The sequence below is a fragment of the Loxodonta africana genome, chromosome 3 (genome assembly GCF_030014295.1).
Source record: "Loxodonta africana isolate mLoxAfr1 chromosome 3, mLoxAfr1.hap2, whole genome shotgun sequence".
Lineage (NCBI taxonomy): Eukaryota > Metazoa > Chordata > Mammalia > Proboscidea > Elephantidae > Loxodonta > Loxodonta africana.
In genome coordinates, this window is record NC_087344.1 from 77,108,454 (window position 1) to 77,218,734 (window position 110,281).

Sequence of the window (110,281 nt, forward strand, 5' to 3'; positions counted from 1 at the left end):
CTACACCGAAATAAATTCCAGGTGAAGCACATATTGAAATAATAACACTAATATACCAGAAGAAAACATGAGTGAATATTTTAATAATCTTGGAGATGGAAAACCAGGATGAAATTTAGAAAGCCGAAAAAGGAAAACACTGATAAATTTGACCGCAAAAACTTCTACAGAGAAGAAATGACTATAAACAAGTTTGAAAGGCAAATGAGAAACTGGAGGGAATAAATCTCAGTCGCCACCCACTCAAACTGTGGCCCCCCAGGCCCTCCCCCACGCAGGAGGGACAGCCCGCGCTGTGGGACTGGAGGCATGGCACACAGTTAGAGCTCCTCCCACGGCGCCCTGGCCTGCGTCCACCTGTTCAGGGGCCTGGAAGCCCCGGAAATCCCAGCCGAGCCATCTGGGTCCACAGCAGGTGCCTTCGCACAGTGGAGCCCAAGGCTGCTCACCACTTCCCTCGGGTGGCCATCTTGGGAACTGCAGTCCCCAGTTCCAGCCCCTGAAGCTTCCCTGCGTTAAGGTGGGATTTTTTTTTTTTTTTTCATAAAATAAGAGCTTTTTTTTTTTAAGGGAGCTAACCATGTTCCAAAGAGGCCTGGTGGTGCAATGGCCAAGCATTAGGCTGCTAACTGGAAGGTCAGCGGTTTCAACCCACCAGTCGTTGTGGGGGAGAAAAGACCTGTTGATCTGCTCCTGTAAAGTTTGCAGCCTAGGAAACCATATGGGGCAGTTCTGCTCTATCTTATAGGGGTTACTATTTGTCGGAATCGACTCCACGGCACACAACAACAACCGTGTTCCAGGCACTGTGCTAAACACTTAACATAGATTATTTCATTTGACCCTCAGAACAACTGTATGAGATAAAAAAAAAAATAGGTTCACTTTATTATTAATCTCCATTTGACACATGCAGTAACTGAGACCTTGAGAGAAGTGACTTGTCCAGTTACTAAGTGGTGGCACCAGGATTTAATGTCTGACTCCTGGCCCCAGCTCTTAATGTGGGAAAGCCAAGTCCTCAGGGAAATTCAATAAAACAAACCCCTTTGAGGTTTACTGTCATGGATTGAATTGTGTCCTCCAAAAATATCTGTCAACTTGGCTAGGTCATGAGTCCCAGTATTGTATGATTGTTTACCATTTTGTCATCTGATGTGATTTCCATATGTGTTGTAAATCCTATCCCTAAGACGTAATGAGATGGATTAGTGGCAGTTATATTGATGAGATCTACAAGATTAGACAGTGTCTTAAGCTAATCTCTTTTGAGATATAAAAGAGAGAAGTGAGCAGAGAGACAGGGGGATCTCATACCACCAAGAAAGCAGCTCCAGGAGCAGAGCGTGTCCTTTGGACCTGAGGTTCCTGTGTGGAGAAGCCCCTAGGCCAAGGGAAGATTAATGACAAGGACCTTCCTCCAGAGCAGACAGAGAAAGCCTTCCCCTGGAGTTTATGCCCTGAATTTGGACTTGTAGCCTACTAGACTGTTAGAGAATAAATTTTTCATTGTTAAAGCTATCCACTTGTATTTCTGTTATGGCAGCACTAGATGACTAAGACATTTACCTTGATCCAGGTCTTATACCAGGTGCTAGAATACAGAATTGAGGAAAAGTCATCAGGGCATACAGGCAGAGAAACATCTCTGATAGGTGAACCCTGGAAACAGTGGGTGATGTGTTAACCCTAGGAAGGGGTAGGGGAAGCGGGGAGGGATCCCTAGGAGATGTCCTTGAAACTGAGTCTTGTGGAGTTTGAGGGATGAGTGAGAGAGGAGGGAAAATGGGGCTCAGGGGAGGAGCACTAGTCTATGTGACCAAGTTTGGATGTAGGTTGGAGATGAGGCTGGACACGTACACCAGGGCCAAGTTAAGGCTTTTGAGCATAGAGGAGTTTGGACACAAAGATTTTGAGACCTTTTCCATGTTCCAGTTGACTCGGTCTAGGGGCTGCCTGCTTGCCAACCCAGCTAGCTTCTTTTCTCAAAGATGATCCCCATCCCAGTTCCAGGCACCAGATGCATAAGCCAGAAACCTAGGCATTACTCTTGACTTCTCCCTCTTCTCCACCCATCCATTTAATTATCAGGGCCTGCCCACTCCATCCCCTAAATACCTCCCAGGCTCAACCATTTCCCTCCATTCCCACTGCAACTCCACTAGTCCAGACCACCTTCCACTCACTGCTGACTTTCAGGTACTTTCAGTTACTTGGTTTCCTCACCTTCAAAACAGGAAAGAGGAGGAAGAAGAGAAGAAGGAGGAGACAGATCTTCATGAATTACATTTAGCAAGCATTTAAGACATGTCTGCTGCATAAGCAAATTAAAGAAATAACAAATTCCATGGAAAAAAGCCCTGGGTAGAAAATCTGGAGCCTTGGGCTCCCATCACATGGCTCCACTAATTGTGTAGTACCTGCCCAAGCCACATCCACTTCTAAGAAAAATAAACCCTGCTGGGGCCATGCTTTAGACCACTCAGGCCCTCCAGCCTCTAGGCTTTTGCAGATTGATCAGCACCTACCCAAAGGCAGCCATTTCATAAATTAACTGGTGACCTCTAACCAATAGCCTAGCACAAGTTGAGATGGGCCAATTAGAGCCTCTCTTGAATCAAGGAACAGAAAGAAAATCGTCAGTTGACAGAGGGAGTTGAAATAGAGAGGCCAAAGACTAGTGGGCCTTGACCAGTAAAGCCATGTGCAAGCTAGGAGGGAAGAAAGACCATGAGTTAGCAGGGACCTCTTGATAGGGAGAGGAGAAAAGAGCAAATTCTGTCCAGAGATGGGAGTGGGGGTGAAGAGAGAGAGAAGAATAGATCGGCGAGTCCTAGATCTGCCTCATGCTTGCTGACATATCAATTCCAGTTTATATGTGTCCTTTTGAGAAACTCCTATGTACTTGAACTAGATTGAGTGGGTTTCTCCTCCTTGCAGCCTAATGACCCTGACTCTACTGTGTTATCTTGGTAAGTTCCTGCCCCTCTCTGGGCCTCAGTTTGACTAGACTATCTCTAAGGTCCTCTCCAGATCAATGTTCTCTTTGCATATTGTGTAGAGGGAATAGCATTTAGGTTGTGACAACTGAGTTTCAGTATCAGTTACAGTGCCCTTGACATCCTGGCTCCGAAAATAGCTTGGTAGCTGGTTAAAGAGCCTGTTAGAGGATACAACACACACCTGGATTTGAACCTGAGCCCTCCTGAGACAATCAGCCTTCATCTTTGATTGCATCCTTTGTTAGATCACAAAGGAACTAAGGAACTGAGGTTGGTGCTTCTCTACTGTCTGTTGGCTGCTGAATGCCCTACTTGCCCCTTTAAGACTTTCCTGGACCCACTTCAGCATTTCAGAGGATTTCATTGCCAGGTCTGCTCCAAAGAAAGTGCCAGTCCAAGAAGAATTTGAACAAAGAAAGTTTCCTTCTTTGGTATTAAGATTACCTGCCTTCCAGCTGTTTGGCCCTTGGCCTGTGCCCTGCCTTCATCCTCCTAAGCTAATAACCATGTTGATAATAATACTTCTTGCTTTCAGTGTGGTGCTTTGTATTTTTCAAAGCACTTTCATCCTTATTATCTTATTTGATACTCACAGAAACCCAGGGGGAGGGTGGGAAAGAAGGAGTAGAGAATAATACCTATCTTTCTTCCATCCCATTCACCCCCTTAAAATGATCTATTTTAAAACAACTTTTAAAAATTTTATCCCTCTGTTGTTTTTTTTAAATAATTTTTATTGTGCTTTAAGTGAAAGTTTACAAATCAAGTCAGTCTGTCACATATAAGCTTATATACACCTTACTCCATACTCCCACTTACTCTCCCTGAGTCAGCCCGCTCCCTCCTTCCAGTCTCTCCTTTCGTGACCGTTTTGCCAGTTTCTAACCCTCTCTACCCTCCTATCTCCCCTCCAGACAGGAGATGCCATCACAGTCTCAAGTGTCCACCTGATACAAGTAGCTCACTCTTCATCAGCATCTCTCTCCAACCCATTGTCCAGTCCCTTCCATGTCTGATGAGTTGTCTTCGGGAATGGTTCCTGTCCTGGGCCAACAGAAGGTTTGGGGACCATGACTGCCGGGATTCTTCTAGTCTCAGTCAGACCATTAAGTCTGGTCTTTTTATGAGAATTTGGGATCTGCATCCCACTGTTCTCCTGCTCCCTCGGGGGTTCTCTGTTGTGCTCCCTGTCAGGGCAGTCATCGGTTGTGGCCAGGCACCATCTAGTTCTTCGGGTCTCAGGATGATATAAGTCTCTGGTCCATCCTCTGTTGTTTTTGACACACAAATATTGAGACTCATCCTGATTAAGTGACTTGCACAAGTTCACAGGACAAGTTAATGGCTAACTTGGATCTAGAGGGCTTCCAGTCATGGATCACACTTAAGCTTATATTCCTCTTCCCAGAACTTGCCTAACATCACCTTGCAAAACGCTATTGGCCATAGTAAAGGACCTCTAAGAGAAGTGGTCTTCTTGGCACTGCTGCTCTTTTTAGGCCTTCAGTAGTTACTTAACAATCTTACCCCTCCATTCCCTACAGAGACATGGCTACCCTATTGTGGCTTAGGTAGCACCAGGAGGCTACAGAAGTAAAACAAAGGTTTCATAAAGCTCCTTACCACCACGTGTCTGTCAGCTTGTCGTACTATGGTGGCTTGCGTGTTGCTGTGATACGGGAAGCTTTGCGACCGGTATTTAAACACCAGCAGGGTTACCCTTGATGGACAGATTTCATCTGAGCTTCCAGACTAAGACAGATTAGACAGAAGGACTGTCAGTCTGCTTCTGAAAAAAACTGGCCAGTGAAAACCTTATGAATAGCAGCAAATCGTTGTCTGAATAAATGAAACAGAATGCATAAACACTGATATCCTAGGTATTAGTGGACTGAAATGGACTAGTACTAGCAATTTTGAATCAGACAATCATGTAGTCTACTATGCCAGGAATGACAAAATAACAAAGAAATGATGTCATGCTCATTGTCAAAAAGAACATTTCAATATCTATCCGGAAGTACAACACTATCAGTGATAGGATAATATCCATATGCCTGCAAGGAAGACCAGTTAATACAACTATTATTCAAAAATACACACCAGCCACTAAGGCCAAAGGTGAGGAAATTGAAGATTTTTACCAACTTCTACAGTCTGAAATTGATCAAACATGCAATCAAAATGTATTGAGAATTACTGGTGATTGGAATGTGGAAGTTGGAGACAAAGAAGAAGGATTGGTAGCTGGAAAATACGGCCTTGGTGATAAAAACTATGCTGGAGATCTCATGATAGAATTTTGCAAGACCAATGACTTCTTCTTTGCAAATACCTTTTTCAACAAGATAAATGATGACTATATATGTGAACCTTGCCAGATGGAATACACAGGAATCAAATTGACTACCTCTGTGGAAAGAGAGATGATGGAAAAGCTCAATATCATCAGTCAGAACAAGGCCAGGGGCTGATTGCAGAACAGACCATCAATTGCTCATATACAAGTTCAAGTTGAAGTTGAAGAAAATTAAAACAAGTCCACGAGAGTCAAAGTATGACCTTGAGTATACCCCACCTGAATTTAGAGACCATCTTTAGATTTGATGCATTTAACACTAATGACCACAGACCAGAGAGTTATGGAATGACATCAAGGACATCACACACAAAGAAAGCAAAAGGTCATTAAAAAGACAGGCAAGAAAGAAAAGACCAAAATGCATGTCAGTAGAGACTCTGAAAGTTGCTGTTGAACACAGAGTATCTAAAGCGAACAGAAGAAATGATGAAATAAAAGAGCTGAACACAAGATTTCAAAGGGCAGCTTGAAAAGATAAAATAAAGTATAATAAAATGTGCAAAGACCTGGAGATAGAAAACTAAAAGGGAAAACCTCACTCAGCATTTCTTAAGCTGAAAGAACTGAAGAAAAAATTCAAGCATTGAGTTGCAATATTGAAGGATTCTATGAGGAAAATATTAAACGATGCAGGAGGAATCAAAAGAAGATGGAAGGAATACACAGAGTCACTATACCAAAAAGAATTGGTCAATGTTCAACCATTTCAGGACGTAGCATATGATCAAAAGCCAATGGTATTCGAGGAAGAAGCCAAGCTGCACTGAAGGCATTGGCGAAAAACAAGGCTCCAGAAATTGATGAAATACCAATTGAGATGTTTCAACAAATGAATGCAGCACTAGAAGTGCTCACTTGTCTGTGCTGGGAAATTTGGGAGACAGCTACCTGGCCAACCCTCTGAAAGAGATCCATATTTGTACCCATTCCAAAGAAAGGTGATCCAACAGAATGTGGAAATTATCAAACAATATCATAAATATCACACACAAGTAGAATGTTGCTGAAAGATTCAGAAGAGGATGTGGAACAAGGGATATCATTACTGATGTCAGAGGGATTATGGCTGAAAGCAGAGAATACCAGAAGGATGTTTACCTGTGTTTTATTGACTACGCAAAGTCGTTTGACTGTGTGGATCATAACAAATTATGGATAACATTGCAAAGAATGGGAATTCCAGAACACTTAATTGTGCTCACGGAGGAAACCGTACTTAGATCAAGAGGCAGTCGTTTAAACACAGCAAGGGGATACTGAGTGATTTAAAGTAAAGAAAGGTTTTCGTCAGGGTTGTATTCTTTCACTGTACTTATTCAATCTGTATGCTGAGCACATAATCTGAGAAACTGGACTATATGAAGAACTTGGCATCAGGATTGGAGGAAGACTCATTAACAACCTGCGTTATGCAGATGACACAACCTTGCTTGCTGGAAGGGAAGAGGACTTGAAGCACTTACTAATGAAGATCAAAGACCACAGCCTTCAGTATGGATTGCATCTCAACATAAAGAAAACAAAAATCCTCACAACTGGACCAATGGAGAAAATATTGAAGTTGTAAAGGATTTCATTTTTCTTGGATCCACAATCAATGCCCATGGAAGCAGCAGTCAAGAAATCAAATGACATATTGCATTGGGCAAATCTGCTGTGCAAAAGACCTGTATAAAGTGTTAAGAAGCAAAGATGTCACTTTAAGGACTAAAGAGCACCTGACCCAAGCGATGGTTTTTTCAATCACCTCATATGCATGTGAAAGGTGGACAATGAATAAGGAAGATGGAAGAGTTGACGCCTTCGAATTATGGTGTTGGCAAAGAATATTGAATATATCATAGACTGTCAGAAGAACAAACAAATCTGTCTTAGAAGAAGTATAGCTAGAATGTTCATTAGAAGCAACGATGATGGCAAAACCTCGTCTCACATACTTTGGACATGTTATCGGGATGGACTAGTCCCTGGAGAAGGACATCATGGTTGGTAAAGCAGAGAGTCAGCAAAAAAGAGGAAGACCCTCAACAGTGGCTGCAACAATGGGCTCAAGCATAACAACAATTATGAGGATGGCGCAGGACCAGGCAGTGTTTTGTTCTGCTGTACATAGGGTCACTATGAGTCGGAACCGACTTGATGGCACCTGACAACAACAACAACAACAACAAAGCTCCTCAGACTCGGATTTCTTGTTTTGATTCAGAGTGCTTGGTGGAAGATAAGACAGGGAAGGTTGAGAATCATTTGTCTATTCCTCTATCAGCACTAAAAAAGAAGAGAATATAATAATCTCTGCCCCTCTTTCCTTTCAAAACTCTACTCTGCAGCAAGGACACCCTGTTCTGGCCCCTCTGGTCTGGGCCCCCTTGCCAACTGTGCTCATTGCTGCACTCCCACCTGGTCATTCCAGAGCCCATTCCCTGTAGCCACAACACGGAGTGAAGTTATCCTGGGAGGAAGGCAGTAAACGCCCCATAACACAATCCTAGCGGGTAGAGGCAGGTGAAGAAACAGAAGGGAGTAGCCAGCTTTACCCGTGCTTGCTCAGGGTCTCCCCTTGCTCCTTCCACAATGCCGCAGCTAAGAGCTTAGTGTGCTGCTCCTGTGGCATAACTCAGCCCAACAACTGCAACAGCACAATTGGGAAGTTAGTAATTGCAGCCTATGCACTGGCCAGGGCAATACTGTGTCAAACAGAGTGAAGGCAATATGCTTGGAATTCCAAGGAGAGGGAATGTATTTCAGAGAACTGGCTAGAAAGATTTTAGAAGCTCTGAAGGAGTAAAAAGGCTAAGGCGGGGAATGCCAGGGATTTAGTAGCTTCAGGAAGCGCTACCACCCTTCGGTCTCAAGGATCAAAGGGAAGGATGTTACTAAGGCCAGAAGTCCACTTGTGGCTGACACTACTGGAGCACTGATTTTGAAATGATGCTTCTCGCATAACCATCTAGAGCTACGTGCTGTTGCCCTGCCAGTACCACCAACACCACTGGACCTATGGCAATAGTAGCCCACCACCACCATTGCCACTGCTGGAAACGCTGAAGGTTTCGGAGCCCATAACCACCAGCAGCTGCTAGTCTCCACAAGGAGCAAAGAGAAGAACAATGACTTCGCCTTTCCTCCTAGCATCCAATCTCCAGCCATCTAATTTTCCACCTGTATTCCCATTTTTTTTTTTTTTACTCCCATTGGCCAAATCTGATAGGAAGCCAGAGGGCATGGAGAATCTGGGAAATGTAGTTTATAGGGTCCAACCCCTTCAGTACAAAGCAGAGCATGGAAAGGCTGGAGTAGAGCAGAGAGCAAACAGACATATGACTAACATGAGTCCTACTGAAACGTTCTACTAATTTTGGCCTCTTAAAAGCCATATGTCACACCCAAATTCATTGCAGCACTGTTTACAATAGCAAAGAGATGGAAGCAACCAAGGTGCCCATCAACGAACGAATGGATAAATAAATTATGATATATTCACACAATGGAATACTACACATCGATAAAGAACAATGATGAATCTGTGAAACATTTCATAACATGGAGGAACCTGGAAGGCATTATGCTGAGTGAAATGAGTCAGTTGCAAAAGGACAAATATTGTATGAGACCACTATTATAAAAGAACTCGAGAAATAGTTTAAACAGAGAAGAAAATATCCTTTGATGGTTATGAGAGCGGGGAGGGAGGGAGGGAGGGAGGGGGTATAGATAGTAGACAAGAACTATTTTAGGTAAAGGGAAAGACAACACACAATACAGAAGAGGTCAGCACAACTGGACTAAACCAAAAGCAAAGCAGTTTCCCGAATAAACTGAATGCTTCGAAGGCCAGTGTAGGAGGGGTGGGGGTTTGGAGTCCATGGTTTCAGGGGACATCTAGGTTAATTGGCATGATAAAATCTATTAAGAAAACATTCTGCATCCCACTTTGGAGAGTGGCGTCTGGGGTCTTAAACTCTAGCAAGTGGCCATCTAAGGTGCATCAATTGGTCCCAACCCACCTGGAGCAAAGGAGGATGAAGAACACCAAAGACACAAGGTAATTATGAGCCCAAGAGACAGAAAGGGCCACATAACCAGAGACTCCATCAGCCTGAGACCAAAAGAACTAGGTGGTGCCCGGCTACAACTGATGACTGCCCTGACGGGGAACACAACAGAGAACCCCTGAGGGAGCAGCAGAGCAGTGAGATGCAGACCTCAAATTCTCATAAAAAGACTAGACTTAATGGTCTAACTGAGACTAGAATGACCCCGGAGGTCATGGTCCCCAGACCATCTGTTAGCTCAACACAGGAACCATTCCCAAAGCCACTTCTTCAGACAGAGATTGGTCTGGACTATGGGATAGAAAATGATGCTGGTGAGGAGTGAGCTTCTTGGATCAAGTAGACACATGAGATTATGTGGGCAGCTCCTGTCTGGAGGGCAGAGGAGAGGGCAGAGGGGGTCAGAAGCTGGCTGAATGGACACAAAAATAGAGAGTGGAGAGGAGTGTGCTGTCTCATTAGGAGAAGAGCAACTAGGAACATATAGCAAAGTGTACATAAATTTTTGTATGAGAGACTGACTTGATTTGTAAAATTTCACTTAAAGCACAATTAAAAAAAAAAGCCATATGTAATGCATATTAGTTTATTGCCCTATTTCTCCATCTTCCCTTTTCCAACAGCCCCTGATTTCCATTAGGATCCATGTGTTTCCAGGAAGCTGACTCCATCAGGGCTGCTCCATTGGAGCAGGGCTCAGCCAGTCAGGGCACTCAATCCCACTGCCCAGAATGATTGGTTCAGGGTGGTCATGTGAACTCAGCCAGTCCAATCACAGTGCACCTCAGGATTTTCGCTGGGAAGTCTGGCACACAGATTCTATCTTCTTTGCTAACCATGAATGAGGAAACATGCAGGCCCTGGGATCTGTTGGCAATCAACTTGGGACAATAAGGGGAACAAAAACCAGGAAGAAAGAGTAGTGCTGAAAACTAAAGGAGATTAATTTTTTGACATGTGTGGCCCACATGCTGCAGCCACTGGTTAAGAAGCTCTGATATAGATGATCAGATTCATGTTTCTTAGAGTGCCTTTTGTCTGTCACAAAACAAGGCTAATTTACAAGCATCATGGAAAACTCTGAAAGAGAAAGTTTCAGAGATCAGCCACTTCTCCCATGGTCACAATCTAGACCAGTGGCTTTTAACATTTCTTTCCTTTTTTTTAACTGTAACTAGTAGGGGGTCAGTGAAAAAGAGGAAGACCCTCAATAAGATGGATTGACACAGTGGCTGCAACAGTGGGCTCAAGCATAACAACAATCATGAGGATGGTGGCAGACTGTGCAGTGTTGCATTCTGTTGTACATAGGGTCACTATGAGTCAGAACCAACTGGACGGCACCTAACAACAACAGCAATACCTTCAAGAAGAGATAAATGTTACCCTGTGGCCAGTACACACAGTGATGTATATAGAACTGAGACAGAAGTTTCACAGTAGTTTTCATAGGGTTTAACCTTACTGTGTGCAATTCATTTATATTTTCAATTCTATTGCTTCAAGACTGTAAATGATTTAATGATCTACTAATGGACTATTGCCTGCAATTTGAGAAACATTATACCATTCCGTTGCCAATTGCTGCAAAACTTCTAAGATCCTGATTTTAAGCATCCTAACTTTTTTTTTTTTAACGTTTACTATTTTTTTTTTTTTTAACGTTTACTAGCTTCCCTTCTTCCGTACCCATATTCTCAGTCTTCTTTCCTGTTACTGTGGAGGGAAAACAGTGTTCCTGCCAGAGACCAACCGCACCACCATCACCAAAAACAACCTGTGCTCAGGACCCCATCTCCTCTCTCCTTCTCAGGGATTTACCTCTACAGATATTTTCTCTCTCTTTTTTGTGTTGTCAATTTCCTCCTTTCTCCTGGATCATTCCAATCAGTTTACAAACTTGCTCTAGAATTCCTTTCCTAAAACCAAAAACAAATCGACAAACAAATTGCCCTCCTTTGGTCTCATTTCAGCTTCCACTTCTTTGAGTCCAACCAGAGTAGATATGGTTGAATGGACCAGCAAGCAGAAAGGTGACCTAGAGGTGAACCCTAGAAGAAGGGATGAGGAGCTTGACAAGTAAGCAGGTGTGGAAGGTTGAAGAAGCCATCGAGATATGTGTGAATGCATAGAAATCAGAAGTGAATTTCAACCCCAGAACCATCTTCCTTAAACCCCTTTTGAGTCCCCTCCTGCTCACTGGCTCCTAAGCGTTTGTCACTGGATCCTGGATTCTGTATTCAAGTAAGCTTAGGTTCAACACTGGCCCCGCCATTTCTGAACTGTGTGACTACAGACACATTACATCTCTCCGTTTTTTTCGTTTGTAAAATGAATCTAATAAAACCTATCACAATGGGTAGGCTTAAGGATTAAATGAAATCAGCATATGTTAGCTGTGATTATCAAGGTCATCCCCCATCCTTAAATAAAACCTTACTCACCCACTAATAAAAATTACCATAGTGATCACTTGTTGAGCAATTCCTCTGTGCCAGGCAATATGCTAAGGGCCTTGTAAACAAGGTATCCAAGCCAAGGATTCCCTGGCAGCTCTCATTGCAAGTTTTCTCCCTCTGATAACATTTTTAGAGTATCTACATAAACCAGGAACTGGACTGGCTTACTTACATTCATTCATTCAACAGATATTGATTAAGTACATACTAGGTGCTCAGAATACTGAGAAGAACATGGCCCTCAACCTTGAAGAACTCACAATTTAGTCACACAGTAAGTGCTATGTAATGAGGGTATGTATGTGGGTGTTCTTTCCTCATGGCTTCCCTGGTATATGCAACCCCACTTTTTGCTCCAGACTGACATTTCTAATTCTCCTTTTCTGGCTTGACCTTGGAGCTCTACATTCAGGACATACCTTTGAGTCCTTAGCCTCCCGAATTAAGAGAAGAGATAATTAAAAATATATATATTTACTGTGCTTTAAGTGAAAGTTTACAAATCAAGTCAGACTCTCCTACAAAAATTTATGAACACCTTGCTATATACTCCTAATTGCTCTCACCCTAACGAGACAGCATACCCTTCCCTCCACTCTCTCTTTTCGTGTCTACTCGGCCAGCTTCTGACTCCCTCTACCCTCTCATCTCACCTTCAGACAGGAGATGCCAACATAGTCTCATGTGTCTACTTGATCCAAAAAGCTCGTTCTTCACCAGTATCTTTGTCTACCCTGTCCAATCCCTACCTGAAGCATTGACTTCGGGAATAGTTCCTGTGTTGGGCTAACAGATGGTCTGGGGACCATGACCTCCGGGGTCATTCTAGTCTCAGTTAGATCATTAAGTCTGGTCTTTTTACGAGAATTTGAGGTCTGCATCTCACTGCTCTTGTGCTCCCTCAGGGGTTCTCTGTTGTGTTCCCTGCCAGGGCAGTCATCTGTTGTAGCTGGGCACCAACTAGTTCTTCTGGTCTCAGGCTAGTGTTGTCTCTGGTTTATGTGGCCCTTTCTGTCTCTTGGGCTCATAATTACCTTGTGTCTTTGGTGTTCTTCATTCTCCTTTGGTCCAGGTGGGTTGAGACCAATTGATGCATTTTAGATGGCTGCTTGCTAGCGTTTAAGACCCCAGATGCCACTCTCCAAAGTGAGATGCAGAAAATTTTCTTAATAGATTTTATTATGCCAATTGACTTAGATGTCTCCTGAAACCATGGTCTCCAAACCCCTGCCCCTGCTACACTGGCCTTCGAAGCATTCAGTTTATTCGGGAAACTTCCTTGCTTTTGGTTTAGTCCAGTTGTGCTGACCTCTTCTGTATTGTGTTGTCTTTCCCTTCACCTAAAATAGTTCTTATCTACTATCTAATTAGTAAAAAACCTCTCCCTCCCTCCCCCACTCCCTCTCCCCTCTTGTAACCATCAAAGAATATTCTCTTTTCTGTTTAAACTATTTCTCAAGTTCTTATAATAGTGGTCTTACACATTATTTGGAAACCCTGGTGGCATAGCGGTTAAGTGCTGCGGCTGCTAACCAAAGGGCTGGCAGTTCGAATCCACCAGGCGCTCCTTGGAAACTCTGGAGCAGTTCTACTCTGTCCTACAGGGTCACTATGAGTCGGAATTGACTCGATGGCACTGGGTTAGGTTAAGTTATACAATTTTTGGCCTTTTGCAGCTGACTAATTTCACTCAGCGTAATGCCTTCCAGATGCCTCCATGTCATGAAATGTTTCACAGATTCATCATTGTTCTTTATTGATGCATAATATTCCATTGTGTGAATATACCATAATTTATCTATTCATTCATCCGTTGGTGGGTACCTTGGTTGCTTCCATCTTTTTGCTATTGTAAACAGTGCTGCAATGAACATGGGTGTGCATATATCTGTTCGTGTAAAGGCTCTCATTTCTCTAGGATATATTCCAAGGAGTGGGATTGCAAGATCATATGGTAGTTCTATTTCTAGTTTTTTAAGGAAGCACCAAATCGATTTCCAAAGTGGTTGTACCATTTTAGATTCCCACCAGCAGTGTATAAGTGTTCCTATCTCTCCACAACCTCTCCAACATTTATTATTTTGTGTTCTTTGGGTTTAACACCAGCCTTGTTGGAGTGAGATGGAATCTCATCATAGTTTCGATTTGCATTTCTCTAATGGCTAATGATCGTGAGCATTTACTCATGTATATGTTAGCTAACTGAATGTCTTCTTTAGTGAAGTGTCTGTTCATATCCTTTGCCCACTTTTTAATTGGGCTATTTGTCTTTTTGCAGTATCATGTAGATTTTAGAGATCAGACGCTGATCAGAAATGTCATAGCTAAAAACTTTTTCCCAGTCTGTAGGTAATCTTTTTACTCTTTTGGTGAAGTCTTTGGATGAGCATAGGTGTTTGATTTTTAGGAGCTCCCAGTTATCTGGTTTCTCTTCAGCATTTTTAGTAATGTTCTGTATTCTGTTTATGCCCTGTATTAGGGCTCCTAGCGTTGTCCCTATTTTTTCTTCCATGATCTTTATCGTTTTAGATTTTATATTTAGGTCTTTGATCCATTTTGAGTTCATTTTTGTGCATGGTATGAGGTATGGGTCTTGTTTCATTTTTTGGCAGAGGGATATCCAGTTATGCCAGCACCATTTGTTAAAAAGACTGTCTTTTCCCCATTGAACTGACTTTGGGCCTTTGTCAAATATCAGCTGCTCATTATGTGGATGAATTTATGTCTGGATTCTCAATTCTGTTCCATTGGTCTATGTATCTGTTGTTGTACCAGTATTGGGCTGTTTTTACTACTGTGGCGGTATACTAGGTTCTAAAATCAGGTAAAGTGAGGCCTCCCACTTTGTTCTTGTTTTTCAGTAATGCCTTATTTATCCAGGGCCTCTTTCCCTTCCGTATGAAGTTGGTGATTTTTTTCTACGTCTCATTAAAAAATGTCGTTGGAATTTGGATTGGAATTGCATTGTATCTATAGATTGCTTTTGGTAGAATAGACATTTTTATAATGTTAAGTCTTCCTATCCATGAGCAAGGTATGTTTTTCCAGTTATGAAGGTCTCTTTTGGTTTCTTGCAGTAGTGTCTTGTAGTTTTCTATGTATAGGCCTTTTACATCTCTGGTAAGATTTATTCCTAAGTATTTTATCTTTTGGGGGGCTACTGTAAATGTATTGATTTGGTGATTTCCTCTTCAATGTTCTTTTTGTTGGTGTAGAGGAATCCAAGTGATTTTTGTATGTTTATCTTGTGTCCTGATACTCTGCTGAACTTAGTTTCAGTAGTTTTCTTGAGGATTCCTTAGGGTTTTCTGTGTATAAGATCAAGTCATCTGCAAACAGAGATACTTTTACTTCTTCCTTGCCAATCTGGATGCCCATTATTTCTTTATCTAGCCTAATTGCTTTGGCTAGTACCTCCAGCACAATGTTGAATAAGAGTGGTGATAAAGGGCATCCTTATCTGGTTCATAGTCTGAGGGGGAATGCTTTCAGACTCTCCCCATTTAGGATGATGTTGGCTGTTGGCATTGTATAAGTGCCCTTTATTATGTTGAGGAATTTTCCTTCTATCCCCATTTTGCTGAGTTTTTATCATGAATGGGTGTTGAACTTTGTCAAATGCCTTTTCTGCATTGATTGATAAAATCATGTGGTTCTTGTCTTTTGTTTTATTTATATGATGGATTACATTAATTGTTTTTCTAGTGTTGACCCATCCCTGCATACCTGGTATGAATCCCACTTGGCCATGGTGAATTATTTTTTCGATATATTGTTGAATTCTTTTGGCTAGAATTTTGTTGAGGATCTTTGCATCTAATATCATAAGGGATATAGGTCTGCATTTTCTTTTTTCATGGTGTCTTTACCTGGTTTTGGTATCAGAGATATGCTGGCTTCATAGAATGAGTTTGGGAGTATTCCGTCCTTTTCTATGTTCTGAAATACCTTTAGTAGTAGTGGTGTTAATTCTCTGAAAGTTTGGTAGAACTTTGCAGTGAAGCCGTCCAGGCCAGGGTTCTTTTTTTTGTTGTTGGGAATTTTTTGATTACCTTTTCAATCTCTAAGAGAAGAGATAATTTTTGAACTCACCATCTTTCCTTGTCTGTAATCCCCTGCCAGAAGAAAGGGACCGCATAGATAGATATCCAACAGGTAGGTAGATAGCTGGCCTGGCTTTTTCCCCATCACAACTTTAATACCTCTCTGTCTGAATTCATTCTCCTAACTCCCAAATTCAACAGACTCTTTTACCTTTTGCAGTGCTTTTTCCCCTTTCTCTCTTCATGGCATCACACACAGTTGACTGTTCTTTGTATCTTTCACCTCTCCAGCTCAAAGAGGACAAGTAACCTTCCAACTGATACCACTAAGAAATGGAGTTAGGACTCAGACCCAGATCAGACAGACTCCAAAGCACATGCTGTAACCAGGATGCCATGCTGCCTCCCAAAACTCTGGACCTGCACTTTCCAATGCCCAGCTATTAACTACATGTGCCTGTTTAAATTTAATTAAAATCAAATTAAATTAAAAATTTCAGTTTCTCAGTCACACTATTGACCTTTCAAGTGCTGAACAGGCACATGTGACGAGGGGCTACTATTCTGGACAGTGCAGATATGGAACATTTCCATCATTGCCAGAAAATTCTATTGGACAGCATAGGTTTAGATAAAAGTTCTGTCCTCTAACCTCTTCTCTTTATCATCTCTCCCTTTGTTTATTCTCAGGGAATAGGCAGCCATTGTTTGGTCTGCCCCACCCTCTAACCCTACTTTTCTGGGAAGTGTTACTCTAACCCCATCCTCCTATCATGCCTTCATTCACAGGGTTACCATGGATACAGCCACATTTATACATGACCTTGTCCCCCCTTCCACCACAATGTTGATTGGTTCAGGGATGGACACCTGACCAAATTTAGCTCAACCAGGAGCTCTTTCTCTCTGGAATTTGGAATTAAGTCTACAATTTCTAGTCACCTGGCTGATCTTTTGAATGGAAGAAATAAAACCTGGTAGGCATGGGGTGATCATGCTTTCTACATGGATTAGGAAAACTGGTCTTCAGAGAAATTAATGAATAAACAGCAATGCAGTTACACATATTGGGGTTGGGGAGAGTTGAATCTAGAAGCTCAAAGAATGTCGGAGCTCTGTCTCCCTCCCTTTCTCTGAGCTCTGCCTTCCTCTGTGATGCCTTCATGCTCAGGCAGTCTCTCTCCATGGAGCAGGGACGATGGCCACCCACAGCTCCTTATGGCTCAATACCTCCAGGAGAGAGATTCTGTATCTTCTATGTTCATATTCCAAATCTTTAGGACGGCTGTGTTTAGCTCAATCTGGATTTGTTTAAAAACCCTGACCTGTCTTAACAAGGTTTCCTAGAAACAAAGCCTAAAAGGAGGGATTAGGTGCTACAGCCTACCGAGTTTTTACGCAAACACGTGCGTTATACCTTTTTTTTGCCAATCGCACAACCCCCTCGAGTATTATTTTCCTAGGTGTGCTATGCGCATTGTATGTGTGGGCATGTTATTTACGTGGGCATATTATTTGCAAAAAAAAAAAATGCAGTAATCCTAGTTTAGTGAGGATGAGGGAAAGCAGGAAAGGATGAAAAGCAATTCAAGGAAATGTTTGCTGGCCACTTCTCACAATGAACTGTAGAGAAACATAGCTGGTTTATTGACAAATACACCCCCTTGGCCATGTGGGATGTCTCTAAATAGGCTGTATGGAGAAATTATACCTTGAAAGAGTCCATCAGAGGAAACAAGGGAGAATGGGTTATTCTATCCTGCTCCTTCCTGTCTCTTGCCTCCCACTGACCAGTTTGCCCCATGAATAGTTCAATCCCTGTACTTCTAGGTTGCTTCACTGACTTCTTCGGCAGTTGCTCAGGAAACAGATCCCAGACTCTCTGCCGTGGCGTATTGTTAGGATCTGAAAGTTGCAGAAGACAGAGACTCCATGTGTGCAACCGGTTGGCCTCAGGCAGCAGAACTGTGAGACCTTGCCTAGAGTTGGTTAGCCATATCTGGGGCTGAGATGGACCAAGTAGCTAATGATCTGGGAGCCAAATGAGGCTGAGAGACTCTGGGCCAAGATGTGGGGCATCATTATGATTGGTCAGCCTGGGTCCTGTGCCTGCCCGTGGCTGATGGGGATTAGGAGAGGTACTAGGAGTGGAAACATGCCATTCTCCCTCACCCCTCATGTCAATTCAGATCCTTAGAAAACCAGATGCCGGCATAGGGTTAAATGCAAGAGTTTTATTAGGGAAAACACCTGTGAGAGAAAGGTGGCGGGAGCTGGGGAAGATTGAGAGAGCCGTAAGATATAAGATGGTAATGCAGGTCTAACCCTGAGTGAAGGAGGAGGGAAGGAAGGAGCTTTAGGTGGGAGTGTCTTAGACTGCAGTGCAGTTCTAAGGAAAGTTCAGCAAGGGCACCATCTGTAGTGAAAATTTCACTTTTTATCACATCAAAGATTCTGCTTCTAGGTATGGCTGGCATCTGTCTCTCTCCCAACCCACAGCACCTTCCTACAGAATCAAAGACTCTTTTCAAATTTGCAGTCCCTGACAGAGACAGATTACCCAGTAAGCGAGGCAAGCATGGGCTTACTTGTGCTTACTTACTAATCTGTAATGCACAATTTCACATGTGGTGAAAAATGTGAAATTGTACACTACGGGTTTGGTAAGTAAGCCTGTGCTTATCTTGCTCACTGGATAATCCGACCCTGGCTATGCTCAGTCACTGGCTCGGAGCACCCTGTGGGAAACAAGGCCTGGGAGTGTGGGTGATGGATTTCAGATCTCAGCAGCTGGGCTGCCGGTCAATTATGCTTGCCCCAGACAGAGATCTGAGAGCTGCATTCTCACAGCCATTACACCCTCCCAGCTTAGCACCACACAGAGATGAAGGATGATTCTACAGTCTAAAAAAAAAAGTGCCATTAGCAGCTGAAAGGACAGGAGTGTTGAGCAGCCCAGACTATAAATGTCCACCCCATGGCTTATGACGGCCCACTTGTAATTTAAACACCGCATGTCCAAACCTGAACCCATGACTCCTCTACTGTCTGACTCTTTATCTGGAGACTACCATTTTTCTGTGGTAGCAAAACCTGAGTGTCATATTAAATTTCCTCATTTCTCTTGTCTCCAAGCCCCACAATGGTCAATCAATGATCAAGTCCTTTTAATCATACCGTGGCGGTATCAACTTTGCATCTTTTTCCCTCCATTCTCATTGTTAGTCGTGTGTTCAGGTCCTCATTACATCTTGCCTGAACTATCGTGGAAATCTCCAAGTGGTCATTTTGCAGCTCTATTTAATCCTATTCTCTCTGCCTGTCTTTAAATGGTTTTGACCATGTCACTTCCCTTTGTAAAGCCTTCCATCGGTAACCCTCCACTGCAGAAAATAAAACCCAAGGTCCTTGATCTGACTATAACTTATCTTGCCAGATAATTCGTCTTCCTTTTCCTCTTGCCCTGTATTTCCTCAACTGATCCCTTGCTCCCCTTTATTTGCTCTAAGTGCTGCCTACACATGGCATGCTTTTCCTCCAGTTCTACCTATTTTTCAAGGCCCAGTTCAAATGTTCCATTCTCTGTAAATCTTTCCTCAACTTCCTCGACTATTAATTGGAAGTTATCTTTTGTTTTGTTTTTAAACTCCCACAGTACATGAATTTTCTCTCTTTAACTCAATACTTCTTTTTCAGATCAAAGAGGGCACGCAGTGAGATAGAGGGATATGGCTTAAGGAAGTCCACTTGGCTGTCTACACAGATCCCTCTTCAATGCTATAACCTTGAGAATTCACCATTACCCAGAAACTGGTCTTCAACCTTGCAAACTCAGAAGCCTGGTTTTAACAGGAAGCAGACAGTGGAACCATCTCCTGGGGGTGCTCTTGTATTCACTAAGTTCATAGAAACTGAGGTATATATAAACCAGAATCCAATCAATTAATTTACAAGGAAAAATACAATCATCAAGAGCTGGACTCCTGTAGCTGGCAGATCACTGAATTTTGTCCTTACACGTAAGATATTTTCTGGGTGAGCACAGAATCACACCAGGAAAGCATACTGATCTTAAGAAGCATTTCTTAGCATGGGCAGCCTGAAACATTCTCACCCACCACAGGAATGATATGGATGAGGAAATCCTAATGGTCAGGTCTGCTTGATTGAGACAGAGCTTAGAGGCTCAATGCTGGGGCTTCCCTCTGTGATTGCCTTGTTTGGGGCTGCTGTGGGTGGTCATGCCATTTGGTTTGTGGAGTCACTCTCTAAACAGGATACAGAATGACTGATTAGCAATTCTGTTTATTAAATTTCAATCACATCTCACTCTTGCCTTCTTGAGACTGCCCCTATGAACTGGAAGAGTTTGGGTTGTTTTTTGATGTTTGTAGACAAGCTCTTAGCTTACCCCCTTAGAAAACTAATTTTAAGGCTCTATTACTCAGCTTGGAGCCCTGGTAGCACAGTGGTTGCTAAGCAAAAGGTCAGCACTTCGAATCCTCCAGCCGCTCCTTGGAAACCCTATGGGGCAGTTCTACCCTGTCCTGTAGGGTCACTATGAGTTGGAACCGACTTGATGGCAACAGGTTTTATTCGTCAGCTTAGGCTAAGTTATGTTGCAGTAATAAACAACCAAAACAATCTCAGTGGCTTACAACAACAAAGGTTTATTTCTTACTCATATGACATTACAGCTTGCACTACATCTTCACTCTGTGAAAAAAAGCAGCTTTATTTGGGACACGCAGTTCCCACAGCAGAGGAAAAAAAGACAGAATCATGAGATCGCTAATGCCACTTCTATTCACATTTCATTGACCAAAACAAGTCATCTGGATAACCTTGATGACATTAGGGTATAATCCTCTTCTGGGACAGGCCACATAGGGAAGGTCCTAGAAAAGAAAGGGCAGAAAATATTGATGATAACTTTACAGTAAGGACTAACATTCAATCTGTATGTACCAGTATGGGAGCCACAGTCAAGAAATCAAAACTCATTGTATTGGGTAAATCTGCTGCAAAGGACCTCTTTAAAGTGTTGAAAAGCCAAGATGTCACCTAGAAGACTAAGGTGTGCCTGACCCAAGCCATAGTCTTTTCAATTGCATCACATGCATGTGAAAGCTGGACAATGAATAAGGAAAACCGAAGAATTCACGCCTTTGAATTGTGGTGCTGGCAAAGAATATTGAACATACCAATGGACTGCCAAAAGAAAGAACAAATCTGTCTTGGGAGAAGTACAACCAGAATGCTCCTTAGAAACAAGGATGGCGAGACTATGTCTTACATACTTTGGACATGTTGTCAGGAGGGATCAGTCCCTGGAAAAGGACATCATGCTTGGTAAAGTACAGGTCAGCAGAAAAGAGGACAACCCTCAACGAGATGGATGACACAGTGGCTGCAACAATGGGCTCAAGCATAATGATTGTAGGGACGGCGCAGGACCGTGCAGTGTTTCATTCTATGGTACATAGGGTCTCTGTGAGTCAGAGCTGATTTGACAGGCCCTACCACTTTTTTTTTTTACCACCACCACCACGTACCAGTATGATTGTTACCAGCTATTAAAATATTTAAATACTTTAGAACTAGCTGGTAAATAGCTGCTGTCTCAAGCCTCTTAACAGCTTCCCTCCCCTGGGATCTCCTGGCCCTACTGTTCATGAATCAGCAGAGACATATACCTCCAGGATCCTATTTGGCTTCAAATCTGCTTGATCAATTCCCGAGTACTACCTGTTCTTAAATGTGTTTAATATCGCCCTTGGCTAATTTCTTCTACTATGTAGATTTTTATTAGTTTAATTCTGAGGCAACCTGATTTCCAAGCTCTTGGATGAAAAACCACTACAGCCCCTATGTGCTCACAATTCCTTTTTTTTTTAATTGTACTTTAGATGAAGGTTTACAGAACTAGCTGCTGATTAAACAGTTAGTACACATATTGTTTTATGACATTGGTTAACAGCCCCACAACATGTCAACACTCTCCCTTCTCGACCTTGGGTTCCCTATTACCAGCTTTCCTGTCCCCTCCTGCCTTCTAGGCCTTGCCCTTGGGCTGTTGTGTCCCTTTAGTCTCGTTTTGTTTTATGGGCTGGTCTAATCTTCAGCTGGAAAGGTAAACCTCGGAAGTGATTTCATTACTGAGCTGAGAGGGTGTCTGGGGACCATACTCTTGGGGTTTCTCCAGTCTCTGTCAGGCAAGTAAGTCTTGCCTTTTTTTGTGAGTTAGAATTTTGTTCTACATTTTTCTCCTGTGCTGACAATTCTTAGTTTTAACAGTAACGATTAGTATAATTTGTATTGCTTCCTACATATTTCTACATCTCCTTGTCTAACATAATGAATCATATGTAATAACGCTCAATAAATATTTGTATAAGACTTACTTGGCTTTTTCCCTGTTAGCTAAGTTTATCTCTACTGTCTCAACATACTGTTTATTTTGGATCTCCTTTTTTTTTTTTTTTTATGACATCTCTCAGGTCTAAAAATGTCATTAACTTCTTTTTCTAACACTTCTGCAATTTACAAAGCACTCTCACAGTGTTCCATTTAATCTCTCCAACACTCCCAAGAGGTAGGAATTAGATTACTCCACAAATGAAGAAATTGCGACTCGGTGAAGTTAGGTGACTTATAGCTAGTAAGATTTCATTCATCAAATATTTATTCAGTGCCTGAAGTGAGATTTACTGAAGCTGGACTTGAAAACAATTTTCCTGAATTCAAGTCAAGGTTTATTCCACTATTCTCAGCTACTTTACCACTAGGGTCATGAACCCAAAGGAAGGCAATAATAGTGTGTTGATTTTATTCTTGAGGGTCCCTCAACACAAGAAGTCTCAAAAAAGCTCCAAGGTCATTTGTGAAATTCAAGATTACCATCCACAGGGGCAGTCCCATTCCTATCTGTGCTTGCCTACCTACCTGATTAAGAGCTCGGCTCTAACCAAAAAAAGGTGGCAGTTCGAATCCATCAGCAGCTGCTTAGAAACTCTACGGGGCAGTTCTACTCTGTCCTATAGGGTCGCTTTTGACATCAATGGGTTGGTTTTCAAATGGAGAAAACGTGTCCATGCAAACGTAAAGTTAAAAGCTGAACATTCTTCGGAAGTACTGCTCTTTATTCTGTAATATATCATTTTACAGTTTTGGTGTTAAATCCCCTCTTCTATGAATTTATGGTGCTGGTAGATACCTTCTGTAAGGGCGTGCTCACTCAATCTGGCATCCGTATGTAGTTCTTCTGCCCACCAGCACTCTTTCCCCCACATTAAAATAAAAACCCCCAAAGTTACTGATCTCCAAAATTCACAGCGTGCGCACCACAGCAGAAATCCACGCTAGAACGCGTTATAGAGGTCACCAGGCAACGCCTCCGGATACATCGGAAGGGGCGGGGTCAGAAATCTCTGGTTGACCAAGTCGGCGACCCTTCCTAATTCTCGCGAGACTTCAAGCAACTCAGCTTCTGCGCACTACAAGCTACTGGGAGCAGAGGCGCCAAGGGAGGGGGAGGGGAAAAGGGGAGACGGTGCAAACGGTGTGGCCGCCATCTTGTTTGTGCCCCCGCTTCGCGCGCGCTCCGTTCTCCGTGACGCACGCTTCCCCCTCCCCTCCGCCCTGCCCGGGCATCTGCATTGCCCAACACCGCAGGAGCGCGGGGGCGGCTGCTGTTCTTCCCTGGACCCCAGAATAGAGGCATGTGAGTGTGCGGGAGCGTCGGTGGGAGGTAGGGTGTGAGCGGTGGCGGGGGGAGGGGCAGCGCTTCCCGCCTTCAGAGACCTCACTTCCCTCGCGCGACCGCCGCTGTAGTTCGGTCCGGCCTGCCCGCCGCCATGTTGTGTTCTCGCCGGGCCCGCCGCAGTCACCGCCGCCGCCGCCGCCGCCTCCGAGCTCGTGGGGTCCGTGCGCCTCGGCGGCCCGGCCCGCAGGCTTTCTCCCATTGGCGGAAGGCTGTGGCGGGGGGGCTCGCTCGGATTGGTCGGTGGCGGGGAGGCCGCGGACCTGGCACCTTATTGGTCGCGCTGGCTCCGGACTAGGAATCAGGCTGCGGGGTGCGCGCGTCCTGGGTTTGGGCTGCAAGGATGATGACCACCTACGGCGCAGGCGTGAGGTGGAGTTTGGGAGCGAGCCTAGAGGCCTCAAGGGGGAAGGGAAGGTGATGGTCCGGCAGGTACTTTCGGGGTACCCTTGGGACGCCCTAGAGTGGAGGTACTCCTAAATTCCGACGTGCCCTACGTGTAACATGCAAAGCCCAGGATGGGGGCGTACAAGTCCCTAGGGTGTCAGGCTTGGGAACACCGAAACCCAAGTTACAGGCTGAGGGGATCGTCGAGATTCAGGGATGCTAGACTTGGAGTCTGACACAGTTTGGGAGTGACCCTGAAGTCCAAGGATGCCAGATCTGAGGGCATGGTATAAGGAGGAAGAAGCATCGGGATCCTATTGGAAGGATAGGATCAGACAGGGATTTTGCTACAGAGTGCCAGTGGAGCCTTGGAGTCTAAAGTTACCAGAACTGGGATGTGATGTGAGGAGGAGGCAAACAGACCAGGCTGACATTGGGGTCCTGTGGGATAGGTGTGCTCTGTCTTTAGTAACTGAAACCAAGCCATACAGTGAGTAGTATCAAATCTGTAGGAGTGAGGAAGTTCACTAGGAAGCATTTGAAGAAACATTTTCGGAGTTGGGAAGTATATTAAGAGAGCAATTATAGGGCCAGCAGCTAGTTGTACGATGTTGTTTGTGGAATTTTTCTGCTTTAGGAAGGATAGGCGTAGGGACTGAGTTTCCAAAACTACGCTTTCTAGCAGATACTAGGTATCTGGCGAATAATTATTTGTTGAATGAACACTGTTAGATTCCCCTTTGGAAGAAGGGAGTTTAGCAGAGATCCTGAATCTTGGCACAATTTATTCCCTTTTATATGTGCCTAAAAATATCGCACCACGCACGTATTCACCTTTTTTTTTTTAAAGCAGTCCCAAACTAAAATAAACCAGCGCATAGCTTTTTGCATCTTAAGTAACAGGACTAGTCAACATTTTCTGGTTCATATTTCAAAAGCTTTTGTTCTAATCCAGAGTTGTTAGAGTCATGTAAAGGGGTACATTCCTTTTCCCCTGAATCGTAATGACTGGGATTGCTTTACATTTGTTTACCCCAAGGCAGAAGGAACATGGAAATAGATTTATGTTAAACCTCTGTGTGTTTCATAGTTTGTTTTTCATTGTCAATATTAGAGGGTTCTTTCTAGCTTCAGATGCAGATAACACTTCTGTTTTCATACCCATTTCAAAAAACTGTAGTTTTCAAATTTGATCAGTTTTATGTGAGTGCAACTAAATTTTCGAGAGAGAAGGGGAAAGTACTAGAGAAAGGGAATTGACATTTTGGGGCACATTGAATATAACATTTCTATTTTTTTATTAGGCAGGCATTTGTCATCGCCATATTGCAGATGAGGAATTGAGGATCAGAAAGGTTAAGTAACTTGTCCAGTGTCACTCAGTAAGTGGTTGAGCTGGAATTCAAACCCAAGTTGCTTGATGTCAAAACCTGGTGGTTTTATCTGCTGTGTCATGTTATCAAAATAAACTTGACTAGTCAAATTCTCAGGTAGTTTTATATTTCAAAGTGGATCATTTTTGATTTCTGGATGTAAAAATATATTGAGTGGGCGGATATAATAAAAATTCGTATTGTTGCAAGCATTCAGGCCACAGAATTGTACCCATATAGAATATGAGTTCTTCAACTAGGTGTTTCTGTTGTGAAAGGGAAGATTTACAACGTAAATTCCTAGATTCTTCCTGAATCCAGGTAGATGACTAGGAAAAAAATGTACAAAAATTTTAAGAATCTGGATTCTTTCAAATAGGCTTCATAGTATTGCTGACATAGTCTTTCTGTATATGGAAGTAATTTGTGCTAAGCAGTGGAGAACTACAAAGTGCATAGTGTGAAGAGCTCACTGGGTAGCTTTTCAGACGTCACCAGTTCCTTAGGATGTTTGTCTCCAGGCACCAGGACTTGTTCAAAGGCCTTATATTTTCTTCAAACTGTGGGATACTAATTCTAAGATATATTTATTCTCAATGATATATAAAATTAAAACTGCATGCAACAAAGTGTTTGCAATTCCAGTGTTGCATAAACCAAAAAACCAAACCCAGTGCCGTTCAGTCGATTCTGACTCATGGCGACGCTATAGGACAGAGTAGAACTGCCTCATAGAGTTTCCAGGGAGCGCCTGGTGGATTCAAACTGCTGACCCTTTGGTTAGCAGCTGTGGCGCTTAACCACTACGCCACCAGGGTTTCTAGTGTTGCATGGAGACCTTTAAATAATTCAGTTTTCAAGGGGAAACTAGTGAACTAGAAGTCTTGCTTTGTGTCTTGATATGATTGGGTGAAGCCCCTTCCCCCAGCTTTGTTTGCAATAATTCTGCAGTGTGGAAGATAGAGGCAATACTACAAGTGGAGGTGAGGCTTTCCATGCATTTGTTCCACATGGAAAGTACTGCACCTCGTACGTTGGCTATCTCAGCCTCAATTTGCCGTCACTAAGTTAATCAAATATGAAGAATATTATGGTATCCATACTTAGTTTCTTTTTTAGTAAGTCTAGACAAGATTCCAAAAACAAATTTATATATATTTTGTTGTTAGTTGCTGGCAGGTTTATTCTGACTCATGCAGACCCCATGTGTTACAGAGCGGAGCTGCTCCGTAGGATTTTCTTGGCTGTAATCTTAATGGAAGCAGATCTCCAGGCCTTTTCTTCCACAGTACTGCTGGATGGGTTTGAACTATATGTGAAGATGTACATATACATATATATGTATGTGTGTGTGTGTATATATATATAATGCAGCAAACTTTTTTTTATTGTACTTTAGATGAACAAACTAGCTTCTCATTAAACAGTTAGTACACTTATTATTTTATGACATTGGTTAACAACCCCACTGCATGTCAGCACTCTCCCTTTTCGACCTTGGGTTCCCCGTTACCAGCTTTCCTGTCCTCTCCTGCCTTGTAATCCTTGCCCCTGAGCTGGTGTGCCCCTTTAGTCGTGTTTTGTTTAATGGATCTGTCTAATCTTTGGCTGAAGGGTAAACTTCGGGAGCGACTTCATTATTGAACTAAAAGGGTGTGTGGGTGCCATACTCTTAGCGTTTCTGCCAGGCCAGTAACTCTGGTCTTTTTTTGTGAGTTAGAATTTTGATGCAAAAAAAATTTTTTTTATTTGAACTTTAGATGAAGGTTTACAGAACAAACTAGTTTCTGTGAGTTAGAATTTTGGTCTACATTTTTCTCCAACTCTGTCCAGGACCCTCTATTGTGATCCCTGTCAGAGCAGTCAGCCGTGGTAGCCAGGCACCATCTAGTTGTACTGGCCTCAGACTGTGGAGGCTGTGGTAGTTGTGGTCCATTAGTCCTTTGGACTTATCTTTAGTTTTCTTCTTTTTCCCTTACAGCAAACATTTCTTGAGCACCTGCTCTTCAACATCAGTGACCATGTTCGTTCCACATTAGCCACTTACACCGATGGCCACTTGCTAGATCTTGTTATACAGAATTGACCGCCTCAGAAATCTTGAACTCCCAGGAGGTCTGAGTAGGTCTGAGTTTATATTAAAAACTTGTGAACTTCAGCATTGTCTTCTAAGCAAAAATCATGCTAATGTTTTATACTTGATAGACTGTCCATGTAATTTTATTTAATCCTTGTAACAAATAGTTCTGTTATTTCATTTATGCTTACACATTTTTCATTTGGTCAAAATGAATTCATTATACTAGAGAAGATAGAAGTTTTCTTATCCCCATTTTATCTACAGAGAAGTAGAGGCAAAGCAAAATGATGTCCTTTTGAGGCAATTTGGACATTCAACTTACCTCTTTTAGTTTAGAGGTACTCAGCCACTAAGGATGCAGAAATCGAACTTGCGAATAGTATCATGGTTACTATTTTGAGTGCTTTATTGTGCCAGCTGGGTAGAAATGCATTATATGTATTATTCTCACAATGGTATGAGGTACATAACCATTACTACACACATTTTACATGTGAGGAGACCAAGGCACAGGGAGGTTAAGTAATTTGCTCAAGGCCATATAACCAGTAAGTGACAGAGCCAGGATTCAAACACAGTTCTGTAATTCCTAATTCTACACAATTTGTGGAGTCCTTACTCTTAAACATTATGTTCTCTTGAACCTGTAGACTATTATGGGAAAAGAAAAATCCTTAGATTTTTTCAGGCCTGTTCTTTGTATTGAGGCTCTGAAGAGTGAGATATGACCGTGACAAGGTCATTTAACTATTCAAGGGCAGAGCCAAGCCTAGCCCAGATCACTGGATTTCCAGACCAGTGCTCGTTCTGCCAGACAGCATTGCCTCTCCTGTGGAAGCATTGACATGGAGAAAAGACGACTCTAAGGCGCTATCTATGTTTTGACAAGTTTGCCTGATACACAGGAGGGAGAATGTCACAGAACATTATTGGGGCCACAAATGACCTTCTTGAGGTTCATTCCAGCCATAGGCATACAATCTAGGTAGAACATTCCTTAGTCAGCAAGCTCTTTTCCTTTCTGTTTCTTGTGCTTAAAGCAAACTGGTTGTGAGTTATCTGATGTCTTACAGTCTCTCTTTTTATTTTGTTTGTTCAGTTTTTCATGCATGTACTGTGACAAGCTAGGAAGGCTACAAGGTCATTTCATTTTTTTCTTGCAGAGACTCAAAGCAGGTAACATAATTTAGGTAGATTAATATGCAGGAAGAAATGAATTTAAAATACTTTGGTCAAAAAGTGCCTTTGGGGGAGGGGGTAGTATAGTCGATTTTGGAGTCAGACCTAGGAAAGAATTCTCTCTGCAATGCATTTACCCTCTGTGTGAGCTGGGGAGCAGGTCCTTAACCTTGCTGAGCCTTGGTTTCTTACTCTGTAAAGTAGTGGTAATAATACCTGCCTTACAGAGTAATTATTAGAGTTGAATACAATAGCATATATTAGGTGCCTGTGTCACTAAGTAGGCCTCATTAAGTGAGAAAACACATCACTTTCCTTTTAGAACAGCAGAAAATCTGTCCTGACAGTCACTTAGATGAGGGGGCCTTTTGTAATTATCTGCTCTGTTATGCACAGTAAGATTTTCACAGGGGGAGCAATCACTTGACATGAAAGAAATAACCTAATTTAGTCGTGCTGTTGTGGTTTAGGAGCCAGTTTTCAGTGGACTGTCTTGAGGTCACTATTAGTTTTGAATGTACAAAGTAGTAGGATCATTTGTTTCAGGGAAAGGTTGTCTCCTGATCTCTCTACTACTAATCTCCGGATGCTGAGTGCTAATGAGTTATGAGATTAAAACTTTTTCATATTTGTCAAATAGCAATGATTATTAAAATCTAGAACAACTAGTTTTGTGCTTATGTCCAAAAGGAGAGATTTGCATTATAGGTTTAAAAAATTTTTCTGATTATAATTTGAAGTAGGACTGTCAGTATGGTCTGTGTGATTTGTAGCCACCTGGGTAGCATTTTCCTTGAGTAATCAGGAAAACAATATTGTGGAATGGTTCAGAAAAAAATCTCTCTGCCTGCAGAAATTTTTGCCAGGTTGCAAAATTTGCAGTCCCCTTCCCACGCTTCTGTATGTTTTAGCCGTGACTTACCTGATAGCAACAAGGTGATACCTGTACTCATTTTTGATGAGGGGGTTGTATTTCACTTCTTTAAGTTCTTACTTGTCTGCAGACAGATTACTTCTAAATCCAGTATACTTTCTTTTATGCCGAGAGAGTTTTCTGATGGATAAACTCCAGGGACAGTTTAGAGAGATAGAGTCCAGTCTTTACATTTGATTATTTCCGGTAGAATAGGTTTAATTTAAAGTTTCAAATGCATGTCCAAGGCACATAAGGTGTCCTATTTAAATGAATATCCTCCGTTTAAAATCAGCACTATGTCCTTATAAATCAGATTCAGGAATTGTTCTATTCTTAAATACGTTAATGGGTATGCTCTATAAATAGTGATCTTGAGCAGTGCTTCAACAAGAGGAATGGGATGACTCATAGGAAATGATATTGAAGCATGGAATATTTTGTGTCATGTCGTTGGCTTCCATCTATTAGAGTTACCGAAGATTTTCTCAATCCCTAGTTACTGTTGTCCCTGTCCTCAGGAGCTGCCAAATTATCCAGTGATCTATATGAAGTGAGATTCTTTGCCCAGTGTCAAGAAAACATATCCTGTCACCACTGGCATGATCCTCCCATTTTAAAATAGAAAGAAGAAGGGGCTAAAGTATGTAATACACTATTTGCACAGTTGAACATTTTTGTTATTTTAACTGTCTTTAAAAATTATTATTGTATCCTGAAGATAAAAACCCAACCAAACCCAGTGCCGTCGAGTCGATTCCGACTCATAGCGACCCTAGAGGACAGAGTAGAACTGCCCCATAGAGTTTCCAAGGAGTGCCTGGCGGATTCGAACTGCCAACCCTTTGGTTAGCAGCCGTAGCACTTAACCACTGCGCCACAAGGGTTTCCCCCTGAAGATACGTAGCATAGAATTTGCCTATTATCAGATTAAAAAGTTGGAGTCTTTTTTTTTTTTAATTAATTTTTATTAAGCTTCAAGTGAACATTTACCATTCCAATCAGTCTGTCACATGTAGGTTTACATACATCTTACTCCTTTCTCCCACTTGCTCTCCCCCTATTGAGTCAGCCCTTTCAGTCTCTCATTTCGTGCCAATTTTGCCATCTTCCCTCTCTATCTTCCCATCCCCCCTCCAGTCAAGAGTTGCCAACACTCTCTCCAGTGTCCACCTAATTTAATTGGCTCACTCTTCATCAGCATCTCTTTCCCCGCCCCTGACCAGTCCTTTTCATGCCTGATGAGTTGTCTTCGGGGATGGTTCCTGTCCTGTGCCATCAGAAGTTCTTGGGAGCATTGTCTCTGGGATTCCTCTAGTCGCATTCATATCATTAGGTATGGTCCTTTTATGAGAATTTGGGGTCTGTATCCCATTGGCCTCCTGCTCCCTCAGGAGTTGTCAGTTGTGCTCCCTAGCAGGGCAGACATCGATTGTGGCCGGGCACCAACTAGTTCTTCTGGTCTCAGGATAATGTAGGTCTCTGGTTCATGTGGCCCTTTCTGTCTCTTGGGTTCTTAGTTGTTGTGTGGCCTTGGTGTTCTTCCTTTGCCTTTGCTCCAGGTGGTTTGAGACCAATTGATGTATCTTAGATGGCGGCTTGTTGGCATTTAGGACCCCAGGCGCCACAATTCAAGTGGGATGCAGAATGTTTTCATAATAGAATTATTTTGCCCATTGACTTAGAAGTCCCCTCAAACCATGTTCCCCAGACCCCAGCCCCTGCTCCACTGACCTTTGAAGCTTTCATTTTATCCTGGAAACCTCTTTGCTTTTAGTCCAGTCCAATTAGGCTGACCTTCCTTGTATTGTGTGTTGTCTTTCCCTTCACCCAAAGCAGTTCTTATCTACTGATTGATCAATATAAAACCCTCTCCCTCTCTCCCTCCCTCCCCGCTTTGTAACCACAAAAGTGTGTGTTCTTCTCCGTTTTTTCTATTTCTCAAGATCTTATAATAGAGGTCTTATACAATATTTGTCCTTTTGCCTCTGACTCATTTCGCTCAGCATAATGCCTTCCAGATTCCTCCATGTTATGAAATGTTTCAGAGATTCGTCACTGTTGTTTATCGATGCATAGTATTCCATTGTGTGAATATACCACAATTTATTTACCCATTCATCCGTTGACAGACACCTTCGTTGCTTCCAGCTTTTTGCTATTGTAAACAGAGCTGCAATAAACATGGGTGTGCATATATCTGTTTGTGTGAAGGCTCTTGTATCTCTAGGGTATATTCCGAGGAGTGGGATTTCTGGGTTGTATGGTAGTTCTATTTCTAACTGTTTCAGATAACGCCGGATGGATTTCCAAAGTGGTTGTACCATTTTACAATCCCACCAGCAGTGTATGAGAGTTCCAATCTCTCCGCAGCCTCTCCAACATTTATTATTTTGTGTTTTTTGGATTAATGCCAGTCTAGTTGGTGTGAGATGGAATCTCATCGTAGTTTTGATTTGCATTTCTCTAATGGCTAATGATCGGGAGCATTTTCTCATGTATCTGTTGGCTGCCTGAATATCTTCTTTAGTGAAATGTGTGTTCATATCCTTTGCCCACTTTTTGATTGGGTTGTTTGTCTTTTTGTGGTTGAGTTTTGACAGAATCATGTAGATTTTAGAGATCAGGCGCTGGTCTGAGATGTCATAGCTGAATATTCTTTCCCAGTCTGTAGGTGGTCTTTTTACTCTTTTGGTGAAGTCTTTAGATGAGCATAGGTGTTTGATTTTTAGGAGCTCCCAGTTATCTGGTTTCTCTTCATCATTTTTGGTAATGTTTTGTATTCTGTTTATGCCCTGTATTAGGGCTCCTAGGGTTGTCCCTATTTTTTCTTCCATGATCTTTATTGTTTTAGTCTTTATGTTTAGGTCTTTGATCCACTTGGAGTTAGTTTTTGTGCATGGTGTGAGGTACGGGTCCTGTTTCATTCTTTTGCAAATGGATATCCAGTTATGCCAGCACCATTTGCTAAAAAGACTATCTTTTCCCCAATTAACTGACACTGGTCCTTTGTCAAATATCAGCTGCTCATACATGGATGGATTTATATCTGGGTTCTCAATTCTGTTCCATTGGTCTATGTGCCTGTTGTTGTACCAGTACCAGGCTGTTTTGACTACTGTAGCTGTATAATAGGTTCTGAAATCAGGTAGAGTGAGGCCTCCCACTTTCTTCTTCTTTTTCAGTAATGCTTTGCTTATCCGGGGGTTCTTTCCCTTCCATATGAAATTAGTGATTTGTTTCTCTATCCCCTTAAAATATGACATTGGTATTTGGATTGGAAGTGTGTTATATGTATAGGTGGCTTTTGGTAGAATAGACATTTTTACTATGTTAAGTCTTCCTGTCCATGAGCAGGGTATGTTCTTCCACTTAAGTATGTCCTTTTGAATTTCTTGTAGCAGAGTTTTATAGTTTTCTTTGTATAGGTCTTTTACATCCTTGGTAAGATTTATTCCTAAGTATTTTATCTTCTTGGGGGCTACTGTGAATGGTATTGATTTGGTTATTTCCTCTTCGGTGTTCTTTTTGTTGATGTAGAGGAATCCAAGTGATTTTTGTATGTTTATTTTATAACCTGAGACTCTTCCAAACTCTTCTATTAGTTTCAGTAGTTTTCTGGAGGATTCCTTAGGGTTTTCCACGTATACGATCATGTCATCTGCAAATAGTGATAGCTTTACTTCCTCCTTGCCAATCTGGATACCCTTTATTTCTTTGTCTAGCCTAATTGCCCTGGCTAGGACTTCAAGTATGGTGTTAAATAAGAGTGGTGATAAAGGGCATCCTTGTCTGGTTCCCGTTCTCAGGGGAAATGCTTTCAGGTTCTCTCCATTTAGAGTGATATTGGCTGTTGGCTTTGCATAGATGCCCTTTATTATGTTGAGGAATTTTCCTTCAATTCCTATTTTGGTAAGAGTTTTTATCATAAATCGGTGTTGAACTTTGTCAAATGCCTTTTCTGCATCTATTGATAAGATCAGGTGGTTTTTATCTTTTGTTTTATTTATGTGATGGATTACGTTAATGGTTTTTCTGATATTAAACCAGCCTTGCATGCCTGGTATAAATCCCACTTGATCAGGGTGAATTATTTTTTTGATGTGTTGTTGGATTCTATTGGCTAGAATTTTGTTGAGGATTTTTGCATCTATGTTCATGAGGGATACAGGTCTAAATTTTTCTTTTTTTGTAATGTCTTTACCTGGTTTTGGTATTAGGGAGATGGTAGCGTCATAGAATGAGTTGGGTAGTATTCCGTCTTTTTCTATGCTTTGAAATACCTTCAGGAGTAGTGGTGTTAAGTCTTCTCTGAAGGTTTGCTAGAACTCTGCAGTGAAGCCGTCTGGGCCAGGACTTTTTTTTTGTTGGAAGTTTTTTGATTACTGTTTCAATCTCTTTTTTTGTTATGGGTCTATTTAGTTGTTCTACTTCTGAATGTGTTAGTTTAAGTAGGTAGTATTTTTCCAAGAATTTATCCATTTCTTCTAGGTTTGCAAATTTGTTAGAGTACAATTTTACGTAGTAATCTGAAATGATTCTTTTAATTTCATTTGGCTCTGTTGTGATGTGGTCCTTCTCGTTTCTTATTCGGGTTATTTGTTTCCTTTCCTGTATTTCTTTAGTCAGTCTGGCCAATGGTTTATCAATTTTGTTAATTTTTTCAAAAAACCAGCTTTTGGCTTTGTTAATTTTTTCAATTGTTTTTCTGTTCTCTAATTCATTTAGTTCAGCTCTAATTTTTATTATTTGTTTTCTTCTGGTGCCTGATGGGTTCTTTTGTTGCTCATTTTCTATTTGTTCAAGTTGTCGGGACAGTTCTCTGATTTTGTCTCTTTCTTCTTTTTGTATGTGTGCATTTATCGATATAAATTGACCTCTGAGCACTGCTTTTGCTGTGTCCCAGAGGTTTTGATAGGAAGTATTTTCATTCTCGTTGCTTTCTAAGAATTTCCTTATTCCCTCCTTGATGTCTTCTATAACCCAGTCTTTTTTCAGGAGGGTATTGTTCATTTTCCAAGTATTTGATTTCTTTTCCCTAGTTTTTCTGTTATTGATTTCTAGCTTCATTGCCTTGTGGTCTGAGAAGATGCTTTGTAATATTTCGATGTTTTGGATTCTACCAAGATTTGTTTTGTGACCTAATATGTGGTCTATTCTAGAGAATGTTCCATGTGCACTAGAAAAAAAAGTATATGTTGCAGCAGTTGGGTGGAGAGTTCTGTATAAGTCTATGAGGTCAAGTTGGTTGATTGTTGTAGTAGGTCTTCCGTGTCTCTATTGAGCTTCTTACTGGATGTCCTGTTCTTCTCCGAAAGTGGTGTGTCGAAGTCTCCTACTATAAATGTGGAGGTGTCTATCTCGCTTTTCAATTCTGTTAAAATTTGATTTATGTATCTTGCAGCCCTGTCATTGGGTGCGTAAATATTTAATATGGTTATATCTTCCTGATCAATTGTCCCTTTTATCATTATATAGTGTCCTTCTTTATCCTTTGTGGCGGATTTAAGTCTAAAGTGTATTTTGTCAGAAATTAATATTGCTACTCCTCTTCTTTTTTGCTTATTATTTGCTTGATATATTTTTTTCCATCCTTTGAGTTTTAGTTTGTTTGTGTCTCTAAGTCTAAGGTGTGTCTCTTGTAGGCAGCATATAGATGGATCGTGTTTCTTTATCCAGTCCGTGACTCTCTGTCTCTTTATTGGTGCATTTAGTCCATTTACATTCAGCGTAATTATAGATAAATAAGTTTTTAGTGCTGTCATTTTGATGCCTTTTCATGTGTGTTGTTGGCCATTTCATTTTTCCACATACTTTTTTGTGCTGAGACGTTTTCCTTAGTAGATTGTGAGATCCTCATTTTCATAATGTTTAACTTTATGTTTGTTGAGTCGTTGCGTTTTTCTTGAGTTATGGAATTGATATTCCTTTTTGTGGTTACCTTATTATTTACCCCTATTTTTCTAAGTAAAAACCTAACTTGTATCGTTCTATATCGCCTTGTATCACTCTCCATCTGGCAGTTCAATGCCTCCTATATTTAGTCCCTCTTTTTGATTATTGTGATCGTTTATCTATTGATTTCCATGATTTCCTGTTATGTGTTTTATTTTGTTTATTTATTTGTTTTTTAGAATTAATCTTACTTTGTTTGTTTTTGTGCTTTCTCTATTTGAGTTGCGTTGATATCAGGACGTTCTGTTTTGTGACCTTGTATTGTGCTGGTACCTGATATTATTGGTCATCAGGCCAAACAATCTCCTTAAGCATTTCTTGCAGTCTTGGTTTAGTTTTTGCAGATTCTCTAAACTTATGTTTATCTGTAAATATCTTAATTTCTCCTTCATATTTCAGAGAGCGTTTTGCTGGATATATGATCCTTGGTTGGCAGTTTTTCTCCTTCAGTGCTCTGTATACGTCGTCCCATTCCCTTCTTGCCTGCATGGTTTCTGCTGAGTAGTCTGAACTTATTGATTCTCCCTTGAAGGAAACCTTTCTTTTCTCCCTGTGGAGTCTTTTTAAGAAGCAAAACATGCATGGTTGTCAATAATTTGGGAGGCAGAGGATTGCTGTTTATGGTAGTACTTAATATAATTTTTGGGAGTACTAAATTACAAAGAATAATGACATAATGTGTGTAAAACTAACTATTTTGGAAGGCTGTCAGAATAGAGTTGTATATTGTCTTCTTTCAGTTCTGCTAAAATTTGTAAGTTGGCTTAGAACAGTGTTTCTCAAGCTATTCCATTGAACTTTGTTGTTGTTAGTGCCTGCTGAGTCGGTCCCTGACTCATGGGGATCCCATGCACAACAGAACAAAATGTTGCCTGGTCCTGTGCTATCCCTATGATCAGTCGTGGATTGGACAGTCGTGCTCTGTAGGGTTTTCACTGGCTGATTTTTGGAAGTAGATTGCAAAGTCTTTCTTCCTAGTCCATCTTAGTCTGGAAGGTTCGCTGAAACTTGTTCAGCATGGTAGCAACATGCAAGCCTCCACTGACGGATGGATAGTGGCTGCACGTGAGATGCACTGGCCAGGAGTGGAAGACGAGAATTTTACCACTGAACCATCACTGCCCCATATCACTGAACACTAGTTCTGTGCAATGCTAATAATTGTTCTCTGGGGATGAAAAAAGGATTCTTGACAAAATAACAGCCAAAGTGAAATGGATTTTTTACTGCAGAATTTATGCTCATATGCCTTGTGACCCTTTATACTCATGTGCCCTATGACCCTTCGAGAGGAAGAGTACATTATGTAGTATTTCTCCAACTTATTTGGCCACGGGACCCTGTTTATGAGAACACCTAATGAACATTTTATGTTATGACTGGTATGTAGTGAGGCCCAGTTGAGCAGCTCTGGTGTAGACAGTCTCTGAATTAAAAATGTATTGTGTGATGGCTTGGCCAATTGTGGGAAAGAATTTTTCTTGGAACATGTATGTCTCCAAAGTAATGTAGACTCTTAGGGGTGGATGTGATTTCAAAGATCATCCAGGTTGGGAGAACATAACTTATTTTTTAAAAACATTTCAGAATTTATAATCTACCTTACTATTATTATCCACTTTATCAATTTATTTTACTCATTCATTTATTCATTGAGCACCAGTGGCTTGATGCCTGCTGCATTGCTCAAAACATTTCTAGAACCTCTCTGGGAATTATTTTCAGAACTTCTGTTAGATGTCACACTTTTGAGAATGTGTCAACACTTTTTTTTTCTTTTAACCTTGAAGATGGAGTTGCTCTGTTTGCTAATAGTTGTTCAGGACCAAGTCAGGTGAAAGATGTGGGTCAGAAGTTGCAATCCAGCAGCTCTCAATTTTCTTTGATCTACTATTTTTTTTTTTTTTTTTTAGTTTGAACCAAAAGTTAAAATGGAAAAAATTGACATTAATAATATTTAGTTTTTGTTTATTTTAAAGAATCTGAATCTCTTACTGCAGTGGGCCAGCATTTCTGAATGGCCATTATTGGTTGGAGCCAAGTAGTGGCTGCCCCTTTAGATGCGACATTCAGTCTCCACCTTCTTCATTCCCTGCCAACCAAAACCAAACCAAACCCGTTGCCATCCAGTCGATTCCAACTCACCATGACCCTATAGGGCAGAGTAGAACTGCCCCATGGAGTTTCCAAGGAGCGCCTGGTGGGTTTGAACTACTGACCTTTTGGTTAGCAGCCATAGCTCTTAACCACTATGCCACCACCATTCCCTGTTATTTCCTAAACATTATGGCTGAAGTTGGGTTTGATTTATACGTGTATCTGTGCTGAGCAATGGGGATATCGAGATAAATAAGACACCATTGCTGCCTTCAAGAAACCTTTGTCTAGTAGAAGAGAATTGTTAAACCTAGTTGTGTGGTAAGTGCTCTGTTGTTGTTGTTAGGTGCCGTCAAGTTGGTTCTGGCTCATAGAGACCCTGTGTGCAACAGAATGAAACACTGCCTGGTCCTGCGCCATCCTCATGATCGTTGTTACGCTTGAACCCCTTGTTGTAGCCACTGTTCAGTCCATCTTGTTGAAGGTCTTCCTCTTTTTCTCTGACCCTCTACTTTACCAAGCATGATGTCCTTCTTTAAGGGCTAGTTCCTCCTGATGATGTGTCTAATGTATGTGAGATGCAGCCTTGTCATCCTTGCTTCTAAGGAGGGTTCTGGCCGTGCTTCTTCCAAGACAGATTTGTTCGTTCTTTTGGCAGTCCATGGTATATTCAGTATTCTTCGCCAGCACCGCTCAAATACCACATGCCAGGTATTATGCCAAATACTTTCACTTATCTCATTTACCCTTCAACACTCCTGTGAGTTGGTGTTATTTTTTTTTTCCTTTTTACCCATGAAGAAATAAGCTCAGAGATGGCTAAGTAACTTGGCCCAGGTCATACAGCTAGTAAGTAGGTGGCTATGATTCAGGGTTGGTCTTTTGACCAAGAGGATCACTTTCCATCCTGCCACCTTTAAGAGTATTGAAGCCTAAACCACCCAGCCAGAGTCATGGTCTTGTCTTAGACTGATCTGGATGTTTTTTAGGGCGAGATGATGCGGTTGTTTGGTGTAGGGGGCTGCTGAGATCTAGGACCAGAGAAGGTGACTATAAGGTGGAATCCCAGAGATCCCACAAGGCTTTTAATCCACACTGACAGGTTAGAAAAGAGAAGGCTATACTAAGTGAGTAAGTCAGGCTGCCAAATGGAAATTCAAGGATAATTTGAGTTCTCTTCCCACTGTGACTTGATTTCTACTAAGGTGACTATTGATAAGAAATACGAGTTGAAGTATTTTTTTACAAGCCGCCAAGAACAAATAAAAACTCTGCTGAAGTCCTTCACAAAGTATCAAGGGACATGATTGGCTTAATCTAGTATATCAAAAGCAGAGTCAAAGAGCAGACTTTTGGAACACTAACCAGACTTTGGCTGGTGTTGGTGGTGAAAGGCCTGGATTTCTGGCATAAAAACTGGGAAAGGTTTTTAGTAACGTTTGGTAAGTAGTCCTCCTATACTGCTCGTTAGGGCTAAGGCATTGCTGTCTCAGGGCTGCAGGGTATGCTGGAGATACGAGACACTTTCCCTCAGAGTAGCTTCAGGGCCCTAAGCAGGTCTCCTCCCTCTCTCAGCTCCTGTGTTAATCCAGGAAGTTGAATCGGATGCCTCTTAGCACTTCTATTAGGTGCTTATCAAGGCACAGTACACACAAGTTAGCTTATTTAACCCTTACAGTGGCTCTGTGATATAAATGGGGGTATCTGTATTTTACAGATGAGGAAACTGAGGCTTAGGATTAGTCCAGTTAATAAGTACATGGGCCAGAATTTGAAACTAACTCGGCCTGACCCCCAAGCACTTAGTTGCTTTCCCATACTGCTACCAATTAATAGTTAGTGATGTTGTAAACGTGTTCTCCCTATCCTTCTGCTCCCCTCCCCCTAAATGAGCTTCTTTGCACCCTTGCAGCTAACTTGACCTTCAGTGTTTTGGGGGTAAGAGAGGCTATAGGCCTTTTGTCTTCTGTTCCCAGGCTAATAGCTTTCAGAATCTGTGCTTTAAACTTTGAAGAAAAAAACCACAATACTTGTAACTTTATGTAAGTTCAGGCCCCCCCCCCCCATACACACACACATACACTGTTAGCATAAAAGAACAGTCGCTGTTGAATCATTTCCGACTCAGGGCAACCTTGGGTGTGTCGGAGTAGAACTGTGCTCCGTGGGGTTTTCATTGACTGATTTTTCAGAAGTAAATTGCCAGGCCTTTCTTTTGAGGTGCCTCTAGTGCTAACCTTTGGGTTAGCAGACAAGTGCATTAACTGCACCACCCAGGAACTTCCCTGTTAGCACAGCCGAACTCTTATTTATGTGTTAATCCCTTAATAGTTCATTGTATATTGTTGTTAATAATTTAGTTGTTACTTGTCTCAAATACTTGTAAATTATAAATGTGATGTTACTGGTTAAATATTCCTAATAATTTAGTAATAAACTTTGTGTCGGTTTATATAGGGTGCTATTTTGGTCAGTTACTTAGCTAGGCCTCTAATCAATATATCAAATTCAATATTAGTCAAATTTCTAATTATTAAATTAATGAAAATGTGTAATGGTTTATGCTATCTCTTACATATATGTCACACCCAAGGATTTCCTTGGATGCCCCCTGAGGTGTTCCGTGTCTTGGCTCGCAGTGTGGTGCAGTGGAAGGAGGCACCACCCTAGGTGCGTCCTGAGTTTGCATCCTAGATTATAGCTAGTGGCCACTCGTTTAACTTCCCTGAACCTCACTCTTTCTCACATGTCAAAGGGGTTGTAGTGAGGCTTAGAGAACTGATGTCTGTAATGGATCTAGCACAGAATCTGGCACTTAGTTGGTACAGGTAGTCCCTGATTTACGATGTATTTGAATTAAGAATGAACTGCATTTCTGACCATCTGATTTATTTTATTTTTTTACGTCTTATCATTAGTAATATATACTATATACAGTATTGCAGTGCCTCATTTGCTAATGTTATCATTCTTATGCCACCCCCAAAGACAAAGGTTAGATTTATAAAGATACTGATAATAAAAGGTAATAGTAATGAAAACCTAAAAAAAAATTGAGGTATTCGACTTATGTCAGAACTGACTTACAGTGGAGTCGTTGGAATGGAACCCCGTCGGAAGTCAGGGACTACCCGTACTCAGAAATTTCTTCATTTCGGTGTAGGAAATGAATGGAATATACATAGAGACATTAATATGGCACAGTGATTAGAAAGACCACCTTGTTCCTGTTTTAGGACCCTGCCAAATATCTGTGGTTGCTCATGGTGACCTCTCACGTAAGGTCAGCCAAGGTATTTCTAGAAGAGATCTCACCTACCTGGCAAAAGAGCTGCGTTGTTTAGTCTTAGTTTTGATGGGAGGAAGCATCATTAAAGGCCTCTGGTATTGGTGGGATGTTTCCATTTGAATATTTCGTAAAAAAAAAAAAAGTTAATAGATTTTTCACCATTTTATTAGGAGCCTCCTCTTAAAACCTAAGCCCCCCAAGCCAGTGCTGTCGAGTCCATTCCGACTTATAGCGACTGTATAGGACAGAGTAGAACTGCCCCCATAGAGTTTCCAAGGAGCGCCTGGTGGATTTGAACTGCTGACCAGCAGTTTGAACCCACCAGGCGCTCCTTGGAAACTCTATGGGGCAGTTCTACTCTGTCCTGTAGGGTTGCTATGAGTCTGAACCGACTCGACGGCAACGGTGTTTTTTTTTTTTTTTTTAATGCCTTCAATAACCACATTGACTCGAGTAAGAATACTTACAACATCTCTCCTGAGATCAGTCCTGCTCATCCTTAAAAATGTGGTAGAAAGAGTTATCCTCTGTGACATCAAAACTCGGTAATATTAACAGGTACTCAGCACCATTTTGTGACTGTCTTAAATAGTTAATCCATCAAACTAGGATGTGCTTTAAACAGTGTATTTGCTCACATTCTGTCTTTTTTGCCATCCCCCCTCCTCCCCATCATTGTATTTCCCTCACTGGATTCCTGGTAGACTTTCTGAGAATACTTCTGTCCCTGTCACTGACGTCATCTGTTAGTTCCTAACTTTATATGGAGTTTTGCTGTTTACTTTGTGTTTCAAAATAAAGTGCTTTGCCCTTGTATTAACCTATGCCTTTAAAACTACCATGAATCTAATGACAGCTGCCTTTTTAGAAGTCGTGCAAACTGTCATTTGGCCATCATATCACTCTTTGTTAAAGACGTTGTATTTTCTCTGGAGCCATTAGAGTAACCCTGCCCAGTTTTCTTTTTCTTCTAATGCTCAACAGAAGACTGAGCATAGTTAAGTTACAACTTTCCGACCTTGTGCACATTGCTTCTCTGGCTGACTGCCATAGGATACTGTAGCAATATCTTACAGACATCTTTGATGGCCAATCAGAAACAGATAAATTACCTTAAATTTTTTTTTTAATGGAACTCTGACAGCCAATAAGAAATCCCATGGGTGGGAACTATAACAAGCCTTTCATGTGATTTTAAGAAAGGTTCTAAATTTGCAGTATCTTTATTTCTGAAAGCACATGAGCCCCTAGTGCATCTGCTATTTGCATTTTCTGGACATTTCCAACCCCTAAGTTCCCGTAGTTTTGAAATGTGGATCTGACCCCTGCTCTGCTTCTCAAGGTAACTTTAAAACAGGAAGTGTACAAAGGAGGTAACTGATGACGTGAACAGCCAATCATGGCTTTGTGTTCTTAGCCGATAAAACAGCCCAGCCAATGGGACCACTCTGGAGGCAAGGTTTGGTGTCAAATAGCATGCTAGATTGAATGCCTTTGACTGTTAAAGTGGAAGGAGGCTGCAGGGCTTCATTGGAGCCTCGGAGTTTTTCACTGAGGCAGGGGTCAGCTGAAAGACAAAGAAAAATGGCGAATAGTTTGTTGGGGGGTGGGGGGACAGCTGTTCGGGTTTTCACTGGAGTGGACATTCCAGACTCAGGTTTCTGCATCTCCTGCTGCCTTTTGTTTCCTCCGTCCTTTTGGGGGGGAGGGATAGGAGTGACTTAAATTCTCCCTGTCCGAGGAGATATAAATAACTACATGTAAAATTAATGCAGTTCCCGGTAAGTTTAATTCTTTGTTTTGTGTTGAAATGATAGAAACTGTTTAGCTTCAGAGAGTGTAGACAAGTTGCACTGTGTCAGAAAATGGCCACTTTACATTCCATGCATACCTTTTGGTGCACCTAGAAGACCTTGCTGTTTAGATTTTGCATGCCCTTCAACTAGAATTTCGTTTCCTAGTTGAGTATTGACAATATCAGATACATGTTGAAAGGCTGATCATTTTTCAGGGGCACACAGAAGCAAAGCACTTTCTCTTTTCATTGGGTAAACTTAACTGTTTTCCAGATAATTTTCCTTTGTTCAAATGCACTGAAGCTTTCCTACAGAATAAGCTGAGATGTTTTAAGAGTTTTTCTATTTCCATGCACTTTGTTGACATCTGTGTTTTCAGAGATGGAAGCAACATCGTTGCTGTTCTGAATTTGTATAAAAATATGATTTGGAGTGATGCAGGTTCTAATGGTGAAGGCCCACATGCCAATGTGAAATTCTCCCATAACTTTCTTGATTTACTGGTCTGTCTGCAGATTCTAATAAGTACTAATTAATTTGGTGACAACCTTTCTGGTTTAAAATACACATATAAGTTTAGAATACTGATCAGAAACATACTTCTTCGTTGTATTGGCAGTGAATGGAGCAAATCTTTTTCCACACATTTTGTCATATGTTGATTTGGTTCTTTAGAATGTTGTGAGCAAAATGCTTTTCATTTTCTGTGTGACATATATAAAATCCTAATTTTTCTGCAGCTCATGACTAGGAAAGTTAAGACTAGAGGCACCCTATCTTTTGCCCTTGATAATCTTTTTTTTTTCCTCTATGGGAAGCTAACGTAGGTTGCTAATCACTAGCCAGTTAGTTCTTTCGAATAGCGAATAGCGAAGTCTTCCATCCCATGTACTGAGCTTTGAAATACACTTGATAAATAAAAACAATCCTTTGTTTTCTTTTTATTTGCAAATACGGAATGAAGGTCATCGGAACATTTCTGCAGCAGGCTGTGTGTGGAACAGTGAGCCAACAGCAGTCTGTCTCCGGGTAGGGAAAAGAAGCAGGCCCTAGCCCTATTAGAGGAGAAGTTTGGAAGGTATTGATTTGCTTTCCCCTCGCTTCCCCTCCATAAAGGATTTACCTGAGAGAATTGATAGAGGTTTAGGTTTTGAGCTTTTTGAGTTGGAGTGGTGGAGCAGTTAAAGTTGCAGGCCTCTGTCATTGCTTGCAAAAGTGACCTTGAAAATCTGTTGAGTTGTTGAAACATTAAGAGACAAAGTTTGTTTATACACATTTGGATAGAAAAGCTCTATCTAAGATGAAGAGACACTACTTCTGATGTTCAGGTTGAGTGATTGGTAGGAATATGTTATAGATTCAAGTTAGGGTTTTCAAGCAATAAGACAATAGGGTTGCATTCATTCTCTCTCCCACTCTTCTCTGTTCCCTGCCCCCAGCGAAAATATTCTAAATCCTTCTGGTATGATAGTTGAGTGGACTGCTTAACAGACTCAAAATTCCTTTCATGCTACCTTTTCTTCTTTGTAATCTAGAGGGTTCTTGGTGAAGAATAGTATTTCAGGAGTTCAAAGTAGTTACGTTTGTGCAATTTCTTCTGGGGGATTGGAGTGTTGATGGTAAAAAAAAAATAGTCATTCTGGGAAGTTAAGTCCTAAGAGACAGGAGTATGTGTTCAGTATTACATTTTAACAGGTAATTATTTTAGCTTAAGTTTAGTTTTTACAAGGCATTGATTGACATGTTATCAGTTGCTCCAGATTTTGTGTATGGTTTTAAAAACAATTGTAGCTACTGAATGATCACATTGGCAGCGGGAGAAGGCCTGGGGGCGGGGGGCAAAAGTGAAGGTGGTGCACAATATGAGGCCTAGAGAAAACTCTTTATAAATTTAAGAACTTCGTGGATTTAGCTTCTTGGGGAGACACTTAGCCACTGACTCTAGCTTGGGTTTCTTAGCCTTTTTTAGGGTCACGGACTCTTTGAGACTCTGATCCACTGCCTAGAAAAATGCACAGAGGCATGCATGCCTGTGCAAAACCTCTGGTGGCCAAGATGTTGAATGGCTTTTATATGATCTTGTCTTTTCACACTTCAGCCAGATAAATGCTTCTTAGATAAATGGAGAAAACTTTTCTTCCAGGAAGAGCAAAAACCTAGAGCTAACTATAACTTAGATGGGGGCGGGGAAGGTGTGGCAGGCATAGACAGCAGTCTGAGATTTTGGCGTTTATTTACATTGATTATAATATTTGAGGCAGAATGGCGCCATAGCAAAAGTAGGCAATTTCAAGTCCGGAGACTTGTGTTAAAGTCTCATTCAGCTACTGAGAGCTTGGGCAAGTCAGCCATTTAGTGTCAGCTTCCTCACGTGTAAAAATGGGACCTAAAAATAGCACCTTCCTATTTCCTGGTGAGTCTCAAATGAGATCATGTCCGTCAAAGTACTTTGCAAATTGTGAAATGCTACATAAATATTAGTTGTTACTAATTCAAACTATATGGGGGTTAAATTCGTATGAAGATAGGTGTGACACCAAAGAAAAAATACTTCAGTTTATTTATAAAGGAGTTTGTTTAAACCTGAGACATCTTTTTAAACTGGCTCTACATGCTGTCACCTGTGTATTCCTGTTAATACTGATGTGACCTTATCTATTTAATGTATACAGTGAGACCATCAATCCCCCCGCCCCGACACCCCCAATTTCTGTGAAAGAATTTTAACCCCTCTGTCAAAAATTAAGAGCCTTTTAGAATAAGCTGAAATGGCAGTGCTGATTTTGTAAAACGCTTATTAGATTTAGGAACCTCAGAATGAGAACTGGAAACTTGTTCTGATTGGTTACTTAGATTTGCACGATGATGCAGGTAAGTTGTAATGGTTGCAGGTGTTTACCAAGCAGAGGTTACATTTATAGTTTGTGTACCAAATATCTGTAAGTGTAAACCTGAGCTATTTTTTTGTTTGCTTTATGGTCATATGATCTCGTTTCAGTCAGTTTTCAAGCTGACTGCAAGTTTAGTTACAACTTGCAACGTGGTATCAAGCAAGTAAATGTTGATATGCCTTTTTTTTCTTTTTTAACGATTGGTCCTTTGTCAAAATCTAAATGCCAGCATAAATTCTAAACAGTCAATATCTGCTTTGAGATACCATTCCAAGATAAATGGTGGAAACCCATGGGAGTTTCTTTTTCACCCATGTTACATGCATAGTGCCGCCTATTTTTAGGACTTCATTTGCTTTTTTGTGATCTATTTGATTTCCTGTCGTATTAAGTCACTTCCTCTGAGGCATGGTCAGCCAGCATGCTTGCCTTTCTGTGCACTGAAAGAATCAGTTCAGACAGAATGAGGTTTGGCACAATTGGCATTGGCCTCTCCAAATAAAATTCCTGTTCCAGGGATGTGTGTGTGTTTGAAAACAGTCATCAACTGTAGGCTTTGTGTTCCTAAAGCAAAGTGAGGTCTCTTTTTAAAGAAGCTATATACTTCATGTGGGTTTCAGAAACCCAAAAAACATTCTTAAAGCTGATCAGTTATAAATGGTCTTCTTCATGAATGAAATGATTTTTGCCCATCCCTATCACCAATAATACATGCATACCAAGTTTGAGTACTCATAAGTTAGCCTGGGAGTCTGGTACACACTGTTAACATACGAACTAGGCTGCTAACCCAAAAAGGTGGAGGCTGGAGTCTACCCAGAGACACCTCAGAAGAAAGGCCTGATGATCTGCTTCCAAAAAATCAGCTATCAAAAACTCTGGCACACAGTTGTACTCTGACACACATGTGGTTGCTGAGTTGGAATTGACTTGACAGCAACTGGTTTAAGTTAAGCTGTTGGGAATCATTTAGGGATCTAGTCTAGTTCCTTTCTTGTAAAGAGGGGAAATGAGGTGCCCTTATCAAGGCCCTCAAGCTTTTAGCTTTATAGTGACTGACTTATGCAAGTTCTGGTATCCTGCTTCCCACCCAGTTCATTGCATGTTTCTTTTATTCCTTTAGGTTGTTTTTACTTTTTATTTTTCATGTTTCTCTTCCTTTTGATACATCTGTTGTACAAGTTTTTTATTTGTGCCCTCAGATACAGAAGGAAAAGAGAGAAAATGGGCCATGGGAGAGGTTCAGAAGTCTCCACTTAGGGCCTGTTGGTTAGAAAATCTGCTGTGGCAGCAAACTTCCCATCTCTTTTGGGATCTGAAGATCTCTTGCCTCAGCCAGTTGCTTATTCTGAAAGCTGAGAATCAGCTAATGATGCCCACCTGGCTGAGGTGTCCCACAGAGCTAAGTTACTTTTATGCATTACAACATCTGCATGCCAGTTAGTCTTTTTTGTTAGTGAAAAACCTCAAAAACAAGCTAATTCCCAAACAAGGTTGAGCCTGGTTCTTCATGTGAGCCTGTAAGCCAAACTGTATTTAGTAAACAAAGATCCTGGGGTCATTTTAAGCATTTGACCAGGCTAAAATAGAAATCAGTGTTGTCAACCAAGTCTGCATACTGTCAAAATAATATTTTAACTGTGCTGAATTTCAAGGAGCCCTTGTAGCGCAGTGGTTAAGCGCCTGGCTGCTAACTGGAAGGTCAGCAGTTCAAACCCTCCAGTGACCACGTAGGAGAAAAGACCTGCCAGTCTGCTCCCTTAAAGATTTACAGCCCAGGAAACCCTATGAGGCAGTTCTGCTCTGTCCTATAGGGTCACTATGAGCTGGGATCTACTCAGCAGCAACATGCTGACTTTACTCTTCCCACCAGCAAAGTGGTAATATTTATGTATGTGAACATGTGTGTTTGGATATTCTTAGATTTGGTTTTTGTTCTTAAACTTGTCATATTCTCTAAAAGACCATAATCTATTTGAAATTTTTCTATTTTGCTCTTTTGTGGTTGGGTTTCTTTTTACCACCTTTATATACTCAAATGAAAGTTAAAGTTTATTGGCAGAATGAGAGCTTGAAATATGTAGCTTATGTAATGCTTAAGTCATGAAATGTACTGTGACTGGAAATTGTAATAGACACAGCTGGATGGTATCTACCCCATGTCTGCGTTTTCCAGAGATTTAGTTTTCTTTTTAATCTGTTCTTACTGCTGCCACTGTCTCAAATACTGCACTCTGCTCTTTAGAAGTTGGTCAGATTCTATTTGTATTACCACATAGCACCCCAAAGCCATACCCCACTGTATAATAATTGACTAAAAGTTTTTCTGTATTCAGAGCATTTATTATAAGTTAAATTATAGCTCTGCAACCTGCAGTGAAAAAGGCAAGTCGAAGGATAAGAAATGAAGGTAAATTCCAGTGTAAAGGAAAAAAACACCTAGTAAATGTTTAACTTTAAAGTGGCATAACGTAGCTGTGACCTTGTGTTCCTTAGTTCAAAGGAAGAAAGGAGACTAAAATAACCACAGCAAACAGCAGTACTGGTTCACTTGGTTATCCTTTTTTCTTGGAAGTACCACCTTTTTTGGTCTGTGTGTCTAGTTTCAATTACATAGAAGACTAGGGGACCGACCTGCCTAATTAGAAATACCCAGATAATATAAATTTTTCTTAATCTAGCCAAGCTATATAGTTCTTACCTTTGAGAAAAGTTGGATGTTTTACACTTTCTTTCACTTACTCACCAGATGTTTATTGTATCTCTTTTATGTGAAGACTTTAAAAGATGTATACAAATAAAATTTCACTCCCAAGGACCTAACAGTCTAGTAGGGAGACTGATACCTGATATCAGGTATTAGAGACTGACGTGGAAAGTACAGGCAAAGCACACAGAATTCAGAGGAGGAGAGATCTTTACTTCTGGCTCAGGAATGAAGAAGGCTTTATTTTTTTTGTTTTGGATTTAGGGAAGTAGGAACAAGGGCGTTCCAGGCATGGGGACCAGCAGGAGCAAGATCATGATTCAGAAAGTGCGGCTTGAGTGAAGAAAGCAGTAAGTGGCGCACTCTGCCTAGAGAATAAGGGTGGGAGGGAGCAGTGAAAGAAGGCAGTCTGGAGATGTAAGTTGGGGTCAGATATTGGAGGGTCTTGACTACCAGGCTAAAAAATTTGAACTTTCTCTGCTTGACATTGGTGAACCATTGAAGATTTTGGGTGTTAGGCTGATGTGGCATTACCAAAGTGGTGCTGCTGCAAGATTTATTAGACAGCATTATGGGGAATGAATTTGAGTTAGAAGACAGTGAAAACACAGTGAGTTTACGTACTAGGTTCACAACCCTTATAGGGTTGTTATGAAGGCTAAAACGATAATGTTAAAGGACTTAGAACTGTGTCTGGCACACAGTAAGTGCTCAATAAGTATTCATCATTATTGTTATTTTTATTGTTAGAGGTGATAAAGGACTGAACAGAGATACCAGCAATACAAAGAAAGGTCAGGAGATAGACACTGTTAGATACCTTTATTTCAGAATTCAGCAGTTGATTGGAGTTGAAGAACAGGAGAAAGAGTCTGGGGTGACTCCCAGATTTCAGCCCTGGGTGACTAGGGAATGTTATGTCCTTAATAGAAATCGAAAAAGTTAAAAGGAGCAGATTTGGGGAAAAAAGAAGGTAGGTTTGATTTTGAACATGTGGTGTTCACGTTCTCGGTGGCTTTCCAGTCAGAGATGTCCAGTAGACAACTGTATGTACCCCACTGGAGCTTTGGCGAAACATCAGGATTGGTAATGTATATTTGGAATTTAAGTTCATAGAGATTATAGCTCAGTCTGGGGGATGGATGAGTGAGAATCAAGGGAAAGAAGGACCTAAAGAATAAAGCTTCCTGTCACAAAGTTGGAAACACAAAAAAGGTTTGACCCAGAAGTTGAGATATTTAGAAATGAGCATGGCAGAGTCCTCTAGATCAGTGGTCTTTAAGCTTTTTTGGTTATGCACCCCTATTAGTAAAAAAAAAAATTCTGAGCATGCAGGTCCCACATATAAACTAGTATTTACTACTCTAAAAAGTTACTTGTTCCTTTTTTGAGTGTTAGTTTAGTTAAAATTAGAGACTATCTCTAACTCCCCCTACTCACCATATATAACAAGGTTAGGGTGTCACTGTTAGCGCACATTTTCCTCAGAATACTTTGATCTTGTGACAAGTTGACTGAGTGAGGGGGTCAGTCTCAGCCATGGGTAAAATATTCAGAAAGCTAATATTAACATTTTCTCTGTGTGCCTTGATATGAAAAAGATTAGAAATGCTGCCATCGAATCTGGTGGCATTCACTTGCTCTGAAGATAGACAGGTGTTTCCCTGAGATGTTATCCTGTATTTCTTTGAGATTAGTTCATATATATAAACCCGTTGCCATTGAGCAACCCCATGTGCTATAGAGTAGAATTGAGCTGCAAAGGGTTTTCTTGGCTGTAATCTTTACGGAAGCAAGTTGCCAGACCTTTTTTTCCATGGTCCACTGGGTGGGTTCAGACAGCCAACGTTTTGGTTAGTAGTCAAGGGCAAACCACTTGGCGCCACCCATGTGTATAGTCCCTGGGTAGTGCATGTATGTATATAGAGAGAGAGTCAGTCATTCAGTCCCTGGGTAATGCAAATGGTTAATATACTCAGCTGCTAACTGAAAGGTTGGAGGTTTGAGTTCACCCAGAGGCACCTTGGAAGAAAGGCCTGGCAATCTGCTTCTGGAAAATCAGCCATCGAAAACCCTGTGGAGCAGAGTTTTACTCTGTCATACGTGAGGTTGCCATGAGTTGGAACTGGCTCAGTGGCAACTGGTTTGGTATACAGGTAGTCAAGTTACAGTGAACCGCACTTAGCACCATCTTTTTTTTTTATCTTATGGTTAGTAATATGTACTACATACAATGTTAAAATATGTGTGTAAGTTTCTGTGTAATGTTTCCAAGTCCTGAAGACAAAAATTAGACTTATAAAGGTACTGATAATAAAAGTAATAGTAATGAAAACTAAAAAAATAAAAGGGTATTTGACTTATGTCAGAATCGTCATACGATAGAAACATCGAAATGGAACCTCATTAAGTCAGGGGCTACCTGTATATGTATATCTCCATCTGTCCATTCATCTATTCATCCATCCAGTAAAATAATGGATTTTTTTTTTCCTCCTGAGCTGCATTGAGCTTAATGTTACTGGCGTTAGTTTTGTAAAGTCTCAAATGGCAGCATTTTGCATGAACCCAACCATAAATAAACACATGCAGGAATATGGCCACATTTACTTAAGTAATTTATAGCCACATGATCATAATAACACCAATGAACAGTACACACAGTAAATTATTGGGAAGGGGACCAGTCCCACCTATAGAATTTTAGCATAATTTTTAATATGGGGCACCTATATTTAGTTTCTAGGCTAAGTGTGTTGTAATTATTCTCAGTCTAAAATAAAGGCAATAAGACACTTCACTAGAGAAATAATGATAAATTTCTAACCAACTTGATTATTTATATCCTCAACTCCATGATTATTTTTCTGCTGGTAATTAACTGGCTAAATGCCTGTGAAGCCTTGCCCATGAAGATGGTTAAGCAATGTAGAAGTATGTTTTGTGTATACGCTGTGTATAGTATACCAAAACCTAAAACCAAACCCGTTGCTGTTGAGTCGATTCCAGTTCATAATGACCCTGTAGGACAGTAGAACTGCCCCAGAAAACCAGTTGCTGTCGAGTTAATTCTGACTCGTAGCAACTTTGTAGGACAGAGTAGAACTGCCCCATAGGGTTTCCAAGGAGTGGCTTGTGGATTCTAACCACTGACCTTTTGGTTAGCAGCCAAGCCCTTGACCACTTTGTCACCAGGGCTCCATACAGTATATAGAATGTATATACAAAAAAAACACAAAACCTGTTGCCATCAAGTCGATTCGGACTCAGAGCAACCCTTTAGGACAGAGTAGAACTGTCCCATAGCGTTTCCAATAAGCTGTTGGTGGATTCAAACTGCCAACTTTTTGGTTAGCAGCCAAGCCCCTAAGGGCTATGCCACCAGAGCTCCATAAAATATGTGTGTGTGTGTGTGTGTGCATACTATATTGTATATAGTATATGTATGTTATATGTGTAGCATAGTATTTTATACTTAATGAAGTAATACCATCTTATTTTCACATTTGATATTTGCCTAAGGTGGTGGTATTGTTACGTGCCTTCAAGTCACTTCCGCCTCATAGCGACCCCATGTCCAACAGAACAAAACACTGCCTGGTCCTGCACCATCCTCATAATCATTGTTATGCTTGAGCCCACTGTTGCAGCCACTGCATCAGTCCATCTTGTTGAGGGTCTTCCTCTTTTTCACTGACCCTCTACCAAGCATGATGTCCTTCTCCAGGGACTGGCCCCTCCTGATAGCACGTCCAAAGTATGTGAGATGAAGTCTCGCTATCCTTGCTTCTAAGGAGCGTTCTGACTGTTTACTTCTTCCAAGACAGATGTGTTCATTCTTTTGAGAGTCCATGGTATATCCAGTGCCCTTCATCAGCACCACAGTTCAAAGGTGTCAGGTCTTCTTTATTCATCACCAAGCTTTCACATACATAAGAGGCTATTGAAAACACCATGGCTTGGGTCAGGCTCACCTTAGTCCTTAAAGTGACATCTTTGCTTTTTAACACGTTAAAGAGGTCATTTGCAGCAGATTTGCCCAATGCAATGCATCCTTTAATTTCTTGACTGCTGCTTCTATGGGTGTTGGTTGTGGATTCAAGTAAAATGAAGTCCTTGACGACTTCAGTCTTTTCTCCTTTTATCCTGATGTTGCTTACTGGTCCAGTTGTGAAGATCTTTGTTTTCTTTATACAGTAGTATAATCCATACTGAAGACTTTGATCTTGATCAGTAAGTGCTTCAAATCCTCTTCACTTTGCCTGATAGATATGGGAAAAAAAAAAAAAAATCCAAAATTGTTGCTGCTGAGTCATTTCAATAGGCAGGACAGAGAGTTATTTATCCCAACTTTGTGGGTAAGGAAACAAGTGGCAGATCCTAGTGACACAAGCCCACAACTGTTTGCTTGTGACTCCTTGTTGCTGTATATGAAAAACTCAAGGTATATGTCCATCTTACGATACTAATTCCTCCTCCAACCTCCCACTTCCTTGTGCTTGCTCCTCCTCAAAAAGGTATGTAGGGAAAAAATTGAGGATTTTCCCAGAATTCTCACAGAATCTTATATTACGTGACTACATAACAAATTAATCATAAAGGAGCAAATATATAGTCAGATTGAATTGCTTTTAAAGTTTTTGCCAAACAAGATAAGTGAATGCTGCCACCTTTCTCTTCAGACCAAAGCATGGTACATGTAGATAGATACTATGTGAGCATTTTATGAATCCTAAATTCACTAAGGTCAGATAAGTAACTGAAGAACTTTTTCCAAATTAGATATGTGATTAAAGTGGTGCTAAGTGTTCTGTTGTGTTCTTAGCAGTGTAAATGCAGACCTTGTGGTATATATTGTTACTTCCCAAATTTGAGTTACTGTCTTGGACAGTGGAGATTGGTATTTTTAGGTGAGTCAAGGTGTTCTTTAATAATCAGTAGCTTTAGATTTCCTAGCTGTGATATGATTTATTCTTTCATTACAATCTTGGCTTTACCTCTAGTGAAGTAGAAGAAAGAATTCTGATTCTTGGAGAAATAGCCACACCGTTAAAATAACATTGCCGTCATGTTCACAGCATATGAATAGCTACAATTTCAAAACAATGTATAAAATTTAGCCAGATGATTCTTCCTGTAAGTGTGCAGCTGTGGATACATCTCCAGCAAGAGGGTTGGGCTAAGGCTGTTCTTCTGAACTACAGTGAAAAGACAGAGTGACTTCCCATCACCACCTCTGCAGGGAGTGAACTTGATCTACCAGGCCTTTCCATCTCCCCTATTGGTTGGTAACCAGAGAATTAAGCCTCGGTCCTCGGAGTGACTGTGGCTTTAACAAGCTTGAAAACCTTAAGCTTTCTTGTTCAAACTCTCCAATTTGAAGTGTATAAGAATCTGGCATTTTGACATTTTGGTGTGCTTTGCCCAGGAGAAAGATCAAGAAAACTAAAGGTAAAAGGCTTGGTGGATCCATGTTCCAGAGTGAGAAAGCCTAAGGTTTTTGGTCTTCGTTTTTATTGAGTTAATCAGTTCTAAAGTACGGGGGGAAGTGCAGTGAGAGAGCACAGTACTAAGAATCAGGAGACGGGTTTTAGTGTCAGCTCTGTCATATACAGCAAAACCTGTGAAAGCTAGAACCTGTACAAGGCAGAAACCTGTCAGAGAAGGAATACCCAAGTATTTTCCACTAATAGAAAGCAATTGGGCAAATTTGCTGCAAATGACCTCTTTAAAGGGTTAAAAAGCAAAGGCATCACTTTAAGGACTAAAGTGCGTCTGACCCAAGTCACGGTGTTTTCAGTCACCTTATATGCATGCTAAAGTTGGACAAAGAAGAAGAGTCAACACCTTTGAATTACGGTGTTGGCGAAGAATATTGAACATACCATGGACTGCCAGAAGAATGAACAAATCTGTCTTGGAAGAAGTACAGCCAGAATGCTCCTTAGAAGAAAGGATGGAGAGACTTCGTCTCATGTACTTTGGACATGTTATCAGGAGGGACCAGTCCCTGGAGAAGGCCGTCATGCTTGGTACAGTAGAGGGTCAGAGAAAAAGAGGAAGACCTTCAACAAGGTGGATTGGCACAGTGGTTGCAACAATGGGTTCCAGCATAACAACAATTGTGAGGCTGGCATAGATCCGGGTGGTGTTTCGTTCTGTTGTGTATAGGGCCATTCTGGGTTAGAACCAAGTAGATGACACCTATCAACAACAATAGAGGGCAATAGAAAAGTGTAAGACTGCACCCTGTCAAAAGGCAGAAAACTTGCAAGACTGGGAAAAACAAGGCAGTCCCATCAAGTTCTGGCTCTCACAGGTTTTGCTGTACTTGCCCTGTGACCTTGGGCAAAGTCCCTCAATCTACCTGGATTAAGTGTCTTTGTCTGTCATACGAGAATATTAGTACCTGTGCCACCTATTCTGTGTGTTTGTAGTGAGAAACAAATGAGATTATGTGAAGCTGCTTCAGGAAATGTAAAGCGCTGTACACATGTAAGGGATTAGCATAACCTCATAGGGTCGCTATGAGTCGGAATCGACTCGACAGCAGTGGGTTTTGGTTCAGGTGCTTTGCACCCTTTGAAGTGCTGTCTGCATTCTCAGTTCCTGACAGCTGTATACATTGAGGTGGGAGATTTAGGGCTTGATTGGCTTGGAGAATTTGGAATTCGTTTGTTCTTGTGCCCCCCCCCCTTTTTTTTTTAAACATTTAAATCAATGATAAAAGGCACTAAGCAGAGGGCAGAATTCACTGTGTGGTGTCTGTGAATCAGCAGAATTTGTGCAGCCAAATCAATATAGCCAAGCTCATATTGACATTCTTATAACACCCTCCAGGTTTTTAATTGAGAATTCTCTGACCCCCACAGTTTTGAGAGAGATTAACTTACCAGCACAATCTTCCATTTTCCAGTGGAACCTATGAGTACATAATTGTCTGTATTTGTGCTACATTTTCTAAAGTGGAATAGATTTCTGTCCATCCCAACTCTTTTTGACTCTTCCCTTGGATTAGTGCACTGAGGTTACTGCACCACTGAGTGCGGATACTTGATTGTGCCACACAAACAAACCTGAAGAAAGTGAATGAGCTAATTGTAGAAATAGCTTTGATTGGGTGCCAGGAATGGTTTCTTGGGGAGAAAAAATTTAGTGGTCACTGATTAGTGAATGTATACATTTGTGATTTAATTTCTTTACAGTTGTACTGTAAAGACAAGCTTCTTACCATTGCTATCCACCAAAAACCTTAAGAAGTTGGTTTCCATCCATGAGATTATCTAAAAATTCCCAAACATGTTCTCATTTCTCTAGGATCTTGGATGGAATAGCCAGAGCTCTCTTCAGAGCTCAAAACAGAATCTTTTTCCTGGGGGTGGGGAAGGGCAGGGTGTAGGAGGGGTGGGAGCTGCCCAGACTTCAGGTCTCCTCTGCTCTTTAACATAACAAGATTCCTTTTGCAAGACAAGCAGCCACACCCCCTAGCTTACAGAAATCTGAGGTGTCCAAAGAGGCATGCTTTAAGAACATGTATTTTGGGTTAGGGGGAAAACCTCTGTAGCTCCTAATCACTGCTGACATTCCCAGGGATTTAAATTTGGAACGTTCCTGGTCATTTCCAGCCTGAGTTCTTTGCATGTTTAGAACTAGTACATTCATTCTAAATATAATAGTTTAAGGGCTATAAAAATGATTTCATGTTTATAAAAGAGAAGGGAGAAGACCTTTCTCTATTTTAGTATGTATTTGCATTTGTCTGAAACTGGACTCTTTCAGAAAACATGTTAAACACAAAGTAGTCTAAATCAGAGATAGAAAGAAACTAGTTGGGTCGCTTGCTACGGTACTTAAAGGGCATTGGTCTTCAGTTATGAACTGTTCGGGCCAGGAGAAAATGTCTGGTTGAGCTGTGAGCAATGGATGACAATATGATGATGCCATCTGGCATTCGTATAATGCTCAGTAATTTTTGAGGCCTTCTAACTTGTATTTTCCCATTTGTGCGCCTCAACAGCCCAAGATCATAAACATGTTGCAAGTTAGTAGCCAGAGAGCAAGAACCCCGGGTCCAATACATTTTCCTTATTTTTTACCCTGTACTTTACTGCCCCCCACTGTTTGCATCTCTGTACTCTTGGATGCTGCTGACTGGCCTGGAGACGTGCAAAGAGGGAGGATTAAAATTGGGGTGGGGGGGAGAGTGATAGCATGGAAAGAGAGACAACAGAAGAAATAAGCAAAAGATGCTTATGCCATGGGAGATAACAGTGCCATCAGCATCTTCTCTTCTTGTGATTGCCACAGAGATGTTGGAAGCAAACGGATGAGAACGATCTTTTGGGCTAAGGGCCTGAGACTGCTTATCTGCCTGAACAGTTTAAATATACCTTAAAACAGTGCAAAAAAAAAAAAAATAGATATAAACAAGCAATAATAAATGAAGGGAAGAATTTTAGAGCTTTTGCAATTCTGTCTCCATCACTTACTGTGTTGTGACCTTGAGCAAGTAACTGCAGGTACCCCATCCTTAGCCGCCTTATCTGTAAAACTGGAATAATGTTGGTATCTTTATCACTGAGCTGAGTGAGGTTCAGTTGAGGGTAATGTGTATGACAAGTAGCTTGTAGCCAGCTCTTAAGCTGGTATCCTTGAGACATTCTTCAGAATTACATTTCTCACCTCTTCTGGGCACAAACTAGCACAGGATCCTGCCAGAAACTGGGCAAGAGGTTATTCTTGGGATTTCCGGATCTCAGACAGGAGCCAGTAAGCAAAATGGCTCTTTGTTTCAGGGTTCAGCTTAACCCAGGATACAGGCAGTATTTCTCCAGCCCATGAGAGAAGTCCCTTTCAGGCGCAGGGCCTGAAAAACCAGTTACTCACCATTCTTTCTGTAAGAATTTATTTACTCTAATTATGCTGGAGCATCAATGAGATTAACACATATTTCTGTGTGACAGAGGGAGCTGGCCTAGCTCACTCCTAGTGGAGACTGAGCAGGTAAGGGAGCTACACATTACAACTGTGTTGTCTAGGGCTGGCTTCTCAATCTCTGGTGCTCATTTTCCCTATCAGTAAATGAGGCATAACACAACTTCTGTCACGGAAAGATTTAATGAAATAAAGCACCTAACACTGCTTTAGAGCAGGGGTCAGCAAACTTTTTCTGCAAAGGGCCAGATAATATTTTATGCACAGTTTCTGTTGCAACTCTTCACCTCTACTCTTGTAGTATGAAAGCAGCCATAGACAGCACATAAATGAACTAGCATCTTTGTGTTCCAGTAAAACTTTATCTACAAAAACAGGCTGTGGGCCAGATTTGGCCTGTGGGCCAGAGTTTGCAGATCCTTGCTTTAGAATACTTTATTTAAATATTTGGTCCCTTTTCTTCATGCAAGGAGCCCTGGTGGCACAGCAGTTATGCACTCGGCTGCTAACCGAAGGTCGGTGGTTTCAGCGCACGAGGCGCTCTGCAGGAGAAAGATGTGACAGTCTGCCCCTGTAAAGTTTCACAGCCTTGGAAATCTTCTGTGGGCAGTTCTACTCTGTCCTGTAGGGTTGATATAAGTTGGAATTGACTCAACGGCAATGAGTTGGTTTCTCCATACAAAATACAGTGTTTTATTGCTGTCATATATGCAGAAGGTTTACATTTGAGCATTAGTGAAGAAATGAGGAGAAAGTGTGTGAAATAAGATGCTTACATACCATTTTCTAATCCACAGAAACACGTTTTAAAATGTTAATATTTATGCCTTCCTACTAGCTTCATTGTTTATACCGGTTTATGTGCTTTTATTTTTTCCAGTACACAACAGCTATATTATGATGTGGCTCCTGTTTTAAAGATTACGTTGTAGAGGATAGCAAACAAACATATTTGATCTTTTGTTTTTTAAGGAAAAGTAGGTCTGCTGCCAGCTGAAAAATGTAATTGCCCTTGTGAGCAGATCTCTAAGGAGAGCAGTGTACAGCCAGTTCTGACCATTAGTGTTTTGGGAAACATGGTTTTTCAGTGTTGTTGTTAAGTGCGGTCGAGTCAGTTCCAATTCATAGCGAACCTGTGTACAACAGAATGAAACGCTGCCCAGTCCTGCACCATTCTCACAATTGTTATGTTCGAGCCTATTGTTGTAGTCACTGTGTCAGTCCATCTTATTGAAGGTTTTCCTCTTTTTCACTGACCCTCTGCTTTACCAAGCATGATGTCTTTCTCTGGGGATTGGTCTCCAGAGATTGGCCCCTCCTGATACCATGTCCACAGTAAGTGAGATGAGGTCTGACTGTCCTTGCTTCTAAGGAGCATTCTGGCTATACTTGTTCTAAGACATATTTGTTTGTTCTTCTGGCAGTTCATGGTATATTCAGTATTCTTCGCCAATACCATAATTCAAAAGCATCAGTTCTTTTTCGGCCTTCCCTTTCAGTAAGCGCTTTGAAAAGCAGCCTCATACATACTTGGAGACAGAGATAGACACACCTTCAAACACTGAACTTAGCATTAGTCAGGTTGAGGAAAGGAGTCTCTAATAAGAATTGTTCATTTTTGTAGTAATCCCCATGCAAGGGTTTAGAACTTTAATAAGTTTTCTTTTAGAAAGTTTTAGAAGTTTTAGTAATTTTTTTTTAGTAAGCCTAAGTAGAAACCTTAAAAGCCCACTGCTGTTGAATCAGTTCCGATGAATGGTGACTCCATGTGTTACAGGGAGCCCTGGTGGTGCAGTGGTTAAGCGTTGGGCTGCTGAGCAAAAGGTCAGCAGTTCGAATCCATCAGCTGCTCCTTGGAAACACTATAGGGCAATTCTGCTCTGTCCTGTAGGGTCACTAAGAGTCGGAATCGACTCGACAGCAATGGGTTATGTGTTACAGAGTAGAGCTGCTCAATACGGTTTTCTTGGCTGTGATCTTTATGGAAGCTGATCATCAGGCCTTCCTAACATGGCCCTGCTGGGTGGGTTTGAACTGCCAACCTTGAGGTTAGTAGTCGAGTGCAAACCATTTGCGCCAGAACTTTAGATGAGCTTAAATAAAGACTTGTGTCTTCTTTTCTCTGTAGTAACCTTTTCTTCCCTTGCATGCATTCATTTATTGCATGCTCAAGTGGTGAAGCGTGGGACTTTACCTCCAGACCTCTTTGCCATATGTGTTCAGTATACATAGTGACTGACCCAAGACACCAGCTAGTAGGTAACAGGCCAGTTCACATAGATCTTTTCATTTCCAGAGCAGCATTCTTTTTCTCTTTCTGAAATTATCCATTTGAGGTTGGTTTTATTATGGAGGACATAGACTCTTTAAAACTTGAAGTGCTTCTTAGCCATTGTGATTGATTATGTTATATATCCTATGTTATTTCCTAGGGCTGCTGTGACAAATTACCATCAAGTGGGTGGCTTAAAACAACAGAAGTTTATTTTCTTACAGTTCTGGAGGATAGAAGTCCAAATTCAGGGTGTTGGCAGGGCCATGCTCTTTCCAAAAGCTCTAGAGGGCAATCATTCCTCTCTTTTCCAGCTTCTGGTAGCTCCAGGTGTTCCTTGACTTGTGGCAGCAAAACTCTAATCTCTGCCTCCGTTGTTATATGACATTCTTTCCTATGTGTGTCTCTCTGTGTCTTTTCTCCTCTTCCTATAAGGACACCAGTCGTAAAGATACTAGGGCCCACCCTAAAGACCTCATCTTAACTAATTACATTTACAAAGACTGTTTACAAATAAGATTATATTCAGAGGTACCAGGGGTTAGGACTTGAACATATCTTTTGGAGGACACAGTTTAACCCATAACAAGTGCTAAGGTATATTATCATCTGTATAAACATAAGAACCAAATTGTTTTTTGTTGGTGGATTTGTTTAGAAAGTCTCAGTCCTCAATTTTAGTTTTCACTTTTTTGTAGCCTGGAAGTATATCTAAAATAGCAAGCACAAATTAGCTTAACTCTTATTACTTTTCTTCCTCATCCATCTGTTCATATTAATTTTCTTTCTGTTTATCTCTCACTTATCCTTTGAAATATAATGTCCCAAGAGTTTTAACTGATTCCCATGGAGAAACCTAGAACTAAGTTCCGTGAATACCTAAGCACTATTGGAACATAAAATCAATGTGACAGGATGGCTCATTGGGCAAAACAGAAAGCATGTCATCTCACGACAGAGAGGGCAATGATCAAAATGCAAGTCAAAAAGGAGCGCAGAAGAAAATGTGTTTTGAACATAGGGAGATACTTGGTGACATACGTTAAGTTGGAGAAACGTAAGAATGATTGGGGCACTCACAGCCCAAAGACCTAAACTTTGAGAGTTAGATTGGAGGGTGGGGCATGAATTGAAATGATGGTTATATGCCAACATTTAGATTTGTTTCTCAGTCAAAACCAGGCTAAGATATATTTGCTTGCATTTGACAGTAAGAGCATTATTTTTAGGTAAAACTTGAATGCCCAGGAGTCAGCTCAAGAACTTCAATAGTAAGCAAAACTGGTCAAGAATTGGGCTTCGTTTTAGGGGAGCTTCCTGTAATCTTTCTTCCCTGAGCAGTTGTTGTGGTGTTAAGGTTTTAGGTATTACCTACCTCCCAGCAACGTCTACTTGGCCTTAGTTACTTCAAAGAGCTGTATTGTGGGTTTGGGCATGTTACAAAAGACTTAGATATAGAGAATGAGGAACTTACCAGGGAATATAGCTAAAGCTTAATGATACAGAGTGTTAGAACTTTATATTCCTTTGTATTTTGTAAGGTTGATCATTTTGATACATCCTGCTCTGTGTCCAGAGGCCTCCCATTCCGAGGGAGGATTTGGTGAGTGTGGTACCTGGTCAAGAGCAAGAGCTTGATCATTTTCCTAGAGAATCTTAAAAGAACACTTTGCTTCTGGGATGTTCTGAAACTGCTTAGGTCTCTTTTTCTTCAAGAATGCTGAAGAGTAACTGGATTTCAGAGTGACAGCTGGATTGTCCATCCTTGAGTGGTCTGATTGGGTCATCCCACTTCCTCTATGATTTTCTCCTTATCTTTCTGCTAGTGGATGGCCAAACAGAGAGGTTTGCCCTCCTTGTCCTCTACTTAACCATTTTCATTAATTTTTCAAACTTTACTAATCTATCCTGGTCAACTTTCTGAGAAGGTTCAGACTTGCAAAAGAATTACAGTTGGAAATGGTGCTTATCCATGTTTCCAGCCCATGACTCTGCCTTGGAACTTCTAGGACCTTCTTCTATGTGGGTGTATGTGTCTCCTTTCTGTCATTCCCTTTTATCATAAATCCACTTCACTAAGTTATCTTCAGGTGGATTTCTAATTGTAGTCCTTGCTTTAGAGACAGAGAAAGCCTCATTTAGTCTGAGCTTCCTACAACAGCTTCTGTAACCACTTCCTTTGTTTGTTCAAGCAATTCCATTAAATCTATTTCAGGGCGAAGCTTTCCAAGAGACCCCTTTTTCTCAGAAAGGTCATAACTTGAGCGACCCTCTTGCCCCTTCATCCAGGAGTACTTACTTGCCAGAATCTGTGCTGGATGCTGTGAGGGATCCAGAGATGAATCACACTCAGGTCCTGCCCTCAAGAAGTTTGTAAATCAGAAGAGGAAAGAAGACATGCATATAGATAATGATCATGCGAGGTAAAGTGGTGAGGGCAGAAAGAGAGGTGCCGATGAAGGCCTCTGAGTGTTCACAGGAAGGAGTGGTTGCTTCCAGATGGGGATATTCAGAGAAGACTTGTGGAGAGATGGCAGTTGAGTTGAACATTGACAAAACAGGCTTTTCGTGATGGACTGTTATTTCTTCCCTTTGTAGCTTTGGAAAACACACTGTTTTAAGAATCTTCTAAAAGCCAGATAAATGAATAGATACTGGGAGTTTGACTCTAAGGCAATGGGTTTGTTTTTTTGGGGGGGAGGGGGGAGTGGGAACAGATTACTTCTAGCAACAGATGTTCAATACTTCATCTGGCCCTTAAATCTTTATCAAACAGTTTAAAAGGCAGCCTTACTCAAGTATTTATAAAATAATTAATGAATATGAACGATAAATCTAATATGAATAATAAATCTAGAAAATTTGATATTGCGTTTTTCATTAGAATGATCTAAGCTGATATGACTTGGTTTTAAGACAGTTTTGTCAACTGTATGTAAGTAGCTTTATCCAGCTATAAACCCACTGCCGTCGAGTCAATTCCGACTCATAGCGACCCTATAGCTATGGAAACCCTGGCGGCATAGTGGTTAAGTGCTACGGCTGCTAACCAAAGGGTCGGCAGCTCGAACCCGCCAGGCGCTCCTTGGAAACTCTATGGGGCAGTTCTGCTCTGTCCTACAGGGTCGCTATGAGTCAGAATCGACTCGACAGCTGGGTTTGGTTTTTGGTTTGGTATCCAGCTATAGAGATAGCAAGCAGCTTTACATGGAATGAAGAGGATTCTGGAATATAAATCTTTTCTTACTTTTAAATATATGCCTTCTTTCATTGCCCTAGAAGATGAACCCAAGACATTTTCCATGGGTTGCAGATTTGTAAATGGGCTACTTTTGAGGCAAAATAAATTCAGTTGTAATTAGTATGTTAATTATTAAAATAGGAGGTGATGAAAAAGGGGTTGCTTTTTTATTTTTTACCTTGTTAGGGTGTTTGATCAGCAAAATTAGCTTACTTGTCACTATGATTAGGTTTTATTACTTTAGTTTTAAGTCATGCCTCTGTTAAAAAATACTGAAAACACCAATTTGTTTTTCATAAAATATATTGCTTGGGATTTGGTCTAATTTTTAAAGCCCCAGTGTAAACACTGGATCTGCTTTATGGGAAGCATTTTGAATAAAAGTGCTCACCTTTTCCAGAAATTTGCAATAACAATTTATGTTCTTCCAAAAGATATTATTAAAAGAATTAGTTACTAATTTCTCTATGTAGAGATGCTAGACAACATGCTCCAGATCCTTTCCTCTTTTTCCTCATGAGAGGATCTTGTGTCCCTGATGGGGAAGAGCACCTTTGTCTTTTTGAAGTCAGAGAAACTTAGAAGAAGAGGTTGCTGGATAGAAAAATCATAAAGGCTTTAACTCTAAATCTAAAGCTCAAATGGAACTTTGCTTGTAAATACAACTTAATGTAAAGAAGAACAGTCAGAGCTGTCCAAAGATGGAAAAGAATGCCAGGAGTGGGCGAGGTTCCCAGAACTAGAGAGGGATGCTTAAATTCATGGCGGATGACCACTTGGAGTGGGATCGAGGGGGTTGGGCAGAGGTTGAAAAGAAGTTGCAGGCATCTTACAGAGGAGTGGGTCTGGATGGGTCTTGATGTCTTTTTTTTTTTTTTTTAATTTCAGTCCTAAACTTCTATGATACAGTGAAATATAAAGGATGCTAGTTACTGACCTTTTTTTTTTTTTTGGCCATTATCCATGTGTGATTTTCCAATGCAGATGGCCCTCTCAAGTTAAAAACTTACCTTTAATCCATTTTTTAGTTCCTGCAAGGTTTGATAACTTTTATCTTGTACACAGTCCCTACTACAACTGTGTATGGCTCTCAGACAGCCAGAGACTCATTAAAATCTAGTGACTGCACAGATGTTCGGGGACCTGATCATGCCAACACATCCATAGTAGGGGCAACTCAGAGTTTAAAACCAGACTGCACACAGAGACTTCTAAACGTGCTTTCTTCAATCGTACACCTCTGTAATGTTTGTCAAAGGACAACCAAAACTTATTGTCTAACCTTCTAAATCTCACAGACCTTTGCATTCCAAACTATACCTACCTGCCATTAGCAAGTATACAAAGAAATCACATCACACTGGCAAACGTGCTGCTTCCTCTTTTGACCTTAGTGGTTTGCGTGGCAGATTTTGCTAGGGTCCGGCCCATCATTGGATCTGTGCTGTGAAAGGTTAGATTCTTTTTAATTTGTTTGATAATTGTTTTCATTTTCAGAAAGATTTTTTAAAATTTGCCCCATTTAAAAAGGGTTAGATTGAGTCTTGCTCTCTTCATTGTTAGGAGTACCTTATAACCTGTTGCCATCAGTCGATTCCAACTCATAGCAACCCTATAGGACAGAGTAGAACTGCCCCATAGGGTTTCCGAGGAGCACCTGGTGGATTAGAACTATCAGTCTTTTGGTTAGCAGCCATAGCACTTAACTACTATGCCACCAGGATTTCCCTAGGAATACCTTATAGGAAGCTATTAGTAAAAATAAATAATAAAATTTCTCTAGATTACCTTGATTTCTTTGTTTTCAATACATTTGAGAGAGGCTGTGTGGTGATTAGTGAAGATGTTACACAGAAGCTGAGTTTTGAGGGAACCTCACTTGGTTATTTAGTACTGGAGATTTTATCCTGTCATTTCCAATTTTGGTTCAACACTCTTCGTTTAATTCCCTCCAGAAACTCCAAGATCATGTTGCTTCCCAGGTATTTATAGTTCTATTGATGTATAGAATTGCTTGTAGGCCTCCAGCACCAGAAATTGGCTCCAGATCTTTTCCCATTACTTCACCATCCACTAATGCCGTTATACCAGAGTGGGATCTGCTTTGAAGATTATACTCTTGTTTTCCTCCCATGTCTTTCCTCTTATCGTTTCCTTTAGACGGGGGAAAAAAAAACCAACATCAGAGACCTCTAGGACAATCCCAGGCAAACATGTAAGAGTGAATTGAACATCCTCACAGTATAAAATTAGATTTATCAGCCTTCATTCCGCTCTGCTGATGGAGAGTGATCTGCCTAGCACGCATTCACATGGACCCTGGAAAGCAGCACGTTTGGTCATGTGACTCTTGGCTTTGGTACTCTTAACCCTTCAGAATTAGTTCTTAATAACTTATGTAACTCTGCCAGCGTCCTGTCGCTGGCATGTTAAACCTTTTCAAATAATTGCCCAAAATCTGAATTCTGAGTTTCCCATTCTTTGTGTTTAATCAAACTGTTTTCTTGCATTTAAGTGTTTGCCAGATAAGCATTTAAGCCACCTGGAGCTCTTATTTTCCCCTGTTAATATTACCTAACTGATAATAGCTGATCTAGGGATTATTCATCTTCCCCCTCCCCCATCTCAAAGCCATCTGCAAGTTCTAACCCCCTTCTGTCTGTCCTAATTTTAATTCCCTATTGTTTTTCAACCATCTTTAAACCTCCCAGTTGTTGGCATGTTGTGCTTTGTGCCTAGCAGCAAGGTTCAGGTTAGGAAAGAATTGGAAAGTAGTTTCAGTTCAGAGACTTCATACCACCACGCAGTGGTTGGCCTGTACTTCAGTGCTTTTGTGTCCTTTCAGGCAGGTTAGTCTGGGATTAGAAGGAATAATCATCATCAATAGTGCTCCCCTCCCAAAAATAATGGTGCCACAGCATCTAAAAAGCATAAACTTGACTCCTATTTTTTAAAAAAGCTTTCAGTTCTCATCTCTGTACAGTATTTTTTTTTTATTCCATTTATATGAAATGCCCAGAATAGGCAAATCCATAAAGACAGAATGCAGGTTAGTGGTTGCAGGTGCTGGCGGGGGGCAGGGAATGGGGAGTGACTAATGGGTATACGAATTCCTTCTAGGGTGATGAAAAGTTCTGGAACTAGGTAGTGGTGATGCTTGTACAACATTGTGAATGTACTAAATGCCACTGAGTTGTGCACTTTATACTGATTAAAATGTTAAATTTTATGTGTGTTTTACCACAATTAAAAAAAAAAATCTGTCTCTCCCCTGCTTAAATCTCCCATGGCTTCTCTCACTTCAAATGAACTTCAGCCCCACCTGTCAGCCTTTGCCCTTCCCTCTGACCTTACTTGTCACCACTCTCTCTCTTCCCAACATGTTTCTGTAATTCTGGCCCCCTTTCAGTTTCTTATCAGGCCACGCTCTTTCCCATCTTAGACCCTTTGCGTGTGCTATTCATTCTGTTTGGAAACCCTGATGGCGTAGTAGTTAAGTGCTACGGGTCGGCAGTTCAGATCTGCCAGGCGCTCCTTGGAAACTCTATGGGGCAGTTCTGCTCTGTCCTATAGGTTCGCTATGAGTTGGAATCGACTTGACGGCATCGGGTTTGGCTTTTTTTGTTTTATTGCTTCTGTTTAGGTTTTCACCCTCTCTCTTCATGGCCGGCTGTGCCTTAGCTTTTAGTATCTATTGGAACATCACCTCCTTAAAGAGGCCTTCTCCAAACGTCCTACCTCATCTCTGTACCCACGTAACTCCTTGCTCATTTCTTGCCTAAGCTTATTGCAGTTTGTAATTTGGTCAACAGCAACATGCCTCCCTACTAGAGAGTAAGTTTAGTGAGAGGAGGCAGGACCTATGTCTGGTTCACCTCTGTATGCTTAGTGCCTAGCACATGACTGGCACTCAAAAACTGTTTGTGAATTAATGAAAGGTTACCCAGCTAGCAGGGGAAGGGACGGAACCAGGACTTGAACCCAATTGTTTTGTTTTTTCTACTTTTCCATATGATTCTGAACTATGAAGCCAGAATTTGCACTGAGTCTCAGAGAATGGGCTGAGAGTTAGCCGTGACCTTTTACTGTAGCTGCTTGGTCATACGTGGGTACCCAAGCCTTGTGCAGATATTCTCGCATGGCTGTAACTGCTGTTTGATGAATCTTATTTGCTGGGAAAGGAGCCTCTGGGCACAGACAGCGGATGTAACTCTGGGAAATCCATACAGAGCCCCTGCACCATCCCAGAGTCGAGAGTTCACCCACTTCTCTGTCCTTCGTTCTGCTTTCTCACGTACTACTAGAGCCAGGGTCTGGCTTTTGCCATAGGAGGGGAAGTGGTCAACTGCAGCAGCGGAAGGCACTGACCTGGAGGAACCAAAACCTGCCTAGGCAGGCCCTCTCTCTTCCCATTGGGTAAAGCCAGAACAGGCTGCTGCTGTTCTGGGCACAAACAAAACCAGACTCGAGAGGGAGTGCTTAAGCCTTCCTCAAAATGCACCATGAACACCAAAAGGTAGGAGCCCCAGAAAGCACCTGGAATGATGACTGACACATACTGAAGCAAGCTGGGTGTACTGCTTGGCAGGACATGCAGAGGACACGGGGTGGTACAGGGAATCCCATGTACAAGAGAACTGTGCTGGTGTTGCCCAAACAAGTTCTGCTTCTGTGGCAGGGTTCCTGGTCTTTTTTGTAACATGGGTCCTTTGACATCTAGTGAAGCCTCTGGACCTCTTCTCAGAGTAATGTTTTATTTTTCCTTTTTCTAAATTTTATTGTTCTTGAGAATATATACAGCAAAACATACACCAGTTCAATAGTTTGTGTATGTACCATTTAGTGACACTGATTACGTTCTTCCAGGTGTGCAACCGTTCTTACCTTTTCTGAGTTGTTCCTCCCCAATTAACATAAGTTCACTGCCCTCTAAGGTTCCTGTCTAATCTTTTGAGTTGGTGTTGTCAATTTAATCTCATATAGATAGTTCTTAAAAGAGCATGATGCTCAAGGCAGACCTTTTTTTTTACTGTTGTTTTGTTAGGTGCCCTCGGATTGGTTCTGACTCATAGTGACTCTATAGGACAGAGTAGAACTGCCCCATAGGGTTTCCAAGGAATGGCTGGTGGGTTTGAACTGCTGACCTTTTGTTTAGCAGCCAAGCTCTTAACTAGTACGCCACCAGGGCTCCAACCTTTTTAGTAGTTAGGCTAAACAATTGTTCAGCTTTAAGGTGATTTCAGGGGATATTTTTTGCTTAAAGTTTAAATATTATCTCAGGGCAGTGATGTGTCTGGGGTCTTAAAAGCTAGCAGGTGGCCACCTAAGATACATCAATTGGTCCGAACCCACCTGGAGCAAAGGAGAATGAAGAACATTAAAGACACAAGGAGAATATGAGGCCAAGAGACAGAAAAGGCCACATAAACCAGAGACTTCATCAGTCTGAGACCAGAAGTACTAGATGGTGCCCAGCTACCACCAGTGACCGCCCTGACAGGGAACACAACAGAGAGTCCCTGACGGAGCAGGAGAAAAGTGGAGTGCAGAACTCAAATTCTGGTAAAAAGGCCAGACTTAATGGTCTGACCGAGACTGGAGGGACCCCAGAAGACATGGCGCCCGGAATCTCTGTTAGCCCAAAGCTAAAACCATTCCTGAAGCCAACTCTTCAGACAAAGATTAGACTGGACTATAAGACATAAAATGATACTTGTGAAAAGTGTGCTTCTTACCTCAAGTAGATACATGAGACCAAATGGACAGCTCCTGCTCACAGGCGAGTTGAGAAGGCAGAAAGGGGCAGGAGCTGGTTGAATGGACACGGGAAATACAGGGCAGAAAGGAGGAGTGTGTTGTCACATTATAGGGAGAACAACTAGGGTCACATAACAGATGTGTGTATAAATTTTTGTATGAGAATCCAACTTGAACTGTAAACTTTGACTTAAAGCACAATTAAAAAAAAAAAAAGATTATCTCAGGGCAGTAGTTTCGGGAGTTCATCCACCCCCACATGTCTCCAGAAAGTCTAGAGCCCATGAGAATGTGAAATTCTGTTCCTCATTTTCCCCCTTTTGATCAGGATTCTTCTTTGGAATCTTTTATCAAAAATGTCCAGTAATGGTAATTGGGCTCTATCCAGTTTTTCTGGTCTCATGGCAAAGGAGGCAGTTGTTTATGGAGACAATTAACCACACATTCCTTATCATCTTCTATTCTTAACTCTCCTTCCATTGCTCTGAGTGACTAGAGACCAATAGTTGTGCTTTGGGTGGCTGTTTGCAAGCTTTTAAGACTCCAGGCACTACGTAATGAACTAGGAGGTAGAATAGAAGCATTAAACATTATTAGGCCAATTGACAGACCATCAATTGCTCATACGCAAGTTCAAGCTGAAACTGAAGAAAATCAGAGCAAGGCCACTAGAGCCAAAATACGACCTTGAGTATATCCCACCTGAATTTAGAGACCATCTCAAGAATAGATTTGAAGCATTGAACACTAGCGACCGAAGACTGGACGAGTTGTGGAGTGACATCAAGGACATCATACATGGAAAAAGCAAGAGGTCATTGAAAAGACAGGAAAGAAAGAAAACACCAAGATGGATGTCAGAGGAGACTCTGAAACTTGCTCTTGAGCGTCGAGCAGCTAAAGCAAAAGGAAGAATTGATGAAGTAAAAGAACTGAACAGAAGAGTTCAAAGGGCCTCTCGAGAAGACAAAGTAAAGTACTATAATGACACGTGCAAAGAGCTGGAGATGGAAAACCAAAAGGGAAGAACACGCTCGGCATTTCTCAAGCTGAAAGAACCGAAAAAAAAATTGAAGCCTCAAGTTGCAATAGTGAAGGATTCCATGGGAAAAATATTAAATGATGCAGGAGGCATCAAAAGAAGATAGAAGGAATACACGGAGTCATTATACCAAAAAGAATTAGTCGATGTTCAACCATTTCAAGAGGTGGCATATGATCAGGAACTGATGGTACTGAAGGAAGAAGTCCAAGCTGCTCTGAAGGCATTGGCGAAAAACAAGCCTCCAGGAATTCATGGAATATCAACTGAGATGTTTCAACAAACAGATGCAGTGCTGGAGGTGCATACTCATCTATGCCAAGAAATATGGAAGACCGCTTCCTGGCCAAGTGACTGGAAGAGATCCATATTTATGCCTATTCCCAAGAAAGGTGATCCAACCAAATGTGGAAATTATAGAACAATATCATTAATATTGTACGCAAGCAAAATTTTGCTGAAGATCATTCAAAAACGGCTGCAGCAGTATATCGACAGGGAACTGCCAGAAATTCAGGCTGGTTTCAGAAGAGGACGTGGAACCAGGGATATCATTGCTGATGTCAGATGCATCCTGACTGAAAGCAGAGAATACCAGAAGGATGTTTACTTGTGCTTTATTGACTATGCAAAGGCATTCGACTGTGTGGATCATAACAAACTATGGATAACATTGTGAAGAATGGGAATTCCAGAACACTTAATTGTGCTCATGAGGAACCTTGACATAGATCAAGAGGCGGTTGTTCGGACAGAATAAGGGGATACTGAAAGTCAGGAAAGGTGTGCATCAGGGTTGTATTCTTTCACCATACGTATTCAATCTGTATGCTGAGCAAATAATCTGAGAAGCTGGACTATATGAAGAAGAACGGGGCATCAGGATTGGAGGAAGACTCATTAAGAACCTGTGTTATGCAGATGACACACCCTTGCTTGCTGAAAGTGAAGAGGACTTGTAGCACTTACTAATGAAGATCAGAGACCACGGCCTTCAGTATGGATCGCACCTCAACATAAAGAAAACAGAAATCCTCACAAATGGACCAATGAGCAATATCGTGATAAACGGAGAAAAGATTGAAGTTGTCAAGGATATCATTTTACTTGGATCCACAATCAACAGCCATGGAAGCAGCAGTCAAGAAATCAAAAGACGCATTGCATTGGGCAAATCTGCTGCAAAGGACCTCTTCAAAGTGTTGAAAAGCAAAGATGTCACCCTGAAGACTAAGGTGTGCCTGACCCAAGCCGTGGTGTTTTCAATCGCATCATATGCATGTGAAAGTTGGACAATGAATAAGGAAGACTGATGAAGAGTTGACACCTTTGAATTGTGGCGTTGGCGAAGAATATTGAATATACTATGGACTGCCAAAAGAACAAACAAGTCTGTCTTAGAAGAAGTGCGGCCAGAATGCTCCTTAGAGGCAAGGATGGCGAGACTGCGTCTTACACACTTTGGACACGTTGTCAGGAGGGACCAGTCCCTGGAGAAGGATATCATGCTTCGCAGAGTACAGGGTCAGCAGAAAAGAGGAAGACTCTGAATGAGGTGGATTGACACAGTGGCTGCAACGATGATCTCAAGCATAACCACGATTGTAAGGATGGCTCAGGACCAGGCAGTGTTTCATTCTGTTGTGCTTGGGGTCGCTATGAGTCACAGCCAACTCAACAGCACCTAACAACAACAACCTAACAGGCCAATTAACTGGAATGTCCCATGAAACCATGACCCTATACCTCCAAGCCAAGGAATCAAATCCCATGAGGTGTTTGGTTATACATAAGCAGCCTCAACAGCTGCCTTTTTTTTTTTTTTTTGTCACTGTTGTAAATATATCTATCACACAACTTTTGCTAATTCAACTTTTTATAGGTATGCAACTTATTGACAGCAGTTACAATAATTGACTGTGCCAGTCCTACCGTTTATCAGCGTGATTTTTCCATCACTGTTAACCCCCCTTTTCCCCTTCCCTCCTGCTCTTGGTTAACCACTGATAAATTTTGGTCTCTATACATTTGCCTCCTCTTGTCTTTTTATGTAAATGAGGTCTGTACAGTGTTAATAACTGGAGCTCCTTAATGTATCTGCTGTAGGCTGTGGCATGGAGTGTGAGAAGCCACTGGGAACTTGAAAAAGTTTTGGAGGGGAAAGACATTGAAAACTATGTGCTAAACTAGGCCAGCCAAGTGCCGTTTTCCTCCCAGATAAGAATCCGAAAGCCCTAGAAGCACATTAGGATTTCAAGCAACTTGAAATTTTTTCATTGATGCTTCTTGGTAGTCTCTGTGGTATAAGCTGGGAAGAAGAGAAAACTCACCTCTTTATATTTTTGCTAAGATTTAAATCTATGCTAAAACCCCTCTCAGTGAAATCAGACTGAAAATTTGAAGGAATTAGTGAAAACATCCACAAAGAAAAGGTATAAATAACCTGGATAGAAAGTCTGGCCTTAACTGTTTTAATGTATCTCATGTATGTGTTTGTTCTCAGTTGTGAAAATGTCCACAGAAGGAGGATTTGGTGGTACTAGCAGCAGTGATGCCCAGCAAAGCCTACAGTCCTTCTGGCCTCGTGTCATGGAAGAAATCCGGAATTTAACAGTGGTAAGAAAGAATGGGGAAGATTTTGTGGGAAACTTTTAAGAAGAAAGAAGAGAGCTATAGGATGATTAGCCAAAATTTAGACTAAAACATTTTTCATCTCTATAAAAAAAAAAAAAAAATTTTTTTTTTTTTTTTATCATGTTTACAAAACCATAGTTCATTCCTGACCTCTGAGTGGGAAAATGAAAATAATATAATTTATCTTAGGTGAGGTAACTAGTGACTTTCCTCAGGCGTGTGTGTGTGGTGGATGCTTTGACTTGGAGGTAGTTTAATGTGAGGCGTATCTTTCAGGGAGTACTGAAAAGCAAAAATCTCACCTCCTTTAGTACCTGTAGCTCATTTTTTAGGCCTGATTTGATAGTCTTGCCAAATTTCTAGAACCTGGTAGAAATTGTTGGCCAATTTATTCAATAATAAATCTGTTATGAGCCAGACATTCTTTCTAGGTGTTAAAAGACATTTAGATCAGAGTTTCTCAACAGTAGCACTATTGACACTTTGGGCCAGATAGTTCTTTGTTTTGGGAGGCTGTTCCATGCACTGTAGGATGTTTAGCAGCATCCCTGGTCTCTACCCACTACATGCCAGTAGCATGCCTCCCCCCAATTATGACAACCAAAAATGTCTCCAGACATTGCCTAATGTTCCCTTGAGGTCAAAATCTCCCCCTGTTGAGAACCACTGACTTAGAAGAATTAAATATGCCCTGGCCCTTAAGGAGCTTACAGTTTAGTAATTAGAATGAGACAGAGTTGTTTAGCCAACAAGTATTTACTAAATGCTGCTGAATCAGGCGCAGTGATGAGTCCTGAAGCAGTAAAGTCACAGTACTGTGGGAACACCAAAGACATTTTGCTTGGTTCTCCCAGGTAGAGAGGGGTTACCACAGAGGGACATTTTTGTTGGGTCTTGAAATATGAGTAGACATTCACCAGATGAAAAGGTTGGGAGAGTGTATCTCAAGCAGAAAGATGGGCATTCCTAAAGGTGTGGGGCCCCAGAGGAGAAGGCCTGTGTTAGAGGAACAGCAAGGAGTTCAGAGTGGCTGGAAGTTACTGTCTCTGTAGTGACACTTGGGGTAGGAGTCAAGTGTGTGTATGAGAGTAGTAACAGGAAGTGAGATAGGTTATATTGGAATATTTTCAGAAAGTAATGTCACATCCTTATGAAGAGTCTTCTGTTTGGTGTCATTTTAGCAAATACTGAAGGAACTCCCTATGCAGGATGTGTCATTCCTGGCAACCTGGCAGAGCAGATACTGGATTCTCACCTAACATAGAACTAATACCTTAAGACTAGTGGCTTTTAACATGTGACATACAAGGTCCATTTATTTGCTTACTCAACAAATACTTAGTACACACGAACCGTGGCTGTGTGCTAGATACTGCAGATCCAGCAGTGAACCAGACAGACAAGATCATTGCCCTCATGGAACTTATATTCTGGTGGAGGAGGCAGACAATAAACAAGTAATGAGTGAATGAAATAATCAAAAAATGCTCATTGACTTCAGGGTAAAAACACTAATTTATATTCTGGATGTACCAGGGGGTCGTATTTGTTTATGTGCAGATCTTCGGCAGTTGAACTTGGTCTTTCTCAGGCTGTCCACTATTCAGAGGTAGATTTCCACTGAAAAGTCATTGTTTCTCTTCTGCAGTTTAAAGGTGGTAGTTATCTTTACTATCTCAGATATAAAAGAGAAGGTAGGAAAAAATGAAATTGTAAAGTAAGAACTGGGGTGTTTTGTTCGTATTTTGGGGGGATAATCTCATGGTTAAGCTTATTGGGTTTTTGTTTTGTGCTGGGACCAAGTATAAAACTAGTGCCCTCAGTGCCTTGTGGGGTGGCGTGGAACTAGGCCAATGTAACAGGCCTGCACTCCAGTTTGAGCCCAGAAACAGAAATCCGGGATCAGGCAAGTAGCCAGATCAGCTCTTGCGCTTCAAGCTCAGCACTTCACTTTTCTTGGTTTTGCCGGGCTTTGATTTTTATCACACTTGGTTTACGTTTCAAGTTTGATGGCCAGCAGAGCAGGCTGTGGTGTTCACTAGATTTTAGCACCTAGACACCTAATCTGTCCAAGGTTATAAGAGAATTACCTGGAGGGGTTCAGTTTTTGGTTCACGTTTTTGTGGGTGAAGAGAAAGAAGAGCAAGGAGGAAAGCTGTCTTAAATCACTCTTCTATTGATGACTAACTGAAATTTTCTTCCCGTATACCCTTGAAAAAGACCCCTAGACGTTTACCATGGTATCTGTTCTATATTGGGATGTTTAGAACAGTGTCTGGCATGTAGTAGGTGCTCAGTAAATGTTTGAATGAGTCAGACTTCTCCACTTCAGATTCAGTGCAAAGCAACATCAGTGTCAGCTTTGACTGAGACTGCCATCCAGTAAAGCCTGCATGACTTTTCCCTCTGTTAGACTTTCTTTTCCCTTCATAAGACTCTTTTCTCATCTGTGCAAGATTCTCTGACCACAGCGCAGGAAGGCATCTGCTTCTCTGACTGTACCTCTACCTGTGTCATGGGGTAGCCAGACATCTTAGCATGTAGTCTGTGTCGTTTTAAACTCAGCAACACTTACAACGAGACTTCTTCAGATAAGTCAGAGCCGCTTAGGTTGACATCTCAAAATGTCTTAACAGATTTTCAAAAAATCCATTATGTTTAAACTCTCCAGGCATAAATAAAACTGATGAGAATATTCAGAAGGTGCTGTGGTCTCTAAGGCTGGGACACAGTTGTTCCAAAACAAATAATAGACCTTTGCTGGGTGATAGACTTCATGATGTATTGGAAACACTGGCCCAGTCATTTTGGTCTGAATCCAATGATAGTAATTTATCCTTCATCTCAGCTTAGCAGTCACACTCTCCTCATTCTTACAAGCTCTGTAATTGTCTATAAACTTAGGTGGTGTTCAGCTGGGATTGAAGTTGGTTAGAAACCAAACCAAAATGATTGTATACCACAGTGATTGTGTAAAATACTGTATTCCTTCTCAGCAGCGATCTGGGAACAATAATTAACAGACTTCTTGGCATTGAATTTTACCCCTCTGAACCTCTTTGAAAGTGGAGAAGAGAGGGGAAGAAGGGAGCTGAAGCTTGAAAAGAAATACCTAATTCTCCCCTAAGTATTCCTTGCATCCCATTCAGCCTAGTAATTTAATGCCTAGGTCACTGTCTTTTAAATGCCATTTTATTCCTTAGTGCCCCTAGGTTGGACATTGATGTTTCTGACTCTTCAGTCGAATCAGGTAACCATTTAAACAAGAACTGTGGTGGCAGCTGGTGGACCGTTACAAAATATGCCCTTCCTTTAAAGCAGTGCTTCTCAAATTTTATTTTCTATATGACCTACATAAGAATCTTGTTAAAATATGGATTCTGATTTAGGTAATTTGGGGTAGAACCTGAGATTTTGCATTTCTCTTTAGTTCCCAGGTGATGCCAGTGCTGGTGTGAGTACCTCACTGTGAATCTCAGCTTTGAAGCAGTGGCTTTTACACCTCATGTGGATCATGGGCACCTAGAGAGTTTTCAAAAACATGATCCCAGAAGTCCACCCTCAGAGCTCCTGATTTAGTTGGTCTGGGTAGAGCCCAGGCATCTTGTTTTTCTAAGGCTGTCCAGGTGATTTTAACGTGCTGCAAAGGTTGAGAATCACTGCTTTTGAGAGGGTTAAAATCTTGACTTTGCAGTAGTACCTGACTGAGTTGGCCTAGAAAAGGTTTTTCATCATTATTTGAAACTCCGGATGTTCTTTTAGCACAGCTGAGACCCATTGACTTTTCTTTGGCTCCCAGCTCTCATTGAGGAAATCCAGACTTTTTGAAACTCGGCAATTTCAGATGTCATCAGTTTTAATGTAGTTCTCTCATTATGGTCAGGGGCATGAGAATGTTCTGAGAGAGGACCTGCTTTCCACCTTGCTGATAACACTTGCAAAAGTAGAAAGGAAGCGTCAGTATGGGTCAGTTATTCTCCCATTTGGATCAGCTTCAAGAGGAGGAATTAAATATTATTCACATAGTTAGACGTAAGTTGCATGGTTGCCAATGGCACAGAGAGCTTTTCAGTGGACCTTAATCTACTGATGATGGAGGAGCTCCCCTCCCCAACAAGATTATCATAAAGCCCACGTGTGAAAACTAGGATGCGATAATAGAAAACTGGCTACTGTCAGCAGTGATGAGTGCCCCTGCCCCCTGCCCCAAATACACACATGTCTAAAGATCCACTTTTCATACACTGTCGCTTGAGATCTCAAGGTTTGGGGCTCATGAAAAGTAGTTTCTCACAAAAGAAAAGGTTGGGGCTGGGGTACTTAGAGCTGTTCTGTAAATCACTGCCTCATTCTATACCTCTCCAAGGTGGGAAGGATATAATCTCTTTATCCTTGACCCTTTCTTGTTTCTTTTGATTAAAGAATAGTCTCAGAACTTCTTAAAATTATATTTTACTCTTTCAAGTTGGGGAAGGAGGTCCTTTCTATCAGTGTTGGGCTTTAGTTAAGTAATCTTGGAACAATCCATGGAAATGATATGAAACAACCAAACCAAATGATGAGGGCTTACATGTAAGAGAGTTAAATCTTACGGTCATGATCTTGTGCTGTGTGTATCATTCTGGGAGGCCTTCTGAAGAAATCATCATCTCTAACATTTGCTTTGGCATTTCTGTGTAGAATCTCTTTGATATGCCACACAAGTAGGAAGACCAGTGATTGATTTTGGTGACTTCTTTATTCCTTCAGGATTTGGCCTCAGTGTGGCATCTCCTTTCTTGCTGCTCCCACATATGTACTGTGTACCCAGGTCATACGTCTAAAACTTAAGCAGGCTCTGTTCTTTGTGTCTCCATCTTCTGCACGTGCTATTCCCTCTACCTGAATAATGCTCTTATGCTTTTCCAACAATCAAATTCTCATCAGCTTTTAGACAATTCAGGTGTTGGCCTGTCTGTGGAACATTTCCCAGACCCTCTCCCTCTCCAATCCTTCATTATCAGCTGGTTGTTCTGTTTTTTCTGTCCCTCTGGGATTTTACACCCTTTAGAAGATTATAATGTTTTTATGTGACTGTCTTTTATAATTAAACTATAAGCTATTCAAAGATAGGAATCCACTCGTCTTTGTATTTTTTATATAGTGAGTACGTTCACTGTCAGTTAAGTTGCATGAAAGAGTAAATGAAAGAAAGGAGGAGAGAAGATAAGAATAGAATGTGCCCTGCTCTGTACTCTTGGTGAAATTTTTAAAAACTGGACTTTAAGCCTCTGCCACTCCAGGGTTAGTTAGTAGAGGCTTCATGGAAAATGTTGATACCTAATTTGGAAATGGAAAAGATGAAAAAGTGGTGTTTAAAATTTGTAGAGCTGAGTTGTAGCCAAGCAACTTGTTGAGTTTGCATGGAGAAATCAGATGTCCTGGGTGTACATTTTATCGTAATAGTGCTCTTTCTTTGTAATAAATGAATTCTGGGAAGACTGGTGATGCTTTACCCAAATGCCCCTACTCCCTTCTTTGACATATAGTTGAGTTTTTCTGTGGGTCTTGGAAAAGAAGGTTCACTTATGCATGTTAATTACACCAAATCTCAAATAATAGCTGCTCCTTTCATAATGTGATGATGCAAATTCCCAGGTGAGCATATTGGGTTTGGCGAGTCACATTTCAGACCACTTATAGAATCATTCATTTGACACCTGGCCCCAGTAGAGAATTTGCTGATTTTAGCTAATCTCTGCCTCTGCACCTTTCTCTTCATTGCAGCTCTGAAACTCACGATGAATTTTTCTTATTTCTAGAATTGCATCCATCGTTGGGCATGTGTTTAAATACCAATAGTTTCAAAACAAAAAAGGGCTTAAGTCACAAATAATTGAGTGGTGCTGGTCAAAAAGGCCTTTCCTAAGTTCCATCCGCAGTAAAATAATGTGGTTCCTCCAACCCCAGACCTGTTTGTTAAGAAAATAAAAAATAGGAGGGCTGTTCCTAAAAGGCAACTGATAAATTCACCCTCACCCTTTTCCATGCCCCGTCCCCGCAAAACAGAATTTGGAGACAGTCCTCTGTCCCTGTGATGGGAAAGGAGCCCTCCCGTTCTGTTGTCAGGGTAGTACAGAGGTTAGATACTACACTAGCTGCAGAGTACTGTGGATCACTGTGAGCAGGTGCTGCTGCTGCCTCCTTTGTAGCTCTCAAATAGAAGAAAGAACTAGCAATATAGAGGAGTACCACTCAGGCAGAAGTCTCATTTTAATCTGCATATTGCAGACTGGTAAACTTTTTTGGGGGGGGGGGAGGCATTCATAATACACCTCTATATTGTGCTGAGGCAAACCTTATATTATTTGGGACTACCTGGGTGGCAGTAATTGGTTAAATGCTTGACTGCTAGCCAAAAGTTTGGCCATTTGAACCCACCCAGAGGCTCCTTGGAAGACAGGCCTGGCCTAGGATCTGCTTCTGAAAAGGTTACAGCCCTAAAAACCCTATGGAGCAATTTCACTCTGCACATGTGGGGTTGCCATGAGTCAAAATCAACTTGATGACAACTGACAGCAACCTTTCATGAGGATACTATTGGAAGCCATCATAAATGTATCCTAAAACCCTTAAGTGCTTGAAGCTCTGCATGGATTAAGCAAAGAATTTTGCTCTGGAGCTTGTATTTTCTCCATTTCATCTGTGTACCTCCTCTCCTGCCGTATTTCCTGGTAGGGACTGAGCCAGTCAGAATGTTTTCTGATGCTGTCGTGCTCTGCCACCTTATTAGTTGTCCTTCCCATTTACGGACCTCTTGTTGCTCATTTCAGAAAGATTTCCGAGTACAGGAACTCCCGTTGGCTCGTATTAAGAAGATTATGAAACTGGATGAAGATGTGAAGGTGAATTCACATTCATTTTTATTATTCATATTGAAGCTAAAATGAATAGGTCATTATTAAGTTCCCTAGAGTTCAAGGTTTAATTTTTGAATGAAAATATTTTTATTGTCTTTGCTTTTGTATTTGGTTCCTGTGTGAAAATGTTAAATGAGCTGAAATTGAACAGTTTTAATTATTATATGATGCTTCTTTGAAAATTAGGAATATTCTGGGTTTTTTCCAGATGTTGCAACACTGCTGAGTATTTTTGAAATTGGCCTGTACCACCCAGTTCTTTTCACAGTGTCGTGTAAACATATATCATCAATCAACAGGACAGTGCTATCATCTTAGCATCTTATTATAATCCCTAGTTTGTTGATCCAGACTCTAAGAAATCTTTGATAATGATATATACCTGTTCTAACCTTTTGATCTATAAGCTTGTTCTGCTTGAATTATACTTGGGAGAGGGTTAACTTCAGAGTGGCCATTTCTGTATTCCTAGGAGTCCACCTCCCATTAGGACTCTTGCTCCTTACCCCTCAAAATAATAATCCCTTGTATTTGTACAAGAGGTTAATAGTTCACAGTAATTTTCCCTTTTACTGGCTCATTTCCTGCTCACAGTAACCCTGTGAGACTTGATAGGATAAGAATTATTAGTTCCATTTTGCAGATATGGAAGAAGACAAAAAGAGGTTAAGTGACTCACCCAAAGTGATAGAGCCAAGATCCCAGTTGTCCTTATCTTTCACTTCTTTCCGTGGCTGTGTCTTGCACAGATCACTTTACCAAGGGTGCAGAGCCTTGTTTGACCAAGAGCTTACACTTTGCAGTCAGACAGCAGGGCAGCTTACATCGCTTGAGCAGTTACTACATGCCAGGCCCTCTGTTGGGTGCTTTTACATATATCATCTCATCTGATTCCCACACCAACACTGGAAGATTATCTGTTTTTTATTATGTGAAAATAAAGCTCAGAAAGGATGGGAAGCTTCAGATTTTACCTAAATCCATTGGATCCCAAGCTCATTATCTTTCACCACATTGTCTCTCTTGGATTAGAACCAAAACCTTGCCACTTACTGGCTTATTGGCCATGGGCAAGTCACTTCACCTCTCCTGAACGCTAGTTTCTTTGACAGGATATTATGAGGGTAAGAAAGTGCCTTGCACAGGGCCTGGTACATGGTAGATGCCACATAAGTGAGTATTCCTTCTTCCACTTCCCTTCTCATGATGAACTGATTTACCTTGAACTCTCTTGAGCTACCACCTTCTCATTTTCCAAGCCTTGCACCATAGTCCCATGGCAAGACACAAGGCAAGAGACAAACTAACTGGCTTGAATGACTTGCTGTTAATTGATGGGAAGGGCCTATGTCTGTTGCAGATGATCAGTGCAGAAGCCCCTGTGCTCTTTGCCAAGGCGGCCCAGATTTTTATCACAGAGTTGACTCTTCGAGCCTGGATTCACACAGAGGATAACAAACGCCGGACTCTACAGGTAACACTGCAGCCCCTACGTGGACGGAACTGGGACAAGAAGCTGCTTTTGCCTGCTTCTCTTGCATGGCTTTGGACCAAAGATTGTTATTCCTTAGCTGACATATAATTGGCATCTTCCTCTCCCACTGGGAGGCAGACATACCTTATAGCCATGGTAATAAGGTCACTACTACAAATCTTAACTTCCATTGCTTTCGTGGTTTCCACAGCTCAATGACTATAAACTCTTGACTTGGCTTGCCCACACTGGAGACAGAGGTGCAAGTGACAGAGCATTTATCTGTTTCCACATATAAACAACTTCTGGTTGGGAGCCTTGGGAGATTCCAGGAAAGGATGACCCCAGGAAAAGTTAGCAGCTCAAGTCACCTGAAAATGGTCATCTAAGTCTCACTAACTTTGTTAGCCTTTTTGTTCCTTGTTGTCCTTCCTGGGGATCCTTTCTTCCTTTTCCTTTTTAGTTCATCAAATCAACATTCACACTTTATGAAGAACTCTTGATTATTGGCTCTGGAAGCCCTGCCCTCAGCAACCAGCCCCAACTCTTGGGGAGGAAAGGTTCCCCAGACATTAGAGGAAGGGTGTTGACAGATACAATACAGTGACAGTATTTTAATAACAAAGCCAAGAAATTATGTTTTCTCCTCTTGTTTCCTTTATCTCCAAAATTGAAAATGCATGTGTTTATTCATTTATTCTACAAATATTTATTGAACACCTGTAATGTCCCAGACACTGTTCTAGGTTCTGGGGATTTGACAGTGCACAAAACAGAAATCCCTGTCTTTGGGGGAGTTGACATTTTGGTGCAGCTAGATATTGTGAACTTATTTTATGCTGCTTTGAAGTAAAGAAAGTCTGTGGGTCCAGAGAAGTCCAGTTAAAGCCACCTTCAAGATCAACGCGAATTAAAAAATAAAATGAGCAAAATACTTGTACAGGCCCTTCAAAGATGTCCAGATAACCAATAAACGTGTGAAAAAGTTCTCAGTATCATTAGTCATCTGGGAAATACAAGTTAAAACCACTGCGAGATACCAATTTACACCCACTAGAATGACTAAAATAAAAGAGACTGATAATACCAAGTGTCAGCAAGGAAGTGGAACAACTGAAACTCATGTTTTGCTGGTCAGGATGGAAGGTGGTACAATCACTTTGGAGAACTATTTGGCGTTTTCTAATAAAATGAAACATATCCCTACTCTGTGACCCAACCATTCCACTCCTAGGTATATACGTAAAAGAAACATGGACATTCTGTGTAAGAATGTTCATGGCAACCTTATTTATAATAGCCAAAACCTGGAAACAATCCAAGTATTCATCATTAGGGGAATATATAAACAAATTCTGGTGTGGTCATAAAATAGGTTACTTATTGACCCACACAACAACATGAATGAATCTCAAAAAATACTATGTTAAGCAAAATAAACCAGAGAAGAAAATTGTGTAGTGTATGATTGCATCCACTATCACTGTCTATGGTGATAGAAATCAGAGTCCTGGTTGCCTCAGATTTGGGTGTATTGACTGGGAAGGATTAGAAAGGAACTTTTGATATTCTTATCTGGATGATAGCTGCCTTGGTGCATTGCAGTTATCAAAATTCATTGAGCTGCATGTTTAAGATTTTTCGGTTTTACTGTATGTAAGTAATAACTCAAAAAAAAGTGATGAACATTTTAAAAAGGCAAAATAAAAATTTTTAAAAGACCAAGCATATCTGCATTTTCAAAATATTGTAGAACATTTTGATAGATGTTTTGAAGTTTATTATTTCTTTTTTTTATCACTCCCTCCATTCCATCCATAGATGAGCCATTCAGGTAGCTTGTATTTGAGTAGGTGACATCATCAAGAATGTGACACTATATCCTACTCATTTAGAAAGAGTCCTGGCCGCCTTAAGATGTGCCCTGCTTCAGTTTGAAGGGTTTATTATCAAGCTGGTGGTTGGCAAGAAGGGTGGATTGGAGTTTTGCATTTCAATGGCTTGGGGCCATCACAGAGACAAGGGAAGGAAAAAACAGAAAATTTCCATCCCCTCCTATTTTGTCTCATGAGTCACCTTCTCTTAAGGTGTAGTACATAGAAGTTGCTAAGGATTTCTGTTGGCTTTTATTATGAAAGATTTCAAGCATAAGCAAAGTTGAATTTTACAGTGAACACCGTATGCCACTGCTTAGATTCTGCCATTAACATTTCACTAGTTTTATCCTCATATTTATCTGCTCCCTATCTCATCTATTTTTTTATGCCCTTCAAAGTAGAATTGTACACTTTTCTCTAAATAGTTCAATATTCACTAGAGTTCAGCATTTTCTCTTGTTCTCTTTTGATTTAAAAGTTTCATAGAGTGAAAACACAGATCATAAGTATGCATAGTATGTTGGTTTTTAATTAAAAAAAAAACTTAATTTTACTATTCAAAGAAAGAGAGTGTCACAAGTGGAGAGAAAGAACCCCATTGGAACAGGCCTGTTTCAGTGCCACTGGCAGCTGGACTCCTATGTTCTCTACCCACCCCATCTCTGTTCCAGTAACTTGAGGCTTCAGATAGTCATATCACATTATACCAGATTTAAACCATAGATTTAATTGAGGTTTTTAACTCTAAAATAAAAACCATAGCCTTGTGGGAACTAACGTATAGATCCAGTGACTATAAAATGTTACAAAGAGTTACTGAATTCGGATTTTAGCTAAGATTCAAAATAAATTCCAATTACTTGTGAACTAAAAAGAGTAAATATTATTTAGGACCCAAAGAGCTTATAAGGCTGAATGATAGCCTAACTTTTCTGAGCCACAAAATGACCAGAAACCTGGAGGATGATAACTTAACAATTGTGGGAAGCACCTTAAGGTAGGATCAAGGAAGCAGTAGTGGCTAGAGGCTCGAATATCCTGTTCAGAGAGCACGAGCTACAGGCATCTCTTCTTTTTTGTCGATATCTGCCCTCCCAGGTTGGATCCTTTGAAGTCTTTAAGAGTTTGGATGTGTTTGTTTGAGCTATAGACTCGAACATGAGGATTTAGTTTTGTTTAGAAGTCTTATCTTGTAACTTGGGGAGTGTAAAGCCAGGTGAACTAGTTTCTCCCCAGGCTAGTTTTTCACTCTACTTTTCTTTGTTACAGAGAAATGATATTGCCATGGCAATTACAAAATTTGATCAGTTTGACTTTCTCATCGATATTGTTCCAAGAGATGAACTGAAACCTCCAAAGCGTCAGGTGAGCTGGGAAGGAGGCATTGCCATCCTGCTGACTGAAGAGCACTTGCATACCAGTGTCACATGGGCTCCTTTTCCTTCTCAGCACCAGCCATTAGCTATTCCACTCGCTCCTCCTGCCCTAGACCAAACATCCTTAACATCTCCTTCTGTTACTCATTATAGATACTTTTAACTCAGTGCCTCTGAGGTGGTATTTCAGTGGAAATGAATAAAATGAAAATTAGAGGGAAAAAAATTAAACGAAAGACTTTATTTACAAACAGTAAGTAAAGTTCACTTCAAGGTACCCTAGGAAGTCTATCAGAGACATTAATCTGGAATGGGAGAACATTCCTAGCAAGTTACATGTTTTAGAATTTCAAGAAACAGCTTCTCTGTGTGCACAGTGGTGTTTGGGGTGAATGGACTTTGGCTTTCTCTTACTCAATATAGTGCCCTGACTACACGTGAGAATCACCTCTTGGGTTTTAAAAACTACCAGTGCCCAGGCTCCACCTCACACCAGCTGTGTCTGCATCTGTGAGGGTGGAACCCAGGCATCAGTACCTTTTAAAACTTCTCAGATTTTTTTTAATGTGCAGCCAGAATTGAGAACCACTGCGTAAACAGCTTTCTAAGCAATGACAAGGAAGAATAGTTTGTCTCTTTTTTCTTCTCTTCTGCCTGCCCCTCTCCAGAGGTGATACTGATGGTTTTTTTCCAGCACCTTGGGTGCTCATAGCTCTTAATTGCAATTGTAATAGACCTCTGTCCTGTTCAGTTCATTGTTTTTGGCATGCGGACTGCAGTGCAGGACTCAGTGGAAACACTTGGGGAATAGTGACAGCATCTGGCAGGAGCAGAGCTGTGCCTTGTACTGCTTGTTTTATTTTGTTAGTAAAATTTTAAGTGTTTTTTAATGAATTACTTCGTAATACATTATCCTTAGAAACACTCTTTCAGTGACAGCTTTCTCCCGATCTGTCTTGTATTAATAATGTCCTGTCAGAGAAAGTATAGGAGAAGCAGGCATCCTAAAGGGTATTTGTAATCCTGAACCTGCACGGGGACCCTTGAATTAGCAAGCCCTCTGTCACCTCCTTACTAGAGCAGAGCGTGCCTCACTGCGTCTCCGTTTTTTCTGGGCAGTCTTTGCTACTGTAAACATCCTTGACTGGAAGCTGTAAGGTGTTCAGAGGAGCTTTCAGTCGGATGTTTACAGCGGCAGGCTGCCACGGTCGTCCCCGGCTGCGCATCGGCTTTGAGATGTTTCAGGTTTGTGCCTGTGGGCTTGGTTCCTCCTCTTGGGGGCTTCACTCTTCTCTGAGAAATCACTACAACAAGAGCTTAGACCACTTTTCTTCCTTCAAAACAAATGATACCACCCACCGACTCTCCGTGTTTGAATGTTTCCTCCATGTGTCTACCCCCTTTAAATGCAAGATGGTGAGCTCTATAACAGAATTAAGTGTTGCTCACTCTCACTGTGCAAACTCCTGCTTGTTCTCTCTGGGCTGCCTGCTGAATAGACGGCCTGGAGAGAAGGGTCATGTTCTATCCCTTCTCCAGAGTCCTCTGTGCTTCTGGCTGTCTCAGGGTGTCGGACAGCCCCTTGTCCCATCCTAGCAGGATTTGAAATGCTATGCTCCATCTCCTTTTAAACTGTGTCTAGCTGAAACAGCTCCTTGTTGCCCGAGTTCAGTTCTTTGTAGGTGTTCAAGCTGTCGATTGGCACCCTATTCAGGACAGCTGCTGCCTGGCCTTTGAAAGGTTGAGATTGCTGAAAGCTGGCCTGAAATTCCAAGATAGCACTTTTAATCCTCTGTAGACATGAAGTTTTCCCCAGTTCCAAATTGGCTGGCACCTCCCGAAGTCCTTTAAAAGCGCCTACTCTCCAAAATGCGGCCTTTCTGGAGGAGGCAGCATTTTACTCTTGCTACCGCAGCGAATGCACTTTTTTTTTCCAGTGTGGGGCTGGCTTCACAACACCGTAGCAATGGCCCTAGGATGTGGTGCTACTCGTTCTCTGGTATTGTTTGTCAGCCTCAGCTTCTGAAGAGACAAGAATAAGCCTTCTGGGTAGGGAGGCCACTGCTAAAGCTTGGCAGGTGCCCCACTCTGGATTGATCAGTCATTCTCGAGTTGTTCTAGCACTTGGGGTGATGTCCCATGAGGAATACTAGGGAAAAGGAGCTAGCCTGAAATATATTGAGATGTGGGTCTGAGTCCCTTGATTTCTCAGAACGTGCTTGGGACTTTCTCTTGTTCTTCAGGGAAGTAAGTGAAGAGTGAAAGCAGAAGGTAGCTGAGGCCTGAGTTCTACCCCACTAAAGCTATGAGTTGAAAGTTCCTGCCCATTGAAATCTCATTATCTCTTCACCCATTTCTTTAAACCAAGCATAATCATTCCCTTGCCAGCTTGAATCTCTACTGGCAGAATGAGTCTTTGTGATACAGAAGAACCTCAGACACGCATTCCATTTCAGTGATTTGGAACAGTTATGCCTTGTCCTAACATTACAAACCTCTACTTGATACTGTGCTACAGCCCCAGAGTGCTACTTAGTTTATGAACAGCCTAAGAGGACATAATAGGTAGCATCAGAGAAGCTCTTTACTGTCTCTCACAGCTTCTGGAAATAGCTTCTGGAAGGGGTATTTAAAGGGCTAGGTTTTGTCTGGCAGAATGACCATGTTTGTTTCCAGATCAGCTGGAATCAGGGATAACTGGAGACAGAACAGTAACAGGTCAGGATTAGGGAATGCCAATGTACCGTGCTCCCTGACTTCCTACAAGTTGGCTCTGGGGCTCTCCCTCCTCTATCCCTTCTCATCACCCAAGAGCTTTTCTGAGTTACACCTAGGCCTTAGTAATTGATGTTTTCTATAAAATAGGAGGGGAAATTTCAGTGGGAAAATAAATACACTGAACTTATTTTAACAGCTTTGAAAATAGCAGTCAGCCTCTGTGTCTCGGCTAAAGAGGATAGCAGTATTTTGTCCCTGCCTCATCGAAGATCTAGCTGACAGGCTGACCATTATTTATAATGGTGAGAAGGAGTTGACATTGTCACTGTTAAGTTGTTCTGGAAACTGAGACCTAGGTGAAAATACCAGGGGACCGCCATGTTCCTCTGCCTCAGCATAATTGTGTTCAGGCTAAGACTGCTTGGGTCTGAAAGCACCAGAATACATTAACCTAGAAAGGTGGTTCATGTTTGAGCACTTGCTTAGAAACCCAGAATGTTATAAGTGTCTGCCAAAGCAGCGTGGATGGCCATCAGGGAACCCAAATTTGTCAGATGCCAGCAATCAGCAGTCTCAGGCTGGGGTCCTGGGCTTCCCAGGCACAGGGCAAGCAAAAGAATGCCCAGCCCTGTTCTGCAGGGGATCTCAGCTTCTCCCTACTCTATGGCTGCAGAGTCCTAGAGGTAGGAAAAGTTTAGGGACTCATTGCTATTGGTAACAACTGTTGGGTTGAGAATTTATCATACAACTAGCTTGGGTTCAAAAAAGTACTTTATGCCTTCAGTAGTCTGCCTGCCTGTGTAAATCCATTCATCATTCAGCAGGTACTTACTGAGTATCTAAAGGGGCATGGTAGGGACAGTAGGCAGCAAGAGAGAGCTAGGCTTTGCCCTCATAGGTCTTCTGTTTTAGCAGGGAAGACAGGTACAACACAAGTATAATGGAGTACATACAGGTACTATGGAAGCACAGATCAGGGTGCCTAATCCCTGGAGGGGCTGGGGTCAGTACCAACTCTGTAAATGTCAGTTTGAGGCAGCCCACAGCGTCTTTGTACCTTGAAGAAATGTCTTTCTTTTCTGAAAGCATTGTTCTCCCTGGCAAACTTAGCCCAGAGTAAGTGAAGAAATCTAGCTAATATTTTTACTTAGCTAGTGCAAGTCGCTGTGTGTGTGTTGTTTTTATTGCCTCTGGCAGAGGCACCGTGTGTCACAGGTCATTCCGGAGCAGACGCCGATCTCTATGTCAGTGGACAGGGCCTGGCCAGCCCCAGACCGTCCAGGCTGTAACCATGCTGTAGTGTGTGTAAACATCCTACACTCTCAGCTGTGAGCTCAAGGTGGCTGGGAGAGGGTTGTTTACTCCTTCTGCCATGGAAAACGTCAGCTGAAGAACGAACAGTGTCTTCACCCAGCAGATTGGACAGATTATGACCTCCCTAGTCAGCCAAGGCAGCACCCCAGCGGAGGGCTGTCCATCAGGCCTCTGGGTTGCACGTCTGTAACTAAGGACAACCAGAACCAGACGTGACGCTGGGTAGACATGGCCTTCAATGACCACAGAACTTTCGACATGCTTTGAAAAGCTGGACGCTTGTCTGCCAGTGCTCTTGATCCTTACACTTGATTCCGAAATTCCAACCCAGGAAAACCTGTTTCCTTTTCCCCTATTTTGTCCTTCAAGAGGTGGAGGGAACAAAATGAGGAGAGCACTGCCTGTTTGGGAGATTGGGAGCAGGCCTGAGAGACAAGGTACTTGAGTAGTATCTTCTCAGTGCTTGAAGGCACTTACTGACAAGCACTGCTGGTGCGTGGTTTTTAGTTACGGTTAATTGTTTGCCCATTTGCAGCTCATCAGGCAATGGGTGATTACTCTGTACTTCAGAAAATTGGCTGTGTGTTCTGTGAAGCCTATGGAATCTGTTATTTTTAGTTTGATTTAGCACAACTGGTCTCTTCAAATTCCACTTTCCCTTGGCTTCAAATGTGGAGAGCTCAGCATTCAGCAGGCTACTGCACAAAGCCTGTTGGGGGGAAGAGTGGAAATTCACTGTGGTGACTGCTGAGTCGGTTCTTTTCCTCTTACCTGCCTCTCCTTCCACCCCGCAGGAGGAGGTACGCCAGTCTGTGACTCCTGCTGAGCCTGTCCAGTACTACTTCACGCTGGCTCAGCAGCCCACCGCCGTTCAAGTCCAGGGGCAGCAGCAAGGCCAGCAGACCACCAGCTCCACAACCACCATTCAGCCTGGGCAGATCATCATCGCGCAGCCTCAACAGGGCCAGGTCCGTGAGCTGCTGCGGATGCCTGTCCAGCAGGACAGCGCTTAGGTTTGGGGCACAGAAAGCTGGGATAGGGCAGAGGCGGCCCAGTCATTACAGAGCCCTGGATTTGAAGTCTGGAAACTTGGGCTTTTCCTTAGGCTCAGCCACTGAGATGAACTGTCACCCTCACCTCTCTGGTCCTCAGTTTCTTCATGAGTCAAGTGAGGGAAGTACTGTGAACAGGATGCTCTCCAGGATCATTACAAGCTCACAATTTTTTGAAGGAGAAAAAATCTGACATGCCCCCCTGAAGAGTACTGAAATCCCTGTAGAAGGCGTTTTAAGTGGATTCTATGCCTGCTGTCTCTGTGTCCACTCCAGGATTGAAACGTGTGCCCTTAAAGAGGGAGATCAGGCATCACTGTCAGCATGCTTCACTCTCTTCCTCCCCACCATTTCTGTGTACCCCATACTTAGGTCAAGTGCCCTGCTCTTTTTAAAATAGTAATCAGAGAAGATTCTTTCTCTCCCCAGTGGTATGGTTGTGAGAGAGTAACATCCATGTTTGCTAGGGTCATGAGAGGCTTTGGAGAACTCTGTCCTCTGAGTCCTGAGTCCAAACTCCCTGCCAGTCGTTAATTTATTTATTCATCAGATACTGAACATCATCTCTGGGTAAAGTTCTAGCATGAATAAAACAGTCCCTGTTTTCAAGGAACTCACAGTCTCTAGTAGGGAGAGACATAGATTATACCATCCTATGAAAAATGTAAGTTAGAATCGTGCACGGGGCATTATGGGAGCACATTACAAGGGTTACCTGACAAAGACGTAATGGAAGAGGATGTCAAGGAAGGTTCCTGAAGGGAATAATGTGAGTCTGAGAGGGAACAGTGGGAGTTAATCGCATAAAGATGGGGAGGAGGGCATCCCCTGTAGAAGACACAGCATGGTCGAAGGCTTGGAGGTAAAGAACAGCACAGGGAGTGGTGGGCAAGTGCAGTCCCCATGGGGAACATCTAGGCCATGCTGAGATGGGAGGCGGGGACCATCCTGGGCAGCCTTATGTGTGCTGGGAAAGGAGCTGAGTTTGCCTAGAAGAAAAAAAATCCAGGAAGACGACGGGGGTGGATTTAAATATTAATTATGATTTAAGGATTTATTTGCTCATTTATCCATATAACAAAGATTTATTGAATACTTGCTCTACGCCAGATATTGTGCTAGGCAGGAGGGCTTCAAAAAATGATCCCAGCCTAGTCCCTGCCTCAAGGCGTTCACTGCACTGTGATGCCTAAGGGACCTTCTTTGACTCCTGTGTTGCCTCTACAGTGGTGGGAGCTTTACCTGCCAAGGGCTAACTCTGATTGGCTGATCATCCTAAGAAGCCTGTGACTGCTGTGCCCTGACAGTAGGGCACACTGTAACGTGATCTGACAGCTGCCATGCTAACACAGGCCCTCATTTTCCTAAAATGATTTAGAAATACCTTGTAAATCCTCTGGGAAAATTGGTTGATATAATACAGTGATGAGTTGGCAGCATGTGTTTTTTGTTTTTTTTAAGTCAGCGAGAATTCCATCCATACTGTTCTTTGCCAACCAGACCTGCTCAGCTTAGAGCTGATAAGGTTTGTGAGGATGGTGAATTGGTCCCTTCAGCATCTTCCTGGACCTAAAGTACTGAGGGGTATTTCAAGTTAAGTGCAGGTATCCTTTGCAGGACAGAACACAGATTAAATCAAAGTTGGTAAGAAAGCCTGTTTTACAAAACGAATTCTGTATTTTCTGTCATAAAATTGGAAACTTTTATTCCTGGAGGTTTGGGGAATGAGCTGAATTGGAAATCACTAGTATGAGAATGAGAGATGTTTCTTGTTGCCCTAGCCCACTGCAAATACTTTTACTTAGATATTTCTGTTGTGTTTCTTCCCCAGCCTCCTCCAGTTCTTAGTAATTTCTCTTTACCTACTAATCCCTTGAATCCTAATCAGTAGTTCCCAGAACACGTTCCCTTCTCTTGTAATTTTAGGTGCATAGTTTTAATGTCTAGTAGATCTGTGCAACCAGAATATAAGAACATCAGAATAGCAACATTGAGTGAAGCCTGTGGGTCTTTGGAGACCCCCCAGAGTCTTCTTATTGAGGTGATTCATAATTCAGAGTGGGGAGAGGTGATGTCCAGATCGGAGGGTTGGGAGTACAGATGTAGTTTTAAAGCATCCCTCTTCTCCAAACCACCAGTAGAGAGTCAGTGAGGCTGGGCTCCCAGCTCTAGGTAGTCTGTAAAGGTCACATGTAGGGCTGGAGTGTTGAGATTTGAAGGAATGACTGACCCTTTTACAGTTGGAGTCTTGGCTATCTCTCAGGGGAGCAAGTTTCATAGGACCAGAAACCACTGCTCTGTCCGAGAGGCATAAAATCTGCCAAGTCATACATGTTAGGCTGAAATTCCTTAAAGCTGAGGTTCCTGTTTTCTACAAAGCTAAAGGTCTTGCTTTATTAAATTCTGTTAAATGGCCTCACTTAAGAGACCAGATAGTCCAGTGTCCTAACAGTGTCTGCCTCTCCTGTGGGAAGCTTCTGTGGTGCAGAGCAGCCATCTGGCTGGCGTGGGCAGGAGCCTCTCTGCCACTTGAATAGGAGTGAAAGCCAGCGTGGGTACACCAGGCCAGCCTCGGGCATGCACGAGGTGGTTTGTTTTCCTTCCAGTGTCTTGCATTCCAAAGGAAGAAGCCCAGACCCCTCACTGTAGTAGTAAATTCATATCGACCCCACTTTTTATTTAGTTTTGTTTCTAGACTCACCTTCTCCAGAGTTGACTTTGACCATTTCTCAAGCAAACTAACATGGCTGCTTTTGATTCTTTTTGCACCATGTAAGCCTTACCATCATTGAGGGGTTTGTGAAAAGTTGTAGCATTTAAGGCATAGAGATTTTCTATTTGAGGCCTAGGCAAATATTCTGTACTCTAAGCCTGAAAATCTGTTTTGCTTTCCCATCTTTGATTTTGAAGAAGAATTCTAGCAATGTTGTAAGCCTGAAGGACTATGGAGGTTAAGTATTGTTATTAGTAAGTGCTGAGATGTGCTCAGGCATTAACGGGAGGGGATTTGTTCCCAGTTAACTGCTCACTATTAACCCCCTGGTTATCCTACCAGCTCTGAGCTCAGTCAGCCTTTTCATGACTCTCCCTTCCAGACCACACCGGTGACGATGCAGGTTGGCGAAGGCCAGCAGGTGCAGATTGTCCAGGCGCAGCCACAGGCCCAGACCCAGCAGGCGCAGGGCAGCGGCAGTGGGCAGACCATGCAGGTGATGCAGCAGATCATCACCAGCACAGGAGAGATCCAGCAGGTCCCGGTAAGCCTGGCCCTGAGGGCTCGCCGCGCCCTTGCCAGCCCTGGGACAGGACATGCTGGAAGGCCGCATGCACGCGGGGTTTTCTTCCCTTTTCCTACCCTCGCTCCCTCCCAGCCTGTATCCCCATTACCCCCACACTGCAACTTGCTTCACTGCATTTACCCCCTGCTTCCGTTTAATCCAGGTTCACCACTATGGGGCAGTTCCTCTCAATCTCCCCTCACCCCGCCTACACAGAGCAGCCACTAGCTCATGCCAAGGCCCAAAGGTCCTGCGAGGCAGTCCTGATTTTTGATGAGTGGAGAGTAAGAGGGAGGTGTATAGGGAAGGCCATAAATACACTTGTTGCATATTCATGAGTCACTTCCCAGTGGAGCCTGCAGTAAAGAGTATTTTTGGCTTTCGTTTAACTTATCCATTCCTTCACTGTGGACTCCTACTTCCTGTGCGCCTGGAGGGATTTCATTTCTTAGATTTGTTGGCTTTTTTTACTTGTATCTGTTCTTTTGTAAAAATGTCCTTGTCTTAATGCTTGCAGCCTGTACATTGGTCACTTTGCCACCAAAAAATGTGGCAAGTGAGGGACATGGGCTGTCCTGATTTCCTTCCTGTCCCTGCCCCTCTTCCCTTTGTAAGTGAAGTGCAGGCAGGTATAGAAACTCACTTGGACTTGGTTTACCACTTCCTGTTTGAAAAAAGCTTGAAAAGCATCCATAGCCATGTTTTAGGAGCTGTTCTGTTTAGTAAGTTAACATATAATAGACCAAGGGAAGGCGCTCACTCTCTTCCTCTCTCTCACCCCACCTTGCCTTGTTGCTTCAGCCACCAAACATCTCTCTCTCTCTTCCATGGTTCTTATTTTTGCACATGAAGGCACCAAGACAAGCTCATGGATGCCAGACAAGCTTTCCCATGTTGCAGGGACTTTAACACAAGTGTTTGAACCCTCCGATGCACAGAGCTTTGGTCCAGAAAACTTTGCTGCAGAATGCATGACCTGGTCATCACTGGTCTCGGACACCTTCTGCAGGGGTCCACGTTGCTGGGCTCTTCAGGCAGCTCATCAGAGTGCTCATGATGGTGATGACCTGCAGGAAGGAAGCTTTGCTTCCTTTTTGAAAGCCCGAGGAGTGGGTTATTTACTCTGTAATTAACGGGAGAATGCTGTGACACTTCCCAGACCTAGCCTTATGGGAGAGGACTGAGGAGCAGAGCATCTTAACTTGAGCCTAAAATAAGAGACTCTTGATTCTATCTAAGAATGGCTTGGAATCATTTTACTCACAGTTTCTCAGTCACATATGGCTTTCTGCAAAGAGCTTCTCTTCCCAGCTAGAAAATTTAAGAGCCCTGTGGCTAACCCCACCCCTGGGGCCAGCCTTCGGTCTTTCATCCAGTGATCCTTGGGTGGAGTTCTGCTGACTCCTGGGACCAGCCACCTTCACTGAAGCAGATGAGGTTTCCCAGGCCTACGCCCAGCTGCCTTCATCCCCACAAGAAATGTAACTTTGTTGCCTGAAAGCCACATTATGGGATTTAGGTGAGGAATTTAGACTTGGCGTCACAACCTGTCAGCAGCTCCTCTTGGCATATTCTCAGGAAAGAAATGACTACGGGTCACAGTACTCTTGCCCTATCTCCTCTGAACCAGATTCTTAACAGGTTTAGGTTTTGTTCCTGCCCCGCCTTCCCATCTTGCCTCAAACTGACAATTCTGCAATCGTCTACGAAGAACTTCAGAGCTAGTCTTTTCTTGGTGGCTCAAATCCTCTTTGAGGCTGGACGCCCCACAGAAGCAGTTTGTGTGCAGCTGCACCCCATCAGCATTTTCCTCTGGAAAGTAAAATTCATTGCCATGAAGTTTGCTCTTGAAGGCAAGGGGGAATTTTGCTCCGTGGCAAAGAGGCAGGACCTAGCCTGTGAGCCTCAAGACTCCCCCTCCAACAAAGGCAGGCTGGGCAGGCAGACAGACCAGATCTGCCCATGCTCCCGGAGCCTCTTTCACCCCCAGTTCTGGGTGTGGGCGTCCGCAACCCTCCTGTGCTGGCCACAGTTCTTCTCCCATTATAACCACCTGGGCCTCTCCTCATCCCTAGGCTGGGAGCACTGATACTTTCGTGGTACACTGGAGCGTTAAGAGCCTGAGTTAAGGCTTTTAGCGCACAATTAAATGCAGCGTGTGATATTATTGTATTATCTGAGACTTAATCGTAAGCGTGAGGGACTCTAAGGGCATTTTTGTTGCTTTGGTTTCCCGTGATGGGGTTTTCTGTGAAAGGCCTATTGATTCAGCTGCCTCTTGGGAGGTGTTTGGCTAGAAGCTAGTTAGTGCTGAACACCAAGGATTCTAAAAGTCCCATAGACCCCGTTGGTCCCGGCCCCTGGGGACAGCTCTAGTAAAGCAGGCCAGCCTTTTCCTCTAGGATAGGCTGCCTGCCAGTGGGCAGTACGAGGGTGGACAGGGAGATGGCTGGCTGCTTTGGGCTCCTGGTGAACACTGGAGCTCTACATAGAATTGGATCAATCAGCCCTGGAAATGGGGTGGGGAAGTATGGAGATGGAGAGAAAAGAGGCCTGCACTTAAGGTGCAGGCATTCCGAGAACGTCAGTCTTTGGCATAAATCCCTAAGATGAGTTGTGATCAAAAAGCTAAGAGCCAGCAAATGAGGAGGATGCATCCTTGGTGTTTGTTCTCATGTAGGTGACAAGATCCTCTGAGGATTTGTTCCGTGGTCCATCCAGGGGACATATTCCCTTTTGGATTGCGTGCCTTGTGGGGTGGGATGTTGTGATTAAAAAGACGTTTTTTCAGGATGGGCTTCTTCGGAGGGCTTGGGTGGTGGGGGGCACCTAACATTTCTGGCCATGGAAACTTTGCCTCTTTGAAGTTGTACTCAGTCTCCTGTGGTCTGTCTCTGCCCCGTGCCCCCAGGTACAGCTGAATGCCGGCCAGCTGCAGTATATTCGCTTAGCCCAGCCTGTATCAGGCACCCAGGTCGTGCAGGGACAGATCCAGACACTTGCCACCAATGCCCAACAGGTATGTGCCCCGGAGATGCAGGGCTTGAGTTGGAGACCAGCAGAAGCTGGCTTCTATCTAGCAAAGGGTACTCAGCCCACAGCTCTCTCACCACCTCAGGCTTCAGCAAGGGCTACTTCTGCATCCCTCACGTCTGCTCAGTACCCCAAGAGACAGGTGGTGCTAATTGGGGAATTGGATTCAAAATGTGTCTCTTATCCTGTTCTTAAGGGGCAAAGAAATGCAAGGCAGGGGAAACCTTGGGGATACTTGAAGAAAGTCTGATATGTGTGCCTGTTCGACTATATGAAGCATTTTGACAGGCTGCCTAGTCGTCAGGCCACGTTTCCATCTTTAAACCTGGATAGTTGTGTCCTGGCACCTCCTGTGTCCTTTGGAAAGCTTAGATTTTACCCACCTCCTCGTTGCGCATCCCTAATCAGAGTAATTGGCCCTCTCATCTCTCATGCCCTAAGATAGCCAAGGCTGTGAGTCACAGATGCTGAGGGCTATCTCCCGGGCTTGAGGGGGCAGTGGGTGTGGGCATCATTTGCAGGGGTTGGGGGATGCTGGTCAAGGGGTGGCATGGTTAATGGATTCTTTTGCCTCAGACCCAAAAAAAGCAGCGATCGTTTAAGAGCGGGACCTGTCTGGCCCAGTTGCATTTCTGGTGATGTATCTATTGACAGTGGTGACAGAGCTGAGTTTGTAGAGCATGTCTCCAAAGATCTCATTTGGGAAAATGTGAGGAATGCGCCAAAAGCAAGGCTTCTGAGCTTCATATAGCCTCTGGAACCATTAAAAAGTCCTTTTCAAACCCACTCCCTGGCTTGCCTGAGGACTTGGGCTTTTCCATAATTTTCTTGGGGCTGACCAGTGATTCGGATCACAAGACCAGGCATACCCTTGTGTACCCCCTCCCCCTTTTTTTTGCCTTGTAAGACTTTTCCCTGGGATCTAAAAACCTTTTATGGCATGGATGTGGGAAGAAATGAGAAAGGAAAGGTCCTTGGTTCTCTGGAGGTCAGTTTTGGGAGCAGAAAATAAAGCCAAAAAGTGAGGAGAGTTGGGTGTACAGAGAGGAGAGGGAGAAGCAGGAAGAAGGCACCTGAGGGCAGGCAACGTCTCCATAAGAACAGGTTGTAATTGTAACAAGCTGGCAACAGAAATCTGTTGAATGAATACTGAAAAAGAATCATCATAAACAGAATTTAAAGGTAAGCGAGACTTTCTTCTCAGCTGATGCAAAGGGCAGTCCTGATAACCACAGGGCGTTAACCTTATCTGTGAGGAGTATTTTCTGTTTGTCTCAGGCTCATTAATTTATTCTGCAGACATTTCTTGAATGCTTACTTTGTACCAGCAATATAAAGACAAAACTTAGCTCCAGCCTTGGCATCTTGTACACTAGTGGAAAGAGAAAGGCTAAAAACAAGGAACAATAGTAAAGAAACTTCATGAAGCCCTTGCACACCCTTCCCTTTTCTTGCTTCTCGTAGCCTTATGGGCAGGCCTGACAGGGGTTGTTTTTTGGCCATTGTGAGGACGCTCGAGAGGACAGTCCTTACCTTGCAGGTTGGCTGTGATGATTCCAGGACATGGCACACAGAGGGCATTGCTGGTCACGTGTTCCATGGATAGACACTCACACGCCCCAGTCCTCTTTCCCGTCCACCGAGCCATCCGCAGCAGTTGTGGTTGTATGCTGCAGCTCTGTGTATCAGATTTATTTTAAAACCATTTAAATAAAATCCCACACAGAGCTTGTGAGTGTGTGTGGTAAACATCTTCAGTTCACCCCCTGCCTCTCCCCTTGCTCCAGGGCCCCTATCCTCCTCCCCTCCCTTAGCCCAGAGGGCTGCACGTGGTGTCTCGGAAAAAGTACTTCATAGGTTTGCCACCAGGGCTGCCAGGGCCGAGGCCACCTGCTTGCCAGGGTGTTCCATATTCCAGTCAGATAATCTGGGTGATAGGGGTTTGGTTTGGAGCCCACCTTCCAAGAATGAACGGGACCACTTTGCCCAATATTTGCAGTCTGTCTTCAATGACTGAAAGATGGGCCTTTAGGGCTCCTGCCTAAACCATGTCAGGTTGCACCTAGGAGCTAGGTTTTCTGTTTCACTTGAGCCTCCAGCCCCAGGAAGTCCTAGGGGGTGAGTTGGGTAGATGGGTAGGGGAGTAGGTAGACATTAAGAGATGGGTGTGGAAGTTGTGTATTATGTCCTCCAGAGACCTCTGTATGCCTATGTGGTGCCAACTCTTTGGGTTGTCCTCAGTGCTGGGGATGGGGAGGGACCCTTGCTTTCCTACTACCATATTTTTATGCAAATAACGTGTGCCTTCTATGTTTGTTTACCAGCCGAGCCCTCCCCCACCTTGCAAGGTGTTTTTGTAAGGGCTGGTATGCCCTTTTTTTTTTTTACATGTTTATGCAGATAAAGTTAGCATAGAGTGCTTCTGAAAATACCTTGAGTGGGGGTGCTGGTGGGAGAGGAGGGTGCAGCTGGCAAACAAATGTAGAAGGCGCATGTTATTTGCATAAAAATATGGTACTCATCAAGTACATGTTGTGTCCCAGGCCTCATTCGGGGCACTTGATATGCATTGTCTCATTTGACACCTTGTATAGCTTTGGGTGGTAGGCTGACGGGCGGGTAGACCAGGCTTGCAGCTGACATGCCTACTCTGTCATCTTGATTCCTACAGATCACACAGACAGAGGTCCAGCAAGGACAGCAACAGTTCAGCCAGTTCACAGATGGACAGGTAGGGCACCCAGCCTGGGCAGGGTAGAGGGGAAGGCATTGTGGGAGGGGTGGTATCTGGATTTGGATGGTTAGGACAACTGTTCTGTCCTTTAGGAGCAATGAATGGACAGAAACTGTTAAAACAAGTACAGTCTTTAAAGCACGTTGCCTATCCTTTAGATTTATAAACTCGTGGGAGCTGAAAATAACCTTAGGCATTACATAGCCCAAATCCCCATTTTACAAATGAGTAAACTGATCCCCAGAGATGGGCATGCCTTGCCCACGCTCACTCATCTGTTCGTTGCAGAGCCAGGACTAGAATGAAGGTGTCCTGTTTCCCTCTCTAGGGCTGTTTTTTCATCTAAGCCATGCCGCTTCTTAATAGCATGGATTGGTTGAAATGCAGGGACATGTGACCTCTGGAACTCCCTCTGTGCCTAAAATTCAGTAATTCTAAACCCACACAAGGAAGAGATCTCCCTTTTACCCTCCCCCTTTCTCCTCTTGCTAAGGTCCCAGAGACCCTGGGGCCATGACAGGATGACGGGCTCAAGCTTACGCTCTCTGCTGCCCAGAAGGGAGAGGAGCCAGTACCAGAACCCCCTCTGACTTCTGCCAGCACCAGGTGCCAGCCTCCTGTGGCCAGGGCTCCTGTGGGGCTTTTGACTTTTGGAGACTTTTGGTTTCTTTTGGAGGCATCTGAGTAACCAAGGGGCCAGTTGGCCCTAGCCTTCCTAAGTGGCCATGTGAGCATCTTCTCCATTCCTCATGGGTCTTGGCTATAGTAAGTGTTTATAGCCCCAGATCACCTCCTCAGCAGGGCCCATGTAGGAAATGTAGGTTCAGCTTAGCCTCAGCCTGAGCCAGATATTCTGAGGAAAGGAGCAGAGGGGGTAATCCTACTGCCCCTGCCAGTGAGGATTACCAAGAGTTGGGGAAATGCTGACTTCCAAGCTGCTAGTACAGTGGTTCAAATTGCTTGTGTTTGTCACAGAGGAACAGCGTGCAGCAAGCTCCAGGCTCTGAGCTAACGGGAGAGGCAGAGCCCAGAGAAGTGAAAGCCACAGGAAATTCAACTCCCTGCACCTCCTCCCTGCCCACCACACACACACCCTCACACCAGCCTGGTGCCTCCTGTGTCTGCTGCTCCCAGCCCCAGCAGAGCTCCACACCCCCTCCTCCCTCTGATGCCTTGCAGTGGGTGGTGGTTGAGGTATCTGGGGCCCCCAATCAACTTGAGGCCCATAGGGAGCTGCATGCCCCTCTCCCAGGGGTGACCTCACTCTCTCCTCTCCACCCCTCGCAGCAGCTCTACCAGATCCAGCAAGTCACCATGCCTGCGGGCCAGGACCTCGCCCAGCCCATGTTCATCCAGTCAGCCAACCAGCCCTCCGATGGGCAGGCCCCCCAGGTGACCGGCGACTGAGGGCCTGAGCTGGCAAGGCCAAGGACACCCAACACAATTTTTGCCATACAGCCCCGGGCAATGGGCACAGCCTCCCTCCCCAGAGGACCCGGCGGACCTCAGCGCCTCCTGCAGGCTAGGACACTGGTGCACTACGCCCCACGCCTGGAGGCTGAAATTCTCCAACAGAAAGATGCAATATTTTTTATTTCCTTTGTTTTCCATATTTTCCCCCAAGGAATCAATATTTCAACATGTTGAGCTGTGTGTCCTGTGCTATGAAATGAAAATATTAAATAACATATTTATGGCATTTTCTTGAAGAGTGGTTGAAGAAATCTCCCTTCTTTTGATTTTATTTTTTGGGTTCTCATCAGCACTTCCCTTTAGGAGCGAATCTCCCCAGGGGTATACGTTACCGTCTCCTGACCCTTGGAACAACTGCTGTCCCCAGGATTTGCCACCTTGTTTCACCCTCATTAAATTAGGTGAATTTGTATAGCTGCTTTTTCACTAGTGGTCCTCTCCTCACCCCCCTGCTCTTGCCTCAGAGCGCTGTTTGCGTCCAGAGGCCGTGAACACATTCCTTCAGTTTAGAAGATGAGCTCATTCCCCACGGAGAGTGGATGGTTTCATTCTCAAACCCTTCTCTCCCAGGGACCCAAGGAGATTAGAACTATGTGCATTTGCCCGTTTCTCTCCCGACCCTTTTTTTTTTTTTAAATGCATTTAGAAATTGTGCTAGTCTCCTTTGCTGCATGGACTTCAAACTGCATGAAATGCAATAAATCTCATTTTAGATAATGTAGAGTCTGGGTTTCTGTGTCTGGGAGAATTCATGGGGCCACTTTGCTTGGGAAAGGCTTAGAATGGTTTGCCTGCCTTCAGGTTGGGTGGCCACAAAGAAGGGGGACCTTGGTGAGGAGAGGGTGTCCAGCACTGAGAACTTAAGCTGCATGTCTGATTCAAACTGAGATCTTCGGCTGATTGTAAAAATGAGCCTCGTCAGAATCCACTTGCTACTCAGAGGCGCCTTCCTGCCTTTTTACTGGATGACCACACACATGTGACAGACTCAGCTGTATCCTGGCTTGTTTGATGGTCAAAATGGCACCTCTTATGGAGAAGCTAGCTCCTGCCTACAAAAAAAGGACCCAGGTAACCACTTCCTCCTTCCCTCTCCCTCCACCTCCTGCCTCCCACGTGTGCCGGGCACAGGCTGGCACTCGCAGCTGCCTGCTGTGGCCATTCCCATTGGCATGGCTGTGCCCTGGAGGGCAGCCCAAGCCCTTTGTCAGCCAGCAGGTCAGAAGGGTTCTACAGCCAGTGTCTGCTGCCGTTGATGAAACAGGAAGAGTAGAAAGAGCATTCTACCAGTCCGTTGGCTGTGGAGGCTAGTGATGAGCCATCTTTCTTATCTACACTGTGTCATCCTTACTATTAGAATAAACCCAGAAAAACCCATTGCCAATGAGTCAATTCCGACTCAAAGTGACACTATAGGACAGGGGAGAACTGCCCTGTAGGGTTTCCAAGAAGCAGTGGTGGATTCAAACTGCTGACCTTTCGGCTGTAGCTCTTAACCGCTGCACCACCAGGGTTTCTGGGTCCAGGTAAAAAAAAAAAGTAGGTATTAATTCCTTCTCTAGTATAATATACTGTAGAACCTGGGGCAACTCCCTTCTCTCTGGGCCTTTTCAAGGGTGCGGCCGGAGTGGGGAAGAGGCTTACATTAGATGATTTCTTGTCGGATCCTGATGTTCTTAAGACGCCCTTACCAAGTATCCTCCCACTGTAAACCATGATGGCGGGACATGAATTGCGTTTCAAGAATTACTTAGTAAAGATGCAGAGAACACTACTGCCCTCTGCCCTTTGCTCTCCAGGTTATTTTTGGGGGGTGGGGGGGACCGGATCGCCTAGATGTTGGTAGTTTATAAAGTACTTTGACATCTATATCATCTCTTTCATTTTAATTCATTTACTGAAGTTTAGCAGACTTCATTCCACAAGAAAAAATGAGGTGGTTTACAATGGAAACATACATAATGAAATAATAAAATATGACTAGAATTAGGAAAAATATAACGGAATAGAAAATGAGGATCATAGGAAACGAAATACGTTGGCTGTAAAGACCTATGTAGTTGTTGGAATTAGGTTTCACATTTGACCGTGAGCTTCCTGGCTGCCAAAGCAAAAAGAGACCAGATCAGGAATTCATACTATAAAAGGAAGAAAAACAGCATGCTTTAGCAAAGGCAAAGATTTTCCTGGTTTCAAGGTTTTGGGTACATGGCAACCTGCTAGTGTCATCGGGGTAGGTAAAACAGGTGGTGCTATTACCAGGAGATGCCAGCAGGACTGTCCCCATAACAGTGAATCAGGGGCAGCCCCCACATGCTTTTAACTTCCAAGTTCAGTGCTGCTCCCCCTCTGGCATCCAGGTATCTTCATTCTAGCTCTGGACTTTTCCCTGGAGGGGGTCGTCTGGCTTTTCCACTGTCCTGTACACAAACACTTAGGGATCCCTTGTGGCACGGTTGCCACTGAGTTGGAATCGATGGGAGTGGGTTTGCTTTGGGTTTTGGGTACCCAAACATGTCTTAGACATCACGCAATCAGCAAGTATCCACCAATAGCCCTGGGCCCAGCCCCACATGAAGAAAATGCAAGGGAGAGAGGGCAAGAGGGGTCGTGGCCTCTGACAGAGAAAAGAAAGAAGCTTTCCTTCTGGCTAACCCCCATGTGGAGGTCAGTGCTCTCTTGCTGGTCTTCAACCCATTCCTGAAACGCCAAGTGTTTTGGAATTTCAGGCCAGTCAATGGTTCCTGGTTTTTCTGTAGACTTCCATTCTTATTTCGGAGATGTTTCAGATCAGTTGTGATTGGCAAGCATCTGCCCTGCTGAGCACGTTCCCTTTAAATTGCCCCGCCGTCAGGGCCCATTTGGGTGTAAGCAAACACTTTGGTCTAGCTGAGAGAGCCCCTATCTAATACCCAGCACGATCCCTTTACATCCGGAGCACTCTTCAGACACTTTTCTTAGGTTTACAGCATCCGTCCTCCTGATGATCTTCACAGTGACCCTGCAGAGGAGACAGGAAGCAGATCGTGATCCCTGCGTTACAGATGGAGTCACTGGAGGCCCAGCAAAGTGCAGTAACTTGCCCAAGGTCACTCTGAATTATGGGTGGTATTGAAACCAAAACACTGATGATCTGACCCCTGGGCATGCACATTTGCTCTTAGAGCAACGGCGATGGGGGGCAGGGGAGAGGGGTGGAAAGGAAGGGGAGGGAGTGAAAGAAAGAACATGGCCTTGCTCTCTGGCAACAGGATTATTAGATGTGAACTGTTTTTCTTTTGCTCTGCACTCCCCAAACCCACTGGCCCAGCTCTGAATTTGTGTGAAATAAATACAGCAATTGAGTCTGGTCTGGGCACAGCTGGTGGTTGGGATAACCTGAGGCTCTATGTGTAGGATGCAGAAGACTAGAGGCCCAGGGGATTAGGAGCCGACCACCTGGCTGGCCTCCTTGCCTCTCACTTCTGCCAACTGGCCACAAGGGGGAAGCATGCAGCACTCACCGAAGTATTTGGGAGGTGCCCAGTCCCACCTTCGTTCCAGCTTGAGACAATTCTAGGACCTAATGGGGTATGACAAGGCGCCTTAGTGGGACACTGGTTAAGCAGCTCAGCTGCTAACCTAAAGTTTGGCAGTTCAAATCTACCAGCCACTCTGGGAGAAAGATGTGGGAGTCGGCTTTGGTAAAGGTGACTCTGTCCTATAGCGTCACTATGAGTTGGAATTGACTTGATGGCCAACCAACAACAATAATGGGGTGTGGCTGTCCCCTTTTTCAATGGGTATTAAATCTTAAGCCCCCTTTCTGATAAGACCCTTGCCCTTTGAGGTGAGGGGCCTTCTAAGGCAACAGTGAGGGCTGGAAACCCTACCCTCTTTAGAGTTTTGCATCAGAGTAGGTGGTTAGATTTTAATAAGGATTTTTTGACAGCTCAAGTTCATTTAAGGCCCTTCTTATCTCCCCAGCTTCATTTCTTTCCACTCTCCTCCCCCAGAGCCCTGGTGGCTCATTGGTTAAGAGCTCGGCTGCCAACCAAAAGGTTGGCAGTTCATATCCACCAAGCAGCTCCTTGAAAACCCTGTGGAGCAGTTCCACTCTGTCCTATAGGGTCTCTATGAGTAAGAATCGACTCCATGGCAGTGGGTTTGGTTTGGTTTGGAACTCACCTCCATGTTTTCAGAATGTACTGGACCCTCTGCCTAGAATGCCCTTTCGCTTCCTTTTCCACTTATTGAGAGCCTATATATCCATCAAAGCCCCCCCCTTTTTTTTTTTTGCTGCAAAAGACCTCTTTTTTTATTCCTTTTTTAAAAATTTTTTATTGTGCTTAAGTGAAAGTTTACAAATCAAGTCAGTCTCTGACACAAAAATTTATATACACCTTGCTACATACTCCCAGTTGCTCTCCCCCTAATGACACAGCCCGCTCCCTCCCTCCACTCTCTCTTCTCACATCCATTTCGCCAGCTTCTAACCCCCTCTACCCTCTCATCTCCCCTCCAGGCAGGAAATGCCAACATAGTCTCAAGTGTCCACCTGATCAAGAAGCTTACTCCTCACCAGCATCCCTCTCCAACCCATTGTCCAGTCCAACCCCTGTCTGAAGAGTTGGCTTTGGGAATGGTTCCTGTCCTGGGCCCACAGAAGGTCTGGGGGCCATGACCACCGGGGTCCTTCTGGTCTCAGTCAGACCATTAAGTCTGGTCTTTTCATGAGAATTTGAAGCCCAATTTAAATGGCCCCCTCTCTGAGAAACTTCTAATTCCTGGGGCCCAGGCAACAAAGACCTCTTCAATGCTCCCATAGCAACTTCTACAACTTCTATTGTTAGTGTGTATATACACAGTCATGCAGCAAATTTTTTTTTGGCACCTTCTATGCACATTGCAAATACAGCTGAAAACAAGCCAGATGAGGTCCCTGCTATCTTGGAGCTTAAATCAGGAGATGAGGTGGGGTGGGAGTAGGAATGGGGGAGGTAGACAGTAAACACAAGACTAAGTTAGACTCTGAAGACACCCCTTATCACTCTGAGTTACAATTTTCTGTTTCTGACTGTCCTCTTTACTGACTGTCTCCTCCAGCTCAGAGGCCTCTCTGCAGCTCCAGGGCCACGCATGGGACACAGCACCAAAAGGGCAATGTAATTGATGAGTGAATGAATGACCGTGAACCCTTTCCTGCAGCCAAACTTCAGACAAGGCCTTCAACACATTGTATATGTTCCCACCTCTGCTCATTTGCTATCTCCATTACATTTCTCTTGTTAAAAATTTCTTATTGAGCACTGACAAAATGCTAGACAGGGGTGTTAGAGACACAGATTCTTTTAAGAAAATTCTGTGTAGAAAAATATACCTAAAGCTAGGTACCTAAAATCATGATAAATGGAGAAAATATTGAAGTTGTCAAGGATTTCATTTTATTTGGATCCACAATCAATGCCCATGGAAGCAGCAGTTGAGAAATCAAATGACACATTGCATTGGGCAAATCCGCTACAAAAGACCTCCTTAAGGTGTTGAAAAGCAAAGATGTCACTTTAAGAACTAAGGTGCCCCTGACAAAGCCAGGGTGTTTTCGGTCAACTCATATGCATAGGAAAGCTGGACAATGAACAAGAAAGACCAAAGAAGAATTAATGCCTTTAATTTATGGTGTTGGTGAAGAATGTTGAATATACCATGGACTGCCAGAAGAACAAACAAATCTGTCTCGGAAGAAGTACAGCCAGAATGCTCCTTAGAAGCAAGGATGGCAAGACTTCGTCTCATGTACTTTGGACATGTTATCAGGAGGGACCAGTCCCTGGAGAGGGACATCATGCTTGGTGAAGTAGAGGGTCATTAAGAGAGGAAGACCCTCCACAAGATGGATTGACACATTGGCTGCAACCATGGGCTCAAGCATAGCAAAGACTGTGAGGATGGCGCAAGACCAGGCAGTATTTCCTTCTGTTATACACAGGGTTACTGTGAGTTGGTGTCAACTAGATGGCACCTAACAGTAACAGGTACCTAAATGGATTATCTCATTTCATCCTCACATCTTTATTAGGTAGGCATTCTTCCCATTTTGTAAACGAGAAACTGAGGCTCAAAGAGGTTAAGAAGTTAACCACGGGCACCAGTTGGTTGAGTGGAGCCAGATGTTCCAAGAAGCCACCTTTCCCAGATAGACCAGCCAGCTCAGCTCCCATTGGTCTTGTCCCTCTGTCTATGACTTTTCCTACAAAGAATGAAAACCTCCTTGCCCCCACCAACTCCTGGATAAGAACCCAGGCTTGTCCCACAGCCCCAGCCTGTAATGTGCGATCTGACCGCTTGGGGGTCAAGTGCCCAGTCAACTTGAGCACAGCGAACTCAAGGGCCCCAGATCCAGGCTGGCTGTATCACCTCCAGCTGGGTGCTGAGCCACTTCCATAGCTCAGGAACAGGGAATAGGAGGACAGCAAGGCTGGCACTCAGGAGGAAAGAACCTGAGCTGGGACCCAGCTGTGCCAGGCTGGGCTGGGCCCTTGTCTGGCTGGTGCTGAAGAGAGGTCTGAAGCAGAGCCCAGCCTCCCTCCCCAGCCCTGAGCCTCTGGCCCCTCCTTAGAGCGCTGGCCCTTCATTGAGCCTCTCCCTTCTCTAAGGTCCCAACCCCTCCCCCAAATGCCTGTGCCTCTCCCTCTCAGTGATGGCACTGGCCCTCCTCCTCCCTCCCTCTCAGTGAAGGTCAGAATCTTTCTAAGATTTTGTATGTGTGAAAATACCTTTATTTTGTCCATTAATTTAAATGATGGTTTGGCAAGGTTTGGAATCCTAGGTTCACAATTATTTGCCCTCAGCACTCTAAAGATACTATTGCATTGTCTTTTGGCATCTGTTGTTGCTGATGAGAAGTTTACTGTCAATTCAATTATTGGACCTTGGTAGATAAGCTGTCTTTTCTCTCTGGTGGCTTTTAGAATTTCCTCTTTATTTTTGATATTCTACACTTTGACTACAAGGTGTCTAGATGTAGTTTTTTTTTTTTTTTTTTAAGATATCTTACTAGGCAGCCTATGGACCTTTTAAACTAGAAACTCATGTCTTATTCCTGCAAAGTGCTTAGTCACTCTTTCCAGTATCTCCTTCTGGAACTAATATTACATATACTGTAGTATTTCATTCAATTTTCTATGTCTTTTTTCTTTGTTATTGTTTAATCTTTATTGTTCTGTGCCTCATTCTGTGAGATTTCCTCAGCTATCCTCTAATTCACTAATTTTCTCTTCAGTCTTATATCTATTCTACTAACCCATCTATTGATGTTTTTTATGTTAATGACTTTAGTTTTCATTTCTATAATTTCTAGTTACTTCTGTTCATATTTGCATGCTCCTTTTTGGTATCTTTCTGTTCTTGTTTCATAAATGCTATTCCTTCATCTTCTTGAAGATTTTAACTATATTAAACATTCTTTCAGACTACTCCACTATCTCTATGTACCTAAGTATGAATTCTCCTATGAAAGTGATATCTCTGAAGTCGTTGTACTTCCTCTTAATGTGTTTTGTAGTTTATCCTTGAGATATTTTCTGCAGATTTTCTTGATTGTGCCCTGGGATTTGGAGGCTTCCCTAAGCATGATTTCTCAGTTGCCAGTTTTCCAAGCTATTTGGAACTGCACTGGCTCAAAACCAGCTTTTATATTAGTGTCTTGGCTTGGGGTTTTTACATGGTATGGATATCAAATCCTGGCCCCACACCCCATGTAGACAGGCTTGAGGTGCTATACTTGCAAGGGTACTCTTTCTACCCAAAGCCAGGGACAGGTGGCTAGCAGGCAGAGATATTTAATCCTGTTCCTGGCAGGCAGTGCTTTCCCAGGCCCTGGCTTTAAGCAGGGAGCCTACTGTAGCCTCTGCCACTCATGGGGTCTGCAGCTTTGTGTACCATCCTTGCTGGAACACTGAACCCCCCTCCAAGGTGCAGCTTCACCTCCTGGTTACCACCAGGAATTCCCTCTCATTTCTGGCCCTTAGAGATTGCTCTGTCTTGCTTTTGAGCTTGGGTATATATATTTAAATTTTTTTTAATTACCCACAATTTATCTTGCATATCTAATATTTCAAGGAGGAGGAATTTCAATAAGTGTTTTATCAAGCTTGACCTGGAAGTCCCTGTCAGCTCTCTGAGCCTCCATCCCTGTCACTGAGCCCTAGCTTCTCTTTTGAGCCTGCATTCTCCTCCTTAAGCCCCCATCTCCCTTGCCAAGTCTCATTTCTTTTCTGAGCCCCCTTCCCTGCCACTCAATGCTTAGTCCCTCCTACTCACATCCTCTCCCTCCCTGAGCCCTCATCCAAGTTTCTCCAGCAGGAGAGTGGGAACGTGGAAGCTCCTTTCCCTTACACACTCAGCAACTCAGAAATGTCCTTCCTCCTCATTTTCCAACCAACTCCACCCTCCCAGTGGCTTTCAAGGAGATCACAGAGTCTACCAGCAGGACACAGTGGTATTGCCTCCTGCTTGATCTTCCAGGAAACGGAGTTATGGAGGAAGAATCCTGAAGGTGGAGGAGGAAAAGCGCAGGAAGGGATGGCTTTGACCTTCATTTTCATACCCCTTTCTCCCTCTGTGACTCCTTCTCCAACCCTTAGGATCAATGGGGGTCCACTTTGGCTGAGTTCAGCAACACTGCTCCCTTCCCCGTTCCTGTGGTTCTGAACTGGCTGCTTGCCCTACGCTGGGGACAGCCCGGTGTCACACCCAGATCTGGGGGGAGAGAAACTCCCTGGGCCCCTCCAGCACCTCTCACCTGCTGGGTGGCCTAGGCTTGTCCTTTCTGAGCCACATCCGGAAAAGGAAGCAGGCCTTGTCTTCCTCTGATACCTCCTCCTCCTGCTCTCAGTGGAGGTGGATCCCCAGAGGTCAACAATGGATGATGTGATGCCATCACCCATGAGTACCCTCCACTCCAATCTCCTCCTAGGAAGCCCACTCAGATGGAGAAGACCTGCTAGGACCAGGAAATTGCCACAGCGTCTTCCCGCCACCCCTGCCACTACCAACATGTGAAGAACAGTAAGAGCAATGGTTTGTTTGCACAGCTCCCTACACAAGCCCGATTTTTTCTTGCATTTTGCATTTGGTCTGCCCTACCTACAGCAGCCAGGGAAGAGGGGGAGAGGTGGAGTGACTTGCTGAGGTCACCAGCTAGCCTAGAGGTAGAAACAGGATTCAGAGTTCAGCCGTGACTCGGAGTTCAGTGCTCTTTCTGCCCTTGGCGCTGTCAACCTTCCTGGGCACTGGGGCCACCTGTGCTGCCCCCGGGTGCGGTCCTAGTGAGTCACAGCCTCTGCAGCGTGCCCAGGCTCCAGCCCTGGCCAGACTCAGTTTCCTAGCATGCCGAACTGGACCTTTCAGCCCAGCATTCGAGGACTCCTGTTTGTCCCTTGCTCTTCCTCCCACATGCTGACATCCCCCTCATCCCATACCCCATCTGCACACAGAGACACATACACAAACACACATGCTACAGCACAGGGGTTAAGGACTTCCTTGAGGCTCAGGTTCTTGCCTATAAAACAGGGGTGTGAACAATACTACCTCCAGGGTTGTGACGCTGAAATAGACAATGCAAGTAAAGCTTCCTGCACAAGGGCCCAGCATTGGGTGGGTTTGAACCGCCAACCTTTGGGCTAGCAGCTGAGAGTTTCACCGTTGAGCCACCAGGGCTCTTTAATAATAGCCACAGGCATTATTGGTTGTACTTCTCCAATTCTCCAAGTCCTCTCCACTCTTCAAAGCTCGGCTCAAGTCCCAAACCTGTCCCCAAGAAGGTGCTCTCTCTCGTTGCCTGTGGAAGGTTGTCCCTCCTCTGACCTCTAGCAGCCTTAGAGCTGGAAGAAAACCCAGGGAGTGAAGGGGGGGCTTCTGGCATGTGGGCAGGGAAGAGGCCGGGGACCCTGATCACAACCCCAATTCTACCGAAGCACCTCTGCTCAAATGGGTTTTACACAATGGGGTGCCACTTTGTGATCCTGTCTGTAAAAAGGATTCTATTCCTAATAAAGTCTGCAAATCATGGACTAATGCCATCCCCTCCCACTCCAGAAAAGGAATCCGAGCCCTTGGTTGACCTGAAGTCACACTGGGAGTCAATGACAGGCCTGATCCTGGCCCCAAAGACCCAGATCCCAGCCCCTTCCCCTTCCAGACCTCACTCCTTTCAAACCTGGGGGCCTTTATCCCTGGCAGAAGTGAGTCCTAGAGAACAAGGACCGGACGACCTAGGGGTCCCCTAAGCCCACACACTGACCCCAGGAGCCAGCGCACAGTAGGTGGGTGTCAGATGGGTGAGAGGAAAGGTCACAGACAGTTCTAGGGTCATCAGCTGGCTGTGCATCCTTCAACGAGCCCCTCACCTCTCTGAGCTCAGCTTTCTCCACTCAAAGCATCGCTCGCTATCCCAGAGGGGACAGGGCTGGCACACAGTGGGTGCTTGGCAAATGGGAGCTCTCACTGCCCCCCTTCCTCTCAATCAATACTTGCTCCATTGATGGATGCTGGTGACAGAGATGAATTACAGGAGATCTTGGAGTCCTGCCCCTTTCTCATTGGACAGAGTGGGGAAGGGACTTGCCCAGAGCATGCACTGGGTGAGTCTGGGCAGAGCAGGGGAAATTTTGGCAGTGCTACCAGGGAGGGAGGTGGGGAGAGGGGGTGGAAAGGAAGTTTCTGAGGGTGGGGTGAAGGGAACAGGTGGGAGAGAGGGAGGGAGAAGGGTGGGGAACCACAGCACCCTGCTCCTCTCCAGTGGAGGGGCTGAACTAAAGGAACCTGAGACAGCTGTTTGC

At 42.8% G+C, this 110,281-nt stretch overlaps 1 protein-coding gene and 1 long non-coding RNA gene across 9 annotated transcripts; one reads left to right on the forward strand and one right to left on the reverse strand.

The window, feature by feature from the left end:
- Window positions 1-20,571: 20,571 nt before the first annotated feature.
- Window positions 20,572-23,000, reverse strand: LOC135230720 (uncharacterized). The gene is made up of 2 exons (XR_010321375.1): window positions 22,867-23,000; window positions 20,572-20,819 (listed from the first exon to the last, which is right to left on the reverse strand). It is a non-coding gene; the product is annotated as an uncharacterized LOC135230720 (long non-coding RNA).
- A 528-nt stretch (window positions 23,001-23,528) lies between these two features.
- Window positions 23,529-99,684, forward strand: NFYC (nuclear transcription factor Y subunit gamma). Of its 8 annotated transcripts, none has more exons than XM_010595261.3 (11): window positions 23,532-23,644; window positions 48,615-48,700; window positions 72,100-72,212; window positions 79,043-79,114; window positions 80,490-80,603; window positions 83,750-83,845; window positions 88,683-88,856; window positions 92,036-92,197; window positions 95,130-95,237; window positions 97,923-97,982; window positions 98,961-99,684. In XM_010595261.3, the coding sequence occupies exons 3-11, from the start codon at window positions 72,108-72,110 to the stop codon at window positions 99,390-99,392; spliced, it is 1,323 nt and encodes a 440-aa protein (XP_010593563.1). In that variant the 5' UTR covers window positions 23,532-23,644; window positions 48,615-48,700; window positions 72,100-72,107; the 3' UTR covers window positions 99,393-99,684. The 8 variants fall into 8 exon arrangements, with proteins under 8 accessions (XP_064137869.1, XP_010593563.1, XP_023410349.1 ...); XM_023554581.1 differs by lacking the exon at window positions 48,615-48,700 and adding an exon at window positions 25,375-25,452 and having other exon boundaries at window positions 23,534-23,644; XM_064281799.1 differs by lacking the exon at window positions 48,615-48,700 and having other exon boundaries at window positions 23,529-23,640.
- The last annotated feature ends 10,597 nt before the right edge of the window (window positions 99,685-110,281 follow it).

Coding starts and splice junctions, on each gene's coding strand:
- NFYC (XM_064281799.1), top strand. CDS start 72,108: ATGTCCACAGAAGGAGGATTTGGTGGTACTAGCAGCAGTGATGCCCAG. Junction 80,604..83,749: donor ACAAACGCCGGACTCTACAG/GTAACACTGCAG, acceptor TCTTTGTTACAG/AGAAATGATATTGCCATGGC. Junction 92,198..95,129: donor GAGAGATCCAGCAGGTCCCG/GTAAGCCTGGCC, acceptor CCGTGCCCCCAG/GTACAGCTGAATGCCGGCCA.